General features: G+C 36.7%; 9 protein-coding genes, 9 long non-coding RNA genes and 5 other non-coding genes across 31 annotated transcripts; 20 read left to right on the top strand and 3 right to left on the bottom strand.

The window, feature by feature from the left end:
• The first annotated feature begins 3553 nt into the window (after positions 1 to 3553).
• LOC138139476 (uncharacterized) lies at positions 3554 to 21859 on the top strand. Of its 2 annotated transcripts, XM_069059763.1 has the most exons (8): positions 3555 to 3969; positions 8034 to 8333; positions 11981 to 12213; positions 14532 to 14847; positions 14964 to 15228; positions 16048 to 16392; positions 16452 to 16553; positions 16920 to 21859. In XM_069059763.1, the coding sequence occupies exons 1-8, from the start codon at positions 3733 to 3735 to the stop codon at positions 21608 to 21610; spliced, it is 6489 nt and encodes a 2162-aa protein (XP_068915864.1). In that variant the 5' UTR covers positions 3555 to 3732; the 3' UTR covers positions 21611 to 21859. The 2 variants fall into 2 exon arrangements, with proteins under 2 accessions (XP_068915863.1, XP_068915864.1); XM_069059762.1 differs by having other exon boundaries at positions 3554 to 3969; positions 16452 to 21859.
• TRNAG-UCC (transfer RNA glycine (anticodon UCC)) lies at positions 14862 to 14933 on the top strand. Its single transcript has one exon. It is a non-coding gene; the product is annotated as a tRNA-Gly (tRNA).
• Positions 15641 to 15712, top strand: TRNAG-UCC (transfer RNA glycine (anticodon UCC)). The gene has a single exon. It is a non-coding gene; the product is annotated as a tRNA-Gly (tRNA).
• On the top strand, positions 15943 to 16014 carry TRNAG-UCC (transfer RNA glycine (anticodon UCC)). Its single transcript has one exon. It is a non-coding gene; the product is annotated as a tRNA-Gly (tRNA).
• On the bottom strand, positions 21850 to 41243 carry Adsl (adenylosuccinate lyase). Its single transcript, XM_069059768.1, has 4 exons — positions 41085 to 41243; positions 40846 to 41029; positions 29564 to 29859; positions 21850 to 22904 (listed from the first exon to the last, which is right to left on the bottom strand). Exons 2-4 carry the CDS (start codon positions 41002 to 41004, stop codon positions 21893 to 21895), a joined length of 1467 nt encoding a protein of 488 aa, XP_068915869.1. The 5' UTR covers positions 41005 to 41029; positions 41085 to 41243; the 3' UTR covers positions 21850 to 21892.
• LOC138139483 (uncharacterized) lies at positions 24234 to 25258 on the top strand. The gene is made up of 2 exons (XR_011162307.1): positions 24234 to 24832; positions 24884 to 25258. It is a non-coding gene; the product is annotated as an uncharacterized lncRNA (long non-coding RNA).
• Positions 29996 to 31838, top strand: Ssk (smooth septate junction protein snakeskin). Its single transcript, XM_069059771.1, has 4 exons — positions 29996 to 30155; positions 30876 to 31072; positions 31123 to 31252; positions 31304 to 31838. The coding sequence occupies exons 1-4, from the start codon at positions 30105 to 30107 to the stop codon at positions 31400 to 31402; spliced, it is 477 nt and encodes a 158-aa protein (XP_068915872.1). The 5' UTR covers positions 29996 to 30104; the 3' UTR covers positions 31403 to 31838.
• Positions 33534 to 35456, top strand: LOC138139481 (uncharacterized). The gene is made up of 3 exons (XM_069059770.1): positions 33534 to 33765; positions 34761 to 35171; positions 35225 to 35456. Exons 1-2 carry the CDS (start codon positions 33655 to 33657, stop codon positions 35142 to 35144), a joined length of 495 nt encoding a protein of 164 aa, XP_068915871.1. The 5' UTR covers positions 33534 to 33654; the 3' UTR covers positions 35145 to 35171; positions 35225 to 35456.
• LOC138139477 (uncharacterized) lies at positions 35601 to 39437 on the top strand. Of its 5 annotated transcripts, XM_069059766.1 has the most exons (8): positions 35601 to 36018; positions 36070 to 36389; positions 36438 to 36871; positions 36926 to 37903; positions 37951 to 38221; positions 38272 to 38849; positions 38898 to 39061; positions 39114 to 39437. In XM_069059766.1, exons 1-8 carry the CDS (start codon positions 35938 to 35940, stop codon positions 39306 to 39308), a joined length of 3021 nt encoding a protein of 1006 aa, XP_068915867.1. In that variant the 5' UTR covers positions 35601 to 35937; the 3' UTR covers positions 39309 to 39437. The 5 variants fall into 5 exon arrangements, 4 of the variants coding, with proteins under 4 accessions (XP_068915867.1, XP_068915866.1, XP_068915865.1 ...); XR_011162306.1 differs by having other exon boundaries at positions 36438 to 37903; positions 38906 to 39061; positions 39114 to 39249; XM_069059765.1 differs by having other exon boundaries at positions 36438 to 37903; positions 38275 to 38849.
• LOC138139480 (uncharacterized) lies at positions 39564 to 40234 on the top strand. The gene is made up of 2 exons (XM_069059769.1): positions 39564 to 39751; positions 39800 to 40234. The coding sequence occupies exons 1-2, from the start codon at positions 39566 to 39568 to the stop codon at positions 40184 to 40186; spliced, it is 573 nt and encodes a 190-aa protein (XP_068915870.1). The 5' UTR covers positions 39564 to 39565; the 3' UTR covers positions 40187 to 40234.
• A 3038-nt stretch (positions 41244 to 44281) lies between the features above and the next one.
• On the top strand, positions 44282 to 46898 carry LOC138138447 (uncharacterized). 2 transcript variants are annotated; one of them, XM_069058385.1, is made up of 5 exons: positions 44282 to 44439; positions 45099 to 45184; positions 45501 to 45777; positions 45850 to 46137; positions 46608 to 46898. In XM_069058385.1, the coding sequence occupies exons 2-5, from the start codon at positions 45137 to 45139 to the stop codon at positions 46778 to 46780; spliced, it is 786 nt and encodes a 261-aa protein (XP_068914486.1). In that variant the 5' UTR covers positions 44282 to 44439; positions 45099 to 45136; the 3' UTR covers positions 46781 to 46898. The 2 variants fall into 2 exon arrangements, with proteins under 2 accessions (XP_068914486.1, XP_068914485.1); XM_069058384.1 differs by having other exon boundaries at positions 45850 to 46329.
• Positions 46899 to 50992: 4094 nt separating this feature from the next.
• LOC138137663 (trypsin-1-like) lies at positions 50993 to 52089 on the top strand. Its single transcript, XM_069057179.1, has 3 exons — positions 50993 to 51150; positions 51206 to 51718; positions 51771 to 52089. Exons 1-3 carry the CDS (start codon positions 51000 to 51002, stop codon positions 52037 to 52039), a joined length of 933 nt encoding a protein of 310 aa, XP_068913280.1. The 5' UTR covers positions 50993 to 50999; the 3' UTR covers positions 52040 to 52089.
• Positions 52090 to 52518: 429 nt separating this feature from the next.
• Myo10A (Myosin 10A) lies at positions 52519 to 101350 on the bottom strand. Its single transcript, XM_069057178.1, has 14 exons — positions 101170 to 101350; positions 82683 to 82847; positions 77518 to 78623; positions 77056 to 77464; positions 76561 to 77006; positions 76358 to 76446; positions 75391 to 76303; positions 72682 to 75337; positions 72008 to 72629; positions 71504 to 71958; positions 71216 to 71449; positions 59547 to 59779; positions 56178 to 56424; positions 52519 to 54470 (listed from the first exon to the last, which is right to left on the bottom strand). The coding sequence occupies exons 2-14, from the start codon at positions 82821 to 82823 to the stop codon at positions 53208 to 53210; spliced, it is 8814 nt and encodes a 2937-aa protein (XP_068913279.1). The 5' UTR covers positions 82824 to 82847; positions 101170 to 101350; the 3' UTR covers positions 52519 to 53207.
• Positions 54909 to 125525, top strand: LOC138137668 (uncharacterized). Its single transcript, XR_011161822.1, has 2 exons — positions 54909 to 55157; positions 125440 to 125525. It is a non-coding gene; the product is annotated as an uncharacterized lncRNA (long non-coding RNA).
• LOC138137667 (uncharacterized) lies at positions 85994 to 86483 on the top strand. Its single transcript, XR_011161821.1, has 2 exons — positions 85994 to 86190; positions 86365 to 86483. It is a non-coding gene; the product is annotated as an uncharacterized lncRNA (long non-coding RNA).
• On the top strand, positions 88356 to 88765 carry LOC138138855 (uncharacterized). The gene is made up of 2 exons (XR_011162126.1): positions 88356 to 88550; positions 88614 to 88765. It is a non-coding gene; the product is annotated as an uncharacterized lncRNA (long non-coding RNA).
• LOC138138857 (uncharacterized) lies at positions 89686 to 90540 on the bottom strand. 2 transcript variants are annotated; one of them, XR_011162128.1, is made up of 2 exons: positions 90136 to 90540; positions 89686 to 90084 (listed from the first exon to the last, which is right to left on the bottom strand). It is a non-coding gene; the product is annotated as an uncharacterized lncRNA (long non-coding RNA). The 2 variants fall into 2 exon arrangements; XR_011162127.1 differs by having other exon boundaries at positions 89686 to 90004.
• On the top strand, positions 92264 to 92599 carry LOC138137666 (uncharacterized). The gene is made up of 2 exons (XR_011161820.1): positions 92264 to 92364; positions 92429 to 92599. It is a non-coding gene; the product is annotated as an uncharacterized lncRNA (long non-coding RNA).
• On the top strand, positions 94279 to 94964 carry LOC138137669 (uncharacterized). The gene is made up of 2 exons (XR_011161824.1): positions 94279 to 94662; positions 94846 to 94964. It is a non-coding gene; the product is annotated as an uncharacterized lncRNA (long non-coding RNA).
• On the top strand, positions 95587 to 95977 carry LOC138137785 (uncharacterized). The gene is made up of 2 exons (XR_011161880.1): positions 95587 to 95779; positions 95844 to 95977. It is a non-coding gene; the product is annotated as an uncharacterized lncRNA (long non-coding RNA).
• LOC138137665 (uncharacterized) lies at positions 97281 to 98413 on the top strand. 2 transcript variants are annotated; one of them, XR_011161819.1, is made up of 4 exons: positions 97281 to 97439; positions 97504 to 97555; positions 97628 to 98118; positions 98209 to 98413. It is a non-coding gene; the product is annotated as an uncharacterized lncRNA (long non-coding RNA). The 2 variants fall into 2 exon arrangements; XR_011161818.1 differs by having other exon boundaries at positions 97628 to 98177.
• A 4773-nt stretch (positions 125526 to 130298) lies between the features above and the next one.
• On the top strand, positions 130299 to 130370 carry TRNAG-UCC (transfer RNA glycine (anticodon UCC)). The gene has a single exon. It is a non-coding gene; the product is annotated as a tRNA-Gly (tRNA).
• An 816-nt stretch (positions 130371 to 131186) lies between these two features.
• Positions 131187 to 131258, top strand: TRNAG-UCC (transfer RNA glycine (anticodon UCC)). Its single transcript has one exon. It is a non-coding gene; the product is annotated as a tRNA-Gly (tRNA).
• The last annotated feature ends 11341 nt before the right edge of the window (positions 131259 to 142599 follow it).

The following is a 142599-nucleotide window of genomic DNA, read 5'->3' as shown; positions in this document are numbered from 1 at the left end:
CAAAAAAAGCGTCGTTGTTTTTGGTCGCAATTCATTTGCATCAGCTAACACCCTTTCCTGTTTTTGGCAAAAATGTCAAGGTTTCGCTTGGAATTTGCATCTCCAAAAGACCTTCGCTGGCGACGCAGAAATGTACCATTTTTCCAACCACAATTGTGGGAATCGTCGAGATGGACAAGAGATCGGTGTGGGCGAAAAAGTGAAACGATCTGCATAAAACTGTATTATTAATGGGGCATATTTAAATCGAAAGCAGCGACAAGTGCATGTCGCGATTATAAATGCGTGATGGGTCCCATAGTGACGAAACGTGTCGCTGAAAGAGTAGACAAGAAAGTGTTTCCTCTTGATAACCTTTTGGTTGTTATGACGGTCCCGTTCGGTTGTTCTCACAGATGGCATAATAACCTGTCGGTGATATTTTCTAGACCAGAATGACTAAATTGATGAAAATGCATATTTCATTATTACGTTTCGATAAATTGTGGCGGGCGCGGCGGCGTTTTCACAAACATAAAATAATTAAGGAATTTAACCTTTTTCAGTTTCTTGACGTTCGTTATAAATTCTAGCGTTTACTTGTTAAGAAAATTAAATGCGATCTAGATGAATGATAATAAGCCATTAAAATTAATGCAATCAAAAAATTCTATTACTTAATGGTATCGATCAAACAGGTTACGAGTAATACTTTGTGGTTTTCGGGTATTTGTTGTTGAATCAACTGCTGAATATTTATGGCTTGATGACATTCGTTTGTATGTTTTTTTTTTCGTTTTGTCTTACTATAGTTTCTATTTTTTGCTATTTACGATACAAAGAGATTTTATTTGTAAATTACCCACCTACGTTGTGTCTTTAATGCAGATTGTTAATGGAAAATATACAGGGTGTCGCAAAATTAACGTATTCCAAGTCGGGGGTCTTGTAGGGAAAAATCTCAGGAATCTCGAAAAAATAAAATAAAAAATATAGGGGGGGTCTTTACAAAGATATATGGGTTTGAAGGTTCAAACTTTTCATCATGTTTTCTTCAAATAAAAAATATAACTGGTTGACATTCATTTTGAAATATGGTGAGGATGATTATGTAAAATATTAAAATATAAATGAAAACACATTTTTTGAAAAAACAGCTTTATCTCGAAAAAAGAAAAGTTTTATTTTTCCAATTTTTATTCAAAAGGGAAGTACATACAACATAGCTAGAATATTAATCAGGTATTTTTGAACAAATATTGGCAACTTTGATATTTCTTTGAAAGTGACAGCAATTTTTACTTGGTCAACACTATGTCCCCTACTAAGCCCCGATTTCGGAATACGAATTTTAAGACACCCTGTATATACACGGTGAAATCGAATCAGAATATTAAAACCTTAAAACCTTCGTCTCGGCCTTCAATCTCTGGGCTTACCACAAAAAGACTCACTTCTACTCTTAATGATACATTTTTCTACTTCGTGGTTGTTATATCAATGTTAAATTTTTAAATATGTAGAATTATTTGCCTGTTTTTTCAAAGTTAATTGACGTATAAATAACTCAATTTCTGGTCGAACAACACAATAAATCTGCCTTTCATTCTCTATTGAAAATGTAATAAATCAAATTAGATGTGTGGTTTACAAGAACTATTTTACTCTAGGTGGGATTAATGTGTTGATAAGCAAAACAACGTTTTCCTTGTGCAATCCACGAACTGGATCATTTTCTATTTAACACCTCATGTAATGCAATGAGGTCTATTTAACGACCAAGGTGATATCATACCATCGTTTCGAAACAATTCTTTTAGCTGTAGGGTTGAATATGAATAGGTTTTCTCAATAATTATATACATTTATCAATCATAAATATATCAAATTATCAGAAAAACATATGTGTCACGAATTAAAATATATTATGGTAGAAATATAAATTATCAAATTGTATCCTGTGGTCATTTTTCTATTCTATTGGTTTTTTGTCTTCGATTATTGAAGAAATAAAAAATGGAAAACGTGTGTGCGTTCTGAGTACCTATATAATCATCATAAGATTGACAAATATGATGTTTGCGCACTCCATTTTGAAACACTAGTGCGTAAAATCGACGTTCGCGCACTAGTGCTTCTAAATCATCCAAAAGTCTTTTTGAGCACTCTGAAAATAATTTGGCTTGATAATAATAAACTCTGGTTTACAAAATGCCAATTCTTCAATATGGATGGTGAAAATTTCAAAAGAGTGAAAATAAATCGTTATTAATTCGGTGACACTTTGGCACGCGCCATCCTATTCACAAAGGCTATATGACAAATCAGATATAATATTGTACGAACTTCAATGCGAGAAGACGTATTCGGCACATTCGCGCAAATGGAGCACTCGCTCCTTCGTCGCTCGTTGTCAAATAATGCGCTCATGCGCGAAAAATATTTTCTCGCACTCATTTCGTAAATAACTATTTTAATAGTTTTAAGAGCGTCATACAACTATTTATGCAGATCAGCGTAAACATTTACTTAATAATTATTTATTCATATACATAATTCATCTTGAATGATTGTCTTAAACATTGTCACCAGATGCATCACTGAAGGTTAAAATAAAATTTAAATTTCAAAAAGTACTGAATTTACATTCGTAGGGTTGAGTATTTACACTTCCGCTCAATTGAGAAACACTGCATATCTTTTTTATTATCATTATATTTTCTGCTACATTAATAGTAATTTTAATATTATGCATTATTAAAATGCATGTCGCCCACCAGCACTTTTGAGAACATTTTTTTCAACATAAAATTCTCGTAGAAAGTGATTGGTGATATCGTTACGTGGAAGCTTAATCATTCGCGACTGTTTTTAAATATTTGCGGTAAAATCAATTAATCACTTCCCTTCGGCTAGCATTAGATGTCTGAAAAGACGGTTTTACCAGTCGGCAGAAAAGAACACTAATGAGAACGACTTATGCAGGTCTTTATAACGTACTAATACTTTTATGAGGGTTGGAACGTTTGGGAAAATTACTCAAATTATTGAAGGTTCAGAAATGGGCCGCAATTTTTCCAACTGCCTTTGGGGTTCTGAGCTGAGATTCTTTGGAAGACATTTACATAATTGAAACACCAGTAGATCAGTTAAAAAAATAAAATCTGCTGATATGGCATAAATATTAATTTTATTATGTGATAAAGTCATAATTTACGTGCGCGACTGTAACACACTTTCCACCTCATTACATTTATCGTCTGGTTGATAATGATCGTCAAGGATGAAAATCAGCGCTATTGAAACCCAAATACAAGAAGTTCTATTTTAGGATCGCGCAGTTATAATTCTTGCCGCTTGGCCAGCAATTACCATCAGAATTCATTAACCCAATCATGTCTAAATAAAGCGTGCGCCACCTTATGTCACCCATATTCCGATGAAATCATAGGCGCACTAAAAGCACCGCTATGATCGCACGCCGTCCTCCAACCTCCACCAACACCTCGATCGCTCTGAATCACTTTTCCCTCTTACCGATTCAGGGAGAACACCCTACTTGTTGGCACAAGTGACCGCCAACGATCAGTTAATCTTCGGCGATCGGCTAAATAAGATCGGCCGCCAAAAACACTTTCAGTTTCTTCCACACGCGACCAGTGACTTCAACGGTAGACCAGGCGGGAAACACATGTGCGAAAAACGATGCGACTTTAACGTTTTCAACGGGAAAACAGGTCAAAGTTGTACAAAATGAACATTTCGAGTGCCATATTTTTGATCGCCGTTTTGGCGATCACCGCCGCAGCTGACTGTCCCAAAAAGACCAACTCCAAGCTGGTCTGCTACTACAGCAAGCTGACGCACGTGGACTCCTGCAAGTGCAGCCACGTGGTGCTGCCTGCAGACTCCGACGTCAAGTCCATCGATAGGATGAGGGAGCACCTCAAGGGAGTCAAGATCTTGATCACCGTCAACGAGTTCAATCAGGTATTAGTGTGATTGATTTTCGAGCCGGAGGTGAGAAATGAGTAATGTGCGTTCATTTCCATCCAAAGGTCGAGCCATTAATAATTATTCTACGCCAGAACACATTATTCTTCTCAACACTAACGTCACGTGTGTCACTTTGTTAAAAATAGTAACGCTAATTTATATTTTGGTTGACAAGGCTGCGAACTACACCTCTTATTCTCACCACAATATCGAATAATTTTTCATAAATTTATTGTAAAAAATGCAACCTTGTAACCTAGTTAAGTTCCCAGACTAATCAAACACACTTAGTCCTTGGTACAAAATCTCAGTAAAACTCAAGCGCAATTAGTCTTTATTTACTATATTTGGATGAATTGGTCTGGCGTAAGAACAGGTTGTTCATTTTTTGATTAATTTGTCGACGATATGTTAGGTATCTAAATCAAGAGCAACCGGCTAAAATTTTCTCTGAAGATGGTAATGAACTGAAAAAACTCTACAATAAATCATGCAACGGTATGCAATTATTTCTTAACATTTACGCGCAGAAATATCACAAAAATGATTCGACGTTTGTCAAGGTTGATGAAAGCCTGCACCGATGGCAGATAATTTAATTTCGGCGAATAAGGTAAAGACAGATCACGATGGAAAGGTGAATGATCACGAGATGGTGTCGTTGATTCGATTAATATGCAATATCAAAAGTAAGAGTAGATAAAAAATGATAAAATGAAAGTAATAGTTGTTGTTTTAAATTGGCACAAATTGATGTAGTTTAGTGCAGGTTTCATTCCAGAGGCGATTTACATTCTTTTATTTTAAATGTTTTAATGAATGAGTTTATTACCCAAGAAAGTGAACAAATACGCACCAGAGAGAATCACTTTTTCATCAATTTTCTCTTCTCGTAGAATTGTTTTGTGGAAATAAGATATGGAAAATATATGTGTATAAAAAAGAAAATTCTGACGATTTGTTAAACAACTGAAAATAAGAAAATGCAAAGTAGCAATAAAAGTAAAAGTTATGCTCGTGGGACATGTAGTTTTTATGTTTTTTAATTTCAGTGGGTAGTAAAAATCCATGTAAGTCGAATAAAATAAACGCAAAAATTTACATTTTTATGAACTTGAAAGTATAGATTTTTTGTTTATTTAAAAAAAATACGATTTGCATTGTTTAAATAATAATTATGATAATACATACATAGCTACTTTAGTTTAATACTTAATAAAGTATTATGATTTTATTGAAAACAATCTAGATCAAAATAAATATAAAAACGTACTGGAGAGTGATGTTCTAGATTTACCTGTGCAAGAATTTTGAGAAATTTAATTATGTATATATACAGGGTGTCTTAAAATTGTCGTATTCCGAGTTCGGGGCTTAGTAGGGGACATCCTGTTGACCAAGTAAAAAATTGCTGTCACTTTGAAAAAAATATCAAAGTTGCCAATATTTGTTCAAAAGTACCTGATTAATATTCTAGCTATGTTGTACTTCCCTTTTGAACAAAAACTGGAAAAATAAAACTTTTATTTTTTCGAGATAAAGCTGTTTTTTTCAAGAAATGTCTTTTCATTTATATTTTAATATTTCACATAATCATCCTCACCATATTTCAAAATGAATGTCAACCATTTATATTTTTGATTTGAAGAAAACATGATGAAAAGTTTGAACCTTCAGAGCCATACATCTTTGTAAAGACCCCCCCCCCCCTATATTTTTTATTTTTTCGAGATTCCTGAGATTTTTCCCTACAAGACCCCCGACTTGGAATACGTTAATTTTTGCGACACCCTGTATATATTTTGAAACTTATTTTTTAAATTGTTCATATTCTTGTTACTGTTAGATATATCATTTAATTACAAAACCTCGTGTGTAATAAAAATAAATATAAAATTATTTATTTAAATTGAATAAGCGTTGGAAGCAGTTTAAGTTATTAAAGGCGTTGACTTTGGACAAAAGGTGAAGGAGACTAGTTGCGTATTTTTAAAATTCTAAAAATAAAAATTTTCTTAATTAATACATCTTTAATGAATACGAAAAATAACTAAATACATAACTAAAAATAATATTTTTGCTTTGAAATTTGAATGTTTTAAAAATTTTAAATCATCTATTTGTAAACTTTGTGGTTGAGAATAAATACAAAAAACAAAACATTATCGAGAAAGTTCTTTTTCAAAATGTAATAATTTTGATTTAGATATTTAATTCATTATTATTACTTTACTACATTATTGATAAAATAGTGAATTTTTATTCAAAATTGACAGAAATAAATATGTAAACTATGTAGATTTGTTGAAAGTTTATTGATTTTTTAGAGAAAAGCAATTCTTTATTTGTATATTTCATAATGGGATAGGTAGAAGAAAACAGATAGTACAGATAGTAGTTTTTATTCTAAAAAAAATTCATTCATGTAAAACAAAAAATAAATATTTCATACATTTAGTTTGAATCGAATGCAGAAAAAAACTCTTTAATAAAAGAAAGTAAAAATTTCATAAAAACAGCCGTAGTAGAAATTGTTACCTTGACACAATACACGATAATAATCTTGTCATCCCTCGTGTAATTATTTCCTTAGCTGCGCTGATGAACAAATGCATTTTATTCCTTTTTCGTATACCTATAGGTGTTCATTTAAATTTCCCGTCAAAGTTAGCGTTGAACAGTCAATTGTGAACGCACCACGGATTATAAACTGTGATCAGCTATTTAAATCTAACCTCACTTTTGCGTTGTTTGTATTTTTAATCTGCAAGTTGATGCGTGGTGCGTTCACAATCGATTCTTCAACGCCAACTTTGATGGGAAATTTAAATGAACACCCGATAGTATACTATGGAAAGATCCTGGGGGTGCCATAAAAACATAAAAAAATAAAACTTCTCAAATAACCAGTAACAAATAGATCAGTATTTGATAATAAATAATTAGCAATGACACCAAAATCCGCGGTTTGTATTGAAAAATACAGGTTGTGTAAAATTTACATTGCACAAAACAAGGGACTAAAATTTTCTCATCAAATACTAAAATTTAGTACTTTGTAAGATATTTTGAATGTGAAAATAAGTTTTTCTAATTCAGTTACGAAAAGTAACCATTGTGATATGTTATTTTAGTTTTGTCAAACGTGCTTCATTTAATAACTAGTGAAAAAAAGTGACATTATATTATCACTAGTGTTAAAAAGTGACATATTAGTAGTATTATCCCGGAAAATTATTGAAATAGCAGATTTAAACAGGATTTTAATCAGAATGTGTGCTTTTCTTGTATGAAACACGTAGCAAAATGGCTATTTTTTTACACACGAAATGTTGACACTCGTGGTCCAATTGTCACGTCTAGTCCAAAAAAGACGCTCATTTTGCAACTCGTTGCATAAATAGCTATTATTCGATTATTTACTTATATTTACCTTATATGGTTTATAAATCTAGGTACGATGTGTATTATTTAGAGAAAACAATTGATTTGCTCGAGTCTTGCTTAATTTAGAGCAGGCATAGCAGTGTGCTTTTGCTGCATCGCATCTTTAATAATAATAAATAAGTCCGGCCTTGATGCCGTGCCCCTTTTTTATAATACTAATATAACGAAGTAGCTAATACTGTGCTTATTAAACCGATAAGCTGTGATCATTTTAGCGTTATTTTTCTATTTCACTATGATGCAACGTTTAAACAGTTGCATCTCTTTTGTCACTGGCATGCAATTTAACTAAGCTTGGCAAAGTTAAATCATGTTCATCAGATTATACTGAATCTGGAACTAATCCTATTATCCGGCGAATAATACAAGATCGAGTCTTTGCTTCATTCCTAATTAAACCACCACCACAATTGCATATTATTACTCTCGCAGCATTGTTGTTTTATCAGCATCTATATCTCTTTGAAATGACTTTCAATAACCGGACTATTTGACGTGGTACATCCATTTTCCAAACCATGCAACAACCTCTTACATTTCTGCGGCACAAAGAACCAATTACTATCACAAACCTTCCACCTGGCACGACTTTCATTCAATTCCATTTCTAGGGACTGGTCGACATACTGAAAAGCAGTAAAGTGGACGGCATAGAAATCAACCTGAAGAAGCTGGACTCGAAGAACGACATCAACGACTTCATCTCGACAGTGAGGAGCAGGCTCGGAAGCGACTTGTACATCGTCCTCGCCGTACCTTCGAAAGCCGAGACGCTCGCCAAATATTACGATTTCAAAACCCTCAGCAAGAATGCCGATCTCTTCGTCCTCCAGACGGCGTTCCTCGGGGCCTCCAAGAACGTCACTTTCCATCCCAGTCGTCTCTCCGGGCTCTGGGATATGCAGAATACGGTGAGCCGTTACGCAACGGAAAATTAACAATGTGATCAAGGTTGATGCTTCAGTGAAAGTAATGCGATTTTTTCATTAAAATTTCAAATGTATTTTTAAACGTGACTAATGCGAAACTGGGGCGAAATTCTTCCGGTTTTGAGAGATGTCATCAAACTCTCACCGTAGGTGTTTGATACAGATTTCGGACCTTTCCGGCTGGAAGTGTTTTGCATAGTTGAATGAGTCGTAACAATGCATAGTACTACGGCAACTGAAGCGGAACAGTTTCTTGGTTATTCCTGCAGATCAAGGGAGAACGAGGTATCTGATGAAATTGAATAATATTCATTGGAAATTCACCTTCACTCTCTATTGTATTGAAAAGTGGGCATCTTAATGTGGATGTTGGTAGAAGATAACATCGTAGGCAGTATTGAAAAAAATCATTAATAATTCAAAGAAAAAATTTCAATCATTATCTACTCTCCTAGTTTTTTAGGAGCAAGCTTTTCGATAGAGAATTAAAAAAAAAACAGTTATATATGCAAATATAACAAAACGAGAAGAAATTATAATAATTGGTAATGATTAGAAAAGTTAAGCAACGCTGGACACGGTCAATATTTGGGTGGGTGGTCGCTGGGTAACTACGTTCAGTTGTCATTTCATTGTCATTGGATGTCATGTAAAAAGTGGGTGTATAAAAAAAAGAAGAAGAAATAAAGAAGTGTCCGTAATGATAAATAAATCCGGCCTCGATGCCGTGCTCCCTTTTCAGTTACAAAAAATAAAAAAGACGACATATCAAGAATAAAAAGGTAAATGAAAACAAAGAAAACAAAAAAACCAAATTTGATATTACACCCTCGTCTTCAAAAGTATCAAATTTTAAGAGTAAAGAAAATCCTTGTTAGAACAGTTATTTAAAAAAAACTAGTTGCCACTGGGGAAATATACAGGGTGTAACAGAAAAAAGTGCATTTATTTTAACTGGTAATAGAAGGTTCTCATCAATTACAACAATGTTTCTAAATAAAGTTTCTTGGAATTTGCAAAATTAAATTGGCATTTGTCGCCCCTTTATTTTGACGTGCCATTCACGTTGAATGGAGTTTTATAAATCTGAAAACTTTTTTAAATAGGAATCGTAAAAACTGAATGTTTTTATTCCCTTCGTATTGCACTTTTCATTCATTGTTTTTTACCAATCAGTATGTTTTGCAGTAATGTTTTTTCCCGAAATTATAAAAGGGTTTTACTTTCGTTTGTTTTTTGTTACCTGCTTGTTTTGTTTCTTTATTAAATGTAGTTAAATTAAAATTGTTCCATAGGCGGATAAGCAAATCTTTAGTAAATTTAGATTAATTTTTAAAACCCTTCATAATTTATTTTCCAAAAAAAAATTATTTAGAAAAGTTGTAGTAGATGAGTCCTATTATAAGTTAAAATAAATGCACTTTTTTCTGTTACATCCTGTACATATAAATAAAAAAATATATATTGTTAATTACCCCATTCATGGTACCTATAGGATATACAGGGTGTACCTAAAATGCGTGTGTTAATTTAACACGTAGCAGGGCTTATTATATGAAACGTTTTTTCTATTTGAATTTTTTACGAAAAAGCGTTACAAATTGATTTAAAATTTGGAATAAATTAATGTAATAATAAAATTTTCTGTGATAGAAACGGAGCCTTGGCAGTTACATTGTTATAGAAAAAATTAAATAATTAACATAAGGATTTGTTTGGCAAAAATTGGGGGGCAAAAAATCTTGAATAACTTTTGGGAATTTTGCAAAATGTGATAAAGAAAAGTTTCATAAATTGGCGAGTTCTTCCACGGGTTAAAATTATCACACGTATTTCAGATACACCCTGTATACCACACAATGAAATATTGCAGGACGTCATCAAAAAATTTTAAAAAAATCACTTAAAAACTTGGTATTGAAACTTTTTTAGAGAACAAAATTATTCTGTCGGAATTAAAAATATGCAAATATTTTTGACGTGCTTTACATATTTAAAAAGAAATCAAGCATGTTCGATATGAATTTATGAAATTCCGTTTCAGTTAACAGATAAAAGTAAAAGTGAATAAGATGTGGAAATTTAAGTGTTTAACAAATTATGAAAGTACTTATTAATTTATAACAAATAAATATTTTTATGAAAAAGGATATTAATGATATTGACTTTCTAACTCAGGTGCATGAGAAAAAAAAGTACAACATATTATTAAGTATTATAATCTCTTAAGTAACTATACTCTATTCACTTAAGCTACATTCCTAAGTACACACCTCTCTGTGTGATATTTTAGTGCTTAATCTTAGTACACCATATGCAGAAATTTAGTCGACCGCAAGGTACCTGATAGGCCAATATGGTGAAAGTGGAAGGCTATAAAAAAAAAAAAATGCAGAAATTTATGACCAAGAATGGCTATAAAAAACAATGTACATATTTGAAAATGAATGACGCAGCTTGAATAATCCAGTTATAAATGTCATCATTACCACAGTTGTCATGAACGAAGATCAAGAATGGTTTTGGTTGGAGAACGGTTCCTAGATGAATGAGTCACCATTGCCAAGATTTAACCGAGCCGTTGGGTTATGTGAATCTTAGCATAGGGTTATGTGTAATAATCTAAAGCTGCGCCACATGTTTTCAATCCTTTTGTTGTTCAAGGCCGCTCTATCGTATATTTTTTGCATACACAATTAATAAAAGAAAACAATTTCAAAATAATTTAATGGTCACAAAGGTCGTTACCGCCATTTTTTTTAATTGGTGAATTTCAAAATACCGTATGCTTCTCCAGTCTGCTGCGTAAGTCATTCGCAATGAGAGGCGGAGCCTCTTCGGTAGCTAATCACAGTGCAGCGACTGCGCGGTGTGCACGTGATTACTATATTGCCTAAGTGAACGGAGTATAATACTTCTCCTCATTCTTCAATTTCTATAAGTAAAAACAATGGGGTAATATTTTTCGTCGTTTTACATTACACACTTAAAAATTGCTAAGAAAAACTGCGATACAAAAAATTTATGGAGAGTTTCCAACCAGTATAACGAAAAAGGAAGCAGACCTAGTTCACTTTCATCCAAAAAATTTCTTCTAAAAGTCAAGAATTATAACACCAGCGCGCCGAAACTCGCTTTCGGAACTCTTTCTCGATACACCTACCAAAAGCAAAGATTATATAAGTCAAGGTTGTACCATTTTCAGCGCTACAAGATTTATTTCCTTGACGTTTCTGTATTACACCGTCTTAATTTCTTCACCATTGTACGAATTATGCAACGAAAATACGAGTACATATATTTTTCCAATTGGACACATGCCACGAAGGTCAAATCTCTGCACAAGGAGCAAACCACGAACAATAAACATAAAAAATAACAAACACCCACACCACTTATCCTTTTATATATGCACCAATATCCAGACGAACTACAACTCACGCAGTTGCGCAATAAGAGTTGTCCTTAAAAGGACTCGGGTATAACAACCTCGCAAATTGTTACCGTGTGTCACCATAAATATTCATAACAAAGATCCGGGTTATCGCAATTAACAATTACCTATTTATATGAAAAATTAGAGCGTGGGCGTATTGTGCACCTTTTGATCAATGTCATTTCCATCGTAGGATTCCGTCGTGGATTTGGTTAGCGGATTGGGGGCGCCTTTGTCCAAACTGGTTATTACGTCTCCGGTGCAGGCGTTCAAGTTTAAGCTGCAGAGCGAGAAGCACACCGCTCCGGGAAGTCCGGCCCTGGAAGTTCAGTCCGTGACCCGGAATGAGCTGTGCCAGCTAATGGGAAATGGGGGCAACTGGACCTTGGAAAGGGATCAGGATCAAGCGGGTCCCTACATATTTAGGTAACAAAATAAAATATCCTGCGCAAGGCGGAAACTATTATAAAAGGAAGCTGTTGGAGCGAAAGTACTGAAGCTCCGACGGGTTCACTGTTTTCGACAAATTCATTTTGTTTCTTTTCAATACTGCTTTGTTTTACCGGAAAAAACATTAACTTCAAAACTGCAACCAGACACTTTCACTTTCGGCTGGCGTTTTGCAGCCATAAAAACTAGTTTAATTGAAGATGTCCGGACCTAATGAAATTCTTTTTTTTATTTATTGCTAATTCGCTCCAAATTGTTTCTTCCTGAATATTTCACGACAAATATACAGGTGTTTAGCCAATTAGTTTCAAATTTAAATCCAGTCGTCATTACATAAGAATTATTAGTGGGAACTTTCCGGTACACCACGTCGGAAAAACATCTTCGAATTAGAAAACATCAACAAATCATTTAATTTACTATCTTTGGGCACTTGTTATTTCTTAATTTTTCAAATAATTAATAAATATTTGACGATAAAGAGCTAAGGTATTAATAGTGAAGAAGAGCATTGCCTTTTTATCCAGCTCGCTTTTACGCAGCCGCAGTGTTTTTTGAAGGAGAGGAGAGGAGTGGACGAAACGAACACGTTTAGAGCGTGAACGAAAGTGCACGAATTTCGGCCGGCGTCACCTATTTATCGGAAAGGTGGGACTAAACGGAGCCCGCTCATTCGGCGGCCAATGAGAAAACAGAGTGCCCAGAACAAAACCATGAAACGTTTTTTCTATTTGAATTTTTTACGAAAAAGCGTTACATATACCCGCTTATTAAAGAACACTTTCATTCTGACAAGTTTATATTCGAAATTTTAAAACAATAATTAGGATATACTTGAATTACGGTTTAAGTATTTAGTCAGAATTTTCTTATCATAATATTGGTATTCACATGACTGGAACTGTAGATATTTTTAACTTCAACGTAGCTAACAAATACGATTAAATAGATAAAAATTGCTCTTATCTGATAAATCAATATGTGTCGTGTTTATACTCTTCAGGGAATGGATATCTATTAATTTGAACAGAATTAATACAAATTACATATTTTTAGTTTTATTTAAAAATTGTAAATGAAAGTTAATCAAACAGTCAATAAAATAAATTGTTGACCATGTTATACTAAAACTATCGTGCGTTCATTTCATTTATCCTCAAAGTAGGCGTTCAAGACTCAACTGTGAACGCACTATACGGATAAAGATCACAGATTAGCTGTTGAAATCAACGCTTTTACACGAGTGGTGCGTTCTCAATCGATTCTCCAATGCCAACTTTGAGGATAAATTTAAATGAACGCACGATACCTGTTATTATTGTATTATTGGTTGCATAGCAAATTAAAATGAAAATGTTTCTGATGCACCTAGTAACATCCTTACTAAAATTGTTAATGAATTAGTACTTCTTTCAAAAAGCTCTATTCAAAACATTGAGGTGTTGTACAGTTGGTACACGGTAAAAAATGTTACGACGTGAGAAAAGTTCACAGAATGATCAAGCGTATTTTCCATTGAACTAGGTATAACTATAGTAATCTTGGAAACTTTCATTTTTTTCATGTACCATTCTGGTGAATTTTGCCGTGGATATTTACAGAAAAACCACGCGTCAAGTACCCACTTTAAAGATTGCATCACTTTTAATTAACATAAATTTATTGGTTTTGGGCAATATTTCGTCTAATAGAAATATGCCACGCCGATGGTTGTTTATTGCCACTGTCATGGTCCGTCCAGCGTATTCATGGTAGAACAGCCACCAGGGGCAATGTCGTATTAGCTGCTCGCTTCTAAAGCTTTACAAAGTGGAGCAAATTGCGAAAGTAATAATCTTATACAATAACTCACCATGACACACCTGCATATAGTGTGTACGTTCGTAGACAGATAGGTTCGGCTTTTGAAATAATGCGTCGTGGGTACCTTTCATCAGGATCAATTAAAAAATTTTCTTTCACAACTCTGGCAAAGAGTGACGAATTGGTAATAATCGACTGACAATATCTCAGGTTAATGACAACACATGTGCTCACCTCCGAAAAAATGACTTTTATTGTTCTGAGAATTGATAGAGCGATTTCTAAAGGCCTAGAGCGAGGGCGTAGCACCAGAAAAATTCAAAAAAAAAATTGAGGTTGTTGCACCTGATTCTGTCACAGATTTATAAACTATCAAGTTTAGAAAGAAAGAGGAAATAACATTTACCAGGTGCGATCTAAAAGTTTTTGAGAAATGAAAAACAGAACAGGACAAACTGGGTTATCCTTCGATAAAATAAATATTTTTTCAGTAAGGATCAATGGATAGCTTTCGACGACGCCACCAGTGTCGACATCAAAGCGAAATACGCCCGAGTCCGAGGACTCGCTGGAATAGCCCTCAAGGACCTTTCCCAAGATGGCGGCGAAAAATGCGAAAGCTCAATCTTGGACGCAGCTTTCAACGGTTTATCCCGTCAAGCTCGCGCTCCTCGAGGTGCCGTTTTGCATTCCCTAGAAAGAGAAATTCTGGAGACTCCATCCAGGCCTCTGGATACAATCCAAGTATCTCCCTATCGCATATCTAGAGTGATTGACGTAGAAGGCAATGTTCACGTGATTAGACAGGTAACATTTCATGTGCGATGGTGGTGTAATGGTCAGCATAGTTGCCTTCCAAGCAGTTGATCCGGGTTCGATTCCCGGCCATCGCATCATTTTTTTCCACTGCGTTTTTTTTGCAGGATACGAGAACTGAATTCGAGTGCTCTAGACAAGGATATTTCGTCCATCCACGTTCCTGCGGCCGGTTCTACCGTTGCGTCAAGTTCGACCAATTGTCTGACGAATTTAGCGTTTTCGAATTCGACTGTCCTGCAGGGTTGGCTTTTGATAGTACTGTTGAGGTCTGCGTTTGGCCCGGAAGTCTGTCGCATGGCTCGCCCTGTTCAGGAAGTAGCGAAATTGCACCAGTACCACGGGAGAGATTCGTTTGTCCGCATGAACCAGGTGAGAGGATATCGAGATAGTTTTTTATAATTTGCGTCGGGTCAAGCTTCTTATTTGTCTCTGGGAATTCCCATTATGTAAATGCTAGTAACATGTTTAGAAATGAGAGATTATGCTTTTCTTTTTGTTTTTTCATTTCTTCGCGGAAAGTTTCCTGAGTCAGAAACGTATACACTTCAGTGGTTTCAATTTGCTAAATCATTTAACTATTTTTCAAGATCTTTTAGATGGTATTCTCTTTGGTGGTACCACTTTCAACACGACCTTTTTGTGTACTTACTGTAACAAATTACAGCACCTTGTGACTATCATTTATTCTCCTTACAGTATTTTAACTGTTACAAATAACTTAACCCACTTACAGTTAATTGGTTTCCAATTAAAAAGATTCGCTTAAGAAAGTGCTCAATGTGCGATGGTGGTGTAATGGTCAGCATAGTTGCCTTCCAAGCAGTTGATCCGAGTTCGATTCTCGGCCATCGCATCAATCACTTTTTGCTTTTTGTATTTTTGAAAGACTCGATCAAAGCTACCATGTTGGTGCAGTTATCAATATAGTACCTAGTTGTCTTTGTTTTTGATCGTTTCTGAGCTTACTCTTTCAAATCTAGCTCCTATAGTAGGTACCACTCCCATATCCGAGATACCTTGATAGTTTTTAATCATTGATTCTTCCGCGTTTGCAAGATAGAGATTATCGTACCATGACTACATGCGATGGTGGTGTAATGGTCAGCATAGTTGCCTTCCAAGCAGTTGATCCGAGTTCGATTCTCGGCCATCGCATCTTTACTTTTTACTCACTCCTAATATTTCCAGGTTATTACGCGGATCCCGAGAACTGTCGGTGGTTCTTTGCTTGCTTGGATCACGGAAAGTCACCATTATCAGCTTACGAGTTCAGATGTCCCTTCGGTTTAGTTTACGACGAGTCAAGACTACTTTGCGAATGGCCTTGGTTGGTACCCAAATGCGCCAGTGGTTACGCCGTTGCTTCACATACAGTTTACGGCGGCGCAGGATCGATTGCTCTAGATCAGTACGACGGTTTAGGAGTACTTGGTGTAACATCACTTGGTGGTCTCCATGGTCCTTTGCAACAACCAGAAGCTAAGATTTATAGCAATGTCGGTCTTGTTTCTCAAGGACAAAATTATGTTGCTGGTAAGTTATTATTTTCAAATTGGTCACACTGCGAACCGTCATATTTGGTAACGTTGCAGGTACTGGTCAGTTATCTCTTAAAGCGACACAATCTTTACAAAATGCCGGTTTGCTCGGAACTGGTATTGTTTCTGGACTTGGTTACGCCACTGCAAATGACGGTAATGTCCGCTTTACAAACGAACAAATTTACGGGTCAGGACATCTCGATAGTCAAGGACAAGAAGCTGTACTCAATGCAGCACATCACGGTGGTGGTTTTGGTGTAAGATTGCAACAAACTCACGGTTCGGGATTGGGTTACACTCAAGGACAAGACTCAGTACTAAATACAGCATACCATGGGGATGGTTATGGTGTCAATTCACAAAAAAGCTCTATTCATGGGGTTAACGTTAACTCTGAGTTAGGCTACACCTTAAACAGAGATGCTTCCTTGTTAAACACAGGACTTTATCAAGGAACCGTCGCTTCAGATTTACAAACAAATTATGTAGATCACGGTACTAACCTGAATTATCAAACAGGTACTTCTGGTGCTGCAATTGTTGGTACTCAGTCCGGACAAGCGTATGATACGAACCTTCACGTGGTCAATGGAGGCGCAACTCTCATTGGTACTGCTGTAGGTGGTGCCAAATCGACGCAAAGCTACGGTGGTACAGCTGGTGTTCATTTGATTCATGGTATCGACAATAAATTAGCCCAGGGTTACATCGGTACCAGTAATGCTCACTTGGTCAATGGACTTGCAGAAAACTCCCAACAAGGAGTTTTGCAATACCACCAACCAGCTGGAGCTGTATTTGTCAACGACAATCTCGCGCAAGGAGCTGAAGTCTCTGGATACGATTCTGCCAAGTCGACAGTGGAATATCACGGAAACTCTGGATCCAGTGGTACCAACGGCAATATTAATATTGTTGGAGGTGGATACTCGGCTGTTGGAGTTGCCAACAGCGCCATAGACGTCACCAATTATGGAGAAGATACTAATACTGTAGCTCATGTGACAGCTTCACCAATTTCCGTATCTACAGTTTCTTCGATACCGATAGTAACTTCGGTTCCAGTTCCCGCCTTGAAAGTTGCCACAGGATTCCAGAGTTTCAAGGGTGGAGTTGTTGCAAATGTCCCTGAGTTGCAATACAAGGTCCACAATAATCTTGCTTCTTCGCGGGGTAGTTCCGGATTTGCTAACTTTTCACAAGGTTTTGTGAATTTAGTGTCATCAACACCATCGACTATAGTTACAAATGATGGTTACCATTACCCTAAACCAACTGTATCCTTCATAGAAGAACCAGCCAGGTCAACCTTGACAACGGGTACCGCCTACGTGCAACAAAATCTAGCCAGCGTCCAACCTGTTGTAACCGGGTACCAACAACCTGTAGTAGTTTCCACAACTCAAACTCCCTTGACTGTTGAAAGAGTTAACGTCCAACCAGTTACTACATACCAAAAACCAGTTTCCACTTCATTTGTTCAGCATCACGTTACTAACGTGCAACCAGTTGTAACCACATATCAAAAACCAGTTGTAACAACATATCAAAAACCAGTTGTTGTCTCAACAACTCAAGTCCCATTTGTTGAAGAGAAGATTAATATTCAACCAGTTGTCACTACATATCAACAGCACGTGAGCAATGTTCAACCAGTTGTCACCACTTACCAAAAACCTGTTTTTGTATCAACAACTCCGACTCCAATCGTACAAGAGAAGATTAATATTCAACCAGTTGTAACTACGCATCAACAACATTTCCAACCAGTTGTAACTACGTATCAGAAACCTGTTGTTGTGTCGACAACTCAAGCTCCAGTGGTATTTGAAAAAGTCAATATTCAACCAGCCGTATCAACTTACAACCTCCAGAAACAAGAGAGTTTCGTTGGTTATGACTATCCCAAACCAGCTGTTAGGTTTGAAGAAACACCCGTGAAAACAACTGGTGGTAGTTTTAGTTACCAAAATCTGGATCTTATCAATTCCAACCCTGCCATTACTGTTAATGAAGTACCACTAAAAACTGTGAACCAAGCGGCAGTAACTAGGTTCTCTTATTCGGCGCCTTCAACTGTAAAACCTGTAACCCTAGTAGAACAGGTCCAACCGGTAGTTCAAGTTCAGCCAACTGTCCAGACTGTAGTTCAGCCAGTTATTAAACAACAACCTGCAATCTCATTTGCAAGTTTCCAAAAACACGAAACCATTCAACCTCAACTTCAAGTCACTTCTTACAACGTACCGTCGTCAACTCTGAAACCTATTGTTGTTGAACAAACGCCACAAATCTATGTCTCGTCGACACCTGCTCCAGTTGTTCAACAAAGAGTCCAACCTGCTATAGTTTCAAGTTTCAGCATTTCGAGCAACAGCGAAGGGTACAACTATCAAAAACCTAGTATTGTTTTTGAAGAGAAACCTTCAGTGATTACGTATCAACAACCAGCTGTACAGAAAACTGTAATAGCTAGTCAACCTGTTTCTACATTTAGCTATCAGGCACCTGTCCAAGTCACACCTGCTGTTAGTACTTACAGTTACAAGAATGTTTTGCAAACTGCCACCCGCGGAGGGTACTCATATCCTAAGCCTGCAATCGCTTTCGAAGAGACCCCAGCTTCAGTTACCAGACAAAATTATGTACAAAAACCTGCTGTGGTTTCTAGTTACAGTTACACAGCTCCATCTACAGTAAAACCAACCGTTGTTGTCCAAAAACAAACACCTGTGGTTACTAGTTACACCTACACAGCACCATCTACTGTAAGACCTGCTGTTTATGTCCAGCAACCCGTAACTACTTACATTGCATCAACACCCAAATCTGCGATCTTCATTCCGCAACAACCCGCTGTAGTTAGTAGTTATTCGTACACCGGTTCTTCTACTGCTAAACCCGCCGTCGTTGCTGAACCTGTTCTGACATACACGCCAAAACCTGTCGTTCTAAAGAAGAAACCCGCTGTTATTTCGAGTTTCAGTTTTACAGCGCAACCCAAAAAGGTTGAATTTTCTGGTTACGATTACCCCAAACCTGTGGTACAATTTTCTGAAGGACCAGCTCAGATCGTGACTTCTTACGAGAACCGCCAACCAGTTCAGGAAGTACCATTCGTTGCGAAGAAAGCGTACGTTACAGGTGGACAATCAAATAGCTATCAATACACTCAACAGTACAACAATGTGGCTACGATAGAGCAGAAACAACCTTTGGTGGTTGAAAATTACCAAGCTCCGGTACAACCGGTCGTTGTATCAACAACTCCACTCTACGAGTACAAACAACAGTACAATGTTGAAGTGAATCCGGTGGTACTCCAGAAACAAGTTGTTTCAACAACTCCAAGATACGAGTATAAACAGCAATTCCAAGTGAACCCGGTTGTACTTCAGAAACAAGTTGTTTCAACAACTCCAAGATACGAGTACAAACAACAGTACAGTGTTGATTCGGGATATATCTATGACAGACCGGCGGTACCATTTGAAGAAAAGCCACTAGTAGTGGAGAACTATCAGGCCCCGATTTCTCAAACACCTGGTACTTCTTACTATATCAGCGAGACCCCAAGAGTGCGCCAGAAAGTAGTCAGTTCAACCCCTCGCCCAATCGTGGATTACACCTACATCCAATCAACACCGAAACCAACTTTCGCCTCTACTGTCGCCGCCGTTGTGACCAATAAACAACCGTTTAGGTACTACGACAGTAGACTAGTTTCAACTGCCCGACCAGTGACTTATTCTACATCCGTTCCGATTGTTGAAACAGTCTCAACTAGTCGACCTGTTGCGAAGTTTTCCTTCAACTCCTTTGACGATCAGTACCAACAAATACACGATGTTGGTAAGACTGTAAATTACGTCGCACCAATCGAAGTCACCACTCCAACACGTGACTACTTGCCAGCTAGAGGCGAAGTTACAACCAGCCGACCAATCGCCAAGTACTCGTTCAGTTCCTTCGACACTCAGTACCAACAAAATACGAATTTGGGTGGTGTTGTTGAAGATTACGTCGCACCATCACGCGACTATTCGCCAGTCCAAGTCACCACCAGTGCCCCAACTGAAGCATTTATAGTACCCGAAGCAGTACCAGTGAGCGATTACGGTCTTAGAGTAACGACCAGCGCTCCGACGGTGGTTTCTGAAATAGTGACACCTACACGCGAGTATTTGCCGGCGCGAGGTAGAGTCAGGGTTACTACCGCTAGTACTCCTGTTGTGGTGGTACCTGAGGTGTCAACCGCAGCACCACCGCGAGTTAGAGTGACTACAAGTGCACCAGAAGTGATCACCCCATCACGCGAATATTTGCCTGTTAGGTCTAGAGTGAGAGTCACGACGACTCCGGCTAGTACTTACTTGCCTGCAGATGACGATTACGATTTGGCACGCACACAAAGACCAGTTGACATTGTCAGAGTGTCTAGACCCAAGACAATAGTCAAAGTCAACGATTTCCACCCACTGCTCTCGGCTAAACTCGGAGCTCAGTGTACTTGCGTCTCCAACTCGGTGCGGTACCGGAAGAAGCCTTTGAGAATCGTCGTTGACGATGACGATGACGACGGTTACGTCGTCGACAACAGCGACGAAGGTATCGTCGTGGAAAATTACCAATACGAACCACAAAGAACCGTCGATATTACCCCCACTCCCGAAGTTTACATCAAGAGTACCACCGCCAAAATCGTGGAACCATCTCCCTCCCCAATTTACAGCGCTAGAAGGCGCGTGAGAGTGCGTCCAGCGACATCTACGGTACTCTACGAGTCTCCTGTAACGGAAGCGGCTAATATAATTGTGAACGACGTTGTAACCCCTGTGGGAAATCTCGTCGATGGCGACAGCGAAGTCATCAATGCGGTAATAAGCGACACTAAACTGGAACAAGCTAGCAGAGAAAGAGCTAAGGCGGCCTTGTCAAGCAGGAACTTAGACCGGTACGGTCCAGGCGGTTTGAGAAGCAGAAACGAGAAGTTGCAAGGAACGATCGACTGCCAGAGAGCTGGACTCTTCAGGCACCCAACGCAATGTAACAAGTTCTACGCTTGCAGGTGGGATTGCACCAAGAACAGGTACACTTTGCACATCTTCAACTGCCCGGTGCACCTCACTTTCGACAACAATTTGGGAGCCTGCAACTGGCCTAGTCAAGGACCTGCCTGTCTCGAAAACACTCTTCTCCCCAACGATTGATTCTAAGTTTAAGTGTTATTTATTTGCGCATTATACCATCATTCTATTATTTATTGCATCAACCCATCACGAAATTCAGCTTCTTGGGCCTTGGAAAATACTTGATAGGTTTAACTACGTTTTGTAAATTTTTAGTTTTGTAACTGAGTTATCACTTGTTGAAAAACAATGGCTTGTGGTTTGTTTTTGTACACCCATGTAACATAAGATTGTATTTAAGGTTTATAAAAAATAAAATCCAAAATTATATTCTTTTTATTCACACAATAATGACCCTGAGTCTTAAATGTTCAGGGTAACTTGTTTCGAGCCCTTTAGTACCGTTGAGTACAATTTTAAAACTGGAGACACTTCTTCTTCTAGGAAATCGCTGACTTGCTCGGCAGCTCGCCCTATGTACGTCGAGGGATCCAAAATGGCGTCCAGATCGCCTAAAATCGGTTCGAAATACGAGTCTGCTCTGACTCTGTCCAACAAGTCGTTTTCCTTGCCGTGTTCCTTAACTTGCGCCCCTGCTTGTTGCGACAACACTCTGATCTTCTCGTGGCAAATCTGTCGATCTCCTCCTTTCTTCACCATCGCCATGATAATGTTTTCTGCGGACATGAACGGCAGCTCTTGTCCGATTCGTCGTTCGATCACCTTCGGATAGACGACCAAGCCTTGCGTGATGTTTTCGAGAACCATCAACACAGCGTCGGCACTCAAGAAAGCTTCAGACAGAGTAAGTCTCTTATTGGCCGAATCATCCAAAGTCCTCTCGAGCCACTGTACGGAGTGCGTGTTGGCCGCATTTGAGTACAACGCCATCAGATGGCGGGCTATAGCGCAACACCTCTCCGACCGCATAGGATTCCTCTTGTAGGGCATCGCGCTACTCCCGATTTGAGTCTTCTCGAACGGTTCCTCGATTTCTTTCATGTTGGCAAGGAGTCTCAAGTCGCTGCACATTTTGTGAACGGTAGCGCCTAGAGACGACAGCACCCCCACTATCTCCAAGTCGACTTTTCTGGTGTAGGTCTGGCCGGTAACGGGGTATGTTTTGTCGAATCCTGACAGTTCGGCCACTCTTTTGTCCAGTTTTCGGACTTTGGTACCGTCGCCGTCGAACAGTTGTAAAAATGAGGCTTGCGTACCGGTGGTGCCTTTTGCACCGCGGAATCTGAGATCGTCTTTGGCTCGGCGTAGGGCACGCTCGTCCAGGAGAAAATCGAACAGCCATAAAGTTGCTCTTTTACCGACTGTGGTCAGTTGGGCTGGCTGAAGGTGTGTAAAGCCCAAAGTGGGAAGACTTCTGTAATGAGGTTAACAAGGGGTTTTTATGCGGTCTTATGAATGGAATGATGCCAAAAATTCAAGGTTGTGAGTGATAATGTAGAACAAACACAACAACTAATGTTATCAATTTTATTTCCGAGAAAATTTTATTACTGATATGTTAGCTGTTTTTCCACTGCATACTTCGGAGTTCACCTACGCACTTGTTTCGCACGTGACAAAATTGTGAAATTTTCTTTTAGGTTTGGAAACAGTTTTCAAAATTTGTAACCACACGATTATGTCAAAAACTTAACAGATACACCGTAACAACAAAATGACAACAGAACGTGAACAATTTGTCACGTAAAGTAATATCCAAATAAAAACTTTGTAACCTGTTCTCTCACCAAATATTTGTGCGCTCGGTCATTTTTATTGACAAATGTGTTTTATCGGAAGGTAACGAACCTCATATCTATCTGTAAAACATGTACAATTAAGCAACCATTGTAGGTTGTAGATAAGGCATAATATCTAGTGTCACGAGTACTACTATTTATGGAAGTAGCGAGTTTCACAAGAGTACTAATTCTCTGTGCCCGTAATAGTGTCACACATTAGTCAAGCTTGTCATTGTTTCACGAAAAGCTAGCAACAATTCTTTCGCGAGCATCAGTTTAATAAAATATTTAATCTGAGTGGCATTAATTCGGGGTAAAATTATTATCTCTGAATCACTTGAAAACTATCCTGATAAATGTGTCTTTTGAACTGTCATTTTTGAATTTGTCAGTCAAGTGTACCAACATAAAATTGTAAATGTGTTGCCAACTGAACATAAATAATTTGAATCATTAAAAGTCACCCGGTAGTATTTTAATTACAATTTGCATAGTTAAATACGTAATTTCTAATTAGTAAGCAGGGCTGTAACTAAGTGAGTTATGAATGAAGTGTCAATGTAACGTCACTTACTAAAAATGCTAAACGTGGCTTAATTTGATAAAAAAAAAAAAACAAATTAGTCACACAATAAATGTATCTTGAATTATTCATTTCGGAAATATAAATCATGAGTTTAAAACGATCATAAAAACCAAGCTTTTTTGTTATTACAAACATTCTCGGCTAAAATAATCTAGATGAAGTACCGTCCCGTAAGTTTTTAACAAATGCTTGCGTTTGAGCTTTCATTAGAATATGAAATAAACATTTAAACTTTAACTACCTTGCCAAGATATAAAACAGTTGAAAAAATTGTTTATTTGGCATTTAAATGCTATTAAAACAGCATATTATAGTATAGTGGTCCGTTTTCTCTAAGGTTATATTGGGGCCGTAAAAGTAGTTACTCCGAATAAGCTGCCCTTTTGTGTGGGTTTCAGAAGCTACGCGCCCCTGCAATAAATCAAAAAACTCTGAACGAAACAACCAGCCGGGTTTGCCTGCTGTTTACAACCACAAAATGCTTCCTATTGTAGACAAATCAACTTTTACACAATGGGATAATTTTAGGGCCCCAATATAACCTTAGAGAAAACGGACAACTATACATTGGGTAGACATAAGATTCGTCGAAACGGTCGAAATTCGCTTATCACGAGAGAAAAAAAATGTTAGAAAAACGAGTCAAAGAGAAGCGAGAGTCATGACATCATTGTGGCACGCTTTACACAGAGATGTATTTAGAGTATTTAGTAAATAATGAATTATTTAAAATTGTCTTACAGTAGTTAGGTATGTATATACCATTCACGATGTTTTGGCATAAGGGGAGGCTATGATTTCATTTTTTAACGTTGGATACATGTTTGATTTCTGTCATCTCTGCTGTCACTAAAGTGCCTGACATGCGGACCTATCAAAATGAACGTAACATGTTGCCGAATTTACCGTAATCATAATTAAGCGACTTTAAAACGTATTGATGGTGTTTGTATTAGACTGCAGGATATATTTTCAGTAAGTTACAATGAAGTCAAGTTTTTTTTTTGTGTATAAATTGAATGGTAGGTGAGTACAAGATAAATATGTAGCAGGAAGAAACAACGACCCAATTGAAATGGCACAGGGTTTTTGTAACACCTATTATAACTTCGCGATAGAGTTGTGAATTTATGGCTTGATCCTGTGATTGATATTGTGAAGAACTTATTTCGGAAGATTGGGCAAAATTAATGTGAAATCTTTCATTTGAAAACGTTCTTCCTTTAATAATTTCATTAGGAGAATCTGACTCGGAATTTGATTGGGATTTTGATGCAGGTAATGATTCAGAATTTACTAATGAAATTATGGAAGTTGAATAGTTTTGTTCTTTTTTGTCATAGACAATGGGTGTGTAAATATTTTGCAGAAAGATTCGAATAAAGTAAGGCTTAATAAGTAGGTACAAGATTTTATACAATCTAGTTTTAGGAATGTTTTGGTTAAAATGAAAAATTCATTGGGAAGTTACTAACTGGTTGGTTAAGACACTGTATAGGTGGGTTATCTAAGTGGTGCATAAATTAACAGGAGCCACTTCGTCTTTCGGTCCCGGTCCCTACTATTCTGTAGTAGGTTCGTCAGTTTCCTGTTTTGTAAAATTGGATTAAAAATGTGTGAGTATTGTTCTATTGCAAACTAGTAAAACTGACAACAATGCACTAGACAATGACGCAGTTTATAACCTCAAATTTAGAAAACCATAACCAAATTCAACAGACAGGCTTTACTGCCAACTTAAATGCACTTTTTCCACGGCCTCCCCTTATGCCAAAACATCGTGAATGGCATATATAATTGTATTTTTTTTATACACTTGTATTCAAAAAATCGGGTACACCATTTAAATATATGTAGTAAGCAATTTTTATAGGTTTTTGTATCGTTAAACGGACTTCTTCTGTCATTTTGACAAAAGTTATAAGACAGGTTATGTCTCAATTTTTAGATTATTTTATTTGAATATTACATTATTTGGTCGTGGCGCCGTTTGCATTTATAACTGCATTTAGTCTACGTGGCATAGACTGTACTAAATTCCCACTTTTGTTGTTCAGAAACTTTTGGTACTTAAAATGAGTTCATTATTATTAACTAAATTAGTGACGGAATTGACAACAAGGGGAATATTTCAAAACGAAACGTCATATGTAAAATTATAAAATCTTAGGTCATTTGTGACTGTTGTGAGTTTGACTTCTTAGTTGTTTTGTTTGTGATTTTTTTCAGTTTTTCCGAATATAAATTAGTCCGTCTCTGAATGATGAGATGCAGGTGTTGGCACGCGTCAGACAGCGGAAACTAGTTTTTCTGGTGATATGCGAATTTCGACCGTTTCGACGAATTAGGTAGGTCAACCCCTACCCAATGTACTATCGCGCGTTCAAATGAAATCCTGGACTGCGAAGGCGTTGGAAACCGTCAATTGTTGTGCTTTTTGAAGGCGTAGATTAATTGGAGCATGTTGACAGCTAACCTAAAATTTAGAGCCAAAAAAATCTGTCTTTGCAATGTTTTACATTAAAAATAAAATAACTTAACGATTCCCATTCTCGAAGCAAATATCTAAGGGCACCCTTTACTGAAAACAAACATGTTCAATTATGTCCTGATTAAACATAAACAAATGTCATTCGTGTCAAACGGCGGGAAATTCAAACTTTACACTGTTCTAAACGGTTTAATTTTTCCAACGCCTACTATGCCCAGGATTTCATTTGAACGCGCGATAGATAATAACATGTTAGGTATAATACCTGATATGTACCTCATATAAGTACATAATATGAAAGTTGAAAAAATATTTTACTTAAGAAAAATTAAAAAACAAGTTTTTAGTCGCAAATAAAAAACAAGTCTCATCAAATTATGGAAGTCTGAGATTAATGTATTGGACAAGAGAGAAAGTGAATGGTTTGACGTATATGAGGTAACACGTCTTGCACAATAAAATCCAACGTTATCAAAAAATCAAAAGTGTGTCAAAATGTGAGAATTAAGATTGACAGTCTTGTCGTGTGGCGAAAAAATGTTAAAAAACAAAATATGTAACATAGACAAGGAAAAAAGACAATCAAATTAAAATTAGAAATTAATAAAATTCAAAAATTTCACTTTCGTTCGTTCCATCAGAAACACCAAAAAAGAACGGAAAATTATCATTTTGCCACATGATGTCCATGTAATTAGCTTCTTAATTGAAAAGGGTTGTGATCTGCGGCCATTACGAGACGATACGGTACAAATTTTATTACTTAAGAAAAAACAGTCACAACTGAAAAATATAACACCACCCCAGAATTAATTTCAAGTGTTTCATGAGTAATACAACGATTTGAATAATTTTATAGACGGTTAAATCGCTGAGGAAGGTAAATACACTGCAAAAATTCTGCAAAATTTTTCCAAATAAATAATTCTAAAAAAAAATGTTTATACAGGGTGTAATCAAAATAGGCGGAATTATTTTGAGACATTTGAGGGCGATTTGCACTGGCTGAATTGCGAATTTAAAAATTCAAAATTCACTTTATTCCGGCCCGTGGTCGACGCCAATGAAAAACAAATGAAAGCGAAATGGTAAAAAAGCCGCAACGAAAACGATTACAACACAAGAAATTTAACACTGACACTGAATTGCGTAGAAAAAACGTACGAGTACAAAGCACTTTTACTTTTAGCGTACTATATTCACAGTAAATGCTGCAAATATTGTCCTTGATACAAGCCATTGAAAAAACTTCACGATCTTCCCGAATTTGGGCACTAGCTGCCACGACTCGTTCAGTGAGTTCTTCTGCCGAATTTATCGGCTGGCTATAGACCCGCCTCCATAAATAATCACATGGATTTAAATCCGGAGATGTTGGCGGTACTTTTGGTTCAACCATCCGCTGGGAACAACCTCTGCCACGATCTTCCGTTGTTTTGTGTTTCCTCTGTCTCTCAATCGTTGCAGGCGAGCACCATATCCGTTAATTCCACGTTTGAAAAATTTGGCATTTTAAACGATTTAATAACAAATACACGATTAATTAATACGATGCACCGTTTGTCGAGCTGCAACTAATAACTGACCTACGCCAACCGAACCTCCGATAAGAAGATCCGTTTTTTTGTCACACAAAAAGTGAGAGTTCGCTTTTCCTTTACTATTCCTTTTATGATTTCTACTATGAAACCACGACAGCGGCGTGTCCACACTTTATTGTTTTTACTTTTTTCAAAAAACGCACATTTTTCCATTGATGCGGGTTTATTCAGTACTTACGTGTTTAAATATTTCCGTGTATTTTGATTACAGGCTGTATTACCAGAATGACTCGTATGGAATAGATGAAAAAAAACCTCTACATACTGAATATTCCATCTTCGTTTTGCTGCATATTTCGCTTGTTTTTTTTTTAGTTTTACATGATACGATTTCACGAAATATTTGAGACAGCTAACGTCACACGTTAATCGTTAATTCAAACAAAAGCAACCACTGGGACGCCTGACTATAAATTTTTTGAACATACGTTACATTCATATAATTATGTCACTAGTTTGTAATCTGGTTTCTTAAAGTGTTTTATTGTAACTACGAGATTCAGTTACAATTTATTAATAAAATATAGCATTCAACAAATTATTATCCTGATTTTTTTTTATTTGTGGCTTTTTAAGATTTCCCTCAAATATCCTTTTCCTACATAAAATTCACTTAATAATCTTCTTCTTGTACCTCATATTAAAACAAGATGTGTGATTTTCAAATCTCAATCAAGCGATTCAAAATTTTATTAACCATTTTTGGAAAACAGAGTAGAATTTTTGATTTCTCTTAAATAGCACTACAATATGATATACTTAAGTGGCGACTGTGGAAAACTGTCACAAAAATTCCTGCCAAAATGCTATTTTCTGGGTAACACTGTTGAAAGTTTCGGCAAAACCTTTCTTCATTACCACTGTTAGTGTGATTGAAGCTATGCATCACGTTTTCCACAGCCGCCCTTTATCTCTATTTTTTTCATTGCTCATATTGCATTTGGGAGGATACCAGTTATGAAATTCAAAAATAACTTATTAGAAGAATAACAGTTTTGCGAAAACACGTCACTGACAAGAATTATCGCATTCAAGCATCTGGCCGTTATTGATTGTAGACCATGTCCCACGAAGTGCACTATTATTTTTAATCATTATGAATGTATTAGTTTATCCCTTCAATTTAAAAGTCGTGTCACAGATAGACAGCTTTGTGCAAAAATTATTGAATTTTTTGTTGTGAATATTAATCAATTCGGGAAACGAGTGTTTATCAGCACGGAAATAATAGCTATTTTGATTGTATGACGATATCATTGGACGATAAAAACATTTGCCAGAGCATACCAATTATGGAAGTACATGACGAACCGATATTTGTCAAAGCAAATAGAAAAATGAGAACACAATGAGTACTTAGGTACTCCTTTCGATATGTGAACTCTCCGGATCAAATTGATAATGAAAATTTATTACGATGAGTCATGAACGATGACTACCAAAAGGCAATAGTACTATAGTTGGTGCGGCGAACCAGTGGAGATGTTCACGTGATGGTTCACAGCGCTCCTTTAACCAACAGGAAACGATCCCCCGAAAATCACGCCAATTTATTACTCCATTGAGTCGCCTCCCCCACTATAGTTCTAACATAGACCCCCAGAAAAAACTTACTTGTAGTGCTCTGCGAATCGCGCCAAATTCTGTATAACCCTCGCGACCCTCGGCAACAGCAACTCCAAACCATCCCTGATCACGATCAAATCAGTATTATCCCCGACAAAGCACGACGTCGCCCCCAAATGTATAACAGGTGCAGCTACAGGACACTGCTTTGCGAAAACGTGCACATGAGCCATAACATCATGTCTGGTCAACTTCTCTTCGGCGGCGGCATCCTCAAAATTGATATTGTTGACGTTGTTCTCCATCTCAGCAATTTGCCCATCGCTTATTTCCAACCCCAATTCCTGCAAGAGAAGTCATATTTATTTTTAATCGGATCCAATATAATACATGAGTCAATTATTTTGAAATCCCGAACGATTTGAATCATCGCTCCTTACATCACTGTAAAAACAACGAACCTTATTATCTTATCAGCGATACAGTTATCTCTTTACCTCATTTCGATCGAGACAGGTGCAGATTCCGTGAGCTCGTCGGGGAGGCAGTGTTAATTTTGTTAATTGAGAAGGGTTGAAAGTGTACAAACATGACGAGTATAGAAACTGTTGGGGCTTTGATCCTCAAAATACTTAAACTGGTAAGTGAGCCTTATTTTTGTTGTAAAACGCCCCAATTTGTCAATTGTACGATATATCAATCTTATCTACGTTACGGCGCACTTGTTCTTTGTGTGGAAATAGGGCGTGATAGGCGTGTTGGTGTTGCTTTTGGCGGTGGCGATTTTCGCAGTGCATTCAAAGCGATGGTTTGATTGACCGGAAATGACCCAATCAAGCTCAAGATGACTCACGATCCGAGTTCGTATTGTTGTTAAGTCACTTCTAAACGACTAAGTACTGTAATTAGGGTATGGCAATAGACCTTGCCCAAAACATATTTGCTCAAGCAATGTAACTAAACACATTCTTCAGGCTGAACGGGATTGGATTATATTAGTCAATACGTGATACACAACCATTTTTTTATATTACAGATCTAACAATTAAATAAAACTCCTTATCTTATTTGTAAACTTTATCCAATTTAAGATAAAACGCCCAGCCTTAATTGTGAAACACACAGCCAGCTACTATTAACAGTAATGATTAATTGACTCCAATTGACTCGGACCTGGTCCACTCATCTTATTTCATTCGCTCCATTCATAAAAACCACACCACTTTCAAATTGTCCCACCTAATTCCGCCCTCCCATTGTTACTACATCTGTTATTTGCACTGTAAACATTTCGACACTTGCCACACATCTTTTTGTTTAAATATAGCATGTTTTTAACCGGAATCGTGCTACTTTTCAGGTGCTCAACTTGATCATCCTGATCTTGTACAGGACAGGCTTCAGCGGAGGGTTTCTGGGCGTGGGCGGAACATGGAACCTTAACGAGGAGAAAAATCCGGACGCCGAAATCGTCGCTTCCGGAATTTTCGTCGGCTACTTTATCTACACCAGCGTCTCCATCATAAGTCTGTGTTTTGCTTCCGGCGACCACAAAAAGTTTGTTTCTTCAAAGTCCACATTTCCCAGTTTTAAACGATCTCTTTCAGCACTTTCACTGACATTCTGATGAACATCATTGGGGTGTTCTTGTGGGTCGCTGTTGGTGCCACAGCTTTGCACTACTGGAGCGGTTATCTTTTGGAACACAAATACCAAACAACAGCGTCAGAACGAGAGGTGACTCTTCGCATTTTTTGTTGGAAACTTTTACCAACTCTGTGATTTCAGGTGGGGCTCGCAATGGGGGCCCTGTGTATACTGAGCGGGGCGGCTTACCTCGTCGATACCGTCTTGTCTGTCGTATTTGTAATTAAAGCAAAATTGTAAAATGCCAACAAAAGTGAACACACAATGACAAAGCGTAGGAGGATCTTGCAGAAATTCGAATTTCCCTGGAAAGTGTGGGAATCGAAAACAACCGGGAAATTTGAATTTCTCTTGATTCATTTTTAGTACAACACATCTTACGTTAAACCACGACATTTTCGAAGTTATTTGAGCATAATAATCTAAAATCCGATTTTAAATTGTCATTAACTTAGGTATAAGTTTGTGTTCAACCAATTTATTATAGTTTTTTTTTATTGATTCGTATTTATTAAGGTAGGTATCCAGTTAATCCAATAGTAATGTTAGTCTTGCCCTTGCGCAGACTCGTACAAAATTTCGTCGAAACTATTGAATAAGAAAAATATCTAATCTATACAAATATACCTATTACTGTTAACATTTCTAATAAATTTTAGCAAAAATTTTTTTTACATTTACCTTTTTCATTCTGATCCCAGCTTCTAATTTTTGCCAAATAGGCGGTCACGACTTGTCATGTTATGTCGTTTTTGACAGAAAATTTGCACATCTCTTAATTCTCCTCAAAAAAATCTCAAGATGGGTCAGAGTATTGGTGACCTCTTCAAAAACATAAATTTCCTTTTAAAATTGATCGCGCTGGTAAGTGTGTCAGCCTTTTTACAAAATCCCCAACAACTTTTTCGTAGATTCTGTTGATTTTCGCTGTCATATTTTGGGCCTGCGGATTAGTGTCTTACGGTGGCTTCGGTGTGGGAAGTTACTACGAATGGGTTGTAATAGCGACAGCAACTTACGTTCTGATACTGCTGGTCTTCATCACTGTCTACGTCGCTAGTGAAACCAAACGGAGTTTCGAATTGTGGTTTCTTGGTTGTGGATGTTTACTCAATTTAATAGGGGGTATAATAGAACTGATTTACGACATTCAGTACGATGGAAACTGGGGAGCTTTCTTAGTAGCGACTCTTATGATTATTGCTGCAGTCGCAATGGGTATAGATTTTGTACTCCAAGTGAAACAATAAATTTTACAGTCAACTGTAGCTATCGTGTTCTATATTACATTCTTTAATGGACAAACTAAAATTTCCCACGATTATGACGAGGGCAACAACATACTAATGGACAGGATAGGTCAATATTGACAGAACTAGCATATGCCCAGTTTTTTATGACCCACTGTTGTAAATAAGAGAATTAAAAATATTCCGAGATTAAAAGACAACATGTGTTTTTGAAAAAACAAGATCCTTAAATGTCGTTTCTTAGTAACCCACATCAAATTGACGATTTTATAGGCACATCCTGTGCAAGGAACTGTTGATTAAAACAAAATCTTGCAAAACAAATCTGACAATAAAATAATTATCTCGTATTTGTTGGCCAACTTAATGTCAAGTTTGTCACTTTTGATATTAGGAAGACAAGTTTACTGATAATTGCCCTTAAGCAGCTTTCAAATCGACCAAAATGAAAAGTGTGAAAGAAATATTTTCGGATAAGGCTTTCTACCTGAAAGTGATCGTCCTGGTAGATCCAACCACTCGACCATCGACCAAGTACTCAAAAACTTTGCTTCCAGATATTGTGCATAGTTGCTGTGGTATTTTGGGCCGCTGCAACAACAAAATTTGCCGATGCGGGAGGTTTGGCGAGGGTGCACTACTACTACGCCACTATGCTTGTCGCTACAGGAGGTTACGTAATCATAATGGGAATCCTTGTAATTATCTACATTACCGACGATACCGACTACCTCTTCGAAACGTTGTTTGTGATCACTGGATGCTGCCTCAATTTAATCGCCGGGATAATCGCCCTGGTTTTGGCGATCATGTACGACGGAAACTTCGTCATCATACTTCTTGCAGCTCTTATGATAGCCAGCGGAGTCATCATGCTCATCGACTTTATACGCGCAGTGAAAAAATAATGGTTGTAATTATCGACAGCTGATTAAAATCATTTGTTCAATATATCGTACATTGTCGAAATGTAAATTTTGTGAAACGCGACGATGCGTCACCTTCGCACCCAAATCATTTATAAAAACAAACAAGCACGAGGCGTGGGTGTAGGTAACCAATTAAGTGCGTTAGGGGTTAATGTCAATTAAACTATTACTAAAGCAACTGTCTCATTCATTGTCTCCAGTCGTGTTGAAGAAGTCGCGCGATACGCACCTAAAATTTTGTTAAAACTGTTCGATAAGAGTGGTCAAAGTGGATAATCGTGAGTCTTATTACGACGTGCCCAGAAAAATTACGATGTCGGCTGAGGTGGAGAACAATAAAGAGGAGGACACGAAGGAACAGCCGAAGAGTCTCAAACTAAAATTTCAGAAGCACTGGCAAATCGGAACAAAAATATTAGAACTGGTACGTGAGGAATGATTTTAAATAACAAAATATTCAGCAGAAATTTGCTGCTTTTGATAATGCCATTGAACTTCGTGAGCTCCTTTTAACAAACTTCTAAGTGACAGTGGTTCCCTCGGGAACAAATTTCACCAAGTATTACCTTCAAAATCAAAGACAACGAAGATCACACAGCAGAAGTTTGGAATAATGGAAATATTTTCTTCCCTGTTGAGTTTTTCGAAAAAAGCTCGGACAGATCGATTTTAATTTTTTGAAAGAAACATTTTCCAATAATTTTTGTTTGCCGTCCATTTTCGTTTCCGCGCAATGATGTGATCGCCATTTTTACATTTTTATTTGGATATACTGTTTTCTCAATTTGGTTGTAGGTCGTAAAATTTTATGGTACTTTAAGTTAAAGATCTTGCGGGGCTTATAAATCGTAGTTTACCACTAGCAGGGAATATTTTAAGCAGAGTTGTATTATAACGGGTATTTTTTTAAATTTCTCCCCGCAGTTGGCGTTGAAGAGTCGATTGTGAATGCACCATACGAATGAAAGATCACGGATCAGCTGTTTAAATCTACGCTTTTACACGAGTGGTGCGTTCTCAATCGACTCTCCAATGCCAACTCAAACCCAACCATTGTGCTCGTTAATCAATAACTCATAATATGCAATAAAATTTTACGACCTACAACGAAATTGAGAAAACAGTACATATTATCAAAAACTGATTTATGCCCATGAATGGCTGAATTTCGATACTTCAATATCAACAATGTAATTTTGGTTTCAACAAACAGAAACAATATTTTGGAAGACTGCAAAAGAAAGAATCAGCAATTTGCTTTTTGTTTATTTTTACTTTGATTGTTCATTTCTGTTGGAAGGACATGCTATAGTTTCAAAATTGTACATTTGGGACGTTCTTTAATTTGTTGATATCAAAATTACTTTAATTCCAGTCACGTGAGTGTACTTCTCGTGGTCACAATAACTATTCTTTCAGCTCCTGTGTATAGTTTGCATTGGCACAGCCTTTGACGCCCTCAAAATCATGGGCACTGGTAAAAGCGAGCTCCACCACGTAGGCATCATGTACACGGCCTACACCGGTTACATTCTCATCATCCTAACTTTTCTGCTGAGTTACTATTTAGGAGAAACGATCCCCTTCAGGACATCTGCACTGTTCTCGATCAGCGCGGCAGGTCTCTTCCTCACGACTGGCGTCCTCTTGATAGTTGACAGATCAGCTTACATGAAACGCTACGGTTCTCCGACAACTTCCTACCTCTCCATGTTACTGGTGTCGGTAACTTTTGCTTTTCTTAATGCGGCCGTATTCACAGTTGACGCAGTTTTTACATTTCGGACCCAAGAAGACTTCTAATTGTTCTATCATTATCTTTACTATTAGGTAAACGTTTCTAAATACTTCACGTTCAGCTTAAGAAGTTTTCTTTTTTGCAGTTAATTTGTGCGGCGTGCATGGGATTCATATACGAGCCAGCTTACGAAATAGAGTTGGGGGAGCACCTGCACCATGTCGGGATCATGTACACCGCTTACATCGGGTTCATTTTGATCAACACCCTTCTCTTGATCAGCAGACTGATAGGCGACAGGATTCCGTGTCTGACTGTAGTGCTTTTCGCCTTGAATGGTGCCGGACTGTTCTTAATAACGGGAATTCTGCTGTTAATTGACCGAAAAAAACTGACCAGAGGCGTGTTCCACCCGAAGCTCTATCTGCTGACTATGATGACGATCTCCGTCAGTTTCGCTTTTTCAAATGTTGTCGTCTTTATTGTGGAAGCCTTCTTCACTTATAAAAGACGACAGGACTTATAAATCAAGTGTTTTCAATTTTTTCTTCTAATTTTAGTCTATTATTTTTAGATGTTGTTCAACAGTTGTACATTCTTCGTCATTGCAATTATCGAAATCCGTCCATTTGTAAATTTCAAAGTAATTTACTGTATATAATAATTAATGCCAATAAAGTATTTTATTTTTCTTTGAACCTTCTGTTGCAAACTCCCAAAGCGATAGAATTTTAAAAATGCATCAAAAGCGTTGCAGTTGTCAGAGCAAGCTACTTTCTGTTTGCGTGTTGATCCTTTAAAACCAATGTCAATGTCAAAGCGTATCAGTGTCGGAAAAGTATCAGTAAGTGCTTAAAAATGCGCAAATTCTTTCGATACGCTTACGAAGGGTACGCACCAGTACCCTACGCTGTAAACCCCGTTCGATGGCTAGAAGCAGTAAGTACAAAATCAGGAAAAAAGTACCAGAAAGTAACCAAGACATTCCAGCTCCTGTGTATCATATGCCTTGCACTGGCAGTTTATTTAACCGTTAGCATGCCCTTCATGCACTTGGTGTTCAAAGTTATACTGGTCGTTACAGCTGGAGCTTTCACTGCAATTACAATCATAGACATAATATCGAATACATTTAGGAATCCGATCTATTGGAACACTTGGACATTATTCGCGATCACAGCAGCGCTCTTCTTCTTCTTGTGCGTTGGTCTCTTGATAGCGACCGGTCTGCAAATCCTTCTGATCATCGCCATTGTATTCAACGCAATAACTGCTATTGTGTTTCTTCTGGATGCATTCCTTGTCTTGAAGTGAGTACCCGAGAGTTGGTGAACGTGATAACTTAGGTAAAATTTCAGAGCGTTCCAAAGAAGAAAAAGTGTAGTGCATCCGAAGCCTGCTCAAGTGATCTACGAGCAGAGACCGGAACAATGCTACTGCGTGCAACGCGCAGGAGATCCAGAGAGTGTGATGGTAGTGCCCGAAGCAGAGTCGACGGAAGTGACCATTGAGAAACGCTACGAAGTGGCACGCTCGGTTCGCGAAGGGAACAGAACAGTAGAAGAAATAGAAGAGGAACGCACCATACAGCGTACCAGTTCTGCTATAATTCCCAAACAGCGAACTACCACCTCGTACGGTGGTACCTTTCCGATGTCGAGAGACGCTATGCCTTTACCGAGCCCCGATCCACAGTACAGATCAGCACAACCCAATCGAAGAAGAGTGAGTACGACGGATAGCAGGATGGCAAAAGGGTACTCGACAAATCGAATCTACAGAGATTCTGATGGTAAGATGTATACGGAAAATGGTACGTCCCTTATGGAATTGCAAAGTGAATCAGGTCAGACCATCTACCAAGAACCTGATGGGGTGACTTATGGACGAATTCCCAGTAACGAATTGGCCGGAGCTTCGGATCTACAAGAAGTGTACACGTACGACGGGAAGAAGGTGAATCGAGTCTACGGAAGACCAGATAGGAAACTGGTTACGCCAGAAGGGGCACCTCTGTACGAAGTACGCACTGAAAACGCTCCTAACGTCTTCGAAGGTTCTGATGGTGTCTTCTATTCGTACGATGCACCAAGTGGTCGAAATACATCCAGATCGGAAATACGTTTGTACGAGGATGCACCTAGACCAGGAGATCCTTGTAGGTGTTCCCCAAATCAAACCAGAGGAAGCGTGGTGCAAAGAGATGCCCGTGGCAGGATAGTTCTACCGGATGGTACTCCAGTCACTGTTACCACAACAGCTTCTGGGGAGACATTGTACGAGACCCCAAACGGTGAATTGCTCAGAAAAGATTTACAACCTGTCGAAATAATAAAAGTGACAACAAATCCACCACTCCAGATGTCAAATCCACCACTCCAGATGTGTCCGGTGGATTGTCGAAGGAAAGCAGTGACGCCACAACCTCAAAAAAGATGCACTCCACCGACGACCCAGAGATCGGAAATATTTCGGACCACCGAGCTCACCAAAACCATTGAAACGGAAAGACCTGATACAGGTCCGGATTCACAATTGTGCCCGAAGAGATGCAGCAAGATACGAAGAGGGGCCGACGGCAGACTGTACCTTCCAGATGGAGCACCACTCAACGAGTCACGATCCGTGACAGGTGAAATCACCTACGAAGGCCCCGGAGGAGAAATGTACACGGCCGACGGTCTACAGATTATTTCTGCCACCGAAGAGAGAAAAACCGCAGAAACTACAAAAACTTTCTCCTCCAGACCCAGTCCGCGAAAGGAACGCGAATACATAACCGTGAGGAAATTGAACAAGTCGCCGATGTACGACAGCTCTGACGGTGAGTTACTAACAAAGGGTGGTCCACCAGTACATCCAGTTTTGTAGACTCGTGCGCATGCGTCGATCGGAGTCCACGGTACAAGAAAGAAGTAGAATCGCCGAGGAAGATGCAGAAACCGGTGATGTCCAGATCGCCGCCGCCAAGAAATCCCTCAAAAGAGGGAAAACCGTTCGAGATGGCGGTCAGTTCCAGAACTGTTGCCATATCTACGAGAATGGTGCCAAAATCGAGGAGCCAGAAGTCTTTGAGTGCTCCTGGAAGTCCGGACAGTAGAGAACCGGTGACACGAAATGTCAAAAGCGCGGAAGCGCCTAAGTAAGTACTGACTGGTGTTGAGGTGTGAATGTTAAGTGAGTTTGTTGCAGTAGCGTGAGTTATCAGTACCAGCAGCAGACTCCCTCAGTGGTGTACCATCAGTACGTGCAGAAACCTTGCCATTGTGGTAAAGTACACTACCAGACGGCCACAACAGTACACGGAACCGTCTGCGCCGCCAGTTGCCCCTTCTACATCCAGCCGAAAGAGTCACAACCACAAAAATTGACAGAGACACCATCCAACGCTCCTTGCGGCGACCCCGTCTGTCCTTACGGCACCCCAGCGAAAGAACCCCCCGCCACAACTTCGAGCGCCGTTTGTGGAGACCCTAAATGTCCCTACACTTCACCCGGCGTTTGTGGTGATCCCAAATGTCCCTACACTTCATCTGTCACGCAAAACGTCCCTTGTAACAGCTCCAGTTGCCAGTATTACGTGCAATCCCAAACAACTTCGCAACCGAAATCCGTCGACCAGAGTGGCGCTTGCGCCCCCAACTGCCCTTACTACCAAGACGCGTCTCCAAGACAACCCGTGAAAGTCGAACCCACTTGCACCCCGCAAACACCCTGCGGCAAGAAAGACTGCCCTTGCTGCTCCTGTCTGAAGAGAGAGGACCAAGGTGGTGAGTAGGCGTCAGCCACGAAGAAGTTTAAATGTGAATAAGTTTTAGTTTTGCAGCAAGAGCTTTTCGAGCCCGGAGATAAGCTGTCGCCGCCCCTCCAAACGATTTCAGAATGCGAGTGCGAAACGGATCCGTCGTCGATTTGGGGGGAACAGGGCAACGGGGCGGAAACTCCGTCAGATGTCTCCAGCTCGCAACCAACATCGAGTGATGTAGAAGCATCCTACTTTCGGGTCGGTTCCGTAGTAAAATCTATTTTTGCAGCACACTCCCGAACAAGTCACGTCCGCTTCGTGCGATAAATGTTACGTTTGCGGAGACAAGACGTGTTCGATTAACAAGTCCAAATCGATTGAAACGGATGAAGTGCAAACTAGTGAAACGAGGATGATCAGGGCTGTTGACATTCAAAGAATGAACTTGAATTTACCGGGATCCGCGGACAACTACGACAAATAGTTCCGACAATTTTATTTTTTTAAGTACCTATACATATAAGTTGACACTTTTAAAACGTATTCAGTGATCGAAATAAGTTTAGTTATACTGTAATGATTGCAAAAATATATACTTGCGACCAATTTAAAACCTAGTTTGTGAATGAACATCACCCACATTTCTAGCTTTCATAAATAAACAGTTCATGGAGGTGCTAACAAGATAAATATTTCCGAATTCTCTTAAAATACTCAGTTCCAACTCTACCGGTAGACGCAATGGCTGATGAAACAATTACTCAATCAACGGGAGAAGATGATCAAGTAAACAGGTCGCACACAAAAGCACTACTGAGGTTTTTTAGTGTGGAATCTGATATTAACATGGCTGCTAACATCGCCGAATCGTCGATATCAACGTATAATTTCTACAACAAAGACTTTCTTCTCAAAATAGCCGAGTTGGTAAGACGACATAAATGTTTCACACCCTAATTAACACCCTATTTTCAGTTAAACTGCACCATCTGCGCCGCGCTCTACGGCTTCGAACTAAAAATTATTCCCGATTCCGTAAAATCTGTCTGTTTTCCTAATGTTGTGTTTGGTAGTTACATTATCATCACTGCTGTGATTATAATAAGTTATATGCTGGGTCAAGTCATGCCTGAAGTTTTAATCAGGATATTCCTGTCGATTGGTTTGATTCTTTTTTTTATAACTGCCACTGTTACTATCACTATTTGGGGTAGTATGAGAGTGTCACAACATCCAAAATCCAAAAATCTTCTCCTCTTTCAAGCTCTACTGAGCTATCTAAGCTCTCTACTATACGGCCTAGATTTATATTTCAACATACGAAAGGCAGTCGACTTTGGATTTGATGGAAACATTTGTTAACACCTATTGTACCATATATAATTTACAAATAAAGAATAAAATAACGAATATCAACCTAATTCATTCCTACAAAACTTATACAAGGTATTTCACGAGTAATAATGAACCCGACGGAATTGAAAATGCAACCCACAATACACTTGCAAAACAAAGCTGGATATGGATTATGGACGGGGATAATATCCAGGTTTGCACTGTCAGTGCATTTTCAATTCCGTCGGGCTCATTATCACTCGTAAAACACCTACCCTGTATATTGAATTATTTTTTGTAAATAGGTTCGAGCGCATAGGCAACCAATAATACACACAAGGCTACTTTTTAATATGTAATTTGATAGACTTTCAAACTGATTTTGGCAAAATTATAATTTCTGATCTAATCACAAGAGATCATTTTGTCATTTTACGAATTGCTTGGAAAATTATAACCAAATAAAATAACAGCACTCGAAGTGAAGTTGGTAACATCTAACATTTCAGTTAAATCACTCTAAATACGTTTTAACCTTAAAACCAAACTTGATAATCATGTCTGTGCTACTTAACCACCGCCACGGCAGCTCTGTACCGCAGAACTGGCCAAATTAACTTCACCTAACCTAAGATATCTTCACATAACCTCACTTTCGAATAGCTGAATAACTTTAGCATACTGACCTTCTCAGCTTTGGCCAAGTTGATCCAAAGTCGCCTCCACGTGGAGAACTTCTTCTGGTCGCTAAAATTGTACTGCATCTCCTTGCTGGCATACCTGGTGCTGAGGGGCGAGCGGTAGTTGCAGTAGGGGTTGTTGTAGTCAACCAGTTCACAGGACATGTTTATAGCAATTTTCACGGGTTTGCTGCAAAATACGACGTTGTTAGTCTTGGATACAATTAACACGCGTTGTTTCATACGTTTACGCAAACAATTATATTATCTCTAGCTTTAAAGGATCGAGTAGCATGATACGCACAATTCTTGCGCAACACGTGACTTATATCAGGTCATCACTAAGAAACCTTTGGGGTCGTTTATCTGGTATTTTCGCCTGATAACAACCCCCAACGGCGCAAAACAATGTACAGAGTGATAAACATATTTTTATACAATACGTTGCAGCTTATCTGTACTATTTTACAATTCGGGTTGTAACTTTTGAAGGTCAATGTTGGCACACGTGGACCAATAAGGGTGGTGAAACTGAACTGAAATCGATTCAGGCAGGGACGTCTCGTCACTTTAGAGACAACAAAATGTTGAGAAACATCAAGAAAAAAGCAAGAATATTTTATTTGCTTAGATAATTGTGCTAAACTGCTAACCAATTGCAACGATGTCACCTGATGTTGATGTGATACATATTAATAATACCACACTGTATTACAAACATACAATACAAGTTGAAGTTATATTAAGTTAAATTGCATTTTTACTTTCGAACATTATCGAAAGTCGTTTTATGAGTTTGAAAAAACTGGCACAGTTAAGAATAAGCTTGTGTTTTAATAAGGTTGTGACGTTTGTAGCTCGAGTTGAAGAATAAATTAAAATATCTCTTTTATTAGCGCAATTACACTGCTTAATACAGATGACGTAATATAAATTAAATGAATGTAAGATGTAATCCTAAAAAATTACCGATAAGTGAGTGCTCTTAAAATAGAATATTCTAATCGCGAAGTAAGAAAGCAGAATCGTCTTTACTTCCATTTCGCACAAAATGATTTTCACAGTTTCAGAATAAGGTACAAAAAGTGTGCTTGTCCACAATAAATCTTAATTGAAGCGTTTTGCTGCTAAAGTGGCGATAAATTAATTAATTGATTAATTATCTTCAAACCAGGAAAACATTGCTGCTGTGTTATTTCTGAAACAGTGCAAAATTGATCAAGGCCTCTTGGACCTAACACTGCATTTTCTTGAGAATTTTCTGCAGAAGGGAACAATACCAACAATTACTTTTATCGCATTGATGGTTGAAAAACAAGAAAAAATTATGGATAATGAATTAAATCGTTTCGAATCTCACATACACACTTAAGGTCATGTAGTGTACAACGAAATTCTTTTGCAATCGCACACTTAAAACATCCTTGTTGAAATGTTCTCACGTTCTTATTTACCACTTTTTATAATAATATATTTTGTCGAAAAATGTCGCCTATATGAAGGTGCGTGTATGAGGAAATGATTTATTTTTCTGTACTCTCGTTGCACAAGTGTTTTTATTGCGCATTTTTGTCACGGGAGATGGTTTACGATAATTTCAACTTTCAGAGCTAATCATTGTCACGTAGAAAGTTGGTTGGTCTGAACCCATGCATCTTATTGTTTCCACATTTGCTCAAATTACTATCATCTGCTTGTGGTGGCTTGTACTGGTAAAAAAAATGTGATCTAAAATGAGTGTGCGAAGTGATACATTTTACGTCTTTCATCCATTATAAAATAGACGAAAGTTGAAACAATGCTCCATAAAACGGTCTTTGACACATTTCAGCCGTTCTGAATACGGAACTTGTTAAAAAATTGATCGTTTATTTTGTCGTGGACTGTACGTGGCTAAACTTTGACACGGTCGAGGGTCCATTATGTAATTACGTTTATAGAGAAAATTTGTTATTCATCGATTGTAAGTGATAAACAGTTCCGTGGAGTAGTTTATTTTAATGGCTTCAACGTCTAACCGGTCTAAAAATAACGTAAGAAGGCCTTCCAATTAATTCAAATCTTTGACAGGTAAATTTTTCCACCTGACAATAACGTTGAAAATTATAGCAATTTGTTTAAGTTAAATGGGACAAAATATAAGGTCTGGTCTAAAACAAAAGAGAATTTTTGAAGTATAACAATCAGGATTTTGCGATTTTTCTTTCACATATTGTCCTGCAATATTGAAGTGTTTTAAATACTGTAAGATTTAAAACTGATTCCGAAAATGTTTATTTTATTCTGTAGAAATGAGTCTAAATTTATGGCAGACGAGGATTTATGAGGGGTTGCAGTTTGTCTGACGCTGTAACACAGGCACATACCCCTGGAACCCCCTTGAATGGTCTTCGTACCGTAAAGTGCGGACAAAACACCACAACCACAAACTTAACTTTATCTTCCATAAATTTTCATAAAGTAGAAGGACCCAAATTAAATTAACCAAATATCTTTGCATCGAAACATTTTAATGAAATTCTAATCACGGATTTTTTACTAAATTTGAACTGCATTGAACAACATTTAGCAACATTAGCTCCACTCGGTCCTTCCCTACCACGCTCTGAATTCGGAATTCGCTAATTTTGAAACACCCTGTATACCTACTTAAGGGTTTTTATTGTCCACCATGATTTTGAATGTTTAACATACATAAATTTTTTGTTGTTGCATTACAAATCTAAAAATGACTCTAAATTACTGACTTCGTGTCTGTCAAAAAACCCAAAACCCATCGGTAATAATTTATAACTTCTTGAGCTGATACTGTAAAATACTTCTAGAAACATTATTAAAGATCTCATAACATTTTGGCACAACTGAAATATTTGTTACTAGACTCAACAATCTTGGCCGACCTTGAATGTGACAATTCAGATCTATAATGAACGAGCTGTATCTACTAATTTGTCAAATGACGCAAACATTTTTGCGTTGTAGTAAAAATATGTTCTTCACGTATGCATGTTTATATTTGTAAAGTTTTTAGTAATAAAACAGAAATCAAAATATACCGCACGTCGTAAACAATAAATTCTGATGAAAAAACTTAATTCTACTTTGACAATTACTCTAATAACACTGGCATTACTCAGAAAAGAAAAATTATTCAAATCGAGGCGCAACAAAATGATGGTACGTGATGGGTGCGTCTCGATTTATAATTACTCCCATGCATGATTCAGTTCCCGACTTTTTTAAAAACCATTCGAAAAGACGTAAAGCCAACCTTGAACTGGATTTTACAAAACAGTAGTCGCCTTTTTTCAACAGAACAAGAAGCCTTTTGATGTTTACAACGAAAATTTAAATTAATGGAGAGAACGTTTTAAAATAATTGTGTGCCATAACAAGTCTGTTATTGCCACACAGACTCGGCTTTTAAAATACAGGGCCTGGTGGAAGACATGGTGAGGGTACTCACAATCGCGCTGCAGTTATGGTGTCAGTACTTATCTTCTTGATATGCGCGCAGGTTGAATGCAAGAGTGAAATTTGTGCCATCGGTGAAGACTTGGCGATAGTGATACCGACATATCGACGCTACCACAAATAAAGGTAAGGTACTAATATTTATAAAAAAAAAAATTCCTGGCGTACAAATGCCAGAATCTGATTTAAGATTGCAGATGCACAAAACACATCTATAAATTTTTGAAAAAACTGTTTGAAAAGAAACGACACTATTTTATTTTCGGCTTTAGAAATTGTACCAGAAAACCAATCAATTATTTGGCGTAAAATTTTGATTAGCTGTACGATCTTTCATTGATGTATGCCACTGCTCAACCGTACCAAATCAAGAAGACCCGAAAGAATGAAACCGAATCGTCAAAATCTGCGATAATAAAAATATTTCACGCTTGCTAGAGCGCTCTGTTTTATTAATCTGTGAGATCGTGAAGTCCTTTCAGGAGAAAACACAAATGTTTGAGTGATGTGACTGATTAGTGTCGATAATTCCCGAGAAATTTCTAATGTTTCTGTTTCAATAACTTTTATTTGAGTGAAAAAAACGGCCAAAACCGCACACAATCCACTTCCTCCTCATAAAAGAATAAATCCATTAAGAATGTTTGGTAATCATGTTAATTTATTTCGCTTGCGACACCGAATAAAGCACTGCTTGTTATTTTTGAGTGTCACCTTGAGGTGAAGCACATGAAAAAATTCAATTTGTTCCATTAGAAAATGCTGCGAATTTGTTGTTGTTGCAGAAAACGGAGCGAGGGATGTCGCATTAGTTGTCTGCAAGATGGGGGTTAACTTTGACAGGTGGACTGCATTGAAGCTGTTGGAAGTGGTGAGTAGATTAATTAAACCTGTCAATTACGAATGACGCACGCAATTAAGAAAAAAAATTACAAGCGCAACCTGTCATTAACGCAGGTTTGAAGTACAACAGACAATGAGAGACAGTTTTTTCACAAAATTAGTACAACAACATCGACAGCGAATTTAATTAAATTTGAAAGAGAGTTTCTGAATTCAGCAATCTGGAAGATTGAGCGAGTGATAGTTTACCCTACTTAACAGTGTCTGATTATAAATGGGTAAAATAGTGTATAAAGTGGATCAAATTTTCCATGACTAGTTTGTTAGAAGCGACGTAATTCCAGGCGTCTGCTGTGGCTTGTCTCATATTTAAGAAAGTGACCGACGACGAGGCCTTCAGACTCTTCCTCTACCTGCAGAAGCTCTCCCGCGAGTGGAGTCTCTTAAATAATGTCACTTGGGATAAAGCTGGGGCTGCTCTGGCTGACGCCACTTACGGTGGTTACGTCATCATTACTTCAGCATTGTTCATCGGAAGACTAACAGGAGAATTACCCACGCAAAGAAGAATCACTGAATACATTCTTCTCATAGTAGGGACAGTATTGTTTGTCGTTTTAGGTAAGACACCTTATCGATCCACCTCCAATTAAGCTTTAATCGCGCCATTAAAACAATTAACCTTGTCTCCAGGCAGTTTAGAGTTCGCGGCATTGGACTCACTCCCGGAAGACTTGGTGGACAACGCTGCCATTATTGGAACTTTGACTTTGGCCACTGCTGCGCTGTTCCTTCTAGACTTGGGTGGTCCCAAGGCTAAGAAAACCTCGCAACAGTCGCAAACCCAACCTAGAAGTGTCAGCAAACCTGTGGAGACCCGCAGCGTGACCCAACAAGTGTACGATATAGAGAAAGACGTGGAAAAGGAGAAGAAGCAGATGCAGGCGTTGGAGACGCCGAAAAACGGACACCTCACCACCGGTAACGGAGTTAATTTGGGGGACGCGAACGGGAGATACCGCGATAGCATGTACAAGAAGATCAAAGACGAGAAACCCAAAAGTTTTGATATTTATGGGAAAGACGTGCGCCAGGACAGCGATACTGATGAGCCTGATGATATCCCGCCTAAAATGGAAGAGCACTCCCCTGTGTGGAGCAAGATTAGGAAGGGTAGAGATTTATAGATTCCTCTCGTAGAAGTAGAGAGGTGGTGGATGAATAAGGCAAAATCAGATTGTTGTCGCGTTTTACACTAATCTACTAACATCTTCTAATTTTGCTTTATCTGCGCCACGAGGACAACATTAACACGACTAAAAGACTGACCCAAAAATTTTGTGTTTTGTGTTGTTGTGTGAATAAAAAATTAAGTACAGTTGTGTTTATGTTGACCTTGGCGTTGGGGGGTTGTTTGGGAGAGGATTTGATCTACGAGTATTTCTTTCCAGGACAATACGGCAAGTATGATATTCTCTCTCCTTCGTATCTCTACCCTAAAGAGAAACATGAAGAGGACAGAGCACCAAGTAGTCCTGGAGACCCAGGATATGTTCAATACACAGCACAACACTGGGGTGAAACTGTTCAAAAAACACCCAGGCAAAGTCCGACTCAAGTCTAAGTCGAATGATGTGTTCCTTGTTGTTTTTTTTAATGATTATTATCAGTCGTTTGATTTTATTTTAGAGTGTATGAGAAGGTTGTAATTTTTATTATTATTATATTTGACTTATTTTTAATTTCTTCTTGATTATGGTTACTTCATATGTTTTATAACAGAAGCACTGAATTGAGACGAAAGTGTCACACTGATGGCACGTACGGATCTTATTATTCAGGTTTCAAGGCCGTCACAGTTGAAAATTACACACGATTAGTTACAGTGTGACCACTGAAATTAACAAAATTGTCCGATCCGGATCTTGTATTATGCGATGTTGCTACAATGAAAATGAATAATGACGAGATCACAAATGGAAGAGTAAGATTAATCGAAAGTGGAAGAAAGAAATAAAAAACTTGAAGCTTTCTCACGGGAAAGTTAAAAAAAGTGAGATTGTAGGTTGAAGTTAATTTCGGCTAACTTGATGACAATTTTCGAAATTCGATGAAAACTTACTGAGTGATCAACAAGAAAACAAATCAAGAGTGCTTCCTCATCTTTTGTTTTATCGAAACGTCTGTCTTAGCTTAATCGTACATATGCACATATGTATACCTACGTGCTATACACAGTCGTTTTATTGGTTGCCTAGCTCAGGTTTATTTTCACATGAAAAAATACTCTCGTAAAGTACTTACACAGATTAGCTGTCCAAAACGATGTTCAGCACATTATTTAGAAGTTGTAACGATTTATTAACAAATATAAATCTACACATAAAAATACAAATTTGTGACAATTTTTTTATGCATCCCAGAATTTTCAATATTGTAAAAATTCGTAGTAATCTAGAAAAGTAGTCTAATATACAGTGCGTTCGTAAAGTTCGGAATAAATTCGATAAAACTGTACCTAAGTATTAATTTCTGAGAAAAATACTCGAAGAGGTCAACTTTGTCTTTAGAAAATACATATTCTTCAGTACTTTACTTGTGTTGACAGACAGACAATAATTTTTTTAAATGACAACGTCCACTTTTTTCTTCTTTTTCTGATAGGCCTTCCCACTACCTAAACGATGAATGAAAAAAAATCATACCTTACATAACAATTTTTTTGAGAAAATGACAAATTTTAATACCCAAAAATTTAATTTTTTTTTGTTTTTTTTTTTAATTATTATAAAATTATTTATTAAAATTTAACATAAAATAACATTTTTAATTTACAATGCGAAAATTTCCGATAATAATGCGGAATCTGGAAAAGTGCCCCGAATGCTTGCAGCGTTTCCACGTTGAATGGCAAGGGAAATCCTCTCAAAAAGGAATTTCTTAGATTAATAAAATTTAATTTAATTTTTATTGTAAAAATTTTAATTAGCTTTAAAAAAACAAACAAGCAAACATCTAAGGTTACCAATAACATTCAACGCAATGTTGAAACTGCCTCCCGCCAACCATTTAGCACTTACCGACACTCTGTACACTGCGCTCAATAATGTCAGGGCTTATTTGTTCCATTTCAGCGCGAATTCTCTGCCGCAAATGTTCTAAATTGTTTGTTCCATTAAATTAAACCTTCGATTTTAACTAAACCCATACAAAAAAAAATGTTTACCTTAAAAATTAAATTAAATTTTTGAATTATCAATTGTCATTTTCTTAAAAAAAATTGTTATGTAAGGTAGCAATTTTTTTGCTCATCATTTAGGTAGTGTGAAAGTCTATCAGAAAAATGAGAAAAAAGTGAAAGTTGTGATTTAAAAAAAATATTGATGACGTCATACTTAAGAGATGAAAAGTTGTTAACATAAGTAAAGTACTGAAGAATATGCGTTTTTTTAAAACAAAGTTGACCTCTTCGAGAATTTTTTTCAGAAATTAATACTTACAGTTTTATTGAATTTGTTCCGAACTCAGATTTTTTTGCCTAGTTTTCTTAGTCATTTTCCTATTTTCTATGCATTTTTATCAACAAAAACCCGTATTTCAACTAAAACATCAAAAACAACGTTGAATTTGACTTTTTACCCTTATATTTTTAACTCCTTTTTTCTGACTCAGATTTTCCAAAAAACATCAATTTTTTAGAAAAATTAGTCGATTTTCAACTTTTAGTCGTTGAAGTTTGTTGAGTTTGAAAAACAGCTCACTGTCAAAACGAAAGTCAAGCTAATTTTAAAGATTTTCAGCCATTTGGAGCCTTTGGGGGGCTCGTCGAACAAAAAAACGTTGTATTCAACTCGTTCCTGTGTAATTTGCGCTTTTTTGGCACTCGTGGACCTTTAAAACTCTCGTTTCACTCGAGTTTTAAACTGGCCCACTCATGCCAAAAAAAGGCCCAAATTACACACGAACTTGTTAAATAAATAAATAACTAGTTATTACCTATTTTTACCCTATTTTTATGGTCCTTTTAAAAATGTGAGCCAGATTTTTATGCTAAAAATAAGGAAAACTACCTTGTTTTATAAAGATTTCGTAAAAAATGTGAGCCAGACGTAACAACTGAATCTGTGGTTTTTGTTGAAAAAAATGTGTAGAAAATTGAAAAATGACTAAGAAAACTAGGCAAAAAAATCTGAGTTAAAAAGATACACATATTAGACTACTAAGGCCCGGTTTCTGGAACGGTCCGATAACTTAACGGCCGGTTAAATCAAACGTTGCTATAGAAACGCTAGAAAATGACCAATCACATTACATGATTTTTGTATTTATCGGAGAGTTAACTAACTGGCCAAAAAAAATGTTTCCAGAAATCGGGCCTTAGAGGCCGATTTCTAATTGACTTGCGACGGTCGCACTTGTTGTTGTCATGGTAATGGCGCAAGAGAGAAAGATGACGCATATTGGTAATTAATGTGTAGGACAAAGATAGCTACACATTTACGCTGCACCGCCTATTTGCCACCATGTCTTGAAATCGGGCCCTTAGAAATTTTACTTTTACATTGCGTTTGGCAATGAATAGAAAAAACTTCACAGTATTAACCTACTCGTAGATAGCGCAAAGTCAAACTACGTATTTTAAAATTGAAATATTATCGGTTTGAAGAAAGTTACCTTGATGATTTCTTAACAGAATCAACTCGTACTTTGTATCTTCAGTTACATCACGACGCGATCTGTCTGAATTGTCCACTTGAATTTAGAAGATTTGTACAGAACGATAAACAAAAAAAAAAAAACGTTATCTCCTAACGGCACACATTAAATTTATTTTAACATTTAGTTAGCATTAGCAATAATAATAAGACTAGAAATGTATACTAGTGGTAACACTAAAACTTTTAACATATAAACAAATAAAAGAGACAAACAAGTAAAAGAGACAACCAAGAACAAAACGCAACATTGAAGCCATAAGATAAGATAATCAATATTAACAATCACATCACTTGAAAAGAAAAAATACAACAAAAAAATTTAACTTTCAAATAGGAACGTTATCTTTCCATCAGTCTGAGGTACTTTATCTAGTCTAGAGCAACTAATACAATTTAAAAAATATTCTAATTGATGTGAATTACGGAGATATCCACATTTGGACAAAATAGTAAAGGTGTTGGATTCTCTCATGAGCTGTGACCTTGGAAATATCTGCGCGAAAGGGGAGCGAGAAACCAGTGAAAATCTGTAAATGAAAACTGAAAACATCGACTACATTACATGCAAATGAATGACGATGTTTTTCGGTTGGTTTGTAGCGCCTGTGCCTACTTGAGATCGATATACGTCGTTTGCGCAGATATGACTCATAGCCCATGAGAAAATCCAACACCTCTACCTACTTGTTCTTGTTAGGCATACTATGATGACTTAGAAGATGTTGCAGAACGTTTACTGTTCTCTTTACTCTTCAGCGATATCAGGAGTCAACAAGAAAGAAAACTGGGATTAAAGTTCGTGCTATGGTACTGAAAGGTTCAAAATCTAAAGCGCGTGTATTAGTTGAGAGCCTGAGCTTCTCAGCTTAATGGTTTCAATCATCATTTCGTAGAAATGGTATGAGTGAAGTACATACATTCTTTTAAAAATTAAACAATAAGTATCTAACAAAAATAAAAAACTTTGCAGACGTAAACAATGAAGATTTTTATTCTTGAGTTAAGTTTTATCTAGTTTCAATTTAAGATAAATTAAATTTGTTGAAAAAAATGGAAAAATGTTTGCAAATGAACAATATAAGTTTAAACCTAAAGATCATATCTCTAGACGTATCGAGTGGTACAATGGAGTACCCAGACAGATCCTTGAAGATAATCGGGTCAATTTTAGATTTCCAAATATATATAAAGGCGATAGAAAAGCAGACAAATTCATTAGTGAACACCGCAATGAAAACAATTCTGTTGGTAACCCTCTTGGTGGCTGCTGCTTCAGGTAATTATTCAAAGAGTGAAGGGTAAATCAGATGTGACCCTATAATTTATTACAGCAACCCAACCAAAGATCGCATTGTCTCATCCCAACGTCCACATCACCAACGGCCAAGATGCAGCTGAGGGTCAATTCCCTTACCAAATTTCCTACCAGTGGGGATTCCTCGGCTTCTTCCAACACGTCTGCGGAGGCTCCATCATCTCCCCCACCTGGATCCTCACCGCCGGTCATTGCGTAACCGAAGTACCCGCCATCGGCGAGTACAAAATCATCGCCGGAATCACAACCCTCGACGAAAACAACCCCGAAAGACAAGAAATCAATGTTATCAACAAGATCGTCAACCCCAACTTCGGCAGTGGTGTAGGACCCAACGACGTCGCCCTCCTCCAGCTCGCCTCACCTTTGCAGTTGAATGACAAAGTCCAACCCATCAGTCTTCCCGCTGCTGGGTCTGTACCAGCCGGAGATTCTGTTTTGTCCGGGTGGGGCTCAGTCTCCACCATTGACATTCCTTTCATGCCCGACCAATTGCAAACCGCCGATCTCCCAATTCTTTCATACGATGGTAAGTTACTTGATCTACTCATGAATTATCAATTCGATTTTCTCTCGTTTAGATTGTCGTGCGGCAATCGATGCTCTTCTCGACGGCACTGAAGAAAATCCTCTTTCGGAAGAGTCGAATGTCTGTACTGGACCTCTCACTGGTGGGGTCAGTGCTTGCTCTGGTGACAGCGGTGGTCCGTTGGTCCAAGACGGTGCCGTCATTGGTATTGTTTCTTGGGGATTTACTCCTTGCGGTTCCGAGGGGGCTCCTTCAGTGTACACCAGAGTTAGCAGCTTTGTCGACTTTATCAGCGAATACGTGACGGATTTGCCCAAATAAATACCCTTTCACCATTCCAATAATTAAATAAATTTATAAAATAACTTAAATCTTAATAATTATTGAATTGTTGTATCCAGCTTAACTTTGCAAATGTATTGTGGGTTGCATTTTCAATTTCGTCGGGCTTGTTATCACTCGTGAAATATCCTGTATGTGTATACAAGTGGTTTGATTATCATTTGTGAGGGACCGAGCACCGTGGCCGCGTGAGATGCGCGCCTGGTTTGAATTCGGGAGGTTCGAGGTTCAAACCCCTGACCGGACGCAGGTTTTTTTCAGAGATTTTCCTCTCTAGTCCTGTGGATTCATACCCAAAGAAGCAAATGCTGCTGTTACAATTACCTTGACCTGACCTGACTGGCTACAACCTCTCGAGAAGTCTCTATCGCCGGTCATTATGCAATTTTCGGAGAGCACTGAGAACTTCAGTAATAATGAGCTGAGAATGTCTTTGGGGTTAATAAGAAAGTCAAAAATTAAATAAAATAGTTTTAATAATGCAAAATACAAACACCAATAATTTTACATGCAAATAATCGACAGAGACCGATTCAATGTCAGATGTATTGAGTCAACAAGACTTAATCCATCTTTATAATAAATAATCAAATTCGGCCTTCCATAGATGCACATCACGTGAATAACAATGTCTTTCCATAATTACATATTACTTAACGAGTAAATTCCCATGCAACAAAAGAAACTAGCGTTTTATTGAATGAGAATTGAATGATTAAGACAATAGACAAAAAAAATTTATAGCTAATACAGTCGTATTACGATTACAATAGGTCATAAAATATAGAATATATTATACATTGCATACTATTATGGTTATTATGTACAATAAATATTAATTTAAGTAATTGTGAAACGTTCCTACTGGATTGATTTCCCCAAAAGCCAAGCAAGTCTTCACTTGTTAAACAGTTTTTGATACTGGCCTACGACTCGTGTTTTTGTTTCACAACTACTCAATTCTGTTCCTATTACGTATGAAAGGAGTAACACGGATATAACATCTAATAACATCAACTTGCTTTGATAAATATAGATTCTAAAAATACGACTTAAAATGAACTATGCGAATGAGCAATGTTAACAATGACTTTATACATCCTAAAGTATGACTTAAACATAACCATCAAGAATTAAATGTTAATTCTTAATTCCTCGAACTATTGGACTGCTCTAGATTAATATACTGCCTCACCAATCTCGAAATCTCGTGAGCCTGTTCGGTCTGCAACCTTGTCACTCTTTGTTGCAACAAATTGCCACATTTCATGTCCAAGAAGAGCGCCCCGTCCTCAGAGCGAACCTTTCTGGTGGAAATGACTTCAGCAAAAGGCCAATGTTGCATCGTCTCGTGTGTCGTCATCTCCAAGAAGTGCACGCCGTTTCGATTCAACGCCAAAATGTGTTCTTGCCAGTTGTCCAAATCACCGGAGACTCTCTTGACGGCGAAGAAGCTGCTGCCGAATAGTGGCCAGTTGCTCAAGACTTGCAGCACTCGGTGCTTGGCTCTGGCGACTTGGAGACCGGCAGCTTGGCCCCAAGAAGTTTGCACCAGAGCTAACCATTGTGGAGGTCTGGGTTCCCGCAACCCCAAAACAGGTTTAGGCAGCAAGAACTTGACTTCTTTCAAGCTGGGAGGATGGTTGAGGTCAGCTGCGCGATGGAGTAGCGCCGCGATTAGTGCCATGTCTCGGATCACACTAGGGGGTAGGTTGGGGTTGCCCAGTCTTAAGAGGAGGCCTTCAAGGTAGTCCGGAGCGACTTGGTTGAACAAGACTTCGGTGTATAAAGGACTAGCGTCGTGTTTCAACGAGTGGTACCAGACTGACCGACAGAAGATCAAGTAAAACGGTTGGGCGGCTTTGTGCAGTTCAGTGGTCACGTCTAAGATGTACTCATCTGCTGCCAAAGGCATGGTAAAAGCATCTCCTTGGACTATACAATACAAGCTAAACTCCTGTTGCTCAGCTTCACTACCAACACCAATCAGACTGCACAGTTCAGCAATGACATCCGCAACAACAGTACTGCATCTGGTGTTGACAACTCGCTCAGCTCCTCCTGGCAATCTATAGATCTGTCTTCTCGCACTCCTTCCGGCACTCACCGCTGTCACTTCCTCGACCGAGGGGACGTTCTTACGGCCTCCGCATCGCTGAGTCTTTCGCAGATTGGCGAGGCAGACGGCGGCGGTGCCGTGGCAGATGCGTCTTCTGTCGGAGGCGGCGCTGGAGAGGTGTTCGGTCAGGAACGGGAGGAGGTTGTCAGAGCAAGCGAAGTATGCGGCTACAATCGACAACAGTCTCCAAGCTCTTTGACACGATTCGGGCGATTCGGATTTGTTGCTGGTTGTTTGCTTCATCAATTGGCAATAGACCTCGTCTCGTAAGAGGGCGTGCTTGTGGCAGTGCTGGAATACATTGATCGTTTTAATTGGGGATTGACAGGATATTGAAATCTTGGCTCATTATTATAGTAAGTAATTGGGAATTGAGAGTTTATAACTAGTTGTGGGATGATTAAATGTGAAGTGTGAATGAAGATCGACTTAATTACATTGATTTAGTCGAGTACACTAATGACTGGTAGTTTTACGTAAAGTTCATTAAATTATAATGATGAAAAATAAGGAATAAGAACTCGAGTGTGGTTAGAATTCATTACAAGTCCTGTTAATGTTTTCATTTTCATCTTTTAACGTTGAATCAATTTAAGAAAACCTTCTGAAGTAGTGATGGGAAACTACTAGATTTTGTACTCGGAAGCAAAACTGTCAAAAATAACTCAGAACGAAATAACTAAAAGTACGTCGGACCGAACGACTCACGTTACGGAGCCTACTATGAAGTTTTAGTTCCTATTTCATCTAACTGGGGCGCTAGTGTCATTTGAGTACAAAACTTAAATTTTGGTGGTTATTTCAGACATTAATTTTGGAATTTCGATTAAACTAGTGCAAACATTTCATCGAGGTTGATTTAGTGTTGCTGCGGACTGTGGAGATGTTGATTAGAAACTATATCTTACGTAAAACGGGACTGATTAATGAAGAGTGGTTAAGACTTCGTGTTGGAGAATTGGAAGGCAATTTTATACTGTGAGTAAATGTAGGAATAGTCTTTTAGTTATGGCACATTTATAAACCATCCATCATTTACAAAATGTTAACATAACCTCGAGTTTGTACATTGTGAGGGAGAAGAATTACTTACGTAGGGGAGACCTGCGTAATATGGAAAAAAGCATGACATAATTTGGTCGAGATTGGACATAATCAAGTGGGCAAAAACAAATGAGGTTAGATTTAAACAGCTGATCAGAGTTGTAATCCGGTGGTGCGTTCACAATCGACTCATCAATGCCAACTTCGACGCCAAGTTTAAAGAAAAGTAAAGCCTTTTACTATCAGATTTATTCTTCTGCTATTTATAGGTTATGACTTGGGTATGCAGGCTTAGAAAACATAAAGATATCACAGCTGCTAACAATTTCAACTCCCGTTATCGCAACAACACAAAAACTGTAATTGAAATTTCAAGTTTTCCAGCAATTTCATAGCTTAATCGTATGTATTGAACAAAACAAGTATTGGTATGTAGGTTCTGGATTATTTTCTTGTTTTTCCCAAGAAGAAATTTGTATGAAGCGCACCAAGTTATCACAGGTTTTTAAACATTCGTTTCGTTACAGAGAAAAGTTCTCACGAGTGTGGGAACCAATTGAATAATCAGTCTATTGACAGTTCTATTTGTTCCAATTCAGGTGTATATCTTCGCATCTGTGAACAAAACGAAAACAAAATCGAAAAGAAAGATAAGACGGAAAAGTAAGAGCGAGATTTTTCAGGCATGAGAAAACACAATGAACATACAAATTCACCAATAATTAAAACGTAAAGAAAATGTTAATTCGCTCATTCATTTCCACCGACCGAAAAGTGACGGTTCTTGTAATTATGGAACATCTCGAAAAAATTAGGTCACTTTCCCCATAAATAAAGCGAATTACAGTACAAGTTCTCATTTAAATTGCATCAGACTTGCTCCACTATTTTTTGTAAATTATTTAATTGTAATAAGTGTTTCACTAAAAAGCGTGACTGAATAACACAACTCACCATTAGCACTGTGTACACGCATTTCACTTCGGGCATTTCCGGTGTTAAGGGCAGGTCCCCGCAGTACCTCAATATGCACTCGAAACACTCGACAGCAAGGGGGGTCAGATCGGGGTCCTCTAGGCGCAACAGAGGGCCCTCGATTGAGGTACCTTGCCACTTGATCAAGTCGGTCTGCTGCTTCCAGGTCCATTCTTTGCGTTTTTCTTTGGATTTCAGGGAGGAATCCATCTTCAGGAGTTCCAGGCTGAAATCACACAGATATTTTAATTCGGACTTGTTGTGGTCCCGGGGTTATTTGTATTATTATGTAGGTACCGGGTGAAGTGTTTTAGGACTATTCCCATTCCGCAAATTTAGGCACCAGATTGGGTATTCAAAAGCAGACGCATCATATTCGCACAGTCGACAACCACCAACTAAATTTTATTTATCAAACGAATATACCGCATGTGATGAGAATGTTTCGTCATTGTTGTTGCTCAAGAATAGCTACTTTTCTTTTCAGGCGAATAATAATAATAACTCGGTGGTACGATAATTTCTCGAAGACGTGAGGTTCCATCGTTGCAAAAAAGCAATAAAAATCTCGAGCACATTATCAAAACGAGATCAGCGTGCTGTCATTAGTGTTGAACTATAATTTATTCAGGTATTGGAGCCTTTCCGTTACTCTTGTAAACTCACATCTAGCTGTTATATAAGTTAATGACAGATTATCAATAAGATTTGGTGGTTATGTAAAGACGAAATCACCACACACACCAACACAATCACGGAATCAAGACGAAATGTGAAAAATCGTAATGAAACAAGGACACCCCACATGCTTTCTAATTTTTTACAATGAAAGAAAATGCCTGCGACTGTTGCACTTGGGTGATCGAAACGTCTCCAGACGTACTTAATTAGTACCGCTTTGTAATTTTAATAGTGCTGAACTGAGGAAGGTCTCTCGATTTCGCAAGTGATCCCGATTTATAGTAAAATGTAACTGTTTTCTTCAATTCGGCAAAAATAACAGTGCAGAATTATACAGGGTGTCGCAAAATTAACGTATTCCAAGTCGCCGGTCTTCTAGGGAAAAATCTCAGGAATCTCGAAAAAATAAAATAAAAAATATAGGGGGGGGGTCTTTACAAAGATATATGGGTCTGAAGGTTCAAACTTTTCATCATATTTTCTTCAAATAAAAAATATAAATGGCTGACATTCATTTTGAAATACCTATGGTGAGGATGATTATGTAAAATATTAAAATATAAATGAAAAGACATTTCTTGAAAAAAACAGCTTTATCTCGAAAAAATAAAAGTTTTATTTTTCCAATTTTTGTTCAAAAGGGAAATACAACATAGCTAGAATATTAATCAGGTAGTTTTGAACAAATATTGGCAACTTTGATATTTTTTTCAAAGTGACAGCAATTTTTTTTTTAAACATTTTTACTTGGTCAACAGGATGTCCCCTTCCCCTACTAAGCCCCGAATTCGGAATACGATAATTTTAAGACATCCTGTAGTATCATATTCTCTTGGTCCAAAGAATGTTTTTTGAGAATACTTGTTCTCAATTTATTTCTGAAAAATAGTTCACGTTTTTGATTAAAATCAAACGAGCTAACAATATAAAAGTAAATAAAAGGCCTTGAAAGAAGGTTTTGGTGAAATGACTTATGCCCTAACTTCAGCAGCTGTCAAATCATAGATAAAATGCGTTCACGTTGTTTTGTCGTGATGGGAGGCCATGGAAATTTTGCATGTTATTTTGTAGTAAAACTGTGTTGAATTAGGTTATATTTTTCTAAGTTTGAGGTTATAAATAGCGCCAATGTCTAGTGCATTGTTGTCAGTTTTACTAGTTTGCAATAGTCCGTAATCATCAAGATCTAGGCAATAGTTCGCAACCATCAAGATCTAGTTAAATTTCAGCTAATTAAAAACGTTTGAATAATGACATGGTCAACAGTTTGTTAAATGATCTTTATCTTGTATTATGGTTGTTAATCTTTTCATTAAGATAAAGATAATGTGTGAAAATACATTTTTTAGATGTAGAGCGTTGCTTAAAATGTTTTCTAAATTAAAAAATATACTTCAGATCAATTTCCCTTGGAATTGCTTAAGTAATATCTTTATTTCGTCCTCTCCAATATGATCATTAGAAACACCAACAAAATGGGAAGTAAATGACAAACTTTGATAGATCAAAATTGAACAAAATATTCCAATTAAGAAAGATACATTTTTCACACCTGTTTTCTAGTTCTTTTATTGTATATCGTTGCTAAAAATAACTGAAATAAATGTAGTGCCCAAGGATTAACAGTTTTCAGCTTTGTCATCCTTAAAATGTGGATCCTTGATGGTGCTCAACTCTGATTGGTCAAGTTTAAGATGTCATTTCTCGATTATCGCTTGAGATAGGACTTTTTTTCTTTAAAATTTAGATTATCACGTTTACCCAAATACTCTCTTTTTTCTCTGGGGAGACAGTTCTGGGACACCCTGTATATTATGTTGAAGAAGTTTTCTTTGTATTTTACCATACAAGAATGAAGTAAATAATTACATTTAAGAAATCTACTAGACCAGCTCAAAGCGTTGTAGAAAACAGTTCCTAAATAATGATCTATCTTGACATAGACTTTATTCATTTTTTATGTGAGTGTCTAATTTTTTCCGACAATTCAGTATAATAGAAAAATATTGGAGGACGTTTTCTTGTTATAAGAAGTGGTCAAAAACTAAGAAAATTGGCGAAGATAACCCGACCCTGATCAAAGGTCACAGCCACAGTTTTTTTTTAATTATGAGTTTATTCTTTTGGTGGAATTCTTCCTTGGAAGGCATAAAAAAATAAGTTTTCTAACGAGACTTTGTACAAAGTTTTTGCTATTTGAAAATGCAATTGGAGGAAACTCCATTACTCATTTTGTCTTGTGAAACCGGGCAGTATTGTGTTCCGATTTTGTTCGAGGTACTCTTCCCGGTCATTGGTCGGCCGCTCATTGGTCTGCTAATGAGCGGGCTCCGTGCCGCGTTTCCTCCCATAAATGGGTGACGCCCTCCGAAATTCGTTCACTTTCGTTCACGTTCTAAACTTGTTCGTTCTTCGAGGGGCGGGACTCAACCGGTTCTTTCCAGAGTCACTCCGGCGTGGAGTGGTCCACAAATCTGTCAGTCTGAGGTTTTGATGCATTTTGGAAAAATTCTGATTATTTTATGAAGATATTAAGCAACGTCGTAAATGTACTGAAACGGCAAAGCAGAGAAGGTTTTTCCTATTTGCTCCAGTAAATCTGAATCCAGTTGTTATTTTGCAATTTTTGACGTATCTAAGATTGAAATCAATGTTAATTTCACTTACTCAGCTGACTGTCTAAAATTGTGCATGGCGAACTGCATCAAAGAGTATTTCCCAGTGGGTGGTAGCGGACTGCTGGGCGACTGTGCCCTTTCACCTCTTTCACCCCTTTCGGCCCTCATCTCGGTCGGCGACGCCGACAGTCTCGGCTCTTGGACGTTGTTGACCTTTCTTGGAGAAACCTCGACGCGTTCGACCGGTGCTACTCTCTGCGGTGGCGATAGTTTCATTTGTAACTGCAACAAAGATTACAGATGTTATGCCAGCTCATTACCATATGGCGCTGCCGCCATTTATTAAACAATTCAAAGAATCATTACACGAAATAATCCGCGGTCAAATCAAATTAACTGAGTTGGCTCGTTAAGGCGCGTTTGATGCAATAACCGTGTTGTTTTACGGTATCCGCGGTTTCAAATAGAAATAGTGAAATTTTTATTGGAATTTATCTCCAATTGCAAAAGCTCGAAGAGATTTATTGGGAGATAAAATGAAAACATGATGTATGCACAGTTTCGAAAGGGAACTCTAGTAAGTCGTGAAAGGAAACGATAATAACACGTGCTGTAGTCTCTAAATTGTATTTCCTGTCCTGGCGATGCTTTCAGGCATCTTTTGACTTCTTATCGACGTAAATAAAATGAAGATATCCAATTAAGATTTTTTTTTTGTGGAGCAAAAGAAAACACATTAATTGCTTCATGACTTTATAAGCACGGAATGCGATTGCATTTTTCAATAGAAATTCTTCTGTTAATTATCTGGATCGATTAACTGAAAATCAAGAGGCAATCGTGAACTTAATAATTTCTGCCATTCATGTAAAATAAATAATGTTACAACAATAGACCATAAATTTGCTAATTGCAACATTTATACCTATGGAAATAGTATACAGGGTGTCGCAAAATTAATGTATTCCAAGTCGGGAGTCTTGTAGGGAAAAATCTCAGGAATCCCGAAAAAATAAAATAAAAAATATAGGGGGGGTCTTTACAAAAATATATGGGTCTGAAAGCTCAAACTTTCCTTTTCTTCAAATAAAAAATATAAATGGTTGACATTCATTTTGAAAAACGTTTGAAGAAAGACACTTTTCATAACGATATTTAAAGAATTTCGCTATGATTAAAAACAGTGTTTCGCAGGTTTAAAATAGGTTTTTCAGTTGTCATTAAAATTAATTAGTTTTACAATTGTGGTGACGTCGAAAAAGTCGTAAAAGCAGTTTGTTAAAAATCAACAATATTAAAATTAGCGACCTTCAGTGGTAATTTATTTTCTTTTATGTGCACATAATTATTAGCGATCTTTTATGGCAATTGGATTTTATGACATTCAAATCATTACTTGTAAATAAATATATGTGGATGAAAACCTGTTGACAACAGACCAGAAATTTACTTTCTAATGTTTCTCGGATTTATTTATGAAACGTCAGGAAGTTAGAGTTTACATTTCCATCGGATTTAGTTTTGGATTGTAAATTAGAGAAAAGCAACGCCGCACTTTTTGGTGAGCAAAAAATCTCCTTGCAAGTTCGTGGCATTGACAACGAAATTTTTACAACTTTCTCTTGGCAGAAATTATTGAATATGCGATAATTTTATTAAGTGCTTTGGTAAAAGCATTACAATGTACAAATTGTCTTTTTCCATTTTGTTAACCACTTGGAGGAAACCGGACATGCATAAAACAGATGCGCTGTCCAGGCAATTTAGTATTTTATTGCAATTAACCGTTATTCATGCGAATGCGTCATTCTGCGGTGGGAATCTTCCTGGTGCAACCAAAATGGTTTCGCTCTTTCATTACCTTGTTACGCAACAATTAAAATAATTGGGGTTCAATTCAATGGAGTCATTAAACTATGACCGAGACTAAATTATACATCAGGTAATTTATTGGTAAAGTGATCCGCCATTATTGTTCGGTATTATTTACGTCGTATCTTTTCATCCATTTTTTCGTCCTAGATGGTTACGTAATTTTCTGCTCTTTAGTCCAACCTCAGGCATGATGTTCGAAGTCGATGTAATTTGTTTTGTGTGATTTAAAATTTTATAAAACTGGTTATTGTGTTTGTTTTTTTTTTCGATTGGAATCGAAAACGTTTCATGTCGTTCTCATTCCATGAAATATTGCAAAAGTGGTTATAACAATGAGGAGATTTTAACTGGAATCCTCTGTACCTTATAAGAAAATGGAGAAAGTGAGTAATAAAAAGTTTATTGGAAGGTGGTTGCAGTTTTATTCCATTTGCGAGTACACCACATTTATTGCAAAAGGCGATGGTTTTCATTATTTAGATTGAGCATTTTTGTTTAATTTTATGTAATTGTTTGCAATGATATTTATTAGGTTTTGCTTGCCCAGGTTTTGGAGCATATCTCTAAAATTCAAATTTTAGATTCTTTTAAATTTCACACTTTTAGCAAAACAGGATTTAAGGAAGATACTAGCAGGAATTATTAAAGATATTAAAATTTCGCCCAGTTGCGACCTCGACTTCGTCTCGGACGTCAATATCTGGGCTTAGCACAAAAAGACTCACTTCTACTCTTAATGATATAATCTACTATATTTCCTTCTCTTACTCTTTTTAAAATTTCGTAGTGGAATACATTTCTGATAATTATACATATTTATTTAAAAGAAAATACTTTCCTAGTTACTCAGTAAAGGCGCCTTAAGTGTTTATCTCATTAGAAGCTTATTCTTCAAATTTAAAAGGAAATGTCTTGGACAAACTCGATTAATTAACACATTACCGCCTTAACGATTCACTTTTATCTGTTTTTTCACCTTTTCCTTTATGTTCGAAGAAAAAACCCAGTTTCGATGGCAATGACCTTAACTTTCCTTTTCTACATAAAGCAATTATTTCGAAGCACGTCGTAAATCCACTCTTTTGAATTGACTTGAAGCAATCGATTATGTGGAAAAAAATCTTTAGGTAATGGAGTACAAGTAACGCTATTTATTTGTATTTTCGCTCACTAGGTAAATGGAATGTCGCAGCAAACCCGTGGAAAATCTGTTTCATAAGAAAAACGCGCCGAAAAACGGATACTGCTATTCATGCCACCTTAATTGACAGATTCTTTTGTACCAAATCACCGCTTTCTTTTTCTGATTATGTGCCAATTAATCATATGGGCGTATCCCGTGTAATCGCTGACTTGCTGGCCCCTGGGCCTTCCTGTCACTTCTTAAAAAGGCCGTGACAGTTCGACTTTTTTCCATTTTAAAAAAGGAAGCGCATTTTCTACAAATTTCTCCTTTGCGAATTAATTCGATTGAACCAAGTACGACACTTTCTTTCTGGAGATGAAATCGTTTTGAAAACGTCCTCAATCACAGGAAGTCATGTCTGCTCATCCGAGTGACCGTTGTGCAACAACAGAAGCAAAATTAAATGTTGCGATTAGATAATATTCGTGGGACACAGTCATGCAGGTTGACTTTTTGTCCAATTAACAATGGGAACCTGAGGATTGTTGTCGAAAAATGGATTTCCTGTGGTAAAGTCACCTTCACGATAGTCCCATTAACTGGACTTTAATCTGTGTCCTTTACCGTAAAGCACGCATTAATTAATTGTTAGTTGTCGAAGTACCTATCAACGAGAGATAATCTATACATTTATTACCATAGTAAATGCTGGAAGCAATGGCGTGTACTGTACAATAATCGGTTTTAATTATTATCGTTATAGTCGTCGATAATTTGCTTGCGTAATGGCACAATGTTGTCCTTTTATGGAATTTGAAAAAAAAACTAATTAATTACGTTATTAAATAAATAGTCCAGTCAATGAAGCACAAAAATCGCTAAAACTTCGTAATCCTCACAAACAGCTTCGATGTTGATGATTTTTTTTTCAAATGTGTGTTTTTATATACATATTATGTATTTGAAATCAGAAACATTTTGGTTGGGGCACATAAATATTTATATTGTTTAAACAATAATTATGTTATTTATGGAAAAAATTCAGTTTTTTACGATATTTATTGAAACTGAATAGTAATGGGTATTTAAGTCTTTTTTTTTTCATTATATCATTATAAAAAACTTTAAATTATGTGGAAATTTTCCAAAAATGTTTATAAACAATTAATTATGAATAGGATTTTTTTAAATGATACTATAAGAATTCATATATACAATAAAATTAGAAACGCTTATCATAATTAACCATTTGCAACTGTTACAAGGAATTCGCTGTATGACACGATGCTAAATTTTGTAGAAAATTTGTTAGAAAATGAGAGAGGATCTGACAAAGACAGACTATGATCCTGATCGTTCATTGGTCCTGATCGAGGGTCTCTCTCATTTTCTAACAAATTTTCTACAAAATTTAGCATCGTGTCAAACAAGCTTTACATTTTTGATATGGTTACGATATCTTTTGTTTGTCACCAGAAACCACATAGCCCCCAACCTAACCAAATTTATGGCAACCTAGCAACGAATATCCCTAAATGAATGGTGCTACCAATATTTGAAAAATTATGTTGGCAACAGATGTCATTACAACTTTCAATTTTTAAGTTTTGAGTTGTCTTCTTTCGTGTTTTCTTGGTTTTTCTGCGAATTCATTTCTTCGTTTTCATTTTATCTTTCAAAAAGCTGTTCTTTTCAGAACTCTGGGCAATTATAATATTATTTATGCAATTACAAGCGGTGGAAATTATTTATTGATTTTCGTATCCCACCTCCACCCGGCGGCACGGCAATTTTGCCGGAGTACATACACTATTACGGATAATACTATCAAGTAATAGTGCAGTGCTTATCAACATAATTACCGGCGTCTCGCCTCCACATTTTGACTTTTTTGTGTTTTATGTTCTGTGTCAATGTTAAGGAATTTCCTCACGATGTGACATGAGTATAATAATATACCTTTTTGAATTTCAACCACCAATGTGTTCTCTAAGTCCAAAATTTTTAAATTTTTAAAAAGAGATTGCGGTACTATTCCTGTTGCTGAAATTATAAATGGTAAAATCGAATTTTTTTCTAAACACCAAAGATTTCTCATAGCAACGGAGAGTTCTAAATATTTATTAATTTTTGTATTATTATCGTGATGAACTGATGATTGTTTGTTTTGATTGGTAGATCAGGTCACCGCGGGGAATAGGGGGGTTCGGGAGGGTGATCGACGCTTGCATTTCGAATCGCTTAGACATTTTGTTGCGACGTTAGTTTTTTAATCATAACTTGACTAATATTCCGTGAAAATTATAATAACAAAAACCATCGTAATCAGAGAATATCGGTCTTTAACTCTTAAAGAATACATTTTTTCGATTTGAGGCTTAGTTCTCGAGCAATGGAGTGAGAAACGTAAAAATACGGCAAAATTAACGAATTTTTGGCGAGCGTCGAACAGAGATACAGCCATTTCAATTTTGTTCTTCCCATAAGAAGCAATGCTAATTTGAAGATTGTTTATTTTTTTACAACCAAACGGCTACAGAAAATATTACAAAGTTTCCACCAAAAAAATATTTTGAACATCGGCTATCGGACACGCTACGTAAGTCGAAATTTTTGAATAACGCCCTTTTGCACACCACAAATGTATTTTAACACATGCTTCCTTTATTGAAAATTCAACGAAAAGATTAGATTTTGTTGTTAAAAATTTAATGTAAAATTTGAAGGTATTTGAGGTTACCTTTTGAAACAATTATTGATGAAAGATTGCCAAGCAACATTTTGTACACCCTTTAAAATCTCAAAATTGGGCGCGCTTTATTAGAAACGTCAAATTGTGAAAATTAATTGAAAACACTCTAAAAATAGACTACAGCGGCAGAAATTTCAATATTGTTGAAAAATGAAAAAAAAAAATGCCTATGGTGAGTGTCGTAAGAACTTCAATGACACAGTTCGTTTTCTCGTGGAACACTATCCAAATGTAGACTTTACAAAATGTAAGGTTAAGAGAGTCGTCAATTTATTTGAAGACACAGGAAGCGTACGTGAACTAAATTACCTTGCTAAAATATCCCGATCGTGTTTGACTCCTTTATGGAAGAATTAAAGCATCCAGTATAATAATTACGTCCAAATGTGGTCTTTAACTTTGTAAGTGTTTGTAAGGTTAGCAAGATAAACGTCAAATATGTCATCTGCGCTTCTGCGAAAAGGGATGACCAAAATTCTGCAAAATTGCGCGTTTGTTTCATACGCGTCTACGTTTTTGCATTTGCAGCCACGTTTAACACAGTTTTTTGCTTTTTTCTTGCAAACCAGACGTCTTTCGAGGACGAGTTTCTCCCTACATCATTTTTTATTGACGATCAATTTTTTGATGTAAATCTTAAGTCATTCAACATTTTATAAAGGCATGCAAAAATTACGTTTTTTAGACTTGGGTAATTGCATTAATGGGATTTTATTCTTCACCATCTAAAATATCTGCATTTTAAATTTCACAAAAATCCGCTGGAAAATAACCGAGTTATTAGACTCGAAAGTCTTAGCTGAGACACCCTGTATACCTATGTAGCGACCATTTAGCCGTTTTCCTCATTCAATTCCTCTTACTTATGTTTCTGATTTCAAATAATATATGAAAACAAATATTCAATTTTTTTTTAATCAAAATCGGACCTGTTCTTGAAGATTAATAAATAAAAACCTTCATTGACTCGACTAAAAAGCTATTGCACTTTTCGTACAAGTAATAATTGTTCCTATTTACTGTTACAAAGCAAAAATGTTTTAATTGTTTTTTCTTTTATGTTCACAAATTCAGACATCGAGAGCAAATTTTTTAGAAATTTTGAGATTGATTTTATTATTCATGTATGTATAATAGAAGTTTTCTCACTAAAAAGAATCCGTGAATTATATTTCATAGTAGTAAAAATGATTTAAATTAAAATCAGTCGTGTACAATTTGTAGGTATACAGGGTGATTTTGAAATTTCTGCAGATATTTTAACCAGCGGTAGAACTCCACAATAGGTAACGATTGAGTCAATAATGCCTCATACAAATGTTGATATTTTTCGAAAAAAGTGACTAAATGTTTTTCAAAACCCTCCGAAAAATAAGGGAACTATAACTAGTTTTTTGGGGACACCTGTATTACATTCCAGTTTATTTCTGTGGAAAAAATGTCGAACATTTAAATATTATTTTATAGATATTTTACGATGTACTAATTTTTTTTTTAATCAAGATACCTGACGACTTGTTTCATCTTATGGTAATATTGTATTCGTCAACAACATTATTTTTAACTGTTACGACATTATAGACGTCTGATGTTTAATATTAATGAATATTAAAAATGTTAAAATCTAAGCGATCCTCCATATTTCTATCTCAGAAGTTACTCCAAGTAACACCATTAAACCACGAAGAGTTCAAATTGTTCCTCCTCAAAAATCAAAATTTCTTACCTCCTTATTTGCGTGTTTCGCACTTGTTGAGGTACTGCTGCTACATCCACTGTCCTTAATTTTACTAGCACTGCTACTACTACTGTTATTACTGCAATTGTTATTCCCGCTGCTACTACTACTACTACTACTGCTGACGACAACATTACTCGTGTGAACTTTGGGGTGGTTATTGTTGCAATCTTTCCCATCTTTGTTGTCCTTCAGGTTCTCGAACCTGGCCAAGATCTCTTTGACGGACACTTTGGGTTCCGCTTCTTCCGGTATAGTCTCCATTCGCGACGCGACCACGTCTTGCCTCTTCTCCACCCCATTTCCGTCATTGACGTAGTCGTAGGTGTCCGAATTGCTGCCGTCCGACTTGGTCCAGGAGCGTATGCTGCCGCAGGCGTTCTGCGAATAGACCTCGCACTTGACCGTGAACGAATTTTTCGACTTGGTGTCCGTGCCCGAGTCCGAGTCGTGCGAGTCGTCGCTGAGGCTCTCCGAAGGGTTCGACGAGTTGGCCAGGCTGTCCAGGGAGTTGGCCCGGAAGTTGTCCGCCAATTCGGAGTTCTTGTACTTGGATATTTCCGCCCACTTGGTCTTGTTCATTTTTTCGAAACGATCACCATCGCAGTGCAAACGGTAGCGCGGTTGGGTTTCGAATGGCTTGCCGGCAACTGGCGAGCCGATGGTAGGCAAGGCTACTAGATGAGCTCTAATAGTTCCGCTGACCCACTGATGACCAGCTTCAGTTTTTATGTGGGACACTGCATAACAGGTGTTTACGTCGGGGGCTCGATGCGTGGATTCTCATGCTCCGTTGACGAAATGAGCCTTCGTCTTCGACGACGATCTTCGAGTTTGGAAAAAGTTTCATCTTCTGATCGGTGTCGAGATAAGCGCTTCGGGTTTTGGGCAACAAGCGGAAACTCCGGAAGAAAGCTTGGAAAATTCGATGGTAGTCGAAGAGTTGAATGGATTGTAATGACTATTCTATGTAAATCCATCTCGTAAAGCTTTTAAATGGCCTTGATGAGAAAGTTTTAGAAAATGTCCACAAGGCAGAACTTGCTAAAGAACCGAATCCGTTGCTTTTAACATTAACACGTGGTTCGCGTGGTTTAATTTGATAATAGCGAAAGTATAGTGTGATAATCCCAAAATCAATAAAATTTTATATCTCTCTAAAAGTTTTTTGACATGTTTGTGGTCGTTTCCTGTATAATTTGATTAGATTAATTTGACGTAATCAAGTGAAAATTGTTCCTCCGGGCACAACTCGTATTTACGCAGATGATCAAGTCGTTCCTCTTCAGATTACGCACGTGAAATATGGTTGTGTAAGACAGTTATGTGAGAAGACCGAGATTTATGATTGTCAATCAAATATTGGCTAATTTTCCCCAATCAAAAATAAAAAAAATCTGAAGTAATTTCATAAACGCAACTAGTTATTTAATCTTGGTAAAAAATCTCTTGCTTGTGGAGCAATTTTGCAAAATATGTAAGGAGGTGAATTATTATTTGATTTAAAAATTAAAACAAGGGTACAAATTCTAAAAAATAACATAAAAAACTCGTTTTATAAGGGCATTGGCGCACTCGTCCCAGAGAAAACTCCCCTACGGGTCGTTTTCTACACCTGGGACTCGTGCGGCGCCAAATCAACCCTTATAAAACGCGTTCTAACCAGATTTTAAAACCTGACACGATTAATATGATTTAAAAAAAATAGTTATAAAATACAAATGCTAGAAAAAAAAAATAGAATATTATACACGACGATAAAATGTAATTATCCTCTCGAAGATAAAATACAATTTTATCATCTTGTATAATAAATAATAATTATTAGCTTTTTTTAGGTTCAGACCTGGTAGTAGAAAAATTTTTGTATGCATCTTGGAAGTGTTTTTTTTTTACCTCGGATGGTTGAACCATTCTCGGTTAAAATTACACATCCTTTCATTAATAAATAATTATTTTTTATACGTTCAGAACCTTCAATAAGAAAGTAATATGGGAAATATTTTCTATAAGTTTTTAATTATGTAAGAGATAAATATTTTGATAGAGCTTTATTTCATGGTGTTACTTAACACAGAAGAAATTTATTGACTAAGGAACATTCTTTACCGCTTTAAATTGCTACCGGTTCTGTTTTATTTCAAACGTTAGCATTTGAAGTTAATATGTATATTTTCATCCGATTTAACTTAAAATAACAAATAATATTGACACGGCGGTGTATTGAGAATTGATTTTAAAAACTCTTGGATTTTGTAGTAAGTAGAATATTTATTATTAAATACTCCAGATCGTTCTCTAATTTTGTCCTGATGTATACAGGGTGTCTCAAAATTCGCGAATTCCGAATTCAGAGCGTGGTAGGGAAGGACCCAGTGGAGCTCGAAAAATACTTAGAAAAAAAAATTCGCTCTATCTGAAGAAGATATAAGCACTTAAAAAAAACAAATTTAAGATTTTTTTTACTCCAAAGTATTCTTGAAAAAATTGTTTTACGTTATTATTTTCCACAATCATTATAGCATAAATAACAACAAACACTGAACTTTTCAGTCTGTATTTGAAGAAAACGCACTTCAAAGAGTGCACTTTCAGATCATTGTATCTTTGTGGAGGGAGTCCCGATTTTTTTTTTTTTTATTTCCATATTTGGACTACTGAAGTGATCCCCTACAACGCTCTGAATTCGGAATTCGTGAATTTTGAGACACCCTGTATACAGTGTTATAATAAAGTATCGCACAAAATTCAGAAAACGTACAGTATTAATTTTTGAAAAAAATCCAAAAACACGTCAAACAGTTTTTAGAGTAAATTCTTGCTTTAAAGTATTGTTTAATTAATTTATTAGTTATTATTAAAATCAAGTTTATTTCGTTTTTTATTGCTTATTTATTTAATTTGCTTATTTTTTTTATTTAATCCCTACTTAAACTAGATTTTTATAATCCAGAAAAATAAGCTCTATCAAATGATCTAATCGGAATCGTAGCTTTCCATTTGGAAAAAATATTAATGACGTCATAGCTTTGACAAATTTGACTAAATTTTTTTTTTCTATATGCGTTAAAAGACGCAGAATTTAAAAAGCTGTCTGACGTGTTTTTGCATTTTTTTCAAAAATTAATATTTTGCGTTTTATGAATTTTGTGCGTTGTTTTATCATAACCCTGTATAAATTAATAAATTGACTTTATCTTCAAGCGATCGAAAATCGCGCCTTTGTGTATCTCTATAGAAACAGTTGAAGTGTTTTTTTTTGTAACCGGATTTGAAACACTTCAAAATTTAACTGTATGCAGCAAAACAAAATAAATGAGCTTATGTCCGATTTTTTTTTTTTTTGTGATCCAATGGACGATAAAATAGTAGGATATATCATTCAGAGTTGAAGGTTTCTTTATGCTTCGCCCAGTTGCGACCTCGACTTCGTTTCAGTCTTCAATCTCTGGGCTTAGCACAAAAAGTCTCACTTCTACTCTTAATAATATAATCTACTATTATATCAAATTTTTGTAGCTTTCGTGTTGTTACAAGTACAGTTTTTTCGCTAAAATCCTTGACCATTTAAGTTCAGAAACAAAATAAAAAATGAAAATACAAATTATGAGTTTCCTAAAAAACTGCGGTCTTAATATTGAAAATTCTCTATTTCACTGCCATTTCTTCTTAATTAAAATTGCATATTTAATTACATCCTTTTAATCCCAAGTATCAAATCGTTTATTAATATTTGAAAGTGCATTGTTCACGTTTAGTGATTACCGTATTACTTTAAAAGGATATCAGTGCAGTTTCGCTTCTTAACATAATTTAAAATAATTACTGAACAACTGTGAATCGTTCAGAAATCATGAGCTATGCCGTTATTATCATTAATTATCTCTAATAAAATTCATAAGCAGCTAGAGCCAATGTAGCAATAAGTTTCTCAACTGGGTTATTCTGCGTGAAATTAACCTTTGCCTGCATCAAGAAACTCATAACGAGCACCACATGAATGCAAAATATCTTAACGCACTAATAACAATCGTAATCGCACTCCACTACTTAACACTGTTTAAGAAAATACCAATTAATACAAAAACGGAGAGAAACATTTTTTTCCAAATAGGCCATGAAGCGATCTAATTAAATTATAATTAGTAACGCTCAAGCATCTCCAGTTAATTTGATGCACCAACGATTCATCATAAATAACGGAGTGTTTAGATGGTCTTCACTTACCTTGCGATTCTCAGCACAGAACTTGGTCACCATTTCGGACAGTTGCTGCGCTCGAGGTGTGTGAAGACTCAGTCGACCTTGAGGACCGTCAAAACTGACAGTTGTGGGACGCGGAGCTGTACACGAGGCGATTTCTTTCAGTGGGAACGATTTGATCACTTGGAAATGGTTTTGGTCCCTTTTGACCAAGTGCATCCCCCAGTGGGACACCGCGACTAACTGGACCTCCGACAGCTGAAATGATCGAGTGTTAGTTCAAATCAAGCACCAAGATATTGTATTGTCTACCTGTGCAGCTCCAGACACCGGGAAGAGTCGCGCGAAATACAGAGGCCAAGTCCTGGCCAGTTCTATTACATTTCTTTTGATGTTAGCTCTGTGCGAGCTGTTGTAGTTTTCTGCGGTGATTCCATAACCTGACAACATGTTGACCCCGGCGCGCTTTTCAGCCTGCGACAGTCTCAAACAAGGGGTTATTCCGTAGACGTCGCCGACGATTTGGCAAAAGATCAAGTGGAGGATTGAAGGCGGGCCTAGAGCCTCGTTCGGCGAGAAAACCTCCTTCCGGACTCGCAGCAGCCAGGACACTCTGTTGTAGGTGACACACGCCGACGCCCCCAACGGGACGAGGCGAGTGGTGGTCTTTGGTGATTGGGTTTGCGCTTGGTCTTCTCTCCGAGGAGCTACCGGAGATTTGGGAGGTGGTGTCTGAATCGGACGCATGAATTCCGGCCACTCTTGCACTACAAAACACAGTTAATTCCCTTCGGTTTCAATCCTTCACAAACCTACCTTCGTTTCTTTCGGTTTTGTCCGTCATTTGTGTCGAAGCAATCGAATGTTTCTTCTCTCTCTCTTGCGCACTCTTGTTGAACTGGTGCGTTCTAAACGTGGGCCTTTCCCCAGTCTCTTTCATAACGTTTCTATTTTTTTCGTAACTCTTCCTTTCGGTTTCCCAACGCTCACTTATAATCCTTCTCGGTTGATCGATCGAAGTAATTGTGGTTGAATCCGCTTGGTCCCAACTGTCTCTCGACAATCTGCCGTCGTTCTTGTCCACATCTAGAGCTTCTTTGGCCCAATGGTTGCTGCTGTCGTCTTGGGTTTCATGCGTTATGGCACTCTGCACTTCCCAATTGGCACTGAAGGAGTTCCTCTTGGAACTGTTCTGGAGCACGCGATTTTGGTGGACACCAAAAGTATCCCGGTCTTGGCGCTGGGCCATGAACGACTCCCTCACTGGTTCCACAGGAGGCGGCGGTTGATTCGGGCGAACCACTGGCGGTGGAGGCGCCGGCCCCGGAGGCACAGGAGGCAGCGAATTAGGTCCAATAGGTGGTGGAGGAGGACCTGGTTTCCAGTTGGAACTAGACCAGCTTTGTTGTGTAGGGGAGGTGCTTCCATTGTGACCAACCTGAAACAACTGCGTCACCCACGACACAAAAATCACTGTGGGGAATATTTACATGAGGAGGAGTAACCGGACTAGATTTCCCGCTTGCTAGATCTTGAGAGTCATCACCCCATCTCCCAGCCAGCTGCTGCTCCAACATCATTTTTCTCGTGTCTTCCAATTTGTTGACAGCCCTCGCAGGTTTTTCGATTTTGCTGCTGGTGGATCGTACCGAATGGTTCGAAGTGACTTTTTCCAACTTTTGCCGCATCTCGGAGCTGAGTTTCAACTTGCCGACGCTTCCTGGTGAAGGTCTTGACGCCCCAATTTCGAAAGAGCGTTTGGAGCTGACTTTGGCGGGTCTTTCCGTCTCTCTAACAATCGGTTCGAAATCGATTTCGTCCCATTCCGCTGAAGACTCAGCTTTTGCGTTGTTGTGGCCATGCCCGTTAGTCACCACCAGTGACTGCTCTTTGACCGGAGTTACTTTGCGTTGATGCTGGCGCAACTTAAAATGCATGAAATCCTCTCCGTTCTCGTTGCCCTTTTCGCCTTGAGGCGGAGGCCAACGCCATTTCCCTATTCGTACAGTTTTTGCTCTTCCGTAGGGATCTAAGAACGGTCTCACCTCGCTGGGGTCGGTGCCGTCCAGTGGCGGGGGCATCGGCGGAGGAGGTGGTACCCCGTTCCGCATCATATTCAAACTCATATTCGATTCGGAACTTGCTTTGCGTGATTTGTATTCAATCGAGGAATGAACACTCGGTGAACTGCTCTTCCTGGTGGCACTGCTCGATGTCTTGAAACTAGATTTACGATTAGGACTTGATGATTGATGCACTTGTGCCTTAACGGTAGTCTGCACAGCTTCGTTAGCTTTAACTTCAGTCGGTATTTGCTGAGTTAACAATTGTTGCAGTGCTTGATTCTGTGCGAGTAATTGTTGTTGAATTTGTATATTTTGAGCCATCGCAGACTGCAAAAAAGCACGCTGAAGACTTTGCTGGTACGACGCCATGTCAGTATTGTTGGGAGGCATGTTGACAGGTGGTACGTTATAAACAGGCATGAAACCTTCCTGCGACGGACTCAACAAAGGCATAATCACAGGTGGTGAACCCACTATAGGTGTAGGGATTGTAGAAAAAGAGTAACTAGGCCCAGCACCATTTTGCTGATGGGTGGTACCACCACCTTTAATGCTCTCCACTAAATTATGCTTCTCAGTCAGAGCTTTCAAACTATCATTGATAAATATGGGTCTGAATAAATCACTGATGTAGTCGTCAACGTTACCATTCCCGGCACCGGAAGCTCTTGCCGTATTTTGCTGCACCTGACCGGATGTCAACTTCTCGACTTCCTGGTCCAAAACGGAACTTCCTTGACTGTCCCTTCGATTCCTGTGACCCCCTCCTTTGATTTTCGTAACGATATGGTCAACATCTGACATATCCAAATTGTTGTCAATATTGGTACCCAAAATTTCGTCGAGGAAGTCGTCTAAACCGTCAATGTAGTCACCACCACCTTTGATACTTGCTGCCAAAGACCTAGCGTCGCTCAATTCGTCTAGATTCCCGTCGAGAACCGGACTAAACAATTCATCCAAGAATTGGTCAACATCGGAGGCTTGGCTCGGTACTCTGACTCTTCTGACGTGACTGGCTAAGCTCGGAGTTTCGCTTGTGTCAGACATGGCTGAGCTTCTGACACCAAATTCGGACTTTTCGATGTGTGCCCTGCTCGAGTGTGAACCAGGTGGTGCTTTTTTACCAGTGTATTGAGATTTGATATATCTGGGACCTCCCCGATGGGAAGTACTAACACTAGACACATCAGGATATTCGAAATCAATCTCTTGCTTGGACATGTAGTTTTGATTTGCTATGACTGGTTTGATCGGTGCCAGCTGTTCAACAGAGTGGTACCTGTCGTTAAGCCGCGATTGGCTCAAACCCAAATCGCACAATGGAGTTGGTTCTGGTTCACTCAACAAATTGTCTAAGCTCCTGGACCTCACTTTTTCTATATCAAAGTACCTCTCGTTCAAAGCAGAATTACGCGATAGTGCTTCGTGTGATGACTTTCTTGCAGGAGTACTAGTCACGGGAGATTCTCTATGAGGCGAGTACTCATGATGACTCTCCCTTGAAGCCTTCCTGGAACTCATCTGACTCGATTGTTTGTGAGTTGGCGGCGACTGACGTGTCACCTCTCTGGATATCTTCCGATTGAGATGAGTTGGCGGTTCTGGGGGTGGTACTTGCGGCCGCGTTGGTGGTGTTGGTGTGTGGTCAATTTCAACAGGCGCCGATCGACGAGTACCAATTTTGAGAAGAGACGATTTGGAAATGGGGAATGCAGGACAGAGTTCTAGTTCTGACACCAGATCCATAACGTAATCAAGACCGCTGCCTTCAGACACCATTCCAGCATCGTCCATCACAACACTCCACCCTTCAGGGGAAATCCCCAGTGTGTTTATGGCCAAAGACGCAGCTTCTTCACACGTTGTCCACGAATCGACATTGATCGTTGCCACGTTATTGTCCGGAAGAGTCAAGGGTAGAGCTGTGTTTGATCTTTGACGGATGCTGCGCCACTCCAGGAGCGTCGGAGGAAGAGATCTCGCGTGGGGTGCTCTCTGCAACCCTCTAGTGATCTTCCTTTGCAACAGCTCTTTGTAATTTTGTGTCGCATGATCCGTGACAAATTTCAAAAGATATCTGGAACGTAATTAGTGTAGAATATTTAATGATGTAGCCGTTGTGAAACTTACTTGCTCAATGGAGGACTCGGCTGGAAACAACTCAAACAATGAGCCATCAGTTGCCAAATCCTGTCCGAGTTGTCATTCCGCCACACTTGGTTGCATAATTGTACTAATAATTCATCTCGGAGGCCTCTGGAACTTAGTGCTTTGTGGACGATGTAGTCAGCAAGGGCCCTCTCGCGGGCTCCCGTCAGTTGAGAATCGTTGGACCAACGCAAGATCAGTTTGAAGAGAGCAACTGCATCTTGAAAGTCTTGATCTCTTGTGGCTGCTTTTGACAAGAACGGTGCCGTGATTGGTTCTTTCTTCATGCCAAGATCCGCGCCTTTGAAGTAGACCGAGGAAAATCGAGAGAATTCGAACTGGTTCAGGTCATGGGGAAGATTCACAGGAGGAGGATTTCCAGTGACCCCACCAACAACTTTAATTAAATTCCTTTCGGTGTGTGGAGGGTTGAAGTTTTCTATTTTGGAGAAAATGAACGCAAGCTCTGCTGGTATTTCCAAGTGATGCACACTCGATTTTGACACAGCTTTTTGGAGTTGAGCTTCGCGAGCAGCTCTCTGTTTGGCTCTTTCTTGGGCCAACTTCTCGGCCTCCACTCGACGCTTGAACTCTGCTTTTCTTTGGGTGAAGCGTTTGCGTTCTCGTTTTCCCCTCACAAGGGCTTGAGCTTGGATGATTCCTCTCCGCACGGTATTGTAGTCTTTCCTTTGCTTGTAGCCGCGCCAGTACTTTTGTATCGTGACAGTCTGTCGTCTGAGATTCCTGTAGTTCTTTCGCGCCAGATAACCTCTCATGTGTTTTTGGATCAGCACTGCCGAGTCTCTCAAACAGTCCGATCTCTTGACTTCCAGTTGACGTTCCAGGTTCTCCCGGAGGAACACTCTAGTTGCTCCCAGTTGGTAGTCTGGACCGTCTGGAAACAATTGCGATGACGAAATAGTGGGGACGCGGTATAGAAATCACTCACCAGCACCCGTGGAAGGCATTTGTTCTAAAATGGCTCGGCATAAGTCTCTGTAAGGCGCACCTCTTGGCAATACGCCAGAAAGTAAATACCTGCGAAATTTGAAATGGTAATTTCACCCGGTTGTTGAATAGAATTAACACAGTTGTGCAAACGTTACAAATTAATAAAAATTTAATGACGAGTTAAGTCATCGCAGTGCATACCTGTATCTGTCTACGAATTGCTGAAACTTCACCCTGACAGGATATCCGGACTGTCGGATCTTGATGGTGTCTAACATTCCGGCATATCTCAGTTGCTCGAGGACCACAGGCATGTCAAACCTCATGGGGCTCTTGTCGTTGTTGGGCTTGACGCAACGGACAAACCAAGGGTTGCAACGAGACATCGATTCGATCAGTTGTTGCAAACTGTCACTGAAACGAGCCGCAACTGTTGGGGTTCGAGGTTTCATGGTGACAAATCTGCCGTTGGTGCCCTTTGGAAGGGTGCGAGTTTGAGCTTGATTGATTAGAGGTTTGGCGATGGAAACCACTAAAGGTTCTTTGCTTGAAGCAATCAACTCCACGACTTCTGGTCTCAGAGCGTCACGGTTCTTGTCGAGGAAACCGTCAACCGAGTACCACACTTGACCAGCGAAATGTTTGATCTAAAAATGAATCATTAGGGTTTGCAGGTTTCGGGGAACGAACAGTTACCCCAAATTCTCGCCCTCCGACTCTCGGTCTGCAATAGTGTTCGTTCAAGGCGTGGTTGTAGTGGCACTTTTCCAAAAATGAAGCGTCAGAAGCTCGGGGGAAGTTGCTCTCGTCATCCAAGAGGTGAAGGATTCCGACAGGTTTTTTCCCGAGGAGTTGTATGACTGGAGTGTTGTCCATCCAGGTCATGCTAGTCCAATCTAAACGTTCTCTGGAGTACTCCTGTTGTTCCAGTTTGAAGACGTACTTGTTGAAATAGAGTTGCAAAGATTCTGAAGCGTAGTTGATGCATAATTGTTCAAAAGAGTTGTCGTTGAGGTTCTCAAAACCGAAGATGTCGAGGAGAGAGATTCTTGCCGCGTCGTGAAGACCTCCTCTTTGGACGATCGAGTTGACTCGAGTTACCAACCTGAAAGTTCTCATGATCTAAAAAGTCTTAAGCTAGGAACCAGCTGGTCGTACCAGTTGAAGAGTGCCGAATAGAGTGCTTTGGCGAAGGCATCTCTTGCATCTAGAGCTTGGTCGATGCTGAGAGGAGAATAGACTCGTTCGGATCTAGCTTCGGTGATTCTTGAAGTCAAGGCTCTTTGCAAGCCGCTGGGGGATATTTGTAAAAGATGAGCAGCCCACTTGATTTCAACATCGGACCCGACCTCCACACCCTCCTGTCCGTGTCTCAGCTGTCGCCGATGGAAGTAAACATTTCCTAGATGCAACACCGAGGCCATCACCTTGGTTATTCCTTCTTGCTCCGCCTCGCCCACCCCCAACACTTGCATGGCTCTGGTAAGCGCCCCCCAGTCGGCGCCAGACCCGGAGTGTCCCGGAGCACAATCGCCGCCTCCTTGGTTGAGATAAAAGTACTTATCAGCTTCGACTAGACCGTATTTTTGTTTCTCCGGTTTGCTCAACCCCCCGAGGAGTTCGTAAAAGACGTGGTAGTTCCTTTCGCCTGGGGCTTGGGTAATGATCCTGGATTTCTCCAAGAGATATTGCGTGACCTTGGCCCCGATGATCGCCCCGTGCTTGAAGTAGACCTCCAGGTACTTGCCGAACCTGGAACTGTTGTCGTTCCGCGCGGTCCTCGCGTTCCCGAAGGCCTCCAAGAGCGGCGCGGCCTCGAGGATCTGCTCCGTGACTAACGCTTGACCTCGTGGGGCGGAAGGAGCCACCGCCGCCAAGTACTGCATCACCAGTTTGGTCGATTCGGTCTTTCCGGAACCGCTTTCGCCGCTGATCACGACGACTTGCGGGGATGGCAGGGCCGAGTAGGCCGCCGCTCCCAAGGCGAAGAGATGCGGCGGTAAGGCACCGATCATTTTGCCTTTATAGCGCTGCGCCGCCTCGATTCCGTAACTGGAGTCGAACATCCTGTAGGGGTTAACGGCCACGAGAATGCTTCCCGCGTACGTGTATATCAAGTTCCGGTCGTATCGCAGCTTGAGGTTCCACAATAAGGCTGCTTCGTGCAAGTCACTGAGCATGATCATGTCTTCGACGCCGGCGGTGCCCAGGTCTTGCCGCCGCCGGACGGAGCCTTCGCCATCGGTGAGGGCGAACGTCTGCGGCTGAAAATGCTTCTGATAAAACTTCTGATATCAAACTGTCAACCGCGATAATCGTTTCAAAGAAGACTTTTTCAAATCTCTGAAACCTCCACAACTTGCCAATTTTTCTTTTAGGAACGACAATATGTTCGCGTTCCAAAACAACAGTAAATGAAAACTCTAATTGTTGCAAAACTGTCGACTTTAAACCTGTTTCAAAATTTTTGCGTCTTCCAAACTTCTAACCTGGACCCTTTGGGTGTCCACTTTATCAACAAGCGATTAATGGTCTGTGGTTTTTTGAGGTTTTGCCAGAGCCGACCCACTTGTCGCAATTCGTGCTGTTGCGAAATCGTGAAGAATGGAAGATACATCTCGTTCAAGGAAGATCCAAGACAATTAGATGTGACGACATAGCAATTATGACACGCTTTTTCTGTTCCGGTACGCGGAAGAATTGTTATATCGCAAAGCGTATTTATATAAGTTGTAAACAACGATTAGGTCATCCTATCGGTAAAAAAATTCTACTTGGACATTCCTCCAAATCGGCGATATGAATTCATGCGAACTACCGGTGATTGTTACCGATCTTTATCTCATTGAAAGCATTGCTCCGTCGAGATGGTTGTAGAGATTTGAAAAGAAAGTGCCCTCGGGCTCTTGCAATTGACCTAGCGACTAAAAGGGGTATCATGTACAATTCTTCAAACGATGTCAATGGTCAACAAGACCGAACAAACACGCACGACTAATTTTATTATGAAGTTGAGAAAATTCATTGCAATCATGTCTTGCCACATTTGAGTTTTGCATATTGTTCAAGGTTTGATTGCAACATTACAATGAAGAAGCAAAACGTATCCGGGTAATTACCTCGATTTGAAAGTTGCGAGACAAAAATGTGAAAATTTGTCGGGACTAAGGAAATTCTTGAATACTTCAAAATGGATTAGGTTTCAGACGACGGAGACGATTGCTGCTAGATTATTAATTAGCATAACGTAGCGGTTGGTAACGAGGCGTATTTATTAGCAAACTGGTTTAAAGTGAATCGATGTTTCCGTTGAGAAAAATACAGACGGTTCTCACGATTTACGCAAATTCTCAAGTTCTTGCAGTAAATGATGAAAAAAATCGACTCACACGAAATTAGTAGTAGGTAGTAGTAGTGCTTTGATTGAAGAAACTTGTGATGTCTAAACGAATGTTTTTTCCTGCTTTGGCATGCTATTCATAAAATGATTTTTGTTGTGGTGTGAAATTTTTATCGTTTTTTTTTGGCTACATCAACAAAAAACTGCACTATAAGAATTTGATCATCTGGAAAAGTTCTGGAGTTAAGTAATTACTGATAACTGCAATTTAATTTATGTCCCAACTTTGCGAAGGTCATTTGAAAACATGAAACGAAGAGTACCATTATGTTTGGAAGCTGAAGGCAGACATTTCCAACATTTACTCTAGTTCCTGTAAGGATACGATTGTAGTTCCTCATGTATAACCCTTTTGCATAAACTTCATTCTGGAAACAATATTTGTTCGTTGATGTCATTGATCAATTTTATATTTACCAAAATTTGATCGTATTGCGTTGATTCATTGCACTAGGTGAGGAAATTCTTTTACAACCGACAGGTCACACATAATTCACACCTTTATGAAAATCAACATTTCAACGTTCTCAAAATCACTAACCTAACTTTTAAGACATCTGATATTTGTCACTGTTTTTTATTTTTTTATTTCATCATTTCAAGCAGTCGCAGCGAGTATTATTCTGCTTTAACGTGTAAGTTGATGTTCCGCTTCATCAGTACTACGGGCAGTTAGTAGACTTATTCGCAGGCTTATTAATCACATATCGATCATATTAAAAAAATCTTCAAACCATTTTGAGCATTTTTCAAAGAAATTTTTTCTTGTATAGAAAATGTCCTACCAATTAACTTGCTTTTTAAGAATTCTGATGGGTGCGTCACCCAGAATTTATAATGTTGATGTATTTGATACATTGTTTGTATTTTGTAATAAACAATAACTTTTATCTTGGGTAAATAAGTGTTCATAAAAATTCTTTTTACTTTGCGTGTGTTTATTTATATCCTAAAAAGCAGTTTATGACGTCGTAAACGTAACATAAATTGCGACGTTTGTCTTTTTATACAATGGTAACATATTGTCTTCAACACGTGAAAGAAATTGTCAATAATGTGTAAGCTTTAACAAACCGTTTACTTTGACAACGTAATTAAACATTACACACAACTGTTTGTAGAAAAGTTGGTTGTAGGTCTTTTTATTTCACTTGTTTTATTAAAGTGAAGGTTACATATTCTTCAGTTTGATTTCTTTACACAAATTTCCAACATGAATTGATAGTACCAACTGTGGAACAATTCTTTCGGAAGGTTTTTCTGAACGCAAAATTTTTGGTTGCCGCTCCATCTGAAAATGATCAAAACTTTGTGAATACACACCGTTTACACAATTGACAGTTCACGCGACAGAGTTATGATTGTATAGAGCGGCAAAAATTTCATAACATGGGCATGGCTTGCTTCGTCTAGAATAATTTACAATGACCCTGTATTATTCTACAAAATTTTTAGTGCAACCTATGTGAACAGGTGGATCAAAAGCAAGTTTTTCTAACAGCATCGTCATATCAAATACATCAGGTAAAGAGATACATTAATTTGATTCTTTTTAACCATTTTCTTCTATCTTAGGTACAATAAATTGTTGTGAATTGCAAGCGAGACAAGAAAAATCTTGCGTTGAAGAAACCTTATTGCACATCTCTCAAACATGACTCACGTTTAATTTACGTCAGCCTTTAGACAAGAGAAATGTTCTTCGACTTCGACAACACTAAAAATACCACAACTAGACATGAAGGCATGGCTTGGTTAGGACATTAGTTTGAAGAAACCGCATTCATTATTGGTAGAGATTTGTTGTGGTTTTAAGGAAAAGAATTCCGTCTCTACCAGACGTATTTTGCTGAAGTATACAGGGTGTCTTAAAATTATCGTATTCCGAGTTCGGGGCTTAGTAGGGGACATCCTGTTGACCAAGTAAAAATGTAAAAAAAAAAATTCTCACCATATTTCAAAATGAATGTCAACCATTTATATTTTTTATTTGAAGAAAACATGATGAAAAGTTTGAAGATTCAGAGCCATATATCTTTGTAAGCCTATACATATTTTTCATTTTATTTTTTCGAGATTCCTGAAATTTTTCCCTACAAGACCCCCGACTTGGAATACGTTAATTTTGCGACACCCTGTATAATTTTAAGAACCTTGATATCTTAATTCAGAAGCGTTGTTGCCACCTGGATAAATAAACATACAGGCTTCTGGTGCTGCCCAATTAAAATCGAAATAGTTCTCTTAAATTTTAAGCAACAATTAAGTAAATGGGCAGTGAATTTCTAAAGACCATTGAAAAAAGGCATATCTGATATTCCAACAAGAGACCCAACAATACGCCACATTTTTATTGCCAATTCTAAACGCAGTTTTCTCACGATTTTAGTCAGTTTCAGCTTTCTAGCGGTAAACTTACTACAAAGGCAGTGAAAGTGCAGTTTGCATTAGTATTTACAACAAAAAAGAAGAAAAAAATCTGATATGGTGAGAAGACAAAAATTTGATTTTGTTTTGTCTCTGTTACCACAATACCAGCCGATAAAGCGTATAATTTGTTGCGTCATTAATGCCGCAATTTGTATAATTTTTAATGAATTGATAATTTCCCAACAATTAGAATTATGAGGCACAGGAAGTGGGCACTTGTAAATTCTGGAAAGCTGTACACGCTGCTGGCAAATTAGTGTCATGTCAGGTTCGCATTGTAATTCATGGTGCTTGTTTCTTCTATCTTCAGAGATCTTCGATAATGTATGCACGCACACAGGAACCCATACTAAATATAAGCAAACAATTATAATACAATGGGAACAATCGTAAGAATTTGGACTTTCTAAACGCAAAATGGCTTTGTGATTGGTCCGTACGGTTTGGCAATCATCTTCATCCGAAAATTGTTTCACGAAATTTCTTTCTGTACCTTTCCGTTGATGACTGCCTGCACGGTTAGTACGTTGGCACTCCTGTGACATTCCAGGACCTCGCCGGGCAGCCAGTGGCCCACTCCTGGATCGAACCAGATCAGGTCTCCGGTGTTCCACTCCATTTCTTCCTCTTTCATGCCACGAACATTTTAACAAGAATCCTGAAAACAAAACGGCATTAGTATTGATTCCATCACCACAAATTATTTATCCGACAAGGTGTCCATACAAATCGATTGTTTTCGCCATTCTCGTCTCAGCCTTATGTGGAACAAGGCGTAACAAATATTTTCACCACCAGAAAATTTCAATCTGTTTCAGGATTCATATTGGCACAAAAGGCGGCAATTATGCAAATTGGCGGTAGTTTCTTAAAAAAAAACCCAATAATTCTTGTTCTTCCAAGGTCAGTCGATTCTGTGCATCAGAACAAAGAAGTAGAAGTATTACTTGTGCAAAGTCAATACGGAATTACTTTACCTACGCGCGCTTTAGTTATTTAAAATTTGTTACGCAACTCGTGCTCGAAGCGGCTCATTATGTAATTTCCTGAGTTGACTATCGCTCATTATGTTCATATTATTTAATATTCATTGGGTGCTGTTAACAGAAAGGTTTCGAAAAAATGAAGATTAAGACTTTTCTTGAGGGATTTATTTAAGAGATTTGTTATTTTAAATGATACACAGGTATTTAATGAATGCTAAACAATTCAATAAACATGTCCTTGAACTCGTTGAGTTATGAAATAGAGAGATTCGGAATGATTTACAATATGATTATGCACAGTTTGACAAAAAATATAGAAAGTTTTTGAATACGAATGTATGCTAATTCTGGTGGAAATTGTGTTGACTAGATTTTTGTAAAAAAATGTGTTTCCATATCTCGAGAAATACAGCAGCACCTTGTCGAAGAAAGGAAATTAATTCTTACGCAGAGATTATATCCATTGCAAGTTATCTGATCAGGAGAAAGACTTTTACTTTCTGCTTTATGATACAATGCTGTGTTTTTTCCTCTTGAAATTTGCTCGTCAAGAGAGATTCAATGAACAGCTGTTTGAAAGTGAAGAAAGTGTAGTTTTCAAAATTGTTAAGAGCTAAAATCGATTTAATAGTTTTCTCGCAGAAATTCCTCGAGGAGAGATGATGGATTTTAACGATTAAAAGGCTAAGCAGATGATGCAGTTGTTGCAACAATGCAATATCTTGGTGATTACACACTTGAGCGCTTAGATGCTAATAACACACTCTGGAATCATCTAATTTGAAAACGAGCACTCAATTATCGTTGCCGTTAACACTTTCGTATTAATTAAGAAGAACAGCGTCCTTCGATTATTCACGAGCGAAATTCAGTAGTAAGTGTCAAGGATGTCGGTAAAGCCTAACCTCCTTGAAGCTTTTCGTCGCGCAAGCCTTTCTAAAAATTGAAAAATATTTGTATGTGCGCGACTTCAAGGTTTCCATTGCATTCTTCCTACAACCTATTGACATTCTTGGCATAGAATGTGTGCGTACTCTTAGTCATGGAGTTAATAATTGCCAGATTATGATACATCACGGCTTGATTATTTCATAACTGTTTACAAAATACCTCGGTTGCAATACTAGTACTAAGCGTACCCAAATGAAAGTTTACTTTGTGGAGGACTGGTATGACATTGCCCAGTCAAATAATGCAGGCATTTTCGAACGGTTTTAAAGTGGGAAACGGAACCAGAGCTTCTTCGAGACAGTTTCAATAAGTGTCTAGTCGTAAAATATTTGCATAGCAATAAATACCAAGCACGTAGTGTCTGTGACATTTAGTTGTTCCACAAGTTTTGTTTTGCTGCAAGCAATTCGTCAAAGACTCTTCAAGAAAGTTCTTCCGAATATGTCTTTTTTATGATGGAACGAATCTATAGATATCGAGTGTTCATTTAAATTTCTCCTCAAAGTTGGCGTTGAAGAGTCGATTGTGAACGCACCACAGATATAATAATAATAATAAATCAATGGGGGTTTTTCCCACGGAATAGAGTGAAAAAGATTCTCCACTGACACCAAAATCCAAAAAGATAATGGAACAGATAAAGAACTCAAAAAAGACCAGTTGCATTTTACAGCTCCTTTGTTGGGAAAAATATTTTTATTTCAATACAGTGATCAGAGGGTAGATCTTCGGTTGACTTGCTTAGAAATAGACACCGTGTTGGTTGTGTGGCAAAAAGTGGATGAGGTTTCTTCGACCACGCAATGTTTACCTCGATGGTCAATGATCTCGTCGCGTTCTCGCTCGTCTTCAAGTGTTGATCGCCTCTGCAGGGCCTCGATATCTATCCGGAGTCTTCGGCATACGTGAGTTAATGCGACCTCACACCCATTCACGTGACGTGCCTTGAATCGACGGAATTTCGGTGGAGTTATTGTAGGTCATGATGTGGCATGATGCGAAAATCGTATTTTTCTCTTGTTCCACCAACAGCTGAATCGTAATTCATTCTGGTACACACCCATTTCTTTGTCTTTATTGATACAGAAATAGAACTTTCTACGCTGTTATTATTTGCTTGTTGAGTAACGAATGATACACCTGGTGACATGATTTTTCGACGTAATTTAGAGGTATATAAGTGTAGTGTCCGATTTTTACAGTTACCGAATTTATTGTTGTGTAAAAAGTGTGGTCTCATCACAATGTCTAGGACCTGACAATTAATCTATTTCACCTCAAATTAGTTTCTTTAGTTCAAGTTGAAAAACTCCAACTTCAAAACATGTTGCTGAATAATTGTGTATGCAACGTGTCTGATGCCTGTAAAGTACTGCTTTTGTTACAAGTGGGTAGTTTACACGTACGAGCGCTGCGAGTGTCGTAATCCCACGCATAAACAAAGTGCTGCATACACAAGTTGCATAAATACATTTTTAATCTTCTTCTCAGACCTTAATTAGAAATGAAATTTTTTCAACAAGAGCGACAAAACCTCATATTGGTCTTTCTTCAGGTTCTAATTTCAAAGTACATACTCTAGAAAAAAACTACTTTGTGATTAACTTATCATATACGTATTCTTCCTAGAATGATAAAACATAAAATACTTTTGGAGCATTTTGTATTATTGTACTTACTTTTACTCCCAAGGGCCAAAAATGCCCCTTTACACTTTCTTTTGCGGGACCACAATAACTGTTTATGCAGTGGCCGTGCAAATGTTTTGAATTTCACGTTGTGAAGTGCTTTTTTAATGGTGGCGTAAAAAGTAAATTATGCGCAACCAATAAGTAACCAATATGCTTAAATTTCAAAAAAATGTCTAATTGCAGTTCTAAAAATATTGTTCATGTTTAATGATTCGTGTCTTCCTGCTAGTTTTTTTGTATTTTTCCTGTCATCAGATATGCGCACTATATAAACTCTTCAGAAAGATGGCAGTTCACAACCAAATCATCAACATGTACGCGAAAATGATGTTTTTATTGGTTGTTCTAGTAGCAATTGCTACTACCGTCTCAGGTGATAATAAATTATTGTCTCATCGCAGTTGCGTAGTTGAATGTGCCGCAAGCCTCATAACATGAGTGAGACTAGTCTAACACTACGATGGGACCATCATTTATAATAACCCTGTATTATATTGTATTCGTTATAGTTTTGTTAGTAATTACGTATCTCTTAAATCCTTTACAGCAAGGACATCACGTTGGCCTTCGAGAGGAGATTATGATTAGGATCTTAAAGCCATAAACCGGTGTTTATTTTTTGGTGTATGTAATGTCTTCAAATAAACTGACAAATACTGCTGATTATTTTTGTATTCTTATTTCAAACCAATTGAAGCACACTCATTTATTTATTAATGAATACAGACTTACAGCTAAGTATAGTGTTGCATTCATTTTGTGGCAATAATTTTGGATACCTCTTTAGTTGATCTTATACCGGGTGAGTGAAGTTTTACCGCCCGAGCGAAAACACCCACTTCTAATCAATTTAAAATTCTCAAAAAATCCAGAAATTATTGTGCATCACTGTAGAACAGTCTGTAAAAAATTCATAATTTTTAATGAAACAGGTAAAGATTTTGTTTTAATTCAATAACTGCTACATTAATTTACATAATTTTTCACTGAGAGTCCTTTCAAACATTCAGGAAAAATTTGGTGTCATTGAAATCATGAAAACATCACCGGTTTTTGAAATAAATGGGATTTGATATTAAAGTGCAAAATTTAGCTATGATTTATTATTAAATTGGGTGGTCAGTTACACAAAAGAAGTTGACGTAGGTTGTTTATGGTACCCTTTAGGGGGACTTAAGAATTACTAGAAAAGTGGGCAACAGATGTTTCCCAACAATGAGATATTTATTTATGACACTGCAGTTGTAAATCATGGTAATTTTTCGCTCTTAATGTTAAAATTGGAATAATTCAAAAACGAATAATTATCTTTTGATGCGAATTTCATAAATGTGTTCTTTGAATTAATTGTGAATTATGAGCGTGTACGAAAAATTTTTTTTTTAACTCAAAATCGATTTTTTAATTTTATGACTGAATTAAGTGATAAGGATAAGGGAAAATTGATTACACATATTTGAAGTCTTATATCAAGGGTTTTGTAATTTTTTAATAGGGTTAATCGTGCGGGCGGTAAAACCTCACTCACCCGGTACAAATGACAAATAAATAAATGAGTAACATCAATTTCAAGAAAAGTAAAAAAATAAATAAAAAAACAACTGGATTATTTTGATGTTGCCATTCAGTATAAAGTTATTTACATTATAGTGGGGTATATAGGTGTATTTTACAGCGCGACAATTAGGTCTCAGGCACGAGGCAAAGCCGATTGCCTGATTAGTTGGAGCGATGTAAAATACCTACCGCACCACACTTGTATTAGACTTTCCGGCTGACGGAATGTTTTATTTTGCACTTTTGCAGATTTTTATGAAATAACAAATGTCAAACTTTTTGACATACAGAGCTGCCAACCCGATAGGTTGTATTTTCCTTATTATGATACACTATCCCACCTCCACCCGGCGGCACGGCAATTTTGCCGGAGTACATACACTATTACGGATATTACTATCAAGTAATAGTGCAGTGCTTATCAACATAATTACCGGCGTCTCGCCTCCGCATTTTGACTTTGTTGTGTATTATGTTCTGTGTCAATGTTAAGGAACTTCCTCACGATGTGACATGAGTATAATAATATACCTTTTTGAATTTCAACTACCAATGTGTTATCTAAATCCAGAATTTTTAAATATTTAAAAAGAGATTGCGGTACTATTCCCGTTGCTGAAATTACAAGTGGTAAAATCGAAATTTTTTCTAAACACCAAAGATTTCTCATAGCAACGGACAGCTCTAAATATTTATTAATTTTTGTGTTATATGTCTGTGTTATATTATGTGAATTTGGAACAGCTATATCTAAAAGATATGCTTGCTTTTGTTGTTTATTTAAAATTAAATGTCTGGTCTGTTATGCTTAATATGAATTATATATTATGATTATTCTTAGCCATTTATTAGTCAATAAAAAAAAACATTCTTCGGAAAAATAATAGATACATGTACTTAAATGTGTTTTTTTTGCGCAACCAATAAATAACCAATATGCCGTAAATTAAAAAAAAAAAATTAATTGCCGTTCTAAAAATATTGTTCACGTTTAATGATTCGTGTCTTCCTGCTAGTTTTTTTGTAATTTTCCGTATCCTGTTATCAGATATGCGCAATATATAAACTCGGCAGAAAGATGGCAGTTTACAAACAAATCATAAACATGTAAGTACGGGAAAATGGTGTTTTTATTGGTATTGGTTGTTCTGGTAGCAATTGCTACTACCGTCTCAGGTGATTATTTTACATCAGGTATTGTATTTGTTGGCAATTACCTATCTCTTAAATCTTTTACAGCGTCGTATCCTCCTCGTCCTCATAATCCTCAATTTAACACCCCGAAACCAATTATTGTGTGGGCGCATACCCGACGGCCCCGATAAAAATCATAAACCCATGTTTTTTTTTGTGGATATAAATCTCCAAATAAACTGACATAGTGCTGACTATTTTTCTATTTTTATTTCCATTGATGATGATGTTGATCTCTTCAACTCAAATCGCAATGAAAAGTGAAATTTATTTGACATGAGCGACAAAAGCTCATATTGGTCTTCCTTCAAGTTCTAATTTCAAAATACATATTCTAGAGAAAAATGTTATCAATATATTGTACGCTTTCCGCGTGAACGTTTATTAGAAACTAGGAAATAGTTATTTACGAACTCAGTGCGAGAAGATATTTTCCGCGCATGAGCGCATTAGTTGAGGCACGAGCGACGAAGGAGCGAGTGCTTCATTTGCGCGATTGTGCCGAATACGTCTTCTCGTATCGTGGTTCGTACAATATTTTTTGAAACGAACATTATGTCTGATTTAGTGATTTGTGGTTCACCAGACATTTCCGTCGTACGTGATATCGATTCATTATTTTTTCATTTATTACTATCATAGTGGTCGAAAGGAAGCTCTTAGCTAAACCTTTATTCTTTCGTAACTATTAAATGAGGTTTCTTCGAAATGTTTACCGCGCTTTAGTGTGTTGATCGCCTCTGCAGGGCCTCGATATCTATCCGGAGTCTTCGGCATACGTGAGCTAATGCGACCTCACACCCATTCACGTGACGTGCCTTGAATCGACGGAATTTCGGTGGAGTTATTGTAGGTCATGATGTGGCACTTCATGTTTGCGAAAATCGTATTTTTCTCTTGTTCCACCAATAGCTGAATCGTAATTCATCCTGGTACACACCCATTTCTTTGTCTTTATTGATACAGAAATAGAACTTTCTACGTTGTTATTATTTGCTTGTTGAATAACGAATGATACACCTGGTGAGGCATATAAGTGTAGTGTCCAATTTTTACAGTTACTGAACTTATTGTTGTGTAAAAAGTGTGGTCTTATCACAATGTCTAGGACCTGACAATTAATGGAAAAACTCTATTTTACCTCAAATTAATTTTTTTAGTTCAAGTTTAAAAAGTCCAACTTCAAAACATATTGCTGAATAATTGTGTATGCAACGTGCCTGTAAAGTACTGGTTTTCTTACAAGTGGGTAGTTTACACGTACGAGCGCTGCGAGTGTCGTAATCCCACGCATAAACAAAGCGCTGCATACACAAGTCGCATAAATACATTTTTAATCTTCTTCTCAGACCTCAATTAGAAATGACATTTTTTCAACAAAAGCGACAAAATCTCATATTGGTCTTCCTTCAGGTTCTAATTTCAAAGTACATACTCTAGAAAAAAAGGTTGTTGTTATACGTTTTCAAACAATTGCAAACTACTTTGTGATTAACTAATCACATACGTATTCTTTCTAAAATGATAAAATATAAAATATTTTTGGAGCATTTTGTATTGTACTTACTTTTACTCCCAAGGGTCAAAAATGCCCCTTTACACTTTCTTTTGCGGGACCACAATAACGCTTTATGCAGTGGCCGTGCAAATGTTTTGAATTTCACGTTGTGAAGTGGTTTTTTAATGGTGGCGTAAAAAGTAAATTATGCGCAACCAATAAGTAACCAATATGCTTAAATTTCAAAAAAATGTCTAATTGCAGTTCTAAAAATATTGTTCATGTATCATGATTCGTGTCTTCCTGCTAGCTTTTTTGTATTTTTCCTGTCATCAGATATGCGCACTATATAAACTCTTCAGAAAGATGGCAGTTCACAACCAAATCATCAACATGTACGCGAAAATGATGTTTTTATTGGTTGCTCTAGTAGCAATTGCTGCTTCCGTCTCAGGTGGTAATAAATGATTGTCTCATCGCAGTTGGCGTTGGTGACGTAGTTGATGTGCCGCAAGCCTCATAACATGAGTGAGACTAGCCTAACACTGCGATGGGACCATCATTTATAATAACCCTGTATTATATTGTATTCGTTATAGTTTTATTGGTAATTACCTATCTCTTAAATGTTTTACAGCAGGGACATCACGTTGGCCTTCGAGAGGAGATTATGATTAGGATCTTAAAGCCATAAACTGGTGTTTATTTTTTGGTGTATGTAATGTCTCCAAATAAACTGACAAATAGTGCTGATTATTTTTGTATTTTTATTTCAAACCAATTGAAGCACACTCATTTATTTATTAATGAATACAGACTTACAGCTAAGTATAGTGTTGCATTCATTTTGTGGCAATAATTTTGGATACCTCTTTAGTTGATCTTATACCGGGTGAGTGAAGTTTTACCGCCCGAGCGAAAACACCCACTTCTAATCTATTTAAAATTCTCAAAAAATCCAGAAATTATTGTGCATCACTGTAGAACAGTCTGTAAAAATTTCATAATTTTTAATGAAACAGGTAAAGATTTTGTTTTAATTCAATAACTGCTACATTAATTTACATAATTTTTCACTGAGAGTCCTTTCAAACATTCAGGAAAAATTTGGTGTCATTGAAATCATGAAAACATCACCGGTTTTTGAAATAAATGGGATTTGATATTAAAGTGCAAAACTTAGCTATGATTTATTATTAAATTGGGTGGTCAGTTACACAAAAGAAGTTCACGTAGGTTGTTTATGGTACCCTTTAGGGGGACTTAAGAATTACTAGAAAAGTGGGCAACAGATGTTTCCCAACAATGAGATATTTATTTATGACACTGCAGTTGTAAATTTTGGTAATTTTTCGCTCTTAATGTTAAAATTGGAATAATTCAAGAACGAATAATTATCTTTTGATGCGAATTTCATAAATGTGTTCTTTGAATTAATTGTGAATTATGAGCGTGTACGAATTTTTTTTTTTTAACTCAAAATCGATTTTTTAATTTTATGACTGAATTAAGTGATAAGGATAAGGGAAAATTGATTACACATATTTGAAGTCTTATATCAAGGGTTTTGTAATTTTTTAATAGGGTTAATCGTGCGGGCGGTAAAACCTCACTCACCCGGTACAAATGACAAATAAATAAATGAGTATATAACATCAATTTCAAGAAAAGTAAAAAAATAAATAAAAAAACAACTGGATTATTTTGATGTTGCCATTCAGTATAAAGTTATTTACATTATAGTGGGGTATATAGGTGTATTTTACAGCGCGACAATTAGGTCTCAGGCACGAGGCAAAGCCGATTGCCTGATTAGTTGGAGCGATGTAAAATACCTACCGCACCACACTTGTATTAGACTTTCCGGCTGACGGAATGTTTTATTTTGCACTTTTGCAGATTTTTATGAAACAACAAATGTCAAACTTTTTGACATACAGAGCTACCAACCCGATAGGTTGTATTTTCCTTTTCATTATTAGTCATTTATTAGTCAATTAAAAAAAACATTTATCGGAAAAATAATAGATACATGTAAATGTGTTTTTTTGCGCAACCATTAAATAACCAATATGCCGTAAATTAAAAAAAAATAATTGCCGTTTTAAAAATATTGTTCACGTTTAATGATTCGTGTCTTCCTGCTAGTTTTTTTGTAATTTTCTGTATCCTGTTATCAGTTATGCGCAATATATAAACTCGGCAGAAAGATGGCAGTTTACAAACAAATCATAAACATGTACGGGAAAATGGTGTTTTTATTGGTTGTTCTAGTAGCAATTGCTACTACCGTCTCAGGTGATTATTTTACATATAGGTATTGTATTTGTTGCCAATTACCTATCTCTTAAATCTTTTACAGCATCGAGTTCTCCTCATATTCGTGATGGGACTAGTACTGTGGATTCTTGGATTGAGCTCTATGATTATGGTTATGGTTAACTACCCGCCATTGGTCCGTATAAAATTCATAAACCGATGTTTTTTTTTGTGCATATAAATCTCCAAATAAACTGACAAATAGTACTGACTATTTTTGTATTTTTATTTGCATTGATGATGATGTTGATCTCTTCAACTCAAATCGCAATGAAAAGTGAAATTTATTTGACATGAGCGACAAAAGCTCATATTGGTCTTCCTTCATGTTCTAATTTCAAAATACATATTCTAGAGAAAAATGTTGTCAATATATTGTACTCTTTCGGCGTGAACGTTTATTAGAAACTAGGAAATAATTATTTACGAAATCACTGCGAGAAGATATTTTCCGCGCATGAGCGCATTAGTTGAGGCACGAGCGACAAAGGAGCGAGTGCTTCATTTGCGCGATTGTGCCGAATACGTCTTCTCGTATCGTAGTTCGTACAATATTTTTTGAAACGAACATGATGTCTGATTTAGTGATTTGTGGTTCACCAGACATTTTCGTCGTACGTGATATCGATTCATTATTTTTTCATTTATTATTATCATAGTTGTCGAAAGGAAACTCTTAGCTAAACTTTGGTTCTTTAGTAACTATTAGATAAGGTTTCTTCGAAATGTTTACTGCGCTTTGGTGTGTTGATCGCCTCTGCAGGACCTCGATATCTATCCGGAGTCTTCGGCATACGTGAGCTAATGCGACCTCACACCCATTCACGTGACGTGCCTTGAATCGACGGAATTTCGGTGGAGTTATTGTAGGTCATGATGTGGCACTTCATGTTTGCGAAAATCGTATTTTTCTCTTGTTCCACCAATAGCTGAATCGTAATTCATCCTGGTACACACCCATTTCTTTGTCTTTATTGATACAGAAATAGAACTTTCTACGTTGTTATTATTTGATTGTTGAATAACGAATGATACACCTGGTGACATGGTTTTTCCACTTAAATTAGGGGCATATAAGTGTAGTGTCCAATTTTTACAGTTACTGAACTTATTGTTGTGTAAAAAGTGTGGTCTCATCACAATGTCTAGGACCTGACAATTAATGGAAAAACTCTATTTCACCTCAAATTAATTTTTTTAGTTCAAGTTTAAAAAGTCCAACTTCAAAACATGTTGCTGAATAATTGTGTATGCAACGTGTCTGATGCCTGTAAAGTACTGGTTTTCTTACAAGTGGGTAGTTTACACGTACGAGCCCTGCGAGTGTCGTAATCCCACGCATAAACAAAGTGCTGCATACACAAGTCGCATAAATACATTTTTTTGTTCGACACTATCAGAATTTGAGAATTTTCTCCTATGTGAACGGATTTTGATAAATGTCACAACTTGTCAAAACGAAACATCAAGCTAGTTTTAAAGGTTTTAAGCGATTTGGAGCCTTTAAGGGGCTCGTCGAACAAAAAAACGTTGTATTCAACTCGTTTTTGTGTAAATTGGGCCTTTTTTGGCACTCGTGGGCTTTTAAAACGCTCGTTTCACTCGCGTTTTAAAATGGCCCACGCGTGCCAAGAAAGACCCAATTTACACACAAACTCGTCAAATAAACTACTATTTAATCTTCTTCTCAGACCTCAATTACAAATGACATTTTTTCAACAAGAGCGACAAAATCTCATATTGGTCTTCCTTCAGGTTCTAATTTCAAAGTACATTGTTGTTATACGTTTTCAAACAATCGCAAACTACTTTGTGATTAACTAATAACATACGTATTCTTTCTAAAATGATAAAATATAAAATATTTTTGGAGCATTTTGTATTGTACTTACTTTTACACCCAAGGGTCAAAAATGCCCCTTTACACTTTCTTTTGCGGGACCACAATAACGCTTTATGCAGTGGCCGTGCAAATGTTTTGAATTTCACATTGTGAAGTGGTTTTTTAATGGTGGCGTAAAAAGTAAATTATGCGCAACCAATAAGTAACCAATATGCTTAAATTTCAAAAAAATGTCTAATTGCAGTTCTAAAAATATTGTTCATGTATCATGATTCGTGTCTTCCTGCTAGCTTTTTTGTATTTTTCCTGTCATCAGATATGCGCACTATATAAACTCTTCAGAAAGATGGCAGTTCACAACCAAATCATCAACATGTACGCGAAAATGATGTTTTTATTGGTTGTTCTAGTAGCAATTGCTGCTTCCGTCTCAGGTGATAATAAATTATTGTCTCATCGCAGTTGGCGTTGGTGACGTAGTTGATGTGCCGCAAACCTCATAACATGAGTGAGACTAGTCTAACACTGCGATGGGACCATCATTTATAATAACCCTGTATTATATTGTATTCGTTATAGTTTTATTGGTAATTACCTATCTCTTAAATGTTTTACAGCAAGGACATCACGTTGGCCTTCGAGAGGAGATTATGATTAGGATCTTAAAGCCATAAACTGGTGTTTATTTTTTGGTGTATGTAATGTTTCCAAATAAACTGACAAATGGTGCCGATTATTTTTGTATTTTTATTCCAAACCAATTGAAGCACACTCAATTATTTATTAATGAAAATACACTTACAACTAAGTATAGTGGTGCATTCATTTTGTGGCGATAATTTTAGAAATATCTTTAGTTGATCTTATACAAATGACAGTTAAACAAATGAGCCAATTTCAAAAAAAGTAAAAAATCAAATTAAAAATCCAAGAGGATTATTTAAATTAAATTAAAAAAGAACAGGATTATTTTGATGTTGCCATTCAGTATAAAGTTATTTACATTAGAGTGGGGTAGGTGTATTTTACAGCGCGACAATTAGGTCTCAGGCACGAGGCAAAGCCGATTGCCTGATTAGTTGGAGCGATGTAAAATACCTACCGCACGACACTTGTATTAGACTTTCCGGCTGACCGAATGTTTTATTTTGCATTTTTGCAGATTTTTATGAAACAACAAATGTCAAACTTTTTGACATACAGAGCTGCCAACCCTATAGGTTGTATTTTCCTTATGATAAAAAAAAAAAACATTTATCGGAAAAATAATAGATACATGTAAATGTGTTTTTTTTGCGCAACCAATAAATAACCAATAGGTATGCCGTAAATTAAAAAAAAAAAAATAATTGCCGTTCTAAAAATATTGTTCACGTTTAATGATTCGTGTCTTGCTGCTAGTTTTTTTGTAATTTTCCGTATCCTGTTATCAGATATGCGTAATATATAAACTCGGCAGCAATTTGGCAGTTCACAAACAAATCATCAACATGTACGGGAAAATGATGTTTTTATTGGTTGTTCTAGTAGCAATTGCTACTACCGTCTCAGGTGATTATTTTACATATAGGTATTGTATTTGTTGCCAATTACCTATCTCTTAAATCTTTTACAGCATCGACTTCTCCTCATCACATTCGTGATACGAGTGACTATTGACCACCCGCCATTGGTCCGTATAAAATTCATAAACCCATTTTTTTTTTGTGCATATAAATGTCCAAATAAACTGACAAATAGTGCTGACTATTTTTGTATTTTTATTTCCATTGATGATGCTGTTGATCTCTTCAACTCAAATCGCAATGAAAAGTGAAATTTATTTGACATGAGCGACAAAAGCTCATATTGGTGTTCCTTCAAGTTCTAATTTCAAAATATGTATGTATGTACATATTCTAGAGAAAAATGTTGTCAATATATTGTACGCTTTCGGCGTGAACGTTTATTAGAAACTAGGAAATAGTTATTTACGAAATCAGTGCGAGAAGATATTTTCCGCGCATGAGCGCATTAGTTGAGGCACGAGCGACGAAGGAGCGAGTGCTTCATTTGCGCGATTGTGCCGAATACGTCTTCTCATATCGTGGTTCGTACAATATTTTTTGAAACGAACATTATGTCTGATTTAGTGATTTGTGGTTCACCAGACATTTTCGTCGTACGTGATATCGATTCATTTATTATTGTCATAGTGGTCGAAAGGAAGCTCTTAGCTAAACCTTGGTTCTTTAGTAAGTCTTAGATGAGGTTTCTTCGAAATGTTTACCACGCTTTGGTGTGTTGATCGCCTCTGCAGGACCTCGATATCTATCCGGAGTCTTCAGCTACGTGAGGTAATGCGAACTCACACCCATTCACGTGACGTGCTTTGAATCGACGGAATTTCGGTGGAGTTATTGTAGGTCATGAGGTGGCACTCGATGTTTGCGAAAATTCTATTTTTCTCTTGTTCCATCAACAGCCGAATCGTAATTCATACCAGTACACACCCATTTCTTTGTCTTTATTGATACAGAAACAGAACTTTCTACGCTGTTATTATTTGCTTGTTGAGTAACGAATGATACACTTGGTGACATGGTTTTTCGACTTAATTTAGAGCTACATAAGTGTAGTGTCCAATTTTTACAGTTACTGAACTTTATTGTTGTGTAAAAATGTGGTCTCATCCCAATGCATAGGACCTGGTAATTTATGGAAAAACTTTAACTATTCACCTCAAATTAGCTTCCGAAAGTTTGTATAAAATTGTCATGTGTACGAGTAGAAGCGTAGCAATTTCACAAAGAATTTACAGATTGATTTATAATTTTTTTCTCTAGATAATTGGCCAAAAAATGGTTGCCACATACAAATGACAAATCAAAGGAATAACATCAGTTTTAAGAAAAGTAAAAATTGAACTTGCACACGAACTCGTTAAATAATATTCTATTATTTCACACCGTGCTTTTTAATGGTGTTGTAAAAAATATATTATGCAGAACCAATAATAAGTAATCAATATGCCGTAAATTAAAAAAAAATTCTAATTGCAGTTGTAAAAATATTGTTCATGTTTAATGATATCCTATTATCACTTATCAGATATGTGCACTATATAGACTCTGCAGAAAGATGGCAGTTAACAAACAAATCATCAACATGTACGCGAAACTGATGTTTGTATTGGTTATGCTGGTAGCAATTATTGCTATTACCGTCTCAGGTGATTATTTTACATATAAGCATTGTATTTGTTGGCAATTACCTATCTCTTAAATCTTTTACAGCAACGGCTCACACTACTCGTGAACGACCATGTATTGCCTGTGCCCCCTATTGGTACGTAAAAAATTCATAACCCGATGTTTTTTTTGTGTATGTAAGTCTCCAAATTTTGTATTTTTATTTCAGCTCAAATGTGCCAAAGGCAGATATTTGTTAATGAAAATAGACTTACAGCTAAGTATATTGGTCTTCCTTCAAGTTCTAATACTGGGTACCCCAAAATTCGCGAAACGGGCTTAGCAGTGCCTTAGGAAAGGATGGGATACATTTTTTATATTACATATTTTCCTAACCTCTAATGATTATTATTTGTTTGTTAAGTAATGAACGATACACCTAATGTCCTGTTTTTTCGATTAATTTTGAACTAATAATAGTGCAAAATATTTACTTTTTTAATGGTGTAAAAAATGTATTATACTACCAATAAGTAACCAATATGCTGTAAATAAAAAAAAATGTTTAATTGCAGTTCTAAAAATATTGTTCATGTTTAATGATTCGTATCTTCCTGCTAGATTTTTTTTAAATTTTGCGTATCCTATTATCACTTATCAGATATGTGCACTATATAACCTCTGCAGAAAGATGGCAATTAACAAACAAATCATCAACAGGTACGCGAAAATGATGTTTTTATTGGTTGTGCTGGTAGCAAGTGCTTGTACCGTCTCAGGTGATTATATTATTTTGTACTTCTTTTACAGCCAGTTAATCTCATTATACATTGGATTGTGATGAGACTCTATATTATTATGTAGACAGGCCCGTGCATTAGATTTTCCCAGTATGATGCAAGTCTTCGAAATGCCGCTCTTTAAATGGTTTTTCTTTTTTTCTTTAAAATAATCTTCGATTGTGATTTAAAAAAAAAACTGAACATAATGCATAACATAAATAATACTACCGAGATTTGAAAATGTAATTTATTTTCTCTATTACCCTAACAACGCTCATACTAACGAGATTTCAAAACCTGACACGATTTTTTATACTAATGATTCTAAAAAAATGTTTTTTTTATTCGACACTGTCAGAATTTGAGAATTTTCTCCTATGTGAACAGATTTTGATAAATTTGACAACTTGTCAAAACGAAACGTCAAGCTAACTTTAAGGATTTTCAGCGATTTGGAGCCTTTGGGGGGCTCGTCGAACAAAAAAACGTTGTATTCAACCAGTTCTTGTGTAATTTGTTTTTTTTTTTTTTGGCACTCGTGGACCTTTAAAACTCTCGTTTCACTCGAGTTTTAAACTGGCCCACTCATGCCAAAAAAAGCCCAAATTACACACGAACTCGTTAAATAAACTACTACTAACGATTATGATCATTTTATGTTACACATTTATTAATAAGTGATAATAATTATGAAGTCCATAATATTCGAATAACTCATCGGCTTCCTTAGTTACTTATAATACGTTAATTAGTCGTAATAATACATTAGTTACGCGCTCATAATACGTTAGATACAATGATACGATAATGCTTCAAATATAACTCGAATATTATGGGATTTAACCAGCGCTCGGACGTTGTGCAGGTGACTCGGCTAATCGCCTCGTCACCTGCCAACGTCCTCGCATATTATAAATCCCATAATCTTCTCCTTATATTAATAGCGATAATAATAAAATACAAATGCTATAGAAAAAAATAGAATATTATACACGACGATAAAATACAACAATACAATATCGTCTTGTATAATAAATAACTATTGTTATGAAACTGTAAACTGCTTTCAAATAATGCTACAAACTATCAACTACAACAATCTACTACAGTTTTACCCTTCTAACTTTAACAATCAAGGAGTAAAGTTGCTCATTATACAGGGTGTCTTAAAATTATCGTATTCCGAGTTCGGGGATTAGTTGGGAACATCCTGTTGACCAAGTAAAAATGTTTAAAAAAAAAATTGCTGTCACTTTGAAAAAATCTCAAAGTTGCCAATATTTGTTCAAAAATAATTGATTCATATTCTAGCTATGTTGTACTTCCCTTTTGAACAAAAATTGGAAAAATAAAACTTTTATTTTTTCGAGATAAAGCTGTTTTTTCAAGAAATGTCTTTTCATTTATATTTTAATATGTTACATAATCATCCTCACCATATTTCAAAATAAATGTCAACCATTTATATTTTTTATTTGAAGAAAACATGATGAAAAGTTTGAACCTTCAGACGCATATATCTTTCTAAAGACCCCCCCTATATTTTTTATTTTATTTTTTCGAGATTCTTGAGATTTTTCTCTACAAGACCCCCGACTTGAAATACGTTAATTTTCCGACACCCTGTATAGGGTCGTGGAATTTTATGAAAAATCCTCCAAGACAACCGACACTTCATCACTTTCTACAAACACAAAAGATCCTTGTTAGCTGACTCATTCCGTATAAATTCCATTTAAGACTGTTAACTGTTAACAGTGGGTGTGTCCTTAATCTGGCGTAAAAACCGCTAAAAAAATCCTGACAGAAGGTACGCCACTGGGTACACAAGGCAAAAATGACTTTGTACGAAAGTAAGCGTCTATTGGTGCTGTTAAATTCGCATTAACTTTCTCAGACATGATTATATTTGCATTACTGACTCTAGCTCCGAATTTAGATGAGATTAACGTCCTGACATTGGACTCGAGTGGTCAACTGGTCGGCAAATTTTTGCAGAACTTGACCAAACTGATTTGCGTAGAGATTATCTACAAAAACTGGTTGGTTCAAACAGTTTCGACACCATTGCAAAAATAAACTCGCCGCCAGTTCGTGGAATACTTAATTCCTTCGACATGCAAAAATCACGGTATTTACCAGAATTGAAAAAAATTAATTGCTCCATGCTCGACGATTATATCATCATCTATTAAAACATCCGTTGGAATACCAATAATTTTAGATCATCAATCCGTTTTCTGTTTCGTAGAAGAAACCTAAGTAGCGTCTGAAGCGCTTCCGTTCTAGTTCCAAGACAATTTTTCAAGATTTTTTTTTTTGCAACGTTTCCTCCACCGGTTTCTATTTCAGAGCGCGATTGCCTAACGGTAATCTCTTTAATTGCGCGTTTATGAATCGCTTTGGACACAATTCCAATAGTAAAATGGTAAAAGTGAAGGTTGTGTGAGGATTGTTGCGCTTATCTTCCACACTCATCTCGAGCTCAATTGATGCCGAATCTGCGCGACTGTGGGAGCAAAACACGCACCAAAGGCGCTATGCAAATGGGAAAGTAAAAAAGCGCACCGTTACTTATCATTATCAAGAGCGTGGAACCAACTCACGTGATAAGAGCAACTATAGGGCAGCAATTAGCGAGAAGGTCGATTCCAATTCCAATAATCGACGACGTAATTACAGGACGAGCCGCGTAATTGTAGAGGGTTTTTCGGAAATTGCCTGACCCGAATTCGAGGCTTAAGTCTTCCTGACTTAAGTCAAGGTTTCGGTATTTTGATAACAGTTGAAGGTTACGCGTTTGGAATACAAATTGCTTGTTACCGTCCGAGTCATTTCCGCGTTGCACCAAGTCGAAAAGCACAACTTCTGGACAAATGATGTTTAAATGGCCCTACTGTACCCCGGGGTTTCGCTCTCGATCGAGCGTTGAAATCACGTCGTGAAGAAATGGCGAAACGTGTGGTGAAGAAATCTGGGATGGACTCACCGCTTGTCTTTTAGCTAAGTATCCGATATTTTTGGCACTGGTCAACTTCATCACACCATTTTGTATTTTTGCACAAGTTATCACACTAAACACTTGAGGTAGCTCAACACTTGACTGTCGGGTCGTTGGAGAGGTGAAGTAAAGGTGCGTCCCGTTAGGTTGGTATGCGTATAGAGACTAGCAGTTGCAGTGTTGTGCATGTTGGTCGCTGCTGATGGTCTCCATTTTGGTAAGGGGGGCAGACGATTTTACCTGAAATAACGTAAGCTGAATCACCTGTTACAAGACAACAGTCACTCTCCATTATTGCGACCATTCGTTAGCGGCTTTTGACCCGGCAGGACTCGCTTCTGCAGAAACTACCAGATTTGGATTTTTTTTTTTTGTCATTTCTGTTTGAGCAGTTTTTGCATCCTGAGCTCAGCTCTTGAAAGTAGAGCTGCAGAGGTTGACGAAATTTGAATTTATTGTCCCAATAACAATAACAGCAAGAACTGTCGAAGGTAAATGTCAATAAATTTGGGTCGGCACCCACGTTTAGACAGGCTAATGATAATAGTGACCTCACTTGCTATTGTTGAAGTGTGGTAAGGCTACCGCTATTCAAATTCTTTAGCATTTCGCTGTGGAATCCTTGCCATAAAAATTCAAATGGTATTCGCATTTGGATACCAGAAGACATGTAGGAGAAATGACTGGAGATTATTGTAAAACATTCAAAGGCCAGGTTCACACAAGTAGAAGTTGTTGAGATAAAAAAAAATTAATAGATAAGTCATCAAAAAGTAGGAGAGTTGTGGACAGAGGTTAAAAGAATTTTGTACTGGTTCATTATGAAGGAAATACCTACCATTTTCAATTATTTTTTAATTCCTCTTTACAGCAAGTGTTAATGTCAATCTTACTTATTTTTAAATAAAGATTAAAAAATGATTAGGTAATTTTTATGATTCTATGGGAGCTTAAAAATCTTTGTCAAAAAAGTTTCAGTAATTGTATAAAAATTTGTAAATATGAAGGACTATTTTTTATTTGTCACTGAAAAATGATTAGGTACTTTTGCTTAGATAACATTTAACTAAATTTACCTTGATAGTAATAATTATAAACTTATTTTTACAATATTAGGTATAGTAATTCGTCTATTTATCAATCTGCATGTTGACAGTTGGTGAAGAAATAAAATAGACATCTGTATTACATTCTAATAGTTGTGGCACAAACCTTATGTTTTGACATTGTAACTTACGACTCACATCAAATCTCTACATTCCTTGTGCAGATGGCGCTTTTTAGCCGCATTACAGTTCGAATCGTCCGTTGGGCAGCGGGAGTAACTATGACCACTCACCACTAGATGTCGGACGTGTTCAATTCCAGTGCTTGCTATATATTATTCAATTTAAAAATCAGACACCGAATGGTACATTTTACTGGATCACTTTGGTTCCACATTGTTTTTTGTTTTGGTTTCCAGACAGAGAAAAAACAAGCTCATAAAACTTTTCAAGCACAAGATGTTCGATCTGATTTAATCTCGGTGTGGTACAATAACGAATCATGTTTGTTTATTTTGTAATTCAGAATAAACGAAACACTAATCGTTCCCATTATCTATAAAATTTTTCGGCATTGCTGACTCATTCGTTCTAATTTTTCTGTGACATGCAAGATCCAAATAAAATCTATAAAAAAACGAGCAAAAACAATAAAATTCACATTAATTTCTGGATGGATTGGGAATGTTTTGACGTTGTGGTATATTAAAAAAAATAATAACATTATTACGATTCGTCGAAGGGTTTGCGTGTCTCGTAGTCTTTCGCCTGACATTCAATTGTATTTTATTTATTACAGCAACTTGCAAGTTTCGAGTAGGTATATGCAATCTAGGAATTGGGAAAGTTGGAAAAGTTACTAAATTGAAATTGTTTTATATTTGACAAAATTGGAACAGTGAAAATAAGTATTGTCGTTGACGTTCCACACTTGTTTCAATTTCTTTTTGTATTTAAAGCTTATTCAGAAAGTGGACAAAATTATGATAATAATACTCGTAATAGATATATTTTTTTAAAGTAGTGTTGTTTCCTTTTTTCTTATCTGTTTTCCAGTTATTTTTTGGGAATTTTCTCCTTAATGAGACCACAAATTGTCTATGCCCATGCATTGCATTATTGCATAGAATTCCGCTACGACATGCCTGATAATAATTTGCAACGCCTGCTCTGATTTCTTTTCTTTTTGATCACTTTGTAGTATTTAATTCCATTTATTGAAAAAATGTTGTGGTCAATTGATTTACTTTTGTTTTCGTATGACGTAACCCCTGTAAAACTAAATTGACATTTTTGATTGGTCAATTTTTCAGCGAAGCAGTAGTGGTGTGAATACTTTTTTTACCAAAAACAGTTCCTTTTAGAAACAACCAATGATCGTTTTCCTGCGTTTCTCAATGAGACACGATGGTTTTACTTTAAATTAATGATTTTACATTAGATTACAATAAAGTGAGGTTACGAAAACTTCAAGCATACCAACTAAAAAGACGATTGGCTTTTCTAGAAGAGAAAAAAAACATGGCCACAATTTTTTTTGACCGCTCCATATTTTTACGCGACCACATTTTTATGACGAATACTCTGCTTTAAAAAAAAGTTTTTCTCAGTTATTATTAGCAAAGACACAACCAAATTACTTTTGAAGTCGGTGTCTGGTATATTAAACTGTTCATAGTTACCTAACCCATACTGAGTAAAGCAAGTTAAATTAGTTATTGTAAGGACTTTGACTTACAATGCAGAATAGTTTATATACGCTTCACTGTTGCTTACATTTTGCTTACAAGAAACCCGAGGAATATTCCCCCAAGATAATCATTAATTTCAATAACTGCTGGATGTAAAGAGCGTTCGAAAAAATGTTTTGCCAAGTGGTGGGGTGCTAGCTTGTGCTTGCGTTAACGTATGTCGTAGCTTCATCAACTGTCAAATTATGAATGTTACATGATATCTATTTGTTTAATAGAGTTTTCCTGCTTCTCTTAGTACTACTTACTTTAAATTAATGATTTCATTTATAATAATAAGTAATAATGAATGAGTGAGGTTATGTACTTGAAGGAAATGTCAAAGCACACCAACTAAAAACACGACCTGTGTTTGTGAACACGAGGGAGAAAACCAAGGTGTGCTTGACTACCAGTTTTATGAACCTTCTTTATTAAAATTCACTGAAGAATATAAATAGGTACATAATAATATTAATTATTATATTGTTATGTAATTAATTAAGTTTTTAATTTACATAGGTATTCTTCGCACATTTCCATGAACATGATTAGATACAAAAAACTAAATTGATTGAATGTACGGTCGATGGACAAATAAAACTGGGACACTTAAAATTTAATCTATGTAAATCAGACCATTGAATTGTCAATATATTTGTCAGTGTCTATATAATATGTCATACCAAAATAAACCTATTTGTGATAAAGTCGTAATTAAACCATGCAAATTTGTGAATTTTGACATGTGATTGTCATTTTTGTCCCAGTTTTATTTGACCATCGACTGTACAAATTGAGAAAATTCGATTTTTGAAGACAAAAAAAATTGTGTATTTAAACATAGAACTTTTGAGGCGGTCCGAAATATTTTTTTTTATTCCTTAATTGTTTTTGAATGCGATCTTGCATCTTTCTGGAAATACCCAAATTACAGCTCATCAATAATCCTAATTAATAAATCCTGAATCCTCCTACTTTCCAAATGCTAGTGTATTATGAATAAATGTGATTTTTTGGGTTCTACGTTCTCACATAGAATTTATATATTTAAATAAATGACATCACGAGGTATAGTAAAAGAAAGTTTTATCTATTTATCGTTATTTTTTACATTTTGCCTAAGTGCGATAAGTAAAATTTCCTATAGTCACAATAGTCTCCTAGAAAACCTAATTTTCTATGATTCGACGCAACTATTTTGACATTTAACCAATTTTTTGCGTTATTTATTGTTGATTTTTCAAAATTACCTGAGAATCAAAATGTTGCTTTCGAACAATTTGTCGTCATCGGCATTATTTGACAGAAGTGATTTTGAAACAGTAATTTATGATACGAGTCTTGTAAGAAGTATTTTGTAGCACACACGGGTTTAAGCCACGACGAGCTTGCAAGGAGTGCCATGAAGCAGTACCTAAGTGCTACAAAATGCCTTATAAACTATTTTTTTTCTATTTTCCACATTTTTAAATGAAAAATCGCAGTTTAAAATTTGGGGAATTTTATGGTGGTGTTGGTAACACAAATGTTACAGTGGAACATTTGAAAGTTCAATTTGAAATTATATCACTTATATCGTTTGTTTAGCGTGATTTGGCGTTTGTTATTTGATGTTTGACACTGAAAGAAGTTACCAACCTAGAAAATGTAAATTGTACCTACTGATCTACTACAGCACTCAAATCAGCTATTAACGCACTCTTTTGAGTGCTGTAATAGCTTTGTTAGAAACAGTATAATCAGGATTCATTCTTTACTTCTGTTGAAAGTAAATATGTACGAGAATTGTTTTCGAAGAATTATTTTTCTAGATAGAGTTTCGGCAAAAACTAATTTGAAAAAGAGAAAATTTTATAAATTCATGAAAATGAACCATCGAGTATCCAGGGAACTAGATAGTGGGATATTTTCCATCGGCCGGCGTGATCCTTAATTTATTAGGGAGCGTGCTTTCCGGCCGTTCCTTAATGCGAAATAATTTCGCCAGGATTAAATATTTACAGTCCTTTCGGCGTTTAAATCGTTTAGGATATTGCAAGTTTTAGCAAGTTGAGTGGCGTTTTCCGAGATAGACGTCGGTAAAACCCGATTAAAATGAATAATGCCATTATTATTCAAAAGTTTGAGACGACCGGGCAGAATGAGAGATTCAACAAAGCAATAGTTTAAACGTCACGCGTCTGCCATACTTTTTCATTACATTATCTATATATGCCGGCGGAGTAAATCAGCGTTATCAGAACCGGCTGGTTTTCTCTTAAACGAGAAATAACCGCCGAGACGTGACGCGATCTCTAATGCAATTTTTACAATGTTGGCCCGTTATTCATCTTTCAATTCTGGAGGGCCCCCGCCCCCTTCAATTAGCGATGCAAATACGACCGCCAGAAACTTGCTTATACACGAAAGCACTTTGCTCCGAATTTCATTCCTTTTCAGGAGCGCTAAAACAGATCCAAATCCCCGGGGATCCCCGACATATTGAACACAGTAACAATTCTAATGTTACCGCGACCCCGCCACGAAAACTAATTTAAATTAAATCCTAGTGAATTACCACGGAATCGGGACGGGGATTGTCGTCGAGCGGAGCGACGCGCGCCAAACCCGCAGCGCAAGCGGCTCCGGGCGACTCGCTGTGCCGCCTCGCCGGTACAGGGGCGGCGTTATGTGACAATTTAAATGAAATCCTCGTGAATTGCCATGGAAACCGCTTGCCATAAGCGCCTCTTTGGTGATATGTCGCGGTTGAGAGAGCTGAATTCAAAGATGATGCCTCTGAAAAAGCTCCCGGATTATTATTTTTCTATGCGCCGAAACGTATTTCATTAACAACGCCGTTTTAACACACAAAAATCTAAAATATATTTTAGTCGATATGTGTATTTTTTTGTTACTCCAGACTTGACAGCCTCTTTGCACCGGAGACCTTCAGCAGGCAAATCCGGGGTTAATTGCAGTTTTATTCTGATGAAGTCTTGGCTCCCCATCTTTGGCTGGCAAGCTAATGTGATAATTTGTAATTTTATAACCAGTCGAGGTAAAGTCTTGGTGGCAATTAGTGCGCTTTTAAAGCGCTCTCTAGTTGAACACATTCAAACTACTGAGTGTACATAGCGATTATTGCAGTGTTTATCATACAGATCGCGCTAATACTTCCGTGTTGCTTAATTAAAGTGCCATCGAGAGTAGATAGAGTCGACGCCGGTGATATTGCTTTTATTATATTGAAGCTCCTGGAATTAACCGGTCCCGGAAAAGACTGATTATTTACTGCGAACTAAGCGAACCGATTTATGGGGCAACTTCCATATGGGGCTTTCTAGATTGAGATATTCGGCGAGAGAGGGGATAACGTCTGCAGGGGCATGTGGTGATAATTTACAAACCCCTCGATCGTTTCGGGATTAAATTGAACAACGACAGGTGATGATAATTGACGCCATGTTACATGGTCTTCAGGTGCTCCGGATTTTTACATTTCTCTCTCTCGTGAAATTATTTTTAAATTTCAAAACACTATATTTTATCTTGTGGATGGGTTTATTTTCTATTAGAATCAATTAAACAACGTTATATATCGACGATACGTTAGTTAAATATGGACATATTCAGTTTCTCCATTAAGCGATTCAATTAGAGATACATGTAATGCAATTTGATTAAAATCTTGTTGATTGCAATGTTTTCTTGTGTTGTAGCATAATGCGTCGATCGAGGGGGAGATAAACCGTATATGGCGCTTCAAAAAGTGCACTTACAGTTGAGAAAAGTAATAAAATATTGGACTGGTGTAATTTATAGCTGGTAAGTTTATCTTTATTAGTGGTCTGGTGTTGGATTTTAATTTTTCCGTAATTACATGTCTTTACTTCTGAAATCATATAAATAATAATTGGACAAGCTTACTCTACCATTGTGAAATTTTTATCTGAAAATAATACGTTACATAGAGTAATTATAAGAAATTCATAGATTCATCATTCATATTCTTTTTACCTATTATTAATTTGTAAGAAAAAAATGTTTTCAGCAAAAGTCACTACTGTGTCTTAATTTTACTAATTTTTTAATGAAAAAATCACAAGAATTGTTTATCCCGGTGTGGACAATTAAATAATGCAATCTTATGAGTATGAAAATTTTCTGAAATCCTGTGGAATTTACATCGCGCGTTCAAATGAAATCCTAGGCTGAGTAGGCGTTGGAAAAATTAAATCGTTTAGAACAGTGTAAAGTTTGAATTTCCCGCCGTTTGACACCAATGACATTTGTTTATGTTTAATCGGGACATAATTGAACATGTTTGTTTTCAGCAAGGGTGCCCTTAGATATTTGCTTCGAGAATAGGAATCGTTAAGTTATTCCATTTTTAATGTAAAATATTGCAAAAAAAACATTTTTTTTTCTAAATTTTACGTTAGCTGTCAACATGTTCCAATTAATCTACGCTTTTTAAAAGCACAACAATTGATGGTTTCCAACGCCTACCCAGCCCAGAATTTCATTTGAACGCGCGATATTTGAAATTCTTGCGCCATCAAAATGTATGTAATTCAGTTTATCGAAAATCGCCACTCACTTATATTTTAGGTCAGGTATTCAGGTAATTATACTTTGGTTATAGAGGCAATTGTTTCCATTTGAAATTTACAAACGCTTGACTAATTGTTCATACCATCGCAGCTACGGATACTCATTTTGTGGGCGTTTTTGTTCAAATACCTTCATAATAACGGCTTTTATGCAGCTATGTCCGCAAAGAGATTCCTAGCATTGTTGTATGCCATCAAGTGTTTGAAGTGTGACCAACATAAAATAAATTTGTTACGGTTTTAAAGCAGTTATCAGGAGAGACGAAGATCACTACGCAAAACTGTATGTTGATTTAATTTTCAACAATAACTTATGTGCTGGTAATCCTATGTAAAATAAGTCTTTAAATATTTTCTTACGTACGGTGTCAGTAAATTGATTGTTGTTTTTTGTTTCCGTTGTTAGAACTGAAAGAATAGTAGATAGATTCTCAGGAACAAGCAACAGCGCAAGAGGTGTGAGGTTAGATTTTTAAACAGCTGATCCGTGATCTGTAATCCGTGATGCATTCACAATCGACTCTTCAGCGCCTACTTTGAAGATAAAATTAATTGAACACCCGATATAATCATGACACTATAATTTTTTTTTAATTCACCGATTTCAACGTTTTTTTTTTGCAAAAAATTTACCTTAGGCTGGACTCCACACCTAGTGATTTTAGAGCCAATCGGATCAGTGCTTTTTAAAACATACCTAGTTTTGAGCCATTTCCTTTCCTTCACGACTACTTCTGTTCGATAACTTCTACCAAAATGCACTTATTTGAATTTTGTTGCACCTATAACAATATCCTTCCAAGTATCTTACAAAGATTCTCTGACAAAATCTAGTAAATATTTTATGTGAAAAGGTATTTTGAAAAGTTATTATTTAATTTGTGAAACGAAGGATGTCTTGTCCTGGAGTATACACAGCTGTCAAAGTTATACGAAACAATGTTGAATGTGGAACTCTCATTTATAAAGTATCGTGTGTTTCTTTAAATTTCACCTCAAAGTAGGCGTTGAAGAGTCGATTGTGAACGCACCACGGATTACAGATCACGGATCAGCTTTTTGCGTTGTTTGTGTTCACAATTGACTCTTCAACGCCTACTGTGAGGTGAAATTATAAAAAAAAACACCCAATATATTACCTGTTTTATGTAGGATTGATGTAAAGAGATTGTAGTGGCCGTGGCAATAAATACTCATAAATTTTATCGTTCTGCAAAAATCCTTTCACCCACATTGAAACGTCGTCATAGGTAAAAATAAACGCATTACCAAAACTTTCTGCATATTTACTAACAAATCGCAGTAGTGCGTTAGTTCTTTTATCATTTTTGACCCTATGGATATGTATTCGACATAATAGTCTGTGCGTCTCGGTGTCTACGTGTGTAAAGGTACCATACATTCGTAATGTATGTGTTACAAATACCCTAAATTCGGGTAATACCGGGAAAGTGAGGAACTAGGAACGCACAAATAATTAATAGTTACTTAGGATATAAGCGTAAAAAGTTATCCTTTATTGCACGAACGGGTTTAAAATACGAGGGAGTATTTTAAAGGATGTGAGTGTAACACACAATGTGTCTTACAACATTTTATCTACGATCGTATACCTATTATTATTGATTCAATATTTTCCAAATAACCGAAGTCGTTTGAGAACCACGTCGTTTAGCAACCTATTTCTAAACAATGTTTCCAACAAATTGTATTGTTGTATTCTGACAGTTCTGTGCCATAAAAGCGTGTACTAGAAATTTTATGGCACGATTCTGTCAGTTCACTAAACGTCAACTTTGACAACGATTTTTAGTGCAAAAAGTGCCTACTTTTTACACGATCGTAGATAAAAATGTATTAAAATATTTTCTCTCTCTCATCATAGACGTCGAAAATACAAGAATATGGTGCAATTCCATCCTTTTGATTTCACCCTCAAAAGCCATTCACCCAGAATTATTTTGTGTCACGGATACTCCACAGTTTTTCCAAACTTATTTCAGAATCACCCTGTATACCGGGTGAGTGAAGTTTTAATGCCCGAGTGAAAACACCCACTTCTAATCAATTTAAAATTCTCAAAAAATTCGGAAATGATTGTGTATCACTGTAGAACAGTCTGTAAAAATTTCAAAATTTTTAATGAAACAGGCTAAGATTTTGTTTTAATTCAATAACCGCTACATTAATTTACATAATTTTTCAATGAGAGTCCTTTCAAACATTTAGGAAAAATTTGGTGTCATTGAAATCATGAAAACATCACCGGTTTTTGAAATAAATGGGATTTGATAGGAAAAGTGGTCAACAGATGTTTCCCAACAATGAGATATTTATTTATGACACTCTGCAGTTGTAAATCTTGGTCATTTTTCGCTCTTAATAATTAATAATAATTCAAAAACGAATGATTATCTTTTGATGCGAATTTCATAAATGTGTTCTTTGAATTAATTGTGAATTATGAACGTGTACCTACGGAAAAAATTTTTTTTTTACTCAAAATCGATTTTTTTAATTTTATGACTCCGAATTAAGTGATAAAGGAAAATTGATTACACACATTTGAAGTCTTTTATCAAGGGAATGTAACCCTAAAGTTTCGTAATTTTTACTAATTTTTTTAATAGGGTTAATCGTGTGGGCGGTAAAACTTCACTCACCCGGTACAGGTGAAGACAAATAAGAATACTTTTACACCTCTAGGTATGTGTAGTAGGTACTACTGTGAGTCATACTTAAACTAGCGGCATGTAAACTAATACAGTAGTAATTTCTGCATCAAGTGCATAAAGTGGTACTTTTTTCATGACCGCACGTGCTACAGGCGAGTGTGGTAATTCCACGAGCAGAAAAAGAACTTCATGTACAATATTTGTTCTACGACTATCTGTAATTAGAAAAACAATCAACATTTGACGTTTCTAAAGCTACGACGCCGAAACAACTGCAATTGTTTTCGATGAACTGTTTTGATTCCGCTATGCAATTGCATAAAATCGATTTTCACTATTACCATAAACCATAAACATATGTTTTGGCTACTAAAATCAGTGAAATATGGTACAGATTTTAACAGTCGTATAAAAAGGCATTTTTCAGAATGCCTCCGAGGAGAACTAGTGAACGTTTAATGTGAGAATTAAAAGGCATAAGAGAAGGTTGTATCAGTTAGTTGTAGACTAGGACAAAGTTAAAAATGTAGACTAGAGAGGGTGAGTATGTTTTCCTTCTTTCGGGTCAATGTCAACAGCGTTTATGGAAACTTTGTAATCTAGAGAGGTGCACGTAAAAAATTTCGAAAACTGTCGGAGTGAATTTCCGCGAAAGGCCAAATCACGGAACTCTAATTAAATAAGCGTGTTAACACGACCCGAAAAAAACCGTGCCTCATATGATATTAATTTAAAAACACGTTTAGCGCATAAGGTGTCGTTGTCATGAAGTGCCTGTAATCATCGTCGTCGTTTAGTGTCGCTTTGTCGGTAAAGGCCACCACTTGAGTTCAACACAGATTGTGCATTACCGGCTAAGTGATAACTTAATAATCCTCTGAACTCCTCGGTTTCAATGCGACGAAAGAGTGGGGATGCGGCCGAGGTGTGTCCATCACGAAACACGCCTACTTGTATCTTAGCAACGCCACGTTTTGTCACTTGACGGTGTGAACGCTCTACAGTTTAGCCTAACTACCGATACACTTCCCCTACTTTAGCTCGGTGGGCGTCTCGCTCTCTCTCGCAACGTCTCCCTCGCCGTATGAGAGACTATTAAGTTCAGAGTAATTTCCCTAAATGGATGTATGGCTTTATGGTTGTTTTATTAAATTTCGAATCGCATTTTTTCTTTTTTTGCAAGGAACGTTACCAAATTGAAACCTGATAGAGCAATTATCTCGCCAGTTTTTAGCCGGACCACGAGAATTATGATCGGATGCGCTACCACGTTATTGTTTTGTTTTTTCTCTTAAACTTACTTGAGTTTTGCTGCGTTTATTCTCATTTGTCTTATTAGTCTCCGGAGTTGGCCTTGGTCCCTACTCAAACTTGCGTAGGTAATGGAAACTAAATTAACGGTTTTCAATTAATGTGTCTGTGGCGTTGGAGATCGTCGCTCTTCGTCTAACACATGGAAACATAGGACATCCAGATGTGTCTAATTGTAAAAGTATTTAAAAATCAATCCATTTTAATTAGTGTGTTGTAATTAATTAGAAACTTTTTTGTTTCCTTGGAAGATTGAAACAGTTGCGAATTTCTTTGATTCCTACCTAAAATACTTAGGCCGCGAAATCCAGTTCCAGGCCGCGAAACCCAATTTCGCGGCCGTTGTGAAAATGATATTTTTGTTTGTTTGCTAAAATCAGCTAATAATAATCCAATAGTGTTGAATTAAATCCAACTTATCGTTTCATTTGTGCCATAATGTGGACATTTTTCACGTGTAGGACATCGACGGTGTCGGTATTTTAGTCATTTATTGCATTTAACTATTTAATGTTGCAGGATTGGAACATATATTCTCCGGTATCGATCCGGCAGCATGAATTTTGTTAAAACTGGCGCCTCCACCATAATTATCTCGGAACATAAAACCTGATCGAGCTTGAAAAAAAGCGCGCAAATGGCGCAAACTGGACGTATCCAACCATGTATCAGGGACGCCGGAAGCTAGTTAGTTATGTTGGTCACAGTGGGATCCTTCGGGAATCCAAACTACTGACAGTATTTTATATTATATGGCAGAGCAATAGTTTACGGCAAATTTATATATCTATTTCGATGATCTATTATTGGATGCCACCCAACGAGAGTTATCTTTATTGTGTCTGCGTTCTCCACAATATTTTACAATAAAAACCCCATCATCCCGCCGACGATATTATTAATTTCCCGGGGGCGAAACGTCGCTCCCGAAACCCATGACGTCCAGTCACATGCATCAAAAATTTAAAAACCGTGTCCACTGCCAGCTCTAACAAAAATGCTTTTAGTACGAATTTAAGCATCCCATTAATAATAACAAACTGTCATCATTTGTAAACTTTAATTAATATTATTTATGACGTTTTCGGGTTGCGTTTGTGGGCGTTTTTCAGATATACGGATTAATGCCGGTGCCATTTTTAACGGGAAATGAAAATGAATTATCATATTTTCGGGGCGCACACACACCTGTCAATTTTTGCCGGGGGAATTGTAATTTATAAGTGCTTTTATTTTATGTTGCGCTAAGTGTGATGCACTTTAACATAAAAATGTGTTTCATGTACGCTGTTTGTTATTATTATATGGTGCTAGCGTGAAAAATTGGCCGTTCTGTGATAAAGCGGGTGTTGCGGTGTCCTTTTAAAACGACCACAAATCACGACGGAGCTTACGAACTTATGCGAGCTTTCAAATTGCTACTTACTTAATGTAATCAATGCAAACAGCGTCTGGAAAGTTCAAGCTACCCAAAATAGTACATGGCAGTTGTTAAATTTGATTAATTTAATAAGATTTTTTTAAATTATTTAACCATTACGATATTTAACAACAGTGTCGTATGCAAAAATTGGTTTCCGGGGCGGCTCCGGATACTTTCCGGGTGGGCTCCGAGTTGGGGCCGGGTCGGCTCCGGGTGGGTTCCGGGTCGGCTCCGGGTATGTCAATTTTTATAAACAGTTTACTGGAGAAAAAAGAAAAATCATCCTATAGATAATTGCAAATAATATTACTAGGTATTTCACTAATTGTAAGTGGTTGTTTATACAGGGTGTCGCAAAATTAACTTATTCCAAGTGGGGGGTCTTGTAGGGAAAAATCTCAGGACTCTCGAAAAAATAAAATAAAAAATGTAGGGGGGGTCTTTACAAAAATATACGGGTCTGAAGGTTCAAACTTTTCATCATATTTTCTTCAAATAAAAAATATAAATGGTTGACATTCATTTTGAAATATGGTGAGGATGATTATGTAAAATATTAATATATAAATGAAAAGATACTTCTTGAAAAAACAGCTGTATCTCGAAAAAATAAAAGTTTTATTTTTCCAATTTTTGTTCAAAAGGGAAGTACAACATAGCTAGAATATTAATCAGATACTTTTGAACAAATATTGGCAACTTTGATATTTTTTTAAAAACATTTTTACTTGGTCAACAGGTTGTCCCCTACTAAGCCCCGAACTTGGAATACGATAATTTTAAGACACCCTGTATGCCACCCGCATTTTAATAAATTATAAAATGTCTTAATTAATGTTGGTAGTAGTGTTCGATAAACAATCAGTTTTTAATTCTTTAATAGCAACTAATGCGGGTTTCTTGATTAAATGATAATTCTTAAGAATTATGGAAAATATACCTACAGATGTTTGATATAAATATAAGATACCCAAGCTTATTAAAGCAAAAGTGTATTAATTTCAATCAGATATCTACATTCTTACAATAGAAATTGTAAGTATCGGGCGTTCATTTAAATTTATCCTCAAAGCTGGCGTTGAAGACTTGATTGTGAACGCACCACGTCTACAGAGTAAAAACACAAACAACGCAAAAAGTGAGGTTAGATTTAAACAGAGCTGATCCGTGATCTGTATTCCGTGGTGCGTTCACAAATTTAAATGAACATCCGATACATTTCTATTTTCTGATATTTCCCAAATAGGGATATTGTTGCACCTATTTGGTGTTCTTTTTTTCTTCATTTCAATTTTGAAATATTTTGTTACAATTTTTGATTATTTAATTGAATAAGAGTTATATTAATAAAAATCAATGATTAAATGGATTTCGGTGAAGGACGGTACAAAGAACGATTACGCCAACACATTTCCATTATTCTTGTTAATTTAGTCGATTCCATTTAGATAATGGCCGAGACCAAGTGATAATCCTCAATAAAACAAAATCGGTTATTGTAAGCTAGTAGATAATCCCCAAATCAAAGCTCAAATCTCCAAATAACAACGGTAGCTGTTGTCGTGGTGGCAATAACAAGAATTCTCATTAATTTCCCGTCCCTCCAGACCATAGGGAGTCTGCATGCCCTTTGCCCATCTGGTCGTGCGTCAGCTCCATCCCCCAGCGACTCGCTACACCTCGTATGTGATGATTTTAAATTACAACCACATCAACCGAAGTCGACTTGTCATTGCGATTTAGTCCGACGCCTTTGAACTCGTTTAATTATTCACGGATTTCTTCTTTTTACAATTTCATTCGGTGCATGGCTTACGGTTAAATCTGACGGCCAAATCAAATAATTTCAGATAACGTGGTTGTTTATCGAGGAGCAGGGGTTGGTGCTAAGGGAATATTGCGACCGGGGATGATCTAACATACGGGCTCTTCGGTGACTTATGACCCCCCTGGGATTTATAACATTTATTACATATAACTAAGAGGAGTAATGTTGTTTTGATCTTGCAAAAATGGAAATAGAAAGAACACCATTATTAGAAAAACAGACACAAGAGTTTACAAATGTTTTTTTTTTTTTTTGAAAATGTAAATTTCAAGATTTTTTACTGTTGACAAATATTGTTTATCTACGACCATTAAATAATACGTTTATTATTTACGTAACTATAGATACATTATGCTAGTCATAAATTACACCCGTGACTTATTATAAGTCACTTGTGATCTATCATAAGTCACAGATCTTAAAAATTTTGTAAGCTAAGTGTTATATGAAAAAAGTCGTAGATAAAACGTCGTATTTAACTCGCGAATAATACCTATAATCCACTCTGGTGATTAAAAAACTCGCCTGCGGCTCGTTTTTTAACTTTCACCCTCGTGGATTATGATAGGCATTATTAGCTTGTCAAATAATATACTATTCTCCACCACACTTTCTAGCGTAAATTGCTAAATAAAATAGTTATAAAGGCCTGCATAAGTCGTTTCCACTAGTTATAATGTTATGTATGTTTGGTTGCCTAATTTCGCATTTATTTTTTGAAAATATCAAAAAACTATGACAATAAACAAAAAAAGAAAAAAGATTTCGTGTTTTTATTTAATTACAAATAAATTATAATACTTATTTAAAAAATAAAAAGTCACCGACCTACGTTTAGGTCCCTACTAACCAACCAAAAGACAAGCATTGCTTCAAAGTTGTAGAACAAATCCCAAAAAAATATCTCCATGTATTTAGAACAGGCGCTACGTGCGCATTGAGCTACCACTGGTTAAATTTAGACTATAGAATGCAATTTACATCACGAGCATATTTGGCACATATACTCTAGGGAAGCAGACAATCATAATGACACCTTGATTTGGTTTCCAGGATGTCTGTAAAGGCCGCTGCGACAAATGCATCGAAAACTTAGCCCTTAGCGACTCTACTATGAATTTCCGAAGCAAATCCCATTAAAGTAATAATTGTCCATTGTTAGATTTTTGTTGAATTCGTAAGAAAACGTTGAAATCTTGATTTTCATAAAGGTGTGAATTATGTGTGTCCTGTCGGCTGTAAAAGAATTTCCTCACCTAGTGCAATGAATCAATGCAATACGATTAAATATTGGTAAATATAAAATTGATCAATGACATCAACGAACAAATATTGTTTCCAGAATGAAGTTTATGCAAAAGGGTTATACATGAGGAACTACAATCGTATTCTTACAAGAACTAGAGTAAATGTTCGAAATGTCTGCCTTCAGCTTCCAAACATAATGTTACTCTTCGCTTCGTGTTTTCAAATGACTTTCGCAAAGTCGGGACATCAATTAAATTGCAATCAGTAATTACTTGCATTAATTCGGGAATTGTGCCAGGCCTGTTTTTGAACACGTTGTTTTTCAGGTATGGGAAAACAAAATAATCAAGGCAAGGCCTTGAAAGTCCAGAAACTTTTGTTGAAATTCCTCAAAAACTCGAGGTATCGAATAAGACCATTCAGCGTTTTCAAGTCTTTCTCCATTTGTGAAGTGTACATTTGTAATAGCAAATTTTAATAGTCAATAATTAATAATGACAGTTACCATTGTAATAATGATATCTGATGACATTTGAATTAAATTTTTACGTGTTGCCAACTGAAGCGTATTAATCACGGCCCTCTCGATTTTTTTTCTCAATTTAATTTTTTTTTGTTTTAGTTTTCGTGGCACCCACAGTTTTCGATTTCCGTCGTTAGTTAACTGAATTAACGACTTTATTAAGATTTATTATAATAAAAAAAATAGTGATGGCCGCCAGGAAGAGAAGATAATAATTAATTCGACGACAGTTCACGGATAAACGGTCGAAATTCATTTCACGCAACAGTTGTTCGAGTTTTAATAAATATTTTAATAACATATATTATCGACGTATTATATAAGTATGTAAATATGTAATTTTAAAAGTAATGATTACGCCCCCAGTTCAATTTAAACTGTGTTGTTCTAACTAAATTATAATAGGCAACACACGGTCCACTAGCCTTCCAACGATATACTGTGTGGTTATTTAGACATGCTATAACTTTAGCTGGTAATTTCGTTACCATATAATTTACTTCAACGATCATCACAGTTGGCATAGGTTAATAACTTAATAAAGCCATTATAAATATTCCATGCTGTGAAGTGAAGCTATAATATTGCGGCAACTGCTTTACCACAAATAGATCCACGCTTTAAACGAGAACAAAGGTTTCGACGATGCTCAAATGTCTTACGATGACAAAATACTGTAATTACAGCTAAAAATTCACCGCTGTTGTACAGATTATCATGTTTGTTGCAGTAGATGCCCTCTAGGATTGACTCATTAACAGGTAGACCACAAAATGGTATACACAATAGCAAGTAAAACGATTTTTGTTTGGCAATTTTCCTGAACTTAAAATAAAAAATTAGGGAATCATTTCCAAAAGAATGTTTAAGTAATTGCTTAAGTGACTGCAGTTAAAATTTTTAAACTGGTAGATCTATTATTTAGTTACATTTTGCATCTTAAATGAGCTACCAATACGCAAAAGAAATTATAAAGCACAAAACTGACACTCTAAGATAAACTACGCTGCTCATTTTGAGGCGATACAATAGTTATTTACAGTAAGAGTGAACTTTCGTTCACGCGAATAGCGTGAATGAAAGCGGCCTTACTCTCGAGTGCTGCATTTGGTTTTGTTCGATACCTCCTTAAAAAATGAGTCGGTAACTTTGTATCTAAAATTTTAAATAAAAATAAATCACATTTTTGGACGGATCTGTTGCTAATGAAAAAATAGAATACAAAATAAATAAAGTTCTGTAACGTCAATAAAGCGATTTTGTACACGTTGTGGAAATGGACGATGAAGAATTATAAAATCAAAATTACGTTATCAGAAAGAATTAGCACCTTTTACGAGTGAACGAAAACCAGTGAGTGAAAGACAGTGAGCGAAAATCGATGATCGAAAGAGAAACCTTCACCCAATGGTAACTATGGATACAGACTCACTTTCTAGGGAGGAATCTAACAAAACTAAAATTTTTGCGCTTTTCTGAAATGTGTGTTTTGTTTTATTTTAAATGACTTTTCTAAATCGGGACTCGTGGAAAGCAATATCTTACAGTTGACTCAGTTAGGAATCACCACTATTTTGGTCCAAATGAGAATAGAACAAGAGCGGTTTTGCATTCTCTCTTCGCTTTGTCATTACTTTATTGGCCACAAGCGCGGCGGTTAATTTTTTAACTCGTTTTAGATCCGCAACAGAAGAATGAATCCAACAAAACGTATAATTAAAATGTAGTTACATTCAATTTGGACACAATCGCCATACTTTCAACCATAAATCTGGTAGAATGGTATGAAAAAAGATCGGCGGGTACCCATTATAATCCCCAGATTAGATTTCCCTTTACAAAACCATTCATCGATTCTATTTATGGGATTCTGGCAAGTAGAAAAAAACTCGTATAATCATTTCAAATCAACTTACGTGAATTAAGTTATGTATTTACTGTTAATTGAACAAGTGAGTGGAACTAAAATGTATGTCATTATTAAGAACGTGAATTCAAAAGGAGAAAATTAAAAATTCCTCGACAATAACCGTGAAGAATGGCCGTCAGAAGGATAAGATACGTCTCTATTTCAAGGAAACGAGGAGCTCACTTCAGGGAACCGAATCGTGGCTATCAGAACTCGAAACAGATCATTCTGTTGTATAATAATGTTTTTTTTTTGTTAATGCAATTAAAATAATCGACAACGTGGTCGAAAAATTATCGACAAAGGGAAGCAATAACGACTTCACCATTTACGGCTCGTCTCCAACGCCGCAGCGATGAAAATCTAAAATTGATAATAACGTTTTGTAATTAAATACACAGTTGAGTGAATTCGCTATCGATTCGTACAGTTAATTATCTATATAATAGCTTGTAATGACTTTATTATGTGGGCCATGTTGGATAAAGTGCCGTGAAACAATAAACCAATAATTGGATGCGATGACGAAATCGCTTCTTTCTAGTTCGGAGATTAAACCAACACTTGGAGATAAATATGGGGAAAAAACAGATGGGTCGTTTGTATAGGATGTTGTTAGTATGTTATTATACACCATGATATAAATTACCAGGAAACATTGTGTCGTAACTGATTATTAGGAAAATTGTTTAGAAAATAAATAACCCGAACCGGCTATATATGCTACATACGTTGCTAATCGCCACCATTATCGGCACAATTTCTTCATCTACACCCACAATTATCGAATCTGTTATGTTACGTCAGCCGCCGCCGCTCTGATCGATAATGAAAGGAGATTCTTCCAAAAATTGCACCGTGCATCATAAATTTCGGTACTTATTTAGCGCACCCATTACTAGCCCAAACTAGATCCCCTGAGCCATCATAAATTGTAAAACTTTCAGAACGTCACAATTTTTGAGTCTTTGTGCCTTACCACAGCTTACTTTTTAACACTGAACGGTCACCTTGCGCTATTTTTGATTTTAACGTCTGACACCATGGACACGCCCACAACGGGCGACTCATGAAACACCACCGTGGAACCGGTTAAATATTGGGCAATAATTTCGAAATTTCTCTTTTTTAGACCTTACATTTGATTCAGTCGAGCCGTCTGTGGACACTTCTACTCCTCAGAAAAAATGCCTCTTCTATCTTAAGTGTTGTAGCGATTTCTGTTTTGATAATTGCCTTAAAAACCTACAAACCATCTCCGTTGTGTATTTATTAGTGGAGTAAATTTTTTGGTCGTTATCTCGCAAGAGACGAGATTTATCGAATTATCGACTGCTTCGATTTGGTGCGAAGAAACTGATGCTTGGACCGAAAATCCATTGAAATGTAAAGTTGGAACTAATTCGATAATCATGGCACAAAATAAATCATACAAATACGTCCGGGAAAATTTATTACACTAAATTATATCTTCATTCAAGAATAAATAGGTGTCAGAACAAATTAAATCGACAACGAAATTGTGAACAGTGAAAAACCTGTTCAAACCGTCCAGGATGTTAAAAATAAATTACAATTCGAGTCGTCCATATTTTTCGAGGACGCTCGGGAAAAATTACGCACGAAAAAAGGAAGAAAAACCGCCTGGCTATAACGCTATTAATATCGGGCTAATATGTTCGGTGTCAGCGGTTTACCCTCGTCATGGCCAGCACCACCTAATATATTGTTAGCGCCCCGATAATTAATACGCCAGGATTTGATCCTTGGAAAGTGTCAGTCCGCGCCCGGAATTCAATCGCATAGCTCCGTTATTATTAGTCGTTTATTAATTTACGACGAAGCTGCGAATCCTTGATTCGATTGATCTTCAGTCCGTCCCTGTGTTGGTCGCGGTGTGCCGCTCGAAAAGCCGGGCCCCCTGCGGGGACCCGCAGGGGGCATCACCTGCCCCCCGGATTATTTAATATATTCACATTCCGACGTTAATCATCCCAACACCTCTTTGTCGTCGTACCGCTGCAATATCTGATGATGTCTCTATTAAACTATTTGTTGTCGTGTCTATGATAGTCAATTAATAGTGTTGATGTGTTGTTATGGCCTTCATTGTGTTAAAGCCTTTGTTGGCCCTTATTACTTGATTAAATTATTATTTTACAGAATGGTTTTCTAATGAATAATATTGTGCCGATTCACTCTCCTATTCCCAAATATTTTTCAATGGAGAGGCGGGTTGTGTCGAGGGTAAGCATGACAAGTCACTGGAAATTTTTATTTCCGTTAGGGTGGTATGATTCACTGTAGCAACCGAGCTCTAATACAACACTAAAATTTTTACACAATTTCTTACCACTATCTATAAATATCTATAAATGATGGGTCTGGTCTAGCTTGCTATGAAAACTTGTCAAATTTTGTCACATTTTTAGGTTATGTGGAGTCTTAAGGAAAGGATACATCTTTCATTCCCCCCCGAAGGGCTTTCAAGGGCTTTCCAGAGCCTTTTCAGCCACACTGATGGGACGATTACCGATGGGTACGGTGAGGATGGGTGCGGGAGGAAGATGGTAGGTACTAAGGGGTTGATACTGACCCATCTTATTCGCCTTATCTGTGATATAAGACATACCACGATGTAATGGTGTGGAGAATTTTTGAAAAAAATCCACTCCTGGTCAGGCGGCACCGGGGTTAGAACCCGGGACCTCAACAACGTAAAGTGGTGCGCTAGGCGCTTGGCCACAGTACAAACCCGTTTAGGTCCCATTTATCTTTTCTCTTAAATTCTCGACAATTTCAGCAGATATTGGTTGCCGTCCTGATGATTTACCCTTGCTAACTGTTCACAATTCGCCCAATGTTAGTTAAGGAAGAACCATCCTGAATGTTGTGTGGATATTTTGACCGGAATTTATTTTTGTAATCAGATAATAATGAATATGTCCATTTACCATTAATAAACCTTCCATTTTGAAAGTAAGAAACAACAATGAACTTGTTCTGTTCAATAGAATAAACCATCGTTAAGAAAGTAAAGCTAAACTTAAACATCAAATTCAAAACCTAACCTCACAAATTTTGCCAGTCTGTTTGACGTATTTACAGTGTCAGAAGTGGCACTTAATAACGAAGTAAAATCAGGCATCTGTTTCGAAAAGGCGGCACAGTAATATTTTTCCCAAGCTGGCTTGACCCGACAATCATTTATAGATACCCTGTACAACAAATTTATTTAGCGCTGTTAGTACTGTTATTTTGATGGTTGTTACTGGTAAAACTTCATGGTACCATCAGTATGCAGCAAGACGTGTGGGTCTATTGTTAAGTGTGTTGTGTGCTTTGTTGAATTGTGTATACGTTTCTAGGTAATAAAATTCTTTGTCTAGAAATCGTATAGTGTGTAAGCTATATAATGTTGTATTTGTTTTCATTATTGTTTGCGTTTCCACATGTTCTTTTTCTTCATAGGAAGCACTCCGCTAATAACTCTTATATGGTTTCCAGGTCTATTCTTGCGTTTGCAATGAATTTCCTTCTGAAGAAGAATGAAAGGTATTGTTTGTTGCATGATAACGATGTGTGGATCTCTTTCTTCTATTGGTTTTATTATTAGATACATAATTACTATCTATTTGTTCATCACATGCTTATTCTATTTTTAAATACATGTATTTCCTGGTACAAACAACAATAAAAATATTGTAAACAAAGGCGGGAGATTCAAATTTTAGACTGTTCCAAATGGTTTACTTTTTCAACGGTTACTCAGCGCAGGTTTTCATTTGAACGCATGATACAATAGAAGCTTGGATAAAGTGTTTGGCAAAAGCTCTAACAGCAAAGCAGCCGATCCGAATTTACACCCAGCCCCAAATTACACGGCGTTCCTCCATAATGGAATTAATTGAATTTTCGTGTCAGATAAATAAATCTTGTAAGCGTACGTTTACCGAAGTGTCGTCCATAAATCGTGGCGTAATAGTAGGGCGCACCGAAAGATAGAGATACCACTTTTCAAACGTATAATTATATTCAAATTACGAACGTTCGTAAAGAGAAAAAACAAAACCGGCGCGTCCACTAAAAAGTCAAAAGAATAAAGAAACACATATATTACCAAATAAATCATAAGAGGTGAGAAGAAGAACGTTTCAATCGGGCCCCATTCCAAATTAAATTATATTTTGCTCTCTTCGACGATGATGCCCTCGTCTCTCACACGACCGCCTCGCCACTTTTATTTTTCATTTTCAACCAGTCCAACTTTTCAAATTAAAATGTCTGCTCGGTAACAATTGAGGTGCACATTCCGACACATTTCCAATTAACACCTGGTTGTAGCTTCGTACCCCATCTGTGTGTAGCGGGACACTGCTTAACCGGGGACTAATTACCGCATCATTTTTCTTTACGGTAATTGCCCTCATCAGAGCCACATTAATTTAGCGCCTGGTTTCTTCAGATCAATTACACGTCTGCGAAATTCTACATTTTTACCTTTACGAGTTGATCCGAAACTCGGAAATTAATTTCGTATTGTCAAAAGCCAGTTGAACGATGCAAAAATAATTATTAATAATCAAATTATAGCTATTTATTATACAAGTGTCTTATGAGACAAATAAGTCACGAAAGAAATGTTTAGCCACGAGAGCTTGCTCGAGTTGGCTAATGTTTCTTAATTGAGTGACTTATTTGCTGTTAAGGCACGAGTGTAATACACAGTTTTACCCAACACCTCCTTCTGTAACAGTTCTTATTCTTTTTGATGTTCAATCAACTGTTCAATTCTCTCTAAACTCATTAATTATAAAAACAGTTTAATTATGGGTTCATAAGTGCACTAGTGTTTTATAGACCTTATAATATATTCAAAATCGGCATTATTATGACTTCATAATGAACAGGTGTTGGATAAAACTATTATTAATTCTACTAAATTCTTGTACAAAATTAGAAAATTAGGTATTTTCAATACAAGTGAGCAAAGTAGTGCATTTAACCACGAGTACCCCGAGTACCCCAACCGGACGAGTGATTAAATGCATGTTTGCTCAGCTGATTTTTTCACAACAAAACGTGGATCAACAAAATTTCAAACAAAAGAGGTTATGTTGTTAGGCGTTGCGTGTTTGTGATTGGTTTAGCTGAGTTTAATTTAATCAATGATACCAACATAATGCATTTAGAATGAATTTTCCCAGAAGTTTACCCCAAGCAATTTTACGTTTTTTCGTCAGATTAAAAAACGGTCAGCATAACATGTTTGACACTCTCTGTCGACAAACGCACAAAACATTACATTTTGCTCACTAGTGAGAAAATATTTTTCCTCACTAGTGATTCAATTGCCATGTTTGCTCACCATTTGCAGTGAGCAAAGACCACTGAAATTCAATGATCATGGAAAAATGCCTTTTTTATTGACATATTATTATTTTATTATTATAAACTCCATAAACACCGCAATATTTTCTCTGTTAAAAAACTGCAATATATTTTACTACTTTTACTGCGTAAAATATCTGTTTAAGAGTGATGTAAAGTAGTAATCATGAAAAAAAGTCGCATAGCATGTTATTATTTCACTCTGGCTTTATGCAAATATCTGCATAGAAATAGCCGAATCATGAGAGTGCACTGAATGCAACTGCAGTTGTCTCGCGACCTTTTAGAGTTTAGATCTTTTACATTCGTGTTTTGATGTTGATTGTTTTTTCAATTGCAGACAGTCGTAAAAAGTATTGTATGGAACTCATGCGTAATGTATCTTTTTCGCACGGTGATTCGTAAAAAATGTACTACTTTATGCACTTGTTGCATAAAAGATCATTCTAGCGGTTTTTTGTTATAAATATGCTGTTTAATGTTTAACGGGGCAGTTAATAATAGTAAAGGATAATAGTTTTTGGGTAAATTCATGTCAATGTCAAAGTATTTAATTAATTTATATTTTTGTTTCAGGAACCCAAGGAGATGCAGCAAAATAACTCACAAGACTAAAACAAGATGTGAAATCAGTTTAGGAGATTAAATCTGTGAGAAATGAATTTTTAATGAATTTCTTGTCCCATACGTGAGGCAGTTTGAAGGGTAGCCTTTAGTTCCGTCTCTGATTCCAGAATTCCTCCGGCCATAATGAAGTCATTATCCGGTGCATTTTTTCGTATTATTATCATTATCATTATTAGCCCGTCCATCAAGGCGGTCTTTGAAAGAGCCTTGTACGTATTCAAATAAGGTCCTTTATGCATCGTAATTAATTTCCCTTTCATAACCATAAACGAGTGAAATCTTGATAAAAAATATTTTCTCAGCAGAAATTAAATTCGTATCTAAATAATATCAGGGCCGTCACTACAACACAGGAAAACAATTGTGTTGCCATAACACCGCAAACTAAAGAGGCCAGACATGTAATTAGGTGATTAAAGCGCCATTGTTACCTCGGGCTGACAGCTCAATCAAGCGGCTTTTTGTTAGCTACGAAATTAAAAAAAAGAAAAAACTATACCGTGATTATTATTTTAAGAATGAACCCCGCATTAAAAAACAATTTTTATCTGGGCCATACCATCATTAGATGGAAGTGGGTCCTCCTAGATCGAAACGGAGAGTCACGATAAGCCCTTTATTTTTTAATCGCGACCCATCGACGATTTTCTATTCAAATTAAGAAACACCGCCACCTGAATACGGTAATAGAGATCTATAATTTTAAATAAAAACGACCCATCTGGATCCGCATCCGCACTGGGATCACATCGTGATACGGCAGGATCTCGGGGAATTACCATCAGGTATATTACACATCAATCAAGATTTAATTATAGGTAGTTTGGAAACGGTCCGTATCTTCACCGTAATCTTCAAAGAGGCAAACTATCGATTTTCGGGAGATGGGCCCAAATTTCGGTCGATGGGAACAGTCGGGGTTTTGTTGATGGTGTGGGACTAATAGAAATTTTGTTTATTCAGTCCGGAGCAAATTGAAAGTGTGCGATTTGGGACCGGACCTAATAGATTTTTGATGGACCGCAGCAAAATTAATTTTGATGGTTCAGGGACGAATCGAGTCAGTCCAGGACTGGGTCTTAGTCGGGTTTATTAGCTTGAAGACTGGCATCAATTATTTTGGATGCGTGTGTTGTTGCTCGCGAGCAAGACTCATTACGGACAACCGCTCGGCGCACATTACCCTCTCATTTCTTGCGGATGTCATATGAGCTTTAATTTCATTAACTCTGTCGAGGCCTCCAACTAATAAGTATTTATTAAGTGAGGCCGGGACACTAGAAAATTAAATTTAATGCGGAAACAGTATATAGCATATTACGATACTAGTTCGGTAAGGGAAAACATTTTCGAGATCTGTTATAGGCACTTAACGATCGAGTGCGATTAAAAAAAGAAAAACAAATACAAATAAAAGAAATACAAATTTCATTTGACAGAACTGGAAGCGAGTATTATTTTCAGTGAAAAGTTTCACCGAATTAAATTTTGGAGCTTTTTAACATTTTCTCATTTCTCTTTCAAAGTTTCGTAAACAGGCATTGTGTAACCACCGCTTAAGCGTTCCAAAATTGTTTTTCGCCGTTCGTTGTTGCCGGCCATAAAATTTGAGGCACACATTAAACTTAATGAACTGTTATTGTGGATAAAGTTTAGTTTAATTACAACGCCGAGATTAATTTAATCTAAACTCGGTTTAATGTCCCAAGGATAAGTGGTTACTGGAACAAAAAAACACAATTATTTGAAGTTCTCAGTAAAATTTCTAACTGGGCTTTAATTAATACAACGTTGTTGACTAATATATCGGGTGTTCATTTAAATGTATCCTCAAAGTCGATTGTGAACGTACCACGCGTCAGTCTGCAGAGTAAAAACACAAACAACGCAAAAAGTGAGGTTAGATTTAAAGCAGCTGATCCGTGATCTGTAATCCGTGGTGCGTTCACAATCGACTCTCCAACGCTATCTTTATTTAAATGAACACCCGATACATAATTAAAATTTTACTTTAACCTTTGCTTTCTAAAATTCTTTTTCCTTAAAAAAATTAATTCCAAACCAAAACATGTTCTGATTTAAAACCGTTAAACTATTACAAGCGAATGCATGATAATTTTCAATAACCGACCTGCTGTGTTCTTACTAAGATCATTAATGCAGTTATTTATGTGATCTCTTTTCTTTAAAAATTGCGTGTTAAATATTTATTAATATGTTTTTACGATTTGTTATCACGATATAGCCAAAGAATTTTATTAACGTCGTCCTCTTTAGATAAATTTTAATTGCTTCTGCAACCGTTGCATTAAATTAATGTTATGAATTATTAATAAACCTGTAATTCACTCAACCTACATGTTTTATGATATAGTTGGTAGTTTTTTTGTTACCAACTACTATATCACTTTTTTTAAATAAATAAATAATTTTATTTCAGTGGTTAGGCCCGAGAGCTTTAGCTCGAGGGTTTACTTTTGAATAAAAATGTCTAAATATCAACGAGTAAAATTGTCTAAAGCAAAAATGTTTAAGTGAAAATTGAGAAATTTATCAGATATAAAAAAATTAGGTCGTGTTATTTTTGGCAAGATTAATTCCAGAATACAAACTTTAACGTTAATTAAACACAATTATCAAAAACAATTTGACAATCTGACAGGAGTAGCGTGCAATTTTAATCACTTTTGACAGATGAGTACTAGGACGTTTTTATCGCGATAAACATTTTTGATTGGATGAAAGCAAGCGCTCTGATTGGCTGAACACGCACGTTTGATGTATGTGGGAATTAATCTTAATTAATTTGATTGCACTGTTACGACAATTTCCTGTCAAATCAATGTAAATTAAAATTTTCACAATAATTTTACATCGCGACATTTCCGATTGCATAAAATGAATGAGGTGTCCCAGTTGCTAAATTTCGCATGTTGTTTACTTGTTCCACTAATAACTAGAAGCCGATAAAAGAACCAAAGGAAGTGAGGTCACTGCAAGTGATGATAATTGCTCCAATTAATTTTTATTTCGGTGGAGATCATAGGTCCGCCGATAAAATTCAAAGAACCAACCGCCGCCTATTCAATCAAAACAAGACTTTATAACTTTATAATCTTGTAAGTTTTATTGTCGGACGATATCAATTTGTCCTCCCATTTCCGCCGCATCGATTCCAGTGGCGTCGTCGACACATTCGTCATAAGAACCAGTCAAATTTGGAAATGGTTACCGCGTGCGACTCTGGAATGTTGTAATTTGTTGTTGATAAAGAAAGCAGCACTTGTCAGTAATAAAATATTATCGTGTCTTGGTCCATTCATGAATAAAGTCGCTATATTTAGGTCCTGGTTACAACAGATCAGCCGTTAAACTATTATTTATAGTTTAATTGATATTTCAAGTATTATGATTAATTACCAAATTGTTTATTCAATATTACAAATTATTTCAGTCGGTGGTTTTTAAAAGAGAGCTTATGAAATTTATTGCGCATCAGAATTGTTGTTAATTATTTAATTGACGATAAACAATGTTGTTGTGCAAACTGTAATTTTCATAATTATTTATAATTAATCTCGTGATTTATGCCCCGCCGGGATGCCATCAGGAATCCGCAATAAGCAAACTCAATGGAGCATTTACGATTTTTTTAATTTTGGCATTTCGGTTACGCTCGAAAGGCACTCTTACGATTTCGCTTTGTTACTGTCAAAGTCTCTGCGGTTTAATTTATTAAGGCCTTTTTCGAAGTCCCAACCGCTCCGTTAACTATTTAACATCAAACTCTTGTCCCGACGCTAATTTATTATTGCATGAGTGAACATTTTTGCATGCTGGACGTCTTTAAATATTTTACACTCCTACAGTGCTATTTATTAAAGTCATACTGTGTAATTTGCATAAAAAGTTTAGCCCATGGTATTACACAGTTATTACTTAGCGCACTTGTCCACCGGACCCGGTTAATATTTCAACAGATAAGTGTCACTGGTTCTTGGGCTCAGACGATTTGTCTTAAGAGAATTACAAATTAAATGTAATAGAAAAATTTTCATGAGTTGAAGAAATTCACGCATTCTGAAAATAACTTTGACTTGATAATAATAAAATCTGGTTTACAAAACCCCATTTCTCCGATTGGGATGTCGAAAATTTTGAAAGAGTGAAAATAAATCGCTATTAATTCAGTTGACGCTTTGGCAAGCGCCATCTATTCACAAAGGGTTCTCGTCAAATCAGACATAATGTTTGTTTAAAAAATTAATGTATAAACTTTGATGCGCGCAGACATTGGCGGAAATGAAACACTCGCTCCTTCGTCGCTCGTGCCTCAAATAATGCGCTCATGCGCGAAAAATGTTTTCTCGCACTTGGTTCGTAAATAACTATTCCCTACCATGTAGGTTCTAGAGTTTTCATTCCTACTCCTGTATTTTCATGTTAGTACATTTGAGTTATCATTTCACTATAATCAGCGGTACTAGATTGTAGGTTATTCATTTTTGTGAGTATCGGTGTTCCCCAAAGCTCAAACAATGGACCACTATTATTTGCGGACTGAAAATTTAGTAATGCTACAAGAATCGTTTAAAATCTTAGGTTGTATTATTTTATCTTTGACATTTTGAAAATAATTGTTTCTTTCTTGGAATATCCTTGCATAGATCGCTTCTAAATTGCTTATTAATTTCCTATTTGCTTGATACACTTGTGCAGAATAGCAATTTGTTATTGTAATTTGTTGCAACGCTCGTCCTTTCACAATTAGAAAGTGCAGATCATTGTTACAGGCATAACAGGCATATGCGATGGTGGTGTAATGGTCAGCATAGTTGCCTTCCAAGCAGTTGATCCGAGTTCGATTCTCGGCCATCGCATCCTTCTTTTGCTTTTAAATAAATAACTCCAGAATTATTCTCTCAGAAATGAAAGGTGTCTATTAACAGGACCAAAGTCACGGGAGATATTGATGTTGGCATCAATACTGTTTTTTTCGTGTTTTTAGTTCGATTCTGGGTCTTCGCATAATGAATTTGAAGCATTTAAAAAAAATCTCTTCTATACAGGGTGTCGCAAAATTAATGTATTCCAAGTTGGGGGTCTTGTAGGGAAAAATCTCAGGAATCTCGAAAAAATAAAATAAAAAATATAGGGGGGGTCTTTACAAAGATATATGGGCCTGAAGGTTCAAACTTTTCATCATATTTTCTTCAAATAAAAAATATAAATGGTCATTTTGAAATATGGTGAGGATGATTATGTAAAATATTAAAATATAAATGAAGAGACATTTCTTGAAAAAACAGCTTTATCTCGAAAAAATAAAAGGTTTTTTTTTCCAATTTTTGTTCAAAAGCTAAGTACAACATAGCTAGAATATTAATCAGGTACTTTTGAAGAAATATTGGCAACTTTGATATTTTTTTCAAAGTGACAGCAATTTTTTTTTTTACATTCTTACTTGGTCAACAGGATGTCACCTACTAAGCCCCGAACTCGGAATACGATAATTTTAAGACACCCTGTATAATGGCTAATACAGGCAATTTTAGGTTAGCTCATGTATCATTTTTACGTTTCATTGTTTTCCATCTATTGGGTTCACAAAGTCCATCTGGATACTAAAATACATATTTTCCGAAACTTGTATTGTTTAAGAATGACAGGTATATGCTGTGGTACCATACACATGTGCGATGGTGGTGTAATGGTTAGCATAGTTGCCTTCCAAGCAGTTGATCCGAGTTCGATTCTCGGCCATCGCATCGTTCTTTTGTTTTAGTTATTTTAACGATCTTTTTAGTCCTGCAGTAATTCAGTCGAAAGTAAAATAACAAGACCTAATTTTTTAATTGTATAAATGTTTCAATTTCACGAAAACTTTTTGTTTAGACAATTTGGGCATTTTTATTCTGGTTAGGCCCGAGAGCTTTAGCTCGAGGGTTTACCTTCGAATAAAAATGTCCAAATATCGAGTAAAACTAAAGCAAAAATGTTTAAGTGAAAATTGGGAAATTTATCAGATGTAAAAAATTAGCTCGATTAATTTTTGGCAGGATTAATTCCAGAATACAAAATATAACATTAATTATTTATTTATAAAACCTACAATTATTAAAAACACAATTATTAAAAACAATTTGAGAATCTGACAGGAGTAGCATGCAATTTTAATCACTTTTGACAGATGACAGAGTAGTAGGACGTTTTTATCGCGATAAACATTTTTGATTGGATGAAAGCAAGCGCTCTGATTGGCTGTATTTTCGTCAATTTTAAATAACACATCCTTGCATCAAACTTGCAAAACCAGACAATTGGTTAGCGAAAATCCTCCGGTGTGATTTAGTCTGCCTCTATCAAGGTCAGGAACCAAGACAAAGCATTTTCCAGCCACTTGGGACAGTTTATTGGGTATCTGATAATAAAACAACCGCTCCGTTCCCTTTTACACCGCCCCCGTACATATACGTGACGGGATAACTAAACGGCCCGAATCTAATCAAATCCTGCGATTTATTAATAATCTTTCAGTTCCAGGATTGTATCAGGAGGATAATTCGTCAATGATGTCATGTTGAATAGTGTTGCGCTGAACGCGAAGCGGGAGGTGGCGGAGGCGGTGGAGAGAGAAGGAGGCGTTACTACCAGTAATCAATCACTCGGTATCTTCGGATTGAAAGACATTGAATTAGCAGGAAATTGGAGCGCAGTTTGAGCGAGCCTCCAGTGAACTACTCCTGCCCCGGTCATCATTACTCTTTGTCACAGAGAGGATGGCGATCGGCGTTCGCCAAAATATCATTTCAAATTTGCACGTGATATATGACGTCCAGGGCCGGACCCCGACAAGAAATTTAACAAAACATCAGCGATAGTTACACAATTACGAATGCAGACAACCTAATAAGAACGAAAATGTCAAGGAATGGATAATAATCGTTTGATTGCTTGCGCTTGTGACGCCTCGGCTGGCACCTCGGACCGCAAACCGTGCTCGCACTTGCAAAATAACACTTTCTGGCCTTGTGATGCAAATAAGTGTTGTTAAATGTTTCATTGTACCTACTGTGCTGTCAAATGTCACTGTCTTTAAATAATAATTCCAGAGAATTACATTTCTTTCAGAGAACTAAGTAAATTCATTGGGCGAACGTGCGAACCAATCGGAATTATTTCGGCTCGTTAGCGTTTTTAACAAGTCGTTTAGGGCAACTGCAAAAAACGAAATCGTTGTATTAGCGTGCTTAATCTCGATTTCATGATTAAACAAAATTTAGTTGCGACGAACAAAAAAGCTAACCGAGAGCTCACGCAACTATTCAATCTGATACGTCGGATATCGTTTCTGGTCGCCTCCCGAACATATTTCTATGAACGGACGTCTAATAAAAAAACGTTTATTTTTCAGGTCGGGGAAAATTCCTTTTTTGCTTTCGTTTCTCGCTGTTTTATTGGACGAGCTTTTCCGGCGACGATGTCGTCTAGCTGTTTTTTATTGAAGCCATTGAGGTGTTTTCGGGAGCTTCTTCGACTGGACGATTGTCGCCGATACAATAAAATAAGCGGACCGACGAATTACTATGATTGTATTGTGACGTGTCAATTGACTCGCAATTTCTGAAGATATTACGTCTCTCCCCCGTTTGCCTTTATCAGCGGAAAGCAAGCTGGGCCGACTTACACAGCTAAAAAAAAATAAAAATGCAATTGACAGCGGATTTAATTCAATTATCTGAAGATATTACATTTTAGAATATCTATCTACACCTACTTAATCTTTCAATCGTATTGTGCGTTGCATATTTACTAAATCGAAAAAAATTGAATGTAGTACGAGTATCCTATTTACCGCACTGATTTGACACTTTACCGCACGGCGTGAGTAAAAAATGTAAGTATGTGGAAAATATGAAATCCGACTTGAGCCTCGTTGTGCAGACTTCACTTGCTAACAATGTATGCATCCCACTTGTAGCGTAAATACATATTACATGACAGCATGTTTCTTGTAAAACCTCTATTACCACATTACTACATTTTAAAAAATACTAATGTGTGGTTTAAATGAATAGCGAGGTTAATTCCAGGTGCACGAGTTTCGATAATGTGAGGGATGTTTTCCGTGCGGAAATGATTTCGATGCATTTCCTCTCGATATTCGTTCGATTTATTTCAGCTGACGACGCAGACTATTCGATGGAAAAGAAAATATAACGCGGTCGGTTTTTCGTTCGCACATTTACATCAGAAGAGTGTGTTGTTATTTATCAGTTGCGGCACGTTGCGCCTTCATTGCTATCCATCAGAAAGAAACGACCTGAAAAACAGGGCGATTATTTAAATTCGTCGGATTCGGAGAGAGCCCTCGTAATCTTATTCAGCTGAGGAAGCTGCACTATTTATGGCAGGGAACAAGGAATAAGGAGTGGTCCCCAACGACTACAACAAATCTACAACAAATTAAACATTATAAAAACAATGTCATACTGAATAAGACCACTGATTTTTGACCTTACATTTCTGTCATGAACTCTTTTTGCTCAGTTGAGTAAAAAACATTTTAGTGTAAGAAAAAAAATAGTTTCCTATGAAAAAAATCACACCGACGCAAATAAGAAATTTGAGGTGAAACTGAGGCATCCAATTCTGTAAGTTACCACAACCTTGACAAAAACAAAACCAACCTAGTGTTCAAAGTAGCACTTGATCATAATGACTGAATCTGTTGGTAACAATGAAAATTTCAATGATTTTGGTACCACTGTAATCGCATTTCCGGTTGTCAGTTTTGACAGGCAAATTTGAAATTTACCATCGAAGGTTCATTTTTGACCTGACCTAACCTAATTTCTTTATGTCGTGCCAATTATGAGACAAAAAAACACCAATATTTTTCAATTGTTTCATTGCCAACAGACTGTGATTGTTGATCGTGCTGCATTTGTTCTGTGAAGAAAAACCTACGAAAGTTGTTTTTGAACTTGAACAGCACTGACGAAGAAAAACTACAAAATAGTATTTGTTTACATTATTTGGTGTATTTTATTTAAATAAGAATCTTATTAATAAGTAAGATAATATCTTCTTTTTTAATTATGAATGAAGATATCGCGCATTCAAATGAAATCCTGGGCTGAGTAGGCGTTGGAAAAATTAAACCGTTTAGAGCAGTGTAAAGTTTGAATTTCCCGCCGTTTGACACGAATGACATTTGTTTATGTTTAATCGGGACATTGAATTGTATTGTTTGTTTTCAGCAAAGGGTGCCCCAAGATATTTGCTTCGAGAATAGGAATCGTTAAGTTATTGTATTTTTAATGTAAAACATTGCAAAGAAAGAAAAAAAGAAAGACTTTTTGGCTCTAAATTTTAGGTTAGCTGTCAACATGCTCCAATTAATCTACGCTTTAAAAAAGCACAACAATTGACGGTTTCCAACGCCTCCCCAGCCCAGGATTTCATTTGAATGTGCTATATATTGATAATTTTTTACCACTAATTTATGAATGAAAAAGCCACAAATACGAATTTTAATTTTAGTTTTAAAAACTTCTAGTGCTGTCACATAATTATTTCAATGGTGTTATTTCAAGGCATTACTAACAGATAATAATAAGAATGTTGTAAATTGTTGTAAATTTTTCTAAAATAAAATAGTGACTACCTAATAGAGATAGATATACCTATATAACGCCAAAGATTTAAAGGCAGGAAACTAATATTTCAGTCTAATGGAAATGTCAGAGTATTGAAGACTTCCTTAATTTTATTCACAAAAAAATGAAGACTTTCTTCCTGAATAATTTTCAAATTCCCATACCAAGGTGCACAGTGGAAATTAATCTTTCACAGGAACCAAGATAAATGATCTTCCCAGTTTATGACAAGAACCTACACTTTATTATTTAAAGTACCTACATTGATTCAAATAGGTTTTAGAAAAAGGCAAATATTTAAAACAGAATGAAATTTTTTAATATAGGTTTTGTTGCTATTTTCACAGCAACATAAAAATAAAACATAGAAATATTATAGTTAAGAAATAACTCTGTTGTTCTTTTCTTAGTTCTTTTATTACTACATGTTTTACATTTTATTCTTACTTTTACTCTATTCAAAAATGTAATAGGCCATGCATAATTAATGTATTTTAGATACAGGGTGATTCACAAGTAATGACGAAATTTGTGATGCGGCCAACATTACATTTGCACTAGTTATGTCGATTTAAAAAATATATATTTTAATTTTATACAACATAGTCAACATGTACATTTGTCAAATTTAATTAAAATCATTATGTGGCATAATTAATAAAAACACAAACCAAAAAAATATGGGGGACATGTATTGTTGGTTGCAACACAAATTTTGTTAGTCTCATTATAATTCATGAATCACCTTGTATATTAGTTTCTGACTATCTAGACTGTACAGGGTGATTCAAGTTTTGCCGCCTGAGCGAAAACACCCACTTCTAATCAATTTAAAATTCTCAAAAAATTCAAGAATGATTGTGTATCGCTGTAGAACATTCTGTAAAAATTTCAAATTTTTTAATGAAACAGGTAAATATTTCGTTTTAATTCAATAACTGCTTCGTTAATTTTCATAATTTCACGTTTAGGAAAAATGTGATAGCGTTGAAATCATGAACGCATCACTGATTTTTGAAATAAATGTAATTTGATGTTAAAGTGCAAAATTTAGCTATGATTTATTATTAAATTGGGCGGTCACTTCCACAAAAGAGGTTGGCATGGATTATTTATGGTACAGTTTAGGGACTAAAGAATTACTAAAAAAATTCTCAACAGATGTTTACCAACAATGAGGTATTTACTTATGACATTATTGAAATTGAAATAATTTAAAAACTAATCGTTTTATTTTGATGCGAATTTCATAAATATGTTCTTTGAATTAATTGTGAGTTATGAGCGTGCACGAAAAAAATTTTTTTTGGTCAAAATCAATTTTTTTAAATTTTATGGCTCTGAATGAAGTGATACAGGAAAATTGATTACAGACATTTGAAGCCTTATATGAAGGAAATGTAACCCCAAAGTTTCGTAATTTTTACAAATTTTTTAACAGGGTTAATTGTGCGGGCGGTAAAACTTGAATCACCCTGCACCATACTGAATAACAAACTTCATTTGAAAAACTTTTGAAAGAGATAAAGCTGCGAAATATAACCAAGTACTTGAAGGAACACTTATTTTATGGATTTTTTATTAATTAATCGGAATATTACTTCATGTAATTAAACTTGAAACAAAAGAAATTGTATTATTAATATTATTTTTTAATTAGGTGCTGTAAGATTCTATACATTGAATTATATTACTTTTGATAATTTTTTTAATTAAAAACTTTCGTCATGATTTAGCGAAAACAGGACTAAACTGTTTCACAGAAAATAAATTAAAATCTAACATTGCCTTAAATGTTGATACTGTTTTTTTTAACTTTGAAGCCCTTTTAAGTTCTTGCAGATTTTTAACAAATAAACTGAAAGAGTTTGTAGATGATGGGTCAACGATTATCAAATGCATTACACAAGTCAATCGTTTTCAGTTTTCCATTAACTGTATCAGTTATTACTTGATAATATAATATTTACAATTAAGTGTAGACAATGTAACGTTTCTACTAACAACCGGTTATTACTAGCATATCATTAAGGGGTTTGATCTCTAACGTTCTCCGGAAACCTATCAAAACAATAGAGTATTATTTATGAACAGTAAATTAAATTCGAAAATATTACTTCATTGAGCCCAAACGAAATCACTTTGATTTATATTATTTTTTTTATCACCAGCAAGACTTGAGACGTTTATTTAAAACCCGTTGCAACACTCCATAAATCACGGTCTCACCCCAACATGCACCACCAAATCGTATTAACCATATAATACCCTGATTATTAGGGGTTGCAGTTCTCAAGGTTGGGTGGTCGTCTCTTTTCGGATTAACAACACTATTAGCGTAATCCTACCGGAGCTAAGTGCACCCGACACGTGACCGTCACGTGACTTATATCGGGTCACACTTAAGCCAGAGACACCTCCCTGATAGATAGATCAGATGATTTATGGGGGGCGTGCTGTCGGGGCTTGCACTTTATTTGAACAATCAAGTGGTTTCATTGTGGGAGTTGTGTGACGAAAAATTGGAGATCAAGTCTATTTATGAATCACAAGTGATCCTATTATCACATCGCTTTTTGTATTTTTTAAGTGAGAAAACCTGGGCTGCGTAGGCGTTGAAAAAAGTAAACCATTTGGAACAGTGTAAAGTTTGAATTTCCCGCCGGTTGACACGAATGACATTCGTTTATGTTTAATTGGCACATGATTGAACACGTTTGTTTTTAGCTTCGAGAGTAGGAATCGTTAGTTATATTTTATTTTTAATGTAATGTAAAACATTGCAAAGCAGAAAAAATCAGAAAGATTTTTTGTTTATAAATTTTAGGTTAGCTGTCAATGCTCTAATTACAAAAGTCAATTTACACTTTAAAAAGCAAAACAACTGACGGTTGTCAACGCCTTCCCAGCCCAGGATTTCACTTGAAAAATGTCAAAAGTAATGCAGTAAGTAGTTTTATTTACCGCACACGTGTTTAACAAATTCTCCTTTATTCTTTTTCTTTATTACCTACAGTTTGTATTTACAAATAAGCATAACGCATCTGTTCCTTTTTCTTCTGAGTGGATTACTCTTGTCTGCTTTAATTTTTTTTTTAATTAGCATCGCAAATACTACATATTTAACACACATGTGCTAGAAAACACCGTGTAAATAAATCAACATTACGACAATTTAATTTAGTGTAGAATTGTGTCGTTGTAAAATTGTTTGCAATAAACCGTGCAACGATTTAGTCCGGGGTTGGGGTTCTGACAAAGTTTATGTCGTTCGGAAGCCGCCTTGATCCCGCCACATCTAAAGAACGGCCATCATTTTGCAAACAATATAACGCTTGTCAGTTTTACTGTTTCGAAATTATAAGTTATGTCTTTTATAAGGGAATTTCAGGGGCTTATTTTATCGCGCCTTGACTCGCAGCGATTTGTTCTCGTTAAATGGGGCTCGTTCGATGTGACTTAGGGGATGATTTTCTTCCGCGGAATCGCCAGCGTTTAAAAGAAATTTATTTAATACGATGGAACCAGTAGAAGTTTACTTTTCCTCCTCTTTCTGCACCCATCGTCATTGATTCCGCTTCCTTAATCACTTATTCCTTTGGCAGGTGCGCCGCATTGTCCTCTCTGTACACAATTTCGGGATTCCTTTGGTGGTGTTAGCGCAGGTGTACTTTTCAATCAAGTCGATTTTCCACGGTGCTCGTTACTTATGTAACATCTCAATTTTCTCTTTTACTGGCCGCGGAAAAAATTAATTAGACTTATTTTGGTAGTCTGTGGCAATTTTAACATTCCTTATAAGAAACCGTCGGCAAATGACGCGGAATGAAAATGCCACCCGGTCGTGAGGGGCTCCAGGGGAAAACTCACCCCGGAGGGGCGAGAGGAGATCAAGTAGCCTGTGAAACTGCCGCTCCGCTACAAGAATACAAATCAGAGACCGTTAACTTACAGCCAACCACTGTATCGCACGACATTTGGGAAATTTTATTGAGGTGCTTTGTACCTACTTTGTTTCTTCATGAAAAACTCGAGCTGATTCAGTAAAAACTGTAAAAAAAGGGGCTCTCAAGTTTTATCTCTTTGTCTTTGCCAACACAATAATGCCGCAAATAAAAAGGAGACCGGCTCGCACTTTCTCCATATCTGGCTAATCAAGCACACTGTGACAACGACAGAACGGACATATTTTTTCGAAGCGAGATTACAGCGTCGCGAGAAAAAATGACGCAAAACATGTTCCGGATAAACTAAATAAGGTGCTGAATCGGAAATAAAAGTTGTGAAAAATGTACTGGACAAGTATCGGGTGTTCATTTCATAAATTTCCGGTCAAGGTTGGTGTTGAAGAGTCGATTGTGAATGCCCTACGGATTACGGATCGGCTAGGTTTTTGTACGAATGGTGCGTTCACAATCGACTCTTCAACGACAACTGTGACCGGCAATTTAAATGAACACCCTATACAAAGTGTGTACGAAATTAATACATAAATACAGCTGATTGATTACTTTAGAATGAACATCCATTATTTTATTTTAGGCCGTATATTAACATTTTCAAGGCACCCGTGGTACATGTACCACACCTTTGCACTGGTATACAGGGTGTCTTAAAATTATCGTATTCCGAGTTCGGGGCTTAGTAGGGAACATCCTGATAAAAATATCAAAGTTGCCAATATTTATACATGATGAAAAGTTTGAACCTTCAGACCCATATATCTTTGTAAAGACCCCCCCTATATTTTTTATTTTATTTTTTCGAGATTTCAGAGATTTTTCCCTACAAGACCCCCGACTAGGAATACGTTAATTTTGCGACACCCTGTATAAAAACAGCCCGCCAAATTTGAAAATCAGACTGTAAGCACCTATAATAATTCTCCATTATTTAAATTGCAGTGCAATGATATCACTTTGTTGCAGCAGCGCCGTGTTTTTGTAAAATCTCCTCATAAATAACATGGCACAATTCCGAGCGCAGACGGGATTTTAATTGGAATGAAAATTTTGAATAAAACAGCGGCCATTGTCGGCCGAAACCGCGGAATTGAATTAAGTGTATTATATTTTTTTGTTGCATGAATTTTATTAACGTGACATTTTCGAGTGCGTCATGGCGTGTTATTATTTATACGTAACAAATTGAATGGAGTCCCTGAGGGATACGAGTGAGGCGCGACGACCGGAAAAATTATATACCGCATCAAAAATAAATTGAGTCACAGTGAGAGATCCACCGAAACGAGGGTGGTGCGGTTTATTTTAGATTTGGCATGGTGTAGTGTGGGGCATCACGTCTCATGCAAATATAAACAGGAGGGGGGACCTTGCAGTAATTGCCTGGATAAGTTGGATAATTGGGTTTTTGTCGCCCAAAATATTTATTGCTGATTGTTGTCTGGATGTATTCTTCGCGCCACACGAAAATGAATGAGTGTGCCGGGCGGAACTAACCGCAATACGTCACAGGACTTTTTGCCACCGGGTTATGAACAAGGACCCGGTTTTAAGCAAATTGCTAAATTATTTTGATCACTTCAGGAAGACCTACGATGGTTTGTTTTACCTGAATTGTTTGAAATGTTATCAAAATAAAAGCAAAAGTATGACATGCACGTTAATAGTAGATTATACAGGGTGTCGCAAAATTGACGTATTCCAAGTCGGGGGTCTTGTAGGGAAAAATCTCAGGAATCTCGAAAAAATAAAATAAAAAATATAGAGGGGGTTTTTACAAAGATATATGGGTCTGAAGGTTCAAACTTTTCATCATGTTTTCTTCAAATAAAAAATATAAATGGTTGACATTTATTTTGAAATATGGTGAGGATGATTATGTAAAATATTAAAATATAAATGAAAAGACATTTCTTGAAAAAACAGCTTTATCTCGAAAAAATAAAATTTTTATTTTTCCAATTTTTGTTCAAAAGGGAAGTATAACATAGCTAGAATATTAATCAGGTACTTTTGAACAAATATTGGTAACTTTGATATTTTTTTCAAAGTGACAGCAATTTTTTTTTAAACATTTTTACTTGGTCAACAGGATGTCCCCTACTATGCCCCGAACTCGAAATACGATAATTTTAAGACACCCTGTAGTATTAAGAGTAGAAGTGAAACTTTTTGTGCTAAGCCCTGAGATTGCAGACCGAGACAAAGTTGAGGTCGACAACTGCAATTACCTTAGAAAATAAAGAAAATGAACTGTTCCTGTTTAATTACCATAAAACAAAAACAATCTGACATTTCATTAATCAGAGACATTGATTTTAACATATTTTAAGATGCTACACTATTCTTTTTCAATAGATTGAGGTCATCACACTTAGATGTTCAATTTGCAGTCTCAAGACATACTTTTTACGTTTTTTAAGCAAGTTTTTGCAAGTTTCATCACCTCAACTTCCTGATTAGACCCGGTAATTAATCCCCGACTTACCGAAATAGTTGGTCGGTTCTTTTCAATCAGTTGATGGTTTTTTGCCCGAATTCCTTCCGATCCGACCTTTATCAACTTAGCACCGTGACGAATGTTCACGTCGAATCAATTTTTTTGCGGTTTTAATTAAATTACCCCGCGACGATTTGAATAAAAGCGGAATTTTTTGACGCAAATCTTGTGCATACAGTGCGAGCTTTTATCGTGGCGAACGAGCGCATCTTCATAATCCTCCACTATCTGCATTTAACAGATACCATCTCATAAATCACACGGTATTAACATACATTAAGCGATTATTCGATGCATCGTGCGAATATTTCGCCCCGATGCGAATTGACCAATTTTATGGCAATTTCAGCAATTTTCACCGTCGACAATTTAAATAATTTTATGTTTCATCTCGATGTGAAGTAGCGACGCGGTTTTACCGCAATTATTTGTTCGTATCCTGCAAGCTATTTACCTATAAATCCGTAAAGAAAAACCTTGACAGGAAAGAAAATTAAGTGAAGAAATCATATGGACACACGATTAGGCTCCGAATGGTTGTGATTATGAGCAATTATTGCTGTTTACTTTTTTAAATTTTTTGAGAAAATTATTTGAACACACGCATGGCCTCATTTTTTCTACTTCCTGAAACATCTTAATCCTGTAATAACTACTCTAAAACAACCTCGTTTTAACACGATTTTTTTGTTTTTGTTAAAAAAATGTAGTAGCGTCCCATGTAATTTTAATAGAAACATTTGTAGCTTCAATCAAGCTTCAGTGACAGTTTCAGTGAATGATTTTTAGTGTTACAGTCGCTGGACCAATATTGTCAAAGATCAAGTTGGGCGTCTGAGCCGAAGGCGAGGACTCCAACAGTAGGTACACGTGATTAAATGCATATTTGAATCTGATTTTTCCATGAGTCTCGGAATCGAAATTTCGGGCAGCCTTTTTTTGTCACTTTTTGAATTTTGAGTTAATTGCAGTGAGTCGTGTAATT

Source organism: Tenebrio molitor, chromosome 9 (genome assembly GCF_963966145.1).
Source record: "Tenebrio molitor chromosome 9, icTenMoli1.1, whole genome shotgun sequence".
In the NCBI taxonomy this organism is placed as follows: domain Eukaryota; kingdom Metazoa; phylum Arthropoda; class Insecta; order Coleoptera; family Tenebrionidae; genus Tenebrio; species Tenebrio molitor.
This window is presented reverse-complemented; position numbering and strand designations above follow the sequence as displayed.

Excerpts from the sequence above, each read along its gene's own strand:
- Ssk (XM_069059771.1), top strand. The coding sequence starts at position 30,105 with ATGACGAGTATAGAAACTGTTGGGGCTTTGATCCTCAAAATACTTAAA. Across the intron at positions 31,073-31,122 it reads GCTTCCGGCGACCACAAAAA|CACTTTCACTGACATTCTGA; the intron begins GTTTGTTTCTTC and ends GATCTCTTTCAG. Across the intron at positions 31,253-31,303 it reads CAACAGCGTCAGAACGAGAG|GTGGGGCTCGCAATGGGGGC; the intron begins GTGACTCTTCGC and ends CTGTGATTTCAG.
- Myo10A (XM_069057178.1), bottom strand. The coding sequence starts at position 82,823 with ATGAAAGAGGAAGAAATGGAGTGGAACACCGGAGACCTGATCTGGTTC. Across the intron at positions 72,630-72,681 it reads GTCCGGTTACTCCTCCTCAT|GTTGGTCACAATGGAAGCAC; the intron begins GTAAATATTCCC and ends CAGTTGTTTCAG. Across the intron at positions 54,471-56,177 it reads GCGTGTACACAGTGCTAATG|CACTGCCACAAGCACGCCCT; the intron begins GTGAGTTGTGTT and ends AATGTATTCCAG.
- LOC138139481 (XM_069059770.1), top strand. The coding sequence starts at position 33,655 with ATGTCGGCTGAGGTGGAGAACAATAAAGAGGAGGACACGAAGGAACAG. Across the intron at positions 33,766-34,760 it reads GAACAAAAATATTAGAACTG|CTCCTGTGTATAGTTTGCAT; the intron begins GTACGTGAGGAA and ends CTATTCTTTCAG.
- LOC138139480 (XM_069059769.1), top strand. The coding sequence starts at position 39,566 with ATGGCTGATGAAACAATTACTCAATCAACGGGAGAAGATGATCAAGTA. Across the intron at positions 39,752-39,799 it reads TTCTCAAAATAGCCGAGTTG|TTAAACTGCACCATCTGCGC; the intron begins GTAAGACGACAT and ends CCCTATTTTCAG.
- LOC138139477 (XM_069059764.1), top strand. The coding sequence starts at position 35,938 with ATGCGCAAATTCTTTCGATACGCTTACGAAGGGTACGCACCAGTACCC. Across the intron at positions 36,019-36,069 it reads CCGTTCGATGGCTAGAAGCA|CTCCTGTGTATCATATGCCT; the intron begins GTAAGTACAAAA and ends AAGACATTCCAG. Across the intron at positions 37,904-37,950 it reads GATGTACGACAGCTCTGACG|ACTCGTGCGCATGCGTCGAT; the intron begins GTGAGTTACTAA and ends CCAGTTTTGTAG.
- LOC138138447 (XM_069058384.1), top strand. The coding sequence starts at position 45,137 with ATGGGGGTTAACTTTGACAGGTGGACTGCATTGAAGCTGTTGGAAGTG. Across the intron at positions 45,185-45,500 it reads CATTGAAGCTGTTGGAAGTG|GCGTCTGCTGTGGCTTGTCT; the intron begins GTGAGTAGATTA and ends ACGTAATTCCAG. Across the intron at positions 46,330-46,607 it reads GTGGAGCAAGATTAGGAAGG|GACAATACGGCAAGTATGAT; the intron begins GTAGAGATTTAT and ends ATTTCTTTCCAG.
- LOC138137663 (XM_069057179.1), top strand. The coding sequence starts at position 51,000 with ATGGAGTACCCAGACAGATCCTTGAAGATAATCGGGTCAATTTTAGAT. Across the intron at positions 51,151-51,205 it reads CTTGGTGGCTGCTGCTTCAG|CAACCCAACCAAAGATCGCA; the intron begins GTAATTATTCAA and ends AATTTATTACAG. Across the intron at positions 51,719-51,770 it reads CCCAATTCTTTCATACGATG|ATTGTCGTGCGGCAATCGAT; the intron begins GTAAGTTACTTG and ends TCTCTCGTTTAG.
- LOC138139476 (XM_069059762.1), top strand. The coding sequence starts at position 3,733 with ATGAACATTTCGAGTGCCATATTTTTGATCGCCGTTTTGGCGATCACC. Across the intron at positions 3,970-8,033 it reads CCGTCAACGAGTTCAATCAG|GGACTGGTCGACATACTGAA; the intron begins GTATTAGTGTGA and ends TTCCATTTCTAG. Across the intron at positions 14,848-14,963 it reads ATGTTCACGTGATTAGACAG|GATACGAGAACTGAATTCGA; the intron begins GTAACATTTCAT and ends TTTTTTTTGCAG.
- Adsl (XM_069059768.1), bottom strand. The coding sequence starts at position 41,004 with ATGTCCTGTGAACTGGTTGACTACAACAACCCCTACTGCAACTACCGC. Across the intron at positions 29,860-40,845 it reads ACTTGGCCAAAGCTGAGAAG|GAATTGGGGTTGGAAATAAG; the intron begins GTCAGTATGCTA and ends CTTCTCTTGCAG. Across the intron at positions 22,905-29,563 it reads CGATTCGCAGAGCACTACAA|AAGTCTTCCCACTTTGGGCT; the intron begins GTAAGTTTTTTC and ends ACCTCATTACAG.